Source organism: Metopolophium dirhodum, chromosome 1 (assembly GCF_019925205.1).
Source record: "Metopolophium dirhodum isolate CAU chromosome 1, ASM1992520v1, whole genome shotgun sequence".
Lineage (NCBI taxonomy): Eukaryota > Metazoa > Arthropoda > Insecta > Hemiptera > Aphididae > Metopolophium > Metopolophium dirhodum.
Genome location: NC_083560.1, coordinates 41790455 through 41907587, shown reverse-complemented (window position 1 = coordinate 41907587; position 117133 = coordinate 41790455). Strand labels below are relative to the sequence as shown.

General features: G+C 27.4%; 4 protein-coding genes and 1 pseudogene across 6 annotated transcripts; 3 read left to right on the top strand and 2 right to left on the bottom strand.

Annotated features, from left to right (window-relative positions):
• The first annotated feature begins 28735 nt into the window (after positions 1–28735).
• LOC132938852 (uncharacterized) lies at positions 28736–31141 on the top strand. Its single transcript, XM_061005855.1, has 3 exons — positions 28736–28865; positions 30276–30473; positions 30548–31141. Exons 2-3 carry the CDS (start codon positions 30300–30302, stop codon positions 31139–31141), a joined length of 768 nt encoding a protein of 255 aa, XP_060861838.1. The 5' UTR covers positions 28736–28865; positions 30276–30299.
• A 10965-nt stretch (positions 31142–42106) lies between these two features.
• LOC132938843 (UDP-N-acetylglucosamine--peptide N-acetylglucosaminyltransferase 110 kDa subunit-like) lies at positions 42107–58518 on the top strand. Its single transcript, XM_061005849.1, has 7 exons — positions 42107–42176; positions 43066–43148; positions 46078–46213; positions 46279–46297; positions 53618–54761; positions 56093–57016; positions 57420–58518. Exons 1-7 carry the CDS (start codon positions 42159–42161, stop codon positions 58516–58518), a joined length of 3423 nt encoding a protein of 1140 aa, XP_060861832.1. The 5' UTR covers positions 42107–42158.
• A 5998-nt stretch (positions 58519–64516) lies between these two features.
• LOC132938827 (glucose dehydrogenase [FAD, quinone]-like) lies at positions 64517–71682 on the bottom strand (annotated as a pseudogene).
• Positions 71683–73652: 1970 nt separating this feature from the next.
• Positions 73653–114388, bottom strand: LOC132936511 (uncharacterized). 3 transcript variants are annotated; one of them, XM_061003253.1, is made up of 9 exons: positions 114139–114388; positions 113784–113995; positions 113350–113458; positions 74930–75017; positions 74787–74867; positions 74631–74705; positions 74432–74521; positions 74268–74357; positions 73653–73884 (listed from the first exon to the last, which is right to left on the bottom strand). In XM_061003253.1, the coding sequence occupies exons 5-9, from the start codon at positions 74803–74805 to the stop codon at positions 73748–73750; spliced, it is 411 nt and encodes a 136-aa protein (XP_060859236.1). In that variant the 5' UTR covers positions 74806–74867; positions 74930–75017; positions 113350–113458; positions 113784–113995; positions 114139–114388; the 3' UTR covers positions 73653–73747. The 3 variants fall into 3 exon arrangements, with proteins under 3 accessions (XP_060859236.1, XP_060859235.1, XP_060859234.1); XM_061003252.1 differs by having other exon boundaries at positions 74787–74876; positions 114139–114387; XM_061003251.1 differs by lacking the exons at positions 73653–73884; positions 74268–74357; positions 74432–74521; positions 74631–74705 and adding an exon at positions 113550–113664 and having other exon boundaries at positions 74819–74876.
• On the top strand, positions 107561–108032 carry LOC132934050 (uncharacterized). Its single transcript, XM_061000332.1, has 2 exons — positions 107561–107837; positions 107900–108032. Exons 1-2 carry the CDS (start codon positions 107638–107640, stop codon positions 108012–108014), a joined length of 315 nt encoding a protein of 104 aa, XP_060856315.1. The 5' UTR covers positions 107561–107637; the 3' UTR covers positions 108015–108032.
• Positions 114389–117133: the final 2745 nt, after the last annotated feature.

Genomic DNA, 117133 nt, shown 5'->3' with positions numbered 1-117133 from the left:
TTGTTGACGCCTGTTGTAAATATTTACGTAGGTAACTTAAGGCATATTGTTTAAAAATAAACCAACCAATTCAAAAATTCGGCTAGATAAAACTAGCTTATAATAATATAATCTGTCCACTGTATTTATATACTAGCTGTGTAAGTAATTGCCAGTATTCCCCTGGACGCATTTTGCTCTTACCTATTATAACGGGATAAAATATCTGGTAGTTGCCAGCCGGACATAACTGTAAATAAGGTTGTAAACTATTGTAACTTCACTTTTACGTTAATATAAGAATATTAAAAACAATACAATTAATATATTTATGGATATTGTATAAGTACACAGAAACTACCTACACCTATCTAATTTTTTTTTTTGTTAACCACACATATTATATAAATTTATTTTTAATACAATAAATCATAATATTTTAGGTATATGACATCTTTTGTGGCATTTTAAATTGTAAAATATACATGCAAACATGTACTAAAAAAGTCAAAATAGGCAAGAAAAATATGCAATACAATCACTGATTGGATATTATGATTTTAGACTTGTAATATTTATAATTGGCCAAAACAGCTCTACAGGCTGCAAATACCCTTGTTAACAATCTGTACAGTTTACATTTAAGGTAATTTAGAAAGGTGAAATATGTGGGCCATGGGTGTTTTTACATTGGTTGGGGGTGGAGGTATGGAGATAGATATCATATTTTATTTTTCATTTGTCAGATCTTTCTGTTACAGTGTTACACGCTGTGTTTTAGAGTAATTTAAATGTATTTTTTCTACCCATTTATTTTATTTGTATTATACATATTAAACATAAATTTTTTTCTTAATTCCTTATTGGAGGAAAATAATCAAGATTTATAATTTTTTATATTTTTGAAGCAAAATTATCAGTGGAGAAAAACAAATTTTTGGACAAAAATTGGTATGGCCCTTTATTTACTTAGGTATAGAGATTGAAAAATTAAACTATAAACACTCTTTAAGTTTCAAAAAATCTATCGGTATAACTATTTGTTGAAAACAGTCCAGTAGTTTTTGAGTCTTTTAACTTCGGATAATAACCAACGCAGGTTAAACATATAATGACGAAATATCAAAATTATTATATCCAATCAATTACATTATAAGTAAGTTATTTTAACTATCTATATAGAGATAAATACTATATAGAAAAAAAAATACTAATTTCTACTAATTTGCTACTATTACTATAATATAATATAATGTGACGAATGGCAAAACCTTATATACGAAAATCTAATGGAAAATAGGCCTTCTAATTTTTGAAGAACCTTCAGAAATTTGAACTCTACCAAACTGTTGTTGTAGTAATTTACTACTGGTACTCTGTAAACTCTCTTAGTTATCTATTCTCTTATAGCACTTAAAACAACTGAAATATGTGCCATAATATGCCATAAAAACATGAAAAAAGCATAAAAGTAAATTTTCTTGTGTTAACAATTAAAAAAAAACTTATATTTATTAAATAATTATTTGTATGGAGAACTGACTGATGCTGAAATACGTATGGCGGAATAAACTTGACAAAAGTATATAAATGCAATTGATAAGGTATAAGGATAACTATAATTGTATACTGTTCGATGAGGCAATACGCCTCGCTACATACAAATATATAATAATATAAAATGTAAATGAGGGTATTTTTCTTATTAATTCACATAATGACAAATTGTTTCTACTATTTTTCAGTCTACATAAACAAGATTTATGAAAATAAAAAATAAATCATTTTATTATGCATAGTAGAAAAACATAAAATTAACACCAAAACTTGAAAAATAACACAAATCTAAAATACTTAAAATATGCAAAAAATAGCAGTATAATATTCCATATTTGGAGTTTCTATAAAATAAAAAAAAATTATAGCTCACTGCTATTTTTATCTGCAGTATGATACAATTAGCAAATGCTATATAATCTGAGCTATGCTCATAACTTTTTCTACCCTAAACAAAAATAAAGCTTGCACCGAAAAGTCAAATTAATTTTTTGTGAACGTTTGAAGTTTTAATTTATTCAACATTGGACTTTAGCCGTAAATTAACAAATTCTCATCGAACGATTTTCTTTTTTTGTTGTAATGGAAATACGAATAACCATAGGCTTGACATTTTCACCAAATTTATCATTTTCCATAAATGATATAATTTTCAAAATATTTTGACTTGTTTTTAATATTATAGACATTTGAAATTTTCAATAGATTTCTTTGTTGGGTTGAACATCTTGCAAATGTATACAATGTTCCTAATAATGTGTTATATAAGCAGTTCAAAAATATCAAAGATATATGATATATAGGTAGGCATGTTTATTTTTATAAGCATTTAAGACTTTAAGACGACTATGACGTCTTGTCTCCGTCTTACAACATAGCAAAAACTGTGGTTAGCGCGGTACGCAACTATACTACCTCTGTATTTATAGTAGAATTACGAAACTTCCACAACGCATAGGGAAAAACTTTATCTATGTCGTAACTCGTAGTGTATTAACTTTTTCGATGGCACTAACCAATAAATTGTATTAATTAAATGAAAAAAAAACCTAATTTTCTCAAACTGATAACTTTAAATGTATTTATGTTATCTAAATAATAAAAACACCACGATACAGATAAAGTTCTACCCTATGCGTTTTGGAATTCTACTATGTATACAGAGGGAGTATAGTTGTCCTACAGTTTTCGGTACGTCGTACATTTGTAAGACAGAGACGCGGGTGTAGCGACCTCTTAAAGTTCATATGTTGAAAAAATTCATCATAATAACGAAAATTTGAATGTCTCCCATGGGGGAGTATGTTTGAACTTGCCACCTGCACGACAACCGGTTCGCGAGACAGCCCGCCAGAAGCGCCTCGCGGCCAGCGGCGACAAAAGTTCGTCTTTTCCATACGCTCGAGTTGAGCTGACCGTGTGTCTGGTCACGTCCGGCCTTTTGCTGCCGTTGCGCTTCATTATCAATTATCATACACACGGTCTTAAGTGCCATTATTATATTTATTGTGCGCTTTTGTTGTGTCCGGCCGTTTCGTTGTAACTTGTAGGTGTGATCACCTCGTGACCCTATCAATCCGTGCAACTTTAAGCGTTAAGTACGGTGTGTTAGTCGACGGTCGTGTTGACCACCGTGCTTGCGTTTTGCCTTTATCATCGTCGTCGACGTTGTATCGACTATCGTCGAGTCCGTTGCCTTTTGCACAACCATAATTCATTGTCGCGTGTCCGCCGCCAATATTCAGGCACGTTAATAGTTCATCGTGTCGTTTCGTCGGTTTAGTCTGATTCCGACGTGCCACATTTCGCGCCGCAACAGGTGAATCAAGCGTGTATTCTCACCGTCACACCATCGACATCGTCGCCGAAGCTGTTGTCGTCACCAACGCCGCCGATACTCCATCCCGACCGGTATTATTATAATTATCATTTATTATTATTGTTGTTTCGAGCTCGTGAAGAGACGTCTTCGCCAGCCGTATTCATTATTCTATTTATACACTAGTCTATTATTATTAAACTGGTCTAGCGTTCTTTCATACTTTCGGTCACCTTATCCACTCTAAACTCGTGAACAGCATATTTATTATTATTAGTCGTCCGGCCAAAATATGCTAGACAATAGACGGTGACGCAACAATACCTATGAAGCAAAAATAATACTAAAAGCAGTCGTTTGATTTAACAGTATTCAAGTGCTCTCCTTCAAAGTAGTAAGACTGTTGCTTAGCCCCATTTGCTTTTTACCATTCAATATGTAAACATATTTAAGGAATATATATTTTAACAAGTTAATAAGTAATGATAAAAAATAGTGCACTTATTAAATAAATAATAATTATTTTCATTGTTTTAGTAAGACTATCATATTGTTTAATAATGTGGAAATTAAATGCAGCCAAGCAGAAAATAGTTAAAAAGGAACTGTGCAAACGATGCATTTCAATATCCATCACGCATGATAGATTTTTGGTTTTATCAGATTATTTAATATAAATAATTTAACAACCAATTTTATGATCATTTGTTATTCTCGATTTTAGAAAGTGTCTAATTTACTGTTATATTAAAAATATTGATCTCATATTTTTCAAAATTTATTTTTTAATGAATTAAAAGTATATTTTAATTTTAAAATTATGTATGGATTTTAAATACAATTTCATTACAAAAAATAAATATAACATTAAAAAAAGATTATTTAAAATTACATTCCCAAGTCAAATCCAATAGAGATTAGTTGATAAAAGAAGAAAACCTTTCCATTTTAAGCATTTTTTAAGAATATAACATATTATAATAGTAAAAATATAAGTAAGTTTTAAATTTACAGCAGTCGATGTTTTAAAATTAATAGATTAAAATCAAAATGTTTTAATGAATAATTTTGAATCTTCAAAAATTTCAGCTTACCACAATTCAAAAAAAAAGATGGGTAAGTGGATATTGCCTACCTGATAATAAACTGTTCCATAACCATAAGAGAAACTCACAGGTAACGCCTCGCGGGATGGCTAAAAATTAAAACATAATATAATTTTACTTCCATACCTATGCAGTGCGAATGACACCCTAAAGGAGTTAATTAATCACAATTTTTTCCCGGGCAACACCGGGTTATTCAGCTAGTAATGACATACCTACTTTAAAGTTTAAATCTAAGTAAAATTGTTTTTAGTGTTGTGATGCCTTTTAAAATACTCAAGTCTCAAAGCACACTATTATTGAATAAGATTTTTAATTAAATATAAAAATACTGTAGGTAACATTGGTAGTTAAAATTATTCACTTGTATTGTGTTATAAATAGGTAGTTGACTGTTGTTAACGTGTAAACTATTGTAAATATAAGCTGTTAAAAGTGTGTGTTCATGTACCTATATAGTAAAAAAAGGCGGGTAAGTGGATATCGCTCTGCTGTACAGTAGGTTACAGGTGGGTCACTGTAATGGATGGTGTTAAATTTGAATTCAATGATATAATATCATTGTATAAGAAAAACGATTCTGAGCGAAAACGGTCAGTCAGCCTATGATATTACTAAGTATGTTTGATGATATTATTGTGAATTAAGTAATTTATATATTTTCCTATTTACGTGGAACCTTGTTTTAAATGTTCAATCCTTAGCTATAAGTGTTGAACATATTGTAAATTTTTAACTATAAAATAATTATTAAATTTTAAATTTGATACATTTTGTCAACATTTGAATTAAAAATGATTATAATAAAAATTGTGCGTATGTATTTTTAATATTTTTCAACTGCTATTGTTACAATATATCAGGAGCCTTGCAATAAATTTTCACGCTTTTTTACCCAACGAATAAAATTTTATTGATATTAAACAGCTCAAAAAGAGTCAAATTATCTACAGTTATACGTTTTTTAATTACAACAAAATAAGAAAATCATTACATGAGAAGTAGAGTGAATATCAAATGTTGTATAAATATGAATTTCAAATGCTCATAAAAATTTAATTTGACTTTCTTGTAGACATTTTTTTTTTTGATAAAGGTAGATAAACTTATAGATAACCTTGTATTACAATTTCAAATCTTAGATTCAAAAATTAAAATTTTTATGAATTCTAAAAATGTCATGATTTTTCCCCATTTTGTCAAGATTTTAACTTTTAATACTTATAAAAAAAAACTTTGACTAAGGATTTTAATATTTTTCAACTGGTATTGTAACAGTATAGTAGGAGCCTTGTATTAAATTTACCAGCTTTTTTAACCAACAAATACATTTTTATTGACAATCATAGGAAAAAAGACTAGTACAATTGGAAACTTAAAATGTACATAAACAGTTCAAAACAAACCAAATATTTTGAAAATTTTATCGTGTATAGAAAATGCAAATATAAACAATCAGTGAAAAGTTCATGTATATACGTTAATTTATTTTAAAATTACACCAAAAACCAAAATCGATTATCTCGAAAACAAATTTTGCGTAAAAATTTCGGTTTTTCCTAAAATTTTCTTTTGTTTTTCACGATGCTTTTGAAAACTACTGGGACATTTTTACTCTTGACCCCCCCAAAGTAGCAACTAGATTCACTTTCCTATCAAAAAAGATACTGTTAAAGAAAATCTAAGCATTTTTACTGTCCTAAAAATTGATGACAGACATAAAAAGGTGGATAAGTGGATGTTGCTCTGCTGTACAGTAGGTTACAAGTGGGTCACTGTAATGGATGGTGTTAAATTTGAATTCAATGATATAATATCATTGTATAAGAAAAACGATTCTGAGCGAAAACGGTCAGTCACCCTATGATATTACCAAGTATATTTGATGATATTATTGTGAATAAAGTAATTTATATATAACCTATTAACGTGGAGCCTTGTTTTAAATTTTCAATCCCTAGCCATAAAAGTTAAACATTTTATAAATTTTTAACCACAAAATAATTAATAAATTATAAATTTGATAAATGTTGTCAAAATTTGAACTTTAAATGCTTATAAAAAAAAATTGTGCCTATGTATTTTTAATATTTTTCAACTGCTATTAGAACGATATATCAGGAGCCTTATATTAAATTTTCACTTTTTTTTACCCAACAAATAAAAATTTATTGATATTTATAGAAAAAAAAACTAAAAAAATTGAAAACTGATAATGTCCGTAAACAGCTCAAAAAGAGTCAAAATATTTTCAACATTTTATGGTTATAGAAAATGCTAATATAAACATTCAGTGAAATTTTCAAGTATCTACAGTCATTCGTTTTTTAATTACAATAAAATAAGAAAATTGTTACATGAGAAATCGAGTAAATATCAAATGTTGTAAAAATATAAATTTCAGACGCTCATAAAAATTTAATTTAAGTTTCTTCTAGATATTTTTTTTTTGATAAAGGTAGACAAACTTATGAGTAATCTTATATTACATTTTCAAATCTTAGATTTAAAAAGGATAATTTTTATGAATTCTCAACCCAAAATAATTTGGTATTTTTCGTGATTTTTCCGTATTTTGTCAACATTTGAACTTTAAATGCTTATAAATAAAAACTGTGACTAAGGATTTTTAATTTTTTTCATCTGCCTTTGAAACAATAACTTTAGGAGCCTTCTATTAAATTTTCAAGCTTTTTTACTCAACAGATAAAATTGTATTGATAATTATAGAAAAAAAAACTAAAAAAATTGAAAACTGACAATGGCCGTAAACAGCTCAAAAAGAGTCAAAATATTTTGTAAATTTTATGGTGTATAGAAAATGCTAATATAAACATTCAGTCAAAATTTCATGTCCCTATGGTCATTTGTTTTAGAGTTACACCAAAAACCAAAATCGATTTTCTCGAAAACAGATTTTGCGTAAAAATTCCCGTTTTTCCTTAATTTTTCTTTTGTTTTTCACGTCGCTTGTGAAAACTACTGGGAAATTTTTACTTTTGACCCCCCAAAGTACCAACTAGATTCACTTTCCTATCAGAAAAGTTACTATTGAAGAAAATCCAAGCACTTTTACTGTCCTAAAAGGTGATGACAGACACAAAAATAAAAAAAAAAAATAAAAAAATAAAAAAAAAACACACACATCATTGTAGAATCAATACATTCATCGCTTCGCTCAGAATCTAAATTAAAAATTAAAAATAAAAAAAATAAAAAAACACACATCATTGTAAAATCAATACATTCATCGTTCCACTCAGAATCTAAAATATAAACATAAACACCATTGTAAAATCACTAGGTCTCTCACTCCGCTCAGAATCTGTATATTATGTTGGATATGGTCGAGTTGCACTTATTTAAGTTGAACTGAACTTAGGCTCAAAAAGGTATTCCAACAAAAATTTATGTATTTGAAGGAAATAAACGTTTATAAATCACTCATTTCCTTCCCACTTACAGACTAAGGACTGACAATGATTTTAATCATTGGTGTAGTTAAAAATTATTGTTTTATACATACCAATGTCCATTATGTTATTATAATATTAAATATACATATTATATTAAATCATCAAATATTATTAATGTCATTATTATAATTTTTAGATTCTGAGCGAAGCGATGAATGTATTGATTTCACAATGATGTGTGTTTTTTTTTTAATTTTTTTAATTTTTTAATTTTTTTTTTATTTTTGTGTCTGTCATCACCTTTTAGGACAGTTAAAGTGCTTGGATTTTCTTCAAAAGTAACTTTTCTGATAGGAAAGTGAATCTAGTTGGTACTTTGGGGGGTCAAAAGTAAAAATTTCCCAGTAGTTTTCACAAGCGACGTGAAAAACAAAAGAAAAATTAAGGAAAAACGGGAATTTTTACGCAAAATCTGTTTTCGAGAAAATCGATTTTGGTTTTTGGTGTAACTCTAAAACAAATGACCATAGGGACATGAAATTTTGACTGAATGTTTATATTAGCATTTTCTATACACCATAAAATTTTCAAAATATTTTGACTCTTTTTGAGCTGTTTACGGCCATTGTCAGTTTTCAATTTTTTTAGTTTTTTTTTCTATAATTATCAATACAATTTTATCTGTTGAGTAAAAAAGCTTGAAAATTTAATAGAAGGCTCCTAAAGTTATTGTTTCAAAGGCAGATGAAAAAAATTAAAAATCCTTAGTCACAGTTTTTATTTATAAGCATTTAAAGTTCAAATGTTGACAAAATACGGAAAAATCACGAAAAATACCAAATTATTTCGGGTTGAGAATTCATAAAAATTATCCTTTTTAAATCTAAGATTTGAAAATGTAATATAAGATTACTCATAAGTTTGTCTACCTTTATCAAAAAAAAATATCTAGAAGAAACTTAAATTAAATTTTTATGAGCGTCTGAAATTTATATTTTTACAACATTTGATATTTACTCGATTTCTCATGTAACAATTTTCTTATTTTATTGTAATTAAAAAACGAATGACTGTAGATACTTGAAAATTTCACTGAATGTTTATATTAGCATTTTCTATAACCATAAAATGTTGAAAATATTTTGACTCTTTTTGAGCTGTTTACGGACATTATCAGTTTTCAATTTTTTTAGTTTTTTTTTCTATAAATATCAATAAATTTTTATTTGTTGGGTAAAAAAAAGTGAAAATTTAATATAAGGCTCCTGATATATCGTTCTAATAGCAGTTGAAAAATATTAAAAATACATAGGCACAATTTTTTTTTATAAGCATTTAAAGTTCAAATTTTGACAACATTTATCAAATTTATAATTTATTAATTATTTTGTGGTTAAAAATTTATAAAATTTATAAAATTTTTAACTTTTATGGCTAAGGATTGAAAATTTAAAACAAGGCTCCACGTAAATAGGTTATATATAAATTACTTTTTTCCCAATAATATCATCAAATATACTTGGTAAAATCATAGGCTGACTGACCGTTTTCGCTCAGAATCGTTTTTCTTATTCAATGATATTATATCATTGAATTCAAATTTAACACCATCCATTACAGTGACCCACTTGTAACCTACTGTACAGCAGAGCGACATCCACTTATCCACCTTTTTTTAAACTAATTTTGATGATTTTTGTAGTAATAATATATTATATATTGTCGCCGCCACGACAATACTTATAATACAATACAATAAGCGCCAATAATGTATCCCACCACCGACCGGCTCACACACACAACACCTATATTATTACCATTTTATTATTATTTAACTTGTTTAATTTTGTATTAATTACGTAAGATTTATATTATAATATGTTATATGTAGATTACGCGTATCGACACGATAGCAGCCGCCGCCTCCGGATCGCCGGTCCGCCAAATAACACGGCCGCCCAAAATTATTAGTACTGTTCGCAGAGCCAAAGGTGTACGACCGTCACGCGTCGAATTTACTGTTATATACGTGCGCTAATCGCCGTTGCGTTTCTTTTTTATATTATTGTTTTAATTGTAGGCGTGAATCGCCACAATCTATTATTGTAGATAATTGTAAGGCACAAATTGCCATTTCATAATATTATATTTGTAAGGCGCTAATCGCCAACGTTTTATTTTGTTTTTGGTTTGGCGCGAATCGCCGGCCTTATTATTGTTAATTATTGTTACGACGCTTTGTCGGTGTCGTGTGTCAGTATATTATGTTCTTATAACCATAGGATAGGTAGCAGCTGGCCAGCAGCACACCGTCGTTCCTGTGAGTTTTATATATCTTATTATTATATTATTATTGTGTAGGATCTCTATATATTATAATTATATATTGTATATGTCAGGCGCGGACTGGTAAAATAGGGCACGGGATGCTACACAATTTAAAGGGCAAATAACATAAATTGTTGGGGCGAATTTAATACATGTAGATTATTTATAAAATATTAATATATTTTATTTTGTTTTGAAAAAATATTGAATATACGTTAAACACGTAAATAAGTACCAAGTTACAAAAAACTTTCAATCAAAGTTGTACAATATTATAGATTACTAGTAATCGTATGTTGGTAACAATCTGTTGTTCATTAGGTGTCTAGAGTCTTTAAATATATAATAAATAATATTAGGCAAATATATTTTAGGGCAAGGGATGCTGTAGCATCCCAGCATCCCAGCCAGTCCGCGCCTGTATTAGGTTGATACCGTTATTATAAACCAATACTTATTATACATTATAATTTTAACTATAATGTAATTTTATAATTAATTATTATACAGCAACTATATAACTACCTAAAACCGCGTTATAATTTTTGTATCATAAGTCTAATTATTCTACACACATATACACACCTACACACCCACCACACTCCAGCACTCACAGGTTTTGCTCGGCGAACCTGTCCAATTCCTGTTGAGTGCTAATACACATATACACACATGCAACACTGGTCGGTCGGTGAGTAGTGGTGTAACAGCGCATGAAGTATTTCGGTGACCGGGCGACACCGACTATTATTGTCCGTACCCGGCCCGTACATTTATTATTTTTTTATTTTTTTTTGAAATAGTCAAATATTATTATAATAATAAACGTGAACGACCATAGTGACCTTAAATTTTAACTTCTTATTTTGAACGAGTGCAGTTCGATCACTACCTGCTTTTTACCCGAGAGCAATTCGACCATTTCTTTTTAGGTAGTAAGTGCAATTCGACTATCCCGATTATATTCACACTCGCATTAGCCCGAAGATTAATGTGGTACGCAGTACTTCGAAACATAATTATTGTTTACTGTAAAATTATTCAAATAACATATAATACCTACAAATACTATATCAACAGAAGCAGTGGTTCCAAAACTTTTTTCCTATGATTATTGCGAATTACGAGGAACATATTCCAAGAAATATAAAATGTACATTAGCTCTCATTGACAATCAATTTAAAGCTCTTTCACCTTAGTAAAAATATCATATTACGTATTTAGATTAATAATCCAACAGACCTAATTAGGTATGCTCGAGCAGTCGTACTTAATAATTATTATAAAAATAATAATATGAAATACCTAGGTAAATAAATTAAACACGGGACATTTATAAATCAATACAATTGAACAAAAGTATAATAAAATATTACATAAAAGTTAATATTTTTAAATAGATTTTTTTGTTTTTGAATCCCGTATGGTTTATTTTAAAAGGTTGATAAGATAAAAATGTTATTTTAAAATACATAAATAATATATTATGTTATGTATAAATAACAAATAGATTTAATTATTAAAATTATTCATTTGTTAAATTACAACTATCTAATTAGTATCTATTATTGATATATATTTGTAAACAGAACTTATGTATGTCCATGAATTTGACCCACCCACTTTCTATGATAAGACCCAAACCAATACCAAAAGTTAGCAAATAGTTAGCAAATAATAGCAAATTTACTATAGAAGTTAGCAAATCATTATTGAGGCAGTTATAAGCATTATTTATTTGGGTGGGCCAAGTTCAGGTAACCCACCCACTTTGTCCGATCGTCTCCAAACAAACGACGTTAGTTAGCAAACAGTTAGCAAATAATAGCAAATCAATTTTTGAAGTTAGCAAATCAAAATTCTATTTTTGGCCGATTTTAGAAAAAAAAATTCCAGCCCACCCACTTTGTCCGATCGTCTCCAAACAAACGCCGGTAGTTAGCAAACAGTTAGCAAATAATAGCAAATCAATTTTTGAAGTTAGCAAATCAAAATTCTATTTTTGGCCGATTTTAGAAAAAAAAATTCCAGCACACCCACTTTGTCCGATCGTCTCCAAACAAACGCCGGTAGTTAGCAAACAATTAGCAAATAATAGCAAATCAATTTTTGAAGTTAGCAAATCAAAATTCTATTTTTGGCCGATTTTATAATAGTTAGCGAAATAATAGCAAATTATTAATTATAATAGTTAGCATTTATTTGCTAACTGTTTGCTAACTACCGGCGTTTGTTTGGAGACGATCGGACAAAGGGGGTGGGCTGGAATTTTTTTTTCTAAAATCGGCCAAAAATAGAATTTTGATTTGCTAACTTCAAAAATTGATTTGCTATTATTTGCTAACTGTTTGCTAACTACCGGCGTTTGTTTGGAGACGATCGGACAAAGTGGGTGGGTTACCTGAACTTGGCCCACCCAAATAAATAATGCTTATAACTGCCTCAATAATGATTTGCTAACTTCTATAGTAAATTTGCTATTATTTGCTAACTATTTGCTAACTTTTGGTATTGGTTTGGGTCTTATCATAGAAAGTGGGTGGGTCAAATTCATGGACATAACTTATGTCTAATAAGACGTTAATTTTTTTATTTTCATTGATTTATTTGGTTAGGTTTTTTTTGTATTTTTGTCCTTGGTTTTTTTTCTTCCACCGACAAAACTAACAAAGCATGAACAAATAATTCAACTGTAATGTGATAAGACAAGTCCATGGGGGGTTTGAATGTACACTAAGTATAGTGTAAATTTTATCATCTGCGTTTACGTGGCGTATGAGACCCACTCACTAGAAAATAGAAATACACGTACTGAAAATTTGCAAAAAGTTAAAATAACTTATTTACATATTTACTATGTTACGCACTTATAAGGCGAGATCACACATGCGGGTGTGACGAATAAGCGATTAGTGACTGCGGGACAGACGCGGAACAGTCGAATACAAAACAATAATAATTGTAATAACATTTATAAATAATAATATACACAAATACTTCAAAAGACAACAATTAGCCCATAGACGTAATATAGACGTGCTTAGCTGCATAGGGGCGAACAAAATAATAATTGTGATATTAATTGTATTTAGTTTTTAATCATTAAGTTTGGTCATAATATTATAAAATATAAATAGAATAATATTCGTATTACCTATTAATATTTCGTAATACTCAGTAATAGCATCGAAATTCAAATATAATATTTTCTACCCATAAAAATACTCGTTTTAACTAGAATTATAAAGCACAATTAAAGTGTAATTAACTTTATGAAATTCGATGCAACCTAAATTAGTTTTAAATTTTAATCAGTTTTAAGAATGGTCTTTCAATTCTATGGTTTTGGTTGGAGTTTTGTAAATAGTATTTTTAAGATTTTACGTTTACGGGATTTCAACCGGTGTTTTAAAGCTTTTGGTTTCAGTTCCGGTTACGGTGTTTGAAAATGAAAAAACCGTGGTTTTAACTGGTTTTTCAGCAAACTGGTTTCGATCCTTGGTCATAAATAATGATTAGTTTGAGTGTATATTCGGGTAACAGACTATATACGCACGCGCTGTATTTTCGCACAAATCGAAGCCAACCAAATATGAAAAGTTTGATTTTTTGCTCAAAATACGCATTACATTCTTATAAGTTACTGCACCTACTGAATAGCAGAGCCTTACATACTTTTAAATTGTATTTGCATTAACCTTATAGGTACGAAGTAGATTTGACCACCGTGACTCCCATGATTTTTTAATACAATATATTAAATATGTAAATTTAGTTATTTATTATTGATTTTACCTATTAATATGATCGACATGAGCGTAATTTGGATGATACACAATGGTGGCAACGACAATTGATGGATTTTTTTTTGGTCGTTTAATTTGACGTTGTAGGACTTAGGAACAGTGCAGCGATGTTGTGAGGACAGTGCAGGGACGGACGGCCAGTGTAGGAACGTTTTAGGAACGTTGAGCCGACGTTGTAGAAATCATGACGGTGGTCGGTGACCAATCAGAACATGTCATATTGTAATAGGAGCTTATACTGTGATCCTGATGGCAGCCGAACGAGTGGCTACAACTGCCACCATCGCTACGCCACTACCGACATCGAAGAATAGTTGGTAGCGACTAACGCGTTCAACCCTGGTACACAAAGTCCGTAACGTATACCCAGTGGTAATTTGAAGGGTATTTACTATTTGTTGAATTTTCAGATACCCAGTACCCACTATACCCTGTGGCCTGTAAAAATAGTATAAATACGAGCATATACGATCATAAACCATATTTTTTTTAAAAAATCAAGCAACCCGCCGTATTTTTATTATTTATTATTATTGATTGTCATAGTATTATCATCTATAAGTTTGAATTTAGAACCGTAAAAAAAATAATTTAGATTGGTTATTACCACGGACTAAAATATTGTGTTTCATATAATTTAAATGCTAAGTTAATGGTACAATTAAATTAATTAAATTAATTAAATGGTAAGTAAATAATATTTTTTATTCTGTTCTGTCATTTTTTTTACCAATAAACGCTTACCTCTGTTTTTACACTCATTTTATATATTTTGTGTTAAATTATCAATTGATCACAATAATTTTATTGTATTCATATTTACGTTACAATTCGATAAGAGCCATCAAGAGTACCTACCAATCAAATAATTTTTATTATATAATTACCATAATTAATTGAAAAGACATTATACGATAAAAATTTAAAAACTATTAGTTAAACAAGATAACTATTTATATAATAATAAACTCCAATTACTTCGGTGGACCATAAAAGGTAATTTTCTATGTATTAAAATATTTACGTCCAAACCATCAACGCTTAACCGAAGCGAGTTTATCGATGTGAGTAGATTTCGTCGTAGATTTCTCCTTTATTAAAAATACGGTAACTGTCATAAATCAGTTAAATCTATTATATTTTATATAATATTATTTTATTAGTAAAATATTTAAAATTACTTGTTATTTAAAATAGATAATGGAATAATATAGGTACACCGTATACATGGTGCAGTATTGTGTAATATAAAAAAATCATAATGGTGTAGGTATACTGACATACTGTATAATAATGAGCGTATAAAATATAATATATAAGCGAAGTATTGATTTTAGAAAAATTTCAACTTCAAATGCTCATAAAAAATAACTATGGTAAAAACGTACAAGGAATTTTGTAACATGGCTAGATATATAGGTCCTAAACGTGGGAGAGCAATTTATTAGTATAGACTAAACATATTCATAATCCATTTCATAAAAAAAATACAATTGAATATATTGATATCTTTATTTTATGATTGGGGGAGGGTGGAAATGTCCTCTATTATACTCCCCTATATCGGCCTTTGCTTTGTATAAACATTTTCAATCAAAGATTTGTATGAATGTATGCCTTAACAATAATACATCTAAGTGAATACATATTAGATTCTGAGTGGAGTGATGAGCTGATATAAAATATAGATTATACAATGATGTGTGTGTGTTGTTTTTTTTATGTCAATGGACACGATAACTGATACACAGTCTAAATCGTTCGATTTTCAACTTAAGTAAATTTTCTGGTGGGAAATAAGTGAATCTATTTAGATCAAAATAAGGTTTCCTGTAGTTTTCAAAAGCGTCAGGAAAAACCAAAGTGGGCAAGTGGTTCTCCGCTATACATTAGGTGTCTAGAAAAGGCACTGTAATGTATTTTACCATTAGGCATTAGTACTGCAGCAGCAGGTTAATTAATTTTTGCCCAAAAATTGCATTTAAAAATGTTATTGTGTGTGTAAAATATAAAAATATACTTATTTAAAAAGTTTCAAGTAGGTACCTGCCCAGGAATAATATTTGTTAAATTTCAACAAAACAACCAAGATAAAATCGTGTTTTTCAAGTTTGTTGAGAGACTAAAAATTTTTTAGACAGTTTTATCTTAAGATCTATCCAAACTATTTACGTGATGCTTTTCAAATGCAATGTTGGTGTGAAATTGAGCCTTTTAAAAAGGACATTTTCAAAAAATGAATTAAGTAATTAAATAGATATTATGAAAATTAGAATACTGTATAGGTTCACTGTGACTTCTTTTTTAGACCATAAATGGCTGGATTAATAACTGAAAAAAACTTTAACCTATTGTAATACCACTCGCCATGAGGTGGGCGTATTGCGTATGCTATTAAGAGTAATTTATAAAACGTTAATAATCATAGTGTGTTCGTACTGTTCGTAGTTCGTACTTTGATTATTATATTCGAAATGTGCAGTTTCTACAACCAAATTACGAATCACTTTCGGTCACGGACCGTGTGGCTGTGTTTACAATGGACAGGTAGGGCGATATGAACCCTCGTTAAATACTATCTCGATGCCATGGCGACAATTGCTGACTTTGTTCTCCTGCCTCGCTGAAGAGTGAAGACCGACAACGACGAGTGACCCCTTTTTGTTTCGGGACGACCACGTCATTTATAATTCATATATTATATACATAATATAATATATATAATATATAGGTACATATATATATTATATACATAATATAATATATATATATATATATATATATATACTAGACTTCCACAACCCCACCGATCCCGACGCCCTGCACATGCTCACCATCGCCAAAAGTGAGCTTCCCGTGTATCGATCGAGAAATATTCGGGCAAGAGAGATTTCACCGTTCCCACTTTATAACGTATATTATTTTGTTGGTTTTGGGAACTGCTCCTATTCATTCCTTCCTTATACTTATACATATGCAGCTAGAGGGTGATATTCATACGCCGCGTCGCTGCGATAAGGATTGAGCGTGCAAGTAGGTTAAGGACAAGTCGATGAATTATTTAAAAAAATAATTTAGTGTAGGTATATAACTAATAATGCTTTTGAAAACCTGTCGGTTGGAAGTGGTTATGCATAAGCAGGTACTAGCTTACTCAGATATAATCAGTGGTACAGGCGTAGTTATTGTGTAAAAAAAATAATGTATTTAGCCCATAATAGGCCATATTATATAGGCAATGTTTGGGTTTAGGTTATTTGGATAACAATTCATTTATTATTCACAAACAACTGTACCATACATTGCGCATAGGAAAGAGGAATTAGTTATCATGACGTATGTTATATAATACGGGGAAACGCAAAATACTATATTATACTGATATTAAGGCTATGATGTAGCCTTTAGGAATAGGGATGTACAGTGCTGTACGTAATTTATATTCAAAAATAATATGAACGAACATAAAAATGCGTCGGTCCTAGTGATATATAATGGCCTTTACAGTATAAGGTACACGCTCAATGTACACTGAGGCGATACAATAATTGTGCTTTCAAAGTTCCGAAACAATATTATCACCACGGAAACAATATAATATCGTTACGCCCACCACATTTCCAACGTCGAAAAATGTATACGAGGTGTTATAAACATATTTTTTTTAATACTAATAAACCTTCTAAAAAATGTTAACGATTAGATAACTAATAAATGAATTTCTAACCTTAGAAAAGTTCGGTCCGGGAAACTGCATCCTTTAAGCCCAAGTTCCCTCCCCTCGTCATCACCGCATAACTTGGTGCTATCTGCAATGTTCATTAAATTGAGCTGAGATAGGCGAAGGTTGAAAAAAAATCGTTTGATCGTTTGTATACTGTTGATAAGTGTGAATGCGCAGTTACCTAATCAAGTTATAATATGTGTTGGCCATTATAGAAACGATACCTACGTCAGTGCAAAACATATATTCACGTATGTCGGTTTGTAGCAACAAAAAATTATAGCAGGTATTTTTAATCAATGATATATAAATACAATAAAAACTAAAGAATTTAAAAATATCTTGTTTTTTTTTTATAACATAAAAAATAACTAAGTTTGTGTTGTTAGATTTAGTAAATAGCTACTAAATAATAGTGCCTACCTATTGGATTTTTTACGATATATATATTTTAAAGCAAGATAAAATGAACATTTTAACTTACGCACCTCGTAGAGTGCAGGCCTGATTAATTTTATTTCTCTTAGAATTGTCTACAAAGTACATAGAACTTTAATTTTTAATTTCACTTTAAACAAAATTAATTTTAAAAAAGGTAGACATTAGGTACCACTTTGCTGTACAGTAGTTTTCGAGTATGTCATTGTAATTTATAATGAATGTATTAGATTTGAATTTAAGAATAAATCATTGCATATGAACAACTAGGTACCACTTTGCTGTGCAGTAGTTTTCGAGTATGTCATTGTAATTTATAATGAATGTATTAGATTTGAATTTAAGAATAAATCATTGCATATGAACAACGATTCTGAGCGACGACGGTGTGTCGGCCATACTTTTTTCTATAAATATCAATAAAATTGTATTTGTTGGTTAAAAAAGCGTGAAAATGTAATGCAAGGCCCATGATATATTGTTACAATAGCAGTTGAAAAATATTAAAAATACATAGGGACAATTTTTTTTATAAGCATTTAAAGTTTGAATTTTGACAGTCTGTTTTGGTGGTTGCGAATTGAGTTTTGATTAATTTATTTCATTCATTTCGGACGTATCAATATTATAATATTGGTTTAGTACATTGGTCATTTGCTTGCCACGTTTGGGAAATGGACAAAAAAAAGGTAAATTATCGTTGATCGTTCATAAATTATATACATTTAATAAACCTAGAAGTAAGAAAATAATTAAGAAATGGTCACAAGAATTAATTTAAATTTTATAATCAATAATAGGTACAATGTACGATTTTTATTAAAATGTTTATAGGTAAGGTTAAAAACAAAGACTTAGTTTATATATTAATATTCGAACTATCTACTATATATAAATTATTATTACACGTTACCTCTTACTGTTTTTGACGATTATAGTGATTTATTATGATAGTGGTTGGGATTTTATAGCACTTAATATTGCGTAAATATGAAAAATTAATTTTTTAATTTCAGTTTTCTGAATCTTGAAATAAATTTGAAACTTATTTTGCCATTACTTAATCATTTTATAAGTAATATGGTAATGCCTTTAAAATCCTAACCCTGGTTATGATTACAAGGGCTCAGAATTTCTAGTTTTTCATATTTATCCAGAAAAGTTGCAGAACAAGGTGAGTGATGTATAAATATGTTTCATAACGATAAGTTCCACTGAACATTTTATTTTTCATATACAATGATTATTGATTTAAATTTAACACGACCGCTACAGTGACTCTAGACACCTAATGTACAACAGAGCGTAATAAATATTAAATTTTAAATACAATCCCCGAATTTTTAAATCCAATAACTATCCAATTTGACAATACATATATTTGAGTTTGTTGAATTAAATATTTATATTTTAATAATAGCCCAAATACTAGACATTTTTTAAACTTTTTTTTTCAATACATAATGTTTGGGGAAAAATTAACAACAATTTTACAATTATAAAAATAAATAAATAGTAAAATATTTAAACAAAGATTATATTATTATTTGTTTATATAGTTAGTTTTTAGATACAAAGGAAAAATGTCTAATATTTGTTATATATATATATATATACCTACCTATATTTTATTGTTTAATATCCTGAAATAAAACTTAAATAAGAAAGTGGACCCTGCATGATTCTGACCCGGGCCCCAAAATATCTCTGAATGGGCATGGATATACACAATCGTCAATCACAGAATGTTGAGAATCACGATAGCTACGATAATTGTGATTTAATTTATATTTGTCTACCTGCATATGTGCGCATACGTAAAAACGTAAAATCACCAGTGTAGAGTAGTAACGTAACTCAAATTACAGTAACGCTGTAGTAATTTCATTATATTTTATTTAAATGAACGCAATTGTAACTTATTAAAAGTGATTTCTATAGATGATGTGTTATTTTCCACGTTATTAAAATAAATTATGAATGTAAAGCATATTATGACAAGAACTAGGCGCCAAGATCAGGGGTGGACTGTTAAGTTATAAGTTATAAGTTTTAAAACTTCCAAACAAGAAACTCATGTTACAATTTTTATTTTAAATAAATTAACTTTTTAACAAACTTATAACAAAATGAAAAAAATTCTGTAGGTTTATACTCAACTAAATTTAACATAATAAAATAAAACAAATTACTTTCATATTACAATTTTTAAATTTTATTATACAAGTAAAATGAAAAAAATAAATATTTTTTATAAAACTAAGTTCAACATAATAAAAAAACAAGTAACTACAATATTTAAATCTTAATCTTTATTAATACAAATAAAAAAAAATAATTATAATTTTTTTAATTGAAATACTATTTTAAATTCTGAGTGGAACGATGAATGTATTGATTTTACAATGATGTGTTTTTTTATTTTTTTTATTTTTGTGTCTGTCATCACCTTTTAGGACAGTAAAAGTGCTTAGATTTTCTTCAACAGTAACTTTTCTGATAGGAAAGTGAATCTAGTTGGTACTTTGGGGGGGTCAAAAGTTAACATTTCCCAGTAGTTTTCAAAAGCGACGTGAAATACAAAAGAAAAATTAAGGAAAAACGGGAATTTTTACGCAAAATCTGTTTTTGAGAAAATCGATTTTGGTTGTAGGGACATGACATTTTTAGTTTTTACTGAATGTTTATAGTTGCATTTCCTATACACCATAAAATTATCCAAATATTTTGACTTATTTTGAGCTGTTTATGGACATTGTCAATTTCCATTTTTTTTAGTTTTTTTTTCTATAAATATCAATAAGATGTTATCTGTTGAGTAAAAAAACTTGAAAATTTAATAGAAGGGTCCTAGGTTATTGTTTCAGAGGCAGGTGAAAAAAATTAAAAATCTTAAGTTACAGTTTTCATTTATAAGCATGTAAAGTTCAAATATTGACAAAATACGGAAAAATCATGAAAATTAGCAAATTATTTTGAGTTGATAATTCATTAAAATTTTTCTTTTTAAATCTAAGATTTGAAAATGTAATAAAGATTACTCATAAGTTTGTCTACCTTTATCAAAAAAAAAATATCTAGAAGAAACTTAAATTAAATTTTCATGAGCGTCTGAAATTTATATTTTTACAACATTTGATATTCACTCGATTTCTGATGTAACTATTTTCTTATTTTATTGTAAATAAAAAGATACTTGAAAATTTCACTGAATGTTTATATTAGCATTTTCTTTACACCATAAAATTTTTAAAATATTTTGACTCTTTTTGAGCTGTTTACGGACATTGTCAGTTTTCAATTTTTTTAGTTTTTTTTTCTATAAATATCAAATTTTAAAATTCTCAATATTTTTTAATATAAGCTAAAAAATAAAAAAGGCCAAGGGGAGAGATATATGTCCCTAACCTCACCCCGTAAATACCCCACTGAATATTACACACCGAGTTTGAGTCCCCGAGACGGCAAGTAAATATAAACAAAACGCATACCTGACGGAATACGGAATACGGACACACGGAATACGGAGACACCGCCTTGAGACGGAAAATCACCGATTTCAATCCCTTAAGACGCTACGGCGTGGCGGTACGGGGGCGGCCGGCGAGGGATGAGATACGACTAGTGCATGGGACCCTGGTACATACACCATCCGTTTTCGCAATCTTACTCTCTCCGGAATGTCGTTTCACTGGACTTCACACGGCGGAGATGGTTTGCAAAATTGTGCCATTTCTTTATTTTCGCTGAAATAGAAATCGGCCGACCAGGGCCGCAGCAGTGGTTGTAGGGTGAGAGTTACTGTAATAATAGTGCCACTCGGCCACTACCTCCCGACGTTGCACAGTGTGGCGACTACAGTCATACAAGATCGTATGGCTAATTAACAAGTTTTTTTTTTTACTTTTTATCGATTAATTAATTAACTAGTTAATAAAAATATCGAAAATAGAGCAACTTAAAATTTTACATAAAATTCACCTCTACAATTTTTATAATAGTTACTTTTCGGCGTTCTGTCAAGACTTCCACATCACGTCAATAAACCCCCATCCAATTTAGGATATTTTTACCTATATTCTATACAATGAGTAAATTGATAGAAAAACTAGTGGCGTTTAGCGCCTGTATAATTAGCAAGATGTATGGTTCGGCGAACGTAATTTAATAAAACTATGTTTAGTGAACCATTAAATATATAAATCTAATTAATTTTATATGCAACAAGGTATTAGTTTCAAAAAGAACTAAAAAAAAAAACGCAGGACTGTTTGGCTCCTTTGTGGTACATTAGGTATTAACCCGTTTAAAACGTTATTATTCCGCTAAAGATCAGCGTAATAATATAGTACCTTATGGGTTTACTTGGGACACTTTTGAACTTCAGATGAATGCTGATCTATATAAGTTTTCAAAATATTATAATAATGATAAGGACCAAAATATTCTGTTCTAGGCTTAGGCTAGAAGACCCATATGTTGTTTTTTTTATTCACCCCTTCCTTTTTTTTAAAAAAAAATATGCTTGTTCCAAGTTAACCTCGATTTTCTAAAACTTGGGACAACTATTGCTTTATATAAAAAAATCATGTTGAACTACACATATTTTAACTTGGGACGGATCTATTGTTTAAAAAAAAAACAGCTTTTAAGACATTACAATTTAAAAATTTTATAACACAGTTTATTAACCTATTTTAGATTAAATGAAATAAAATTTTTTTTCTTTTTAAGATTAATTAGTCACTTTTTTCATTTAAAATAAAATAAAACACAACTTGGCAAGTTTAAATTACTTTATAATACCACATAGCTTAATTTTAAGGTATAAAATGATTTATAAGTATATTAAAGTGCATAAAATGTATTAGTATATGATTAAATTACCATAAAAACTGTTTTTTTTTCCAGAATTTCATGATAACAGCAAACGGTTGTTAATATATATTAGACCAGACTTTAATATTTATGTACATATATATATAGAACATACAGGTGCGTGGTGCATAGATTAGATAGTCGAGCAATGTACGACTGGCGCAGTATATTTTTAACCGGATTTAACGGCTACAACAGCGATTTTGTTCAATATAGGGGAATATTTAACAAAAAAGTAAATTATGTTAAAATATGTAAGTAAGTTCAAATATGTAAAAATATGTAGTATCATAGCTTAAAACACTCAGATGGCCATGAAACGTATTTCTATAGAAGGATCGTTCGATTACCATCACTCATCACAAATATGTATATAATATAAATCCGCACACTAGTAATCATACTATATCATCATTAATAATGTATCAATAATATTCTATCTATTCTATAGGTACTCTTCTTCGGTATTACAGTATAAAAGAAAAATTCATATCTAAAATAAAACGCCAAATGTTTCATTTTATCGTTCATTTTTATGACGCACCCTAAATTCATAAACGGCCTAGGGCACTTGCCTCTCTTTGCCCCACCCTCTTGGGATGGTTATGGGTTTTTAGAACAAATGTTATTTCATTTGTCCGGGTTTTCTGTCAGACTTTGTAGACTTTCGAGTTATTTAAAAGACAAAAAGCAAATGGTTATGATAAATTACGTTTTAGGAAATTAACTTGATATTAATTGTGGTGTTTAAGGAAAAAAAGAAGAATTTTAAAAATTTAAAAATATATTAATTGATTTTAGAATTATTAAGGGTTATCAAAATATCAATAGTATGGAAAAATGCTAGGAAAATTAATTTTTGTATTTCTAATAATATGGTTTATTGAGCGGTTTGAGAGTAAAAACACCTACTATCAATATTGTAGAAGAGAAGTTTATCTGTTCCTGAAAAAAGTAAAGTTTTGATATTTTAATTACTAAACTCAATAATTAAAATTCAAAAAGTAAAATATATCAAATTGTAGAGCTAAATATTGGATATTGAAAATAAAATATTGAAAATCGACTCATTCATAACATACTTTGATTCAACTTCGATGATCATTAATTATTTTTTTTTAACTTGTTTATTATTAATATATGTCAAAAGGTTTATAAAATATTTTGTATACGAATGAGATCAAAGCATTTGTGTGAATGTATAGACAATTTAACTTATTAGCTATTTTGAAGGTTTGCACTTTTGCAGTGTAACTGGTGATTAATAATAGTAATTTGATATAAATAATTTTTTTTCGTGATAATCAATTAATAGGTGTACTTTTAATTTTAAAAAATTGTTCTTTTTTCCGTGTTTTATTTTTCCTAGGAATTTTTGACCGATTACCGCATTTAACACCTACAGTACAGCAGAGCGATTACTTACCTTCTAATGACTTTTTTTTCCTATTTTAAGAAATTAACTTTTAACTCAGCTTACATTTGTTAATAATAAATAAAATATAAATAAATTGAAAAACTTACTTCACTTTTTCTCTGATTTTACTTTTGCTATTATTATGATTGATTAATTGTTTGTTAAAATCTCTTTATAGGTTAAAAACAAAAATAGTATGATTTCATATTAAAGCATGGTTTAAATTCAATTCTTACCTTATAATCTATCGATATAATCTCTTTCATCAATAAATTCTCGTTTAATACTTCCACTAAATACTTGATCACCAATCCTGTTTAATAATTCCATTAAATATTTCATCCTCACACCTAAGAGAAATGCAAAATAATAATTTTTTTATTATTAGGTACATATGTAACTACTATGAAACTTAAATACAATGTACAAATTATATGATGAATACATTTTAAAAACAACTAGTTATAGAAAATAAAATTCTGTCAAAATTTAGGTAAAAATTACATTTTGTAATATTACATTAAAAATGATTTGCTCACTTAGAATCGTTGGCAGTATGATTTATTGTTAATATTAACTGATCTATGCTGTATTATGTCATCTTTATTTTTTTCGATTGCTGTAAAGATGATACATTAAAATTAGGTAATGTTTATGTCAAACCTTGTATTTGGTTGTGGGAAGGGTTGCAAAGCGTGCAGTACTAGTACAGTATTACTCAGTTTGTATGTATATTTTTGAACTGACATAAATATAATGAAAACGTCATAACCTGTATGTATTTAATATCTGAAATGTCAAAACTCAGTATCAAGGTCAGTATTTACTACCTATTTTGTTTACTTTTTAAATACATTTTTTCTATAGTCCAACAATTGATAACAGTAATAAATTATACTATAATTTTTAAATATTGGTAAAATTGGATATTTAAGTATATTTTATATTATTGCTATTAAAGTAATTTATTTTACTATTAGTAAAACGGTAGGTTGAATTCTTTTTTGCCAAAAACATTTCATTTAGTATACTTAAAGAATTTCAAGTATCTACCCACGAAAAATATTTTTAAATTACAAAAAAACATAATAAGAAAATTATGAAAAATTAGGTGAGTATCTAATGTCATAAAATTTTAACTTCAAACGCTCATAAAAAATCCAGATTGGATACTTTAGTTACTGCTGCATCAAATGAGTCTAGAGTGGTTTTAAAACTGTTACTGCTCCAACACAAGAGTTGTCCGAGATATATCACTTGGACTGAAATGTAACTCACACACACATGATGTTAATAATATATTTTTACCATTTACTTCAGATATAATGAGACATCTAAAACTGAAAATAGTATTGATGACAGATATAAAACTGAAGTAGAAAAGTAATACTTTTAAATATTGTTGTAAGATTAAATTTCTAGTGTTTAAATAATTTTTTAATTGTTTATTCATATTTACATAAATATTTAACTACCTCCTTTGTTGTTTGTGTATTATTGCCGATGTTTTAATGAACTTAACTCAATAACAAAAACATATTTTTGTGATATTATAACAATTATATATATTATATAGGTATGTTTAGTTATTTATTTAATATCTTCTAAACTCTATTACGTTATTTCTGCATGTACTTGTTTCTTTTGTGTTTTTTAGTTAGATGTCACAAGAGATTCATAGAAGAAATTCAATAAATTAATATTTATAATGAAAAAAACTTGTTCTTGGTTTGTATAGGATAGCTTTTTTTAAATAGCCCTTTCAATCAAGAACATGTTTTTGACATTAAGCGATCATATCATTTTATTAAAAAAAATTATTTCTATGACTACCTTACTATTAAGGAGAACTTATTTATTTATACTTATTATAAAACATATAATCAATAATCATACTATAAAAATTTAATTTATTGAGATATTTTACTACATAATACATTTTTTTTATTCTTTTATTTGTTTATATAAATAATGAATTCTCTATATTTTATTATTGTATATTATATTATAAATAATGGTTTGACCTTATAAACACCAGCCATAAATATGACAATGGTGTATCAAGTTATAAACTCAATATTTTAAATCAAAAAAAAATATTAAATAAAATGAATTAATTAATTTACAGTATGAGAATTAATGGGAAAAAAACATTACTTCCATTTCAAAAAGGTTTTCTTAAAATTCAATTATAATTGTAAATAGTTTATTTTCATCATTACTTTTATAATTTCTCTTAGGAATAATATCATTAATGATGTTATGAGATTATATTACAACAAATAATGAAAATATTTCTTACTTATTTACAAGAAAACTTAACCAAGACATAGTCGAACATTTATTCGGTTATTTGAAAGGAATGACAGGTTCTGCTTTCAATTATATAACGTTTCTTGACTTTAAATATTGGTAAAACATTTAAACTAAGATTTTACTAATTTTGATCTTAACTTTTCCATTTAAATTTATATTACATTTCAGTCTTCGTTGGTATATTTTGGGAAAACACTCTGATGTAGTATTTACTGAAAATACTCACACAGAACCTACATTGGAAACAAATTTGTTGGATGAAACTTCTTGTTTAACTCGTCAATTTTTGACTTCATCAGAAATTTATAGATGTGATGAATTTAACAGGTCTACAGACCTGACAAACATTGTCAGTGAATCAGGAGAAACGTACGCCAAAATTCCAAAAGAAAGCATTGATTTACTTGATCAATATGAGTTGCCTGTAATGTTCCTGTGAAGACATTTAACTCATTTATTTATTTATATATAATATAATATGTTACAATTGTGTAAAAAATATTAATTTTCCATACCTAGGTTTAAAATGATTCATTTTCTGTGGATACATTGCAAATCGTTTTGGCACTAAGTATCCTCAGTTAATTATAAGTCCAAATGATAAACCATCTTGGATTGAGTTTATTTCTAAAGGAAGTCCAACAATACCAAGCTTAAATTTAATGGAATTATGCGTCAAACTATTGGAATTTGATTTCATTAATCTTTATGGGAATCATATATCTAATGAACAGAGGATCATGAAAAAATTAATAGATATTATACTACCAAAAGTTTCATTTTTAAATATTCCATTAGAAGTTATTCAATGCTTGATAAGAACTCAGTCATTTATACACCTCAACAACTTAAATTACACATTATTATACAGCAAAAAGCCTACAACAAATAAAAAACTTAAAAAATTGACTTCATTTTTATATAAACAAAACCGTATGTTCATTAATTCAATTACAACATCAATAAAACCACCTTGAAATACTATAAAATATACTATTGTCTGTTATAAATAATACATGTTTAGTTTGTCTATTTACTCATGTGATACACCATTATATACATAAGTCATAACAGTATATTTAACACTTAAGTAGTTAAATCATAAACACAAAACTAATAAGCCATACGATTATAAGAAGATATAATTCAGAAAAAAAATAATTTTTAAAATATAATCTAGTGTTGATAATATGAATAACCAATGAGAATCCGAGAACTGAGAAACAGACATGGTCTGAAGAGGAATCTGCATATTAGGAAAATGTGATCATACTTATCTATTTAGTCATGATTAATATTCAGCATAAACCTATTTAAAAAAAGTTCAACATCAAGTCGCCATCCTCTAAGTGCCACTTGTATAGTGTACGGTTAAACTTCGATTAAGCTTAATCAGCTGATCTGATAACAGATATTTAAGCGGGCAAAATCGGCCGATTAAACTCCGGTTAACTTTAATCAGAGATGGTACAACTGGCCCTAAGTAAAAGAACGTGACTAAGTTTTTTCATTAATTTTTTTTTTAGGTTGGTACTACTGTTTTTCCGTGGTTCCCGCACAGATATATTATATTACAATAAATAGAAACACGACTTCTTCTTATCAATGGCGCTGGCAGCCATTTGCAACCTCGGCAACGTTTACTAATCGTTAGAAAGGTAGTATGATAATAAACAACAACATTTCATATCAAACAAGCCCGTAGCCAATCAAAACGATCAGAATTTGTAAAGTCACAAATGGCGTCGGGCATCATAATTTAATTATGTTGTTGTATATGGAGTCGGGTATCTGGTTATTATATAATATATCTATGGGTTCCCGCGAAAAATGTATCTTATTGTATAGGACGCCTTTGTTCGATTTATGCTGTATTGCTGTAATCATTTTTAATCATTAATTATGGAAATATTCATTGTTATTCACTTTTTACAGCGTTAAAATAATATTTTTACAAGATTTTATATATTTTATTGAAGCATACAATTTATAATAACATAATATAATATGATATCGCTATTCAACTTAGCTGTGGTATGACATTTTTTTAATTTGAGATTTACTGGATTTTTACTATTTCGTAAGTATTAAGTAGTAAGTGTATATATCATGACTAAATAAATTATAATATGTTATTTAGGAATGATAAATATACTTGGCCAGAATATATTTTATATTATATGGATATTTGGAAATTTGAGGCTTTAGCTTATTATTCTGACGTCAGATATGCAATCGTTATTGGTAGGGGACAGTGTTCAGTGAATCTTATTAAAATGCATGCATTGATATTATATTACCCATTGATATAATATGTATACAAAATTCGAATGTTTTTTTTAAAACTATACTATCTTTTTGTACCTATATAAGTCGTATATTATTGAATTCATATATATTCGATTAAGGAAAATTTGGTCTTAAAAAAAGTTACATAGTAATTATTCATAAGTTATACCATTTAGATTATAATAATAAAAAAAAACAATAAATTCCCTATATGCTGTACATGTAAAATTACATCACTACTGTCCGACACACGTTCTGGCGGATGCAATAATTCCGTAGGTACCATGGTTTTCGTTTCATCCGACTGTCTTCCGCGTTGTTTCTCTAATCTCCATGCCTATAAGCATGTCTATAACATGGTGATATCGATGGTCGAATGTCAACAATCAAATATAAGTACTGCAATAATATTACAATAACTATTTACAATTTACAAGTTATCGCAGTAGCACTATTATTCCATGGAAGTATAGTAGATATTTAGTATCTTAGTTTATGGTAAGTATATAAAATCAATGTATGACAAACCACTGAAACGATACAACTCTAGTTTATTTGTTAATACTATAAACAATATTAGAGATACTTTCTAGTTTCTATTCAGTGATAGGTCCACTCACAAAAAAATTTAGTGTTTGTTACTCACATCTCTTGTAGGCTCTGTTTCAAGTTTCCATGAACTGATGGTCCCTTCAATGATTCTCTTTGTAAATTGTACTTAGGTATGTATTTACTATATTTGAGTAGGTACCTAACAACCTGCCATGTAAAATATTTGAGTAAATGTATTTAAATACTTTTTAAATAAAGTATTTGGAAAGTATTTTAAATACTATATTGAACGTATTTGTATTTGAAATTCAAATACTTTGATGTAAATTCTTTAAAAGTTCAAAACAATAGTTATTTGTCAATCGTCATGTGTCAGATTTTTTTTTAATAGTCATTAAATTATTTTATTTATAATATTGGTTCACTCATAAATGTTGAGAGACTCTATTGGTGATGTGTAGTTAATGATTATTACAAATAAATAATAATATACCGTCTTCTGAGACCTCTATAGGTTATACATAGGAGCTATACACTTGTTAATTAATTAACATCAGTATTGAAAATTGAATATACCTCTTAAATTAAAAATGTCTTATCTAATAAAACAATTAAATAATTTAATTTTTGTTTTTTCATTTGTGATTAGTATTTTCTTGACTAGAGAACAAAAATGGCCTTATCAAGTAAAAATTCGGAACCAAATCATATTAGCGCCAAAGCATTGGAGAAACAGGGGCATCAACTCAAATGTATAAACAGGCTTTGTAATTATGGTGATAGTCTGAACAATGCGTTGAAATTAGTGTGCACTTATTATGGCGTTGATTACAAACCTGGCAAAATGGTAATTAGTATTATTCATAACAAATTGAATGTTACACACAGGTAATTTGAGTTAAATTATGATTGTTTGTTTAGGTTTGCATGACGTGTTTTATAAAATGTCTTAAACATTATAAATATCTCGAAATTAAATGGAAGGAGGGAAAATGTATTATGGATGCCAGTTTTCCAAGTTTTGATTCATACTCAGTTATTGATGATCCATCAGGCAAAGAAGAAGATGAAGCAAAAGAAGAAGAACCGAAGCCTAGTACTTCTAGGGCGGATTTACCTGTCGACCAAGATGTTAAAAATGCTATCAATTGTGCAATCACTCATTTTTTCAATAAAAACAAACATCTAATTGAGCATCAAGTTAATTTATGCGAAGAGTTTATTAATGAAGGAATAAGACAATGTCAGGATGGAGCGGATGAACTTGATAAACTTTTTTCTAATTTAGAAGATGAAATGGCATCATTAAGAAATGAAATATTTGGTCTATATCAACCAATTATAACGAGTTTAGAACCTGTGGAAATCAATGAGTTGGATGAGGAAAATATAGAAGAGGAACAAGAAGAAGTCACAGTGCCTCAAGGAAAAACAAATAAGCTTGTAGAGAAAGTCGAGACGCCTAAACAAGCCAAAAGGCTTAAGCTAGATAAATCTGATGAGGACAATAAATAATACACTCACCATAAAATCTGTTTGTATATCACATCTAAAAAAAATTTACAATTTTGTGTCATCTTCACAGTTATCAGTCCTCCTTATCGCCCTTCAAGACTGCTATATAAAATGCAAATGTAAACCCTCGCTTAAACTATATTGCTTAAAAATAAACTACCAACTCAAATATTCAGATATATAAAACTACTTTGATAAAATTAGATTATGTAATATAATCTGTACACTGTATTTATATACTAGCTGTGAAAGTAATTGATATTCCCCTGATCATATTTTGTTCAAATTTAACGGGATAGAATATCTTTAGTACCCGAACATATTACTGTAAGTTTGTAAACTATTGTAACTTCCCTTTTACATCAATATAAGAATAGTATAAACAAATTAACACATTTATGGACAATATTGTATAAATATACAGAAACTATCTGTAATTATGTTTTTTAAAAATAAATCTAATCATAAATTTGTTTTATGTTAAACATATATATCTAAAAAAAACATTTTAATGTAATAAATCATTGCAAATAAATCAAATACTTACATTTATTTTAATATCATATTAAGTTGTGGTATTTAATGTATTATATGACTAATAGCCACTCTTTTACCAGGGTCTAAAAATAATTTGTAAGGTTTCCACAGTTTTATAACTTATGCTGATCTGGTTATGGGAATGTAAGTGTGTTTCGATGCATAGGCGTTCGCACGGGATTATATATTATATATATTTATATTGTTATTATTAATATGGTAATCCGATAAGTTGAACTATTATTCTTGTTTTTTATCATATTTGAATATAATAATACTATATTTAGAAGTTTCAAGTACCCACAAATAATATAATTTAAATAAAACAAAAATCTAAAATTGTTCTTCTTCCCAAATTTGAACATAATATAACTATGAAAAAAACTGTGTTTTTATATTTTTATATTTTTGTTTACAGAATAAACTGTATCTTGATACAGGTACAATGGTAATACATTTTATAAAATTTTAACAACAAAATCATTTTTTAATTTTAAATTTAATACATTTTGTCAAAATTCAAGCTTTTAAGGTTTAAAAAAAAATTGTGACTATGTATTTTTAATATTTTTAAGCTTCTATTGTAACAATATATCAGAAACCTTGTATTAAATTTGCACGCTTTTTGACTCAACAAATAAAATTTTATTGACATTTATAGAAAAAAAACTAAATAGTTGAAAATTGAAAATGTAAACGCTTATTCAAGTTGAAGTAGTGCTACTAGACAGGGCTTTAATCAAGCCGTCACTCTTTGTACATATATATATATATATAACTTATTGTATTTATTAAAACAGATCATAAATATTCGTTTATTTTTACCGTCAGAGCTCTGATCCAGTAATAATATGCGTTATCGGACGGTAGTATATTGTACCGGAACGTTGTTAGGTATAACTAGCATATACTGCTGCGGTACGATGTATTGGACATGCATACAGGAATTTTGTGGTTCATACCCTCTCTCTAAAATAAATATGAATATTCCTCTCCCCTCCCAAATGTTGACAAATTGCTCTTTTTTATTGTATTTAAAACAAACAAAACTTTTTATAAATATTTAAATACATACTTACCAATCGGTTAGTACAGTATTAGGTAAATAATAATAAAATATATACTATACCTAAGTAATTAAATAGTTATTTAAATATATTTCTTTGAATTCACATTCATAACACCTATACAATGAATGAATGTTGAAATTTTAGTATTATGTCTCAGACTCTCAGACACTATAAAATCATTAAAGAAATTATACATTTTTAAAATTCAACTAAAACCACTCATATTTGGTTGTAATACAAATTATCATTATTAATTATTAATTCCCACCACTTATATTTTCCGATTGTCTATTAAGGTTACAAAAATATACATCGGTACAGTGATATATTATCTCTATCTTTTACCTGGTTCTTAGCAATATAATGATATACTGTAGTACATACTACAGTAGTATTTTGGGCTTTGTATGCTATACAACCAAAACACATATTTTAATTACCTATATTAAACTTGTGCCAGAGTTATACATTATTATTAAATTATATATAACACAAATTAATGATGTATTCAGACTCCAGTTCACCGGTGTAGAATTTTAGCTTTAACAGCTTTATTGGAAAGTGATGATACATTTTGTAAGTAATTTTAATAAGATATTTTGTATAATTATTGTACCTAACTATATTAATTAAATATAATAAATATAATAAACATGGAACATTGTTGATAATTGGTAAAACACAATATTTCAGAGAATTTAACTAAATATGTTCTAAAAAGTATGAGTAATTAAAATCTAGTAGGTCCTTATGAAAAATATTTTATTATTTTATGTGCTGTGATCATGAAAAATACTAGACTAATAATATGTGAATTCATCAATTATACCTTTAAATTTTTAACACAATAAGAATTAAAATAAATTATATTATTTTTAAAATAATGAAAGAATTAATTCATAATATAATTGGGCTTCTGCCAGTTCTGTTCAAAATAATAAATTATTGATTATTATTATTATTATTATTATTCAAACAAAATAATTTGGTTTATGTGGGCAAGAGGGAAGAAGTCAATTATATGTTGTAAATTACTACCCTATCATGAAAAAAAATTCTACATAGTTTTTGTTGCCAAAATAAACAGTTGTATTATTTATTATTTTAAATTAGCTGCAAATAATGAAAAATCCATTACATTCAATAGAGAAATGATCTTTTTATGCTTAGCTTATTAAAATAAAGTCATTTTGAGTCAACAAATAAGTCACTATTCCCTTATTCTTCTTAATTTATAATTTTTTATTATAGGTTAAGAAATAAGTATTCAAAATACATTATTATGTTCTACATGATTTCTAAGAGTATTAAAAATTCTTTGTAAATTAATCATTTTATATACCAACTGTATTTACATGAAATCTATGTTTTATTGATTCTGTTAATAGTGGTTTATGATCACCATTATGTGTTGCAATAGGGTCTTTTGTTTCTATGGCTGAACCGCAGAACAATTGGTCTTGGATGTTGAAAAACACTGAAAAAAAAATTATTATTATGATTTAGCAGTACAAAAGGTTTTGTTATATATATAAAATATTTAGAATTAAGCCAACTACAAATATTTTGTTACAAAACTACTCCTGCTATTTAGTATTTAAGTTTTTGAACTGGAAGTCTCCATTACTACAGGTTATGGTTGTCGTGCTACTTGACATATATTTGCATCAACAATTGAGGTACAAGTACCTATTTTATTTGGATTGGATATTTTACACATTTATGCATTTAAACTATTACAAACTCTAAAATATCTCTTTTTCAGACTCTTAAAGATCTATAAACATATTTTGTATAGTTTTCTTTATAGATCTTAGTACAGACCATTATATCTGTTTTGTCATGGCACAAACTCTACATACTTTCGAGTTTCGGTTTCAAAAAATCAAAAAACCAAATAAGAAAAGCCGCATTTCTGCATAATATCAAATACTTACTATAGACTAATACAATAGGTTGAATTAATTTTTTCAAAAAACATTGCATTTAAAAATGCATGGTGTGTATATTGTAACTCAATAAAATTATGAGTTAATTAATTATATTGTAATCCAATTTTCATTTTTTTAGTTTTTTTTAAAGTCAATTCAAGTTATACTCGTTGGTTAAAATGTTTCAAAATGTAATACAAAGCTCCTCGCACATTGTTGAAATATTAGTATAAAAATACATATTCAAGATTTTTTTTATAAGCTTTTAAATTTCAAATTTTGACATAATTTATCAAATTAAAAATTAACAAATTATTTTGTTGTTATACATTTATGAAATGTTCAACTTGTATAGCTAAGGATTCAAATCTTACAACAAGGTTCCACGTTGGAGGTTATTCTGTAACTAAAAAATATACAAAAACGCAGTTTTTTTCATAGTTATTTTAAGTAAAAATTTGCACGAAATTGCATATTAAATAACCAAGAATAATGATTTCAGTTAAGTTTTGCAATTTTATAATATTAATTCAAATTATCGTCTACCGTATTAATAATAAGTAATAACAATATAAATATACCTAATATAAAATATCCTAGACTGACAAACCGTTCCGCTCAGAATCGTTTTTCGTACCTATACTGCAATGATATTATGTATTAGGTAAAGGTATATCATTGGATTTAAATTTAATACCATCCATTACAGTGAGCCACTTGTAACCTACTGTGCAGCAAACCGACATCCACTAACCCGCTTTTTTTTTGTTAATCGTTTTTAATAATTGTAACATAATATCAAAAGTAGATTTTCAACTGTTATTGTAACAATATATCAGGAGCCTTGCAATAAATTTTTACACTTTTTTACGCAACGAATAAAATTTTATTGATATTTATAGAAAAAAAACTAAAGAAAAAATGAAAATTGACAATGTCCGTAAACAGCTCGAAAAGAGGCAAATTATTTGCAAAATTGTATAGTGTATAGAAAATGCTAATATAAACATTCAGTGAAATTTTCAAGAATCTACAGTCATTCGTTTTTTGTTTACAACAAAATAATAAAATCGCTACATGAGAAATCGAGTAAAAATCAAATGTTATAAAAATATGAATTTCAAACGCTCATAAAAATTTAATTTGACTTTCTTGTAGACATTTTTTTTTGGATGAAGGTAGACAAACTTATGAGGGTTCTTGTATTATATTTTCAAAACTTAGATTTAAAAATAAAATTTTTTATGAATTTCTAACTCAAAATAATTTGCAAATTACCGTGAGTTTTCCGTATTTTGTCAAGATTTGAACTTTAAATGCTTATAAATAAAAACTGTGACTAAGGATTTTTAATATTTTTCAAATATCATAGTAACAATATAGTAGGAGCCTTCTATTATATTTTCAAGCTTTTTTACCCAACAAATAAAGTTTTATTGACATCCATAGAAAAAAAACTAAAAAAAATAAAAACTGAAAATGTCCGTAAACAGCTCAAAATCAGTCAAAATATTTGAAAAATATTAGTGTGTATAGAAAATGCTAATATAAACATTCAGTCAACATTTCATGTCAACGGTCATTTGTTTTAAAGTTGCAACAAAAACCAAAATCGATTTTCTCGAAAACAGATTTTACGTAAAAATTCCCGTTTCTCCTTAATTTTTCTCTTGTTTTTCACGTAGCTTTTGAAAATTACTGAGAAATGTTAACTTTTGACCCCTCAAAGTACCAACTAGATTCACTTTCCTATCAGAAAAGTTACTGTAAAAGAAAATTCAAGCACTTTCACTATTCTAAAAGGTAATGACAGACACAAAAAAAAATTAAAAAAATTAAAAAAAAAACACAAATCATTGTAAAATCAATACATTTATCGTTTCGCTCAGAATCTAAAACACACATCATTATAAAATCAATACATTCATCGCTTCGCTCGGAATCTAAAAGTTGGATAAAATTTAATATTTGGTAAATTAGTAAATGTGCTGGTATTTTCATATTTTCCTGGGGCTTATTATATTCATAGGCGTGCGTACAGTGGCAGCAGGGTGTGTGCTTGCTGTTCCTGAGAGGCCTGGAAAATATTATCAAAACAAATTCAATTCAAAGTAATTTTTAAAACTATATGTTAATAATAAATTATAAATTAATTATAGCGTATCTCAACGTCGATGAAGAAATAATACCTACGTTGTACTATAATAAATGTGATTATAATTTAAATTTTTTTATATTTGACTAAATTTTTTTAAATTTCACAAATAATTTTTGATGTTACATTGTGTTCTTTTGAAGACAATATGTACCTATATTTAATAACGGAATTTTTAACTTTTAATGAAAATTGTAAAACATAATACTAGGTATATTATATATGTAGATACATATTATTAAAAGTTATAAACTTATAAATAAATTGTCATGTACTCTTGTGTGTAATTGTCATGAAAAATGAGACACTAAATATTATGTCTATTGCGCCTATAATATATAAGGCTATATAATAGAATTTTCGGCCTCTGGCTTTTTCTTTAATTAATGCATAGATATCTATAGGTACCTATTATACTAGATAGCGAACATTTTTACATTTTACATGAAAAAAGTGTAGCCAATTTTTAATCTCATAGTATAGATATCTATGAATAAATGTAAAAAAGTTACTAATTAATCAGCTTTTGTCGACTAAATGATTTATTATTATCACAGAATATTCCAAGGTTATTATCTTAAAATCTTGGAGAATACCACGATGTAGAGAAGATCTTCTCCACGTTGTGGAGAATACTCTACTATCCAAGCTGATATCAGCTAGCGCACTATTTTTTTTTATCATTGTGTAGCTATTAACTACTTTATTTATATATTTACGTTTTTTCACGGTTGTAACTTGTAAATAATATTATTATATGCAACTACACATAGTTTAGTTAAAATAGTTATTACAAATAAAGAATATTTTAGACTTAAAAAACAGAATATTCTTATTACCTACATTAAACTTTTACATATAATACCTAGCTAGTAAATAAAATACTTTTACAAAGAGTGAAAAGAAGATCATATTATAGCAGCGTAATAATTATTAAGGTCATTAAAGTTCACACTTTTTTTTAAAGTTGAATTTTGACCAGAGGGACCCACAAAATAGGGCAATTTTAATTTCATTAAAAACCAATGTTATAATTATAATAACATTGGACTATATATAGATATTTAAAAAAAATTAAATAAATAGAAATAAAAAAACTCCGTACATTTATCGCAAATACGACTTAATTCATTTAATATTCTAAAAAAATAATTTTTTACCTACTTTTCTCTAAAAATATCAACTTAAAATTTTTTTTTTACTTTCGTATTGTCATTTTTTTATTTCCAACAGCATCAACAACATTTTTAATATCATTACGATTATAATTTCTTATACATAAACGACCTCCTACATTGATGACATGATCTGGGCATAGTTATTAGGTAATGTGTTGTCTGAAGTCACCCCATGCTTTGTAATAATGAAGACGATTTAACACTACAGTTTGAGATCAAGTAACTTAACAATTTGCACATATATCTACCAATCAACACGGACATGTTAACGACTAGGTTACCGAAAACGCAATCATAATGTAATAATAATAATAATGTAATTAAATTTAATAATAATTATGTCTATTTGTTGTTGTGTAGTTATCAGTTATATTTTTTAAAAATCTAAAAATCTAATATTGTGCAGTATTTACCTCCATAACATGTTATGGAGGCATATGTTATGTTAGTACATGCATGTACTATGACAACATTATATTATTGTCATCAATAAATTTTATTTTCTATGGAAGTTATAATAGATATTAACGTTGAGTATCAGTTTTCAACTTTTATTAAACGTGTTTTCTAAAATTATAAGAATCACTCCACATGTCCTAAGTCACCCAATTTCACGGTAGTCGTTAGTACAAGAATCTTTGGTTCAGACCTCTTTAGAGGCCTTTTAAGGGAACCCCATGCAGACAAAGCCTGCGCACGCCTATGACCCATGTGAATAATATGATACGTATTTTTTTTCGTATTTAAATTCGTTACCTCTTGAAAACCGAACCATGGTTAAACTTGATAATTCGTTATCATAATTTACGGAATATTGATTATTGATAAAGCCGTTTTCTCGCATCGTTTTTTTTTTTTTTTATTTGGAAACTAACTTGGGTCTGGACAATTTTAATATTCGTACGAGGTAGGTACCTAACCTATATTTTAGTATTTCTTCGATCCAATACAAATATTAACAATTATTACAAGATACAGGTAAGAGGTTCAATTTATAATCAATAAGAACTGAAGAACGACTTGACTACATTAAGGTTTTTAGAGACTGGTCGATCTTATTATGATATTAAATTCAGTACAGGAACTGCAACAAAACCTTTAAGGTTGTGATACATCTTTTTGCGTGTTGAAATTTACTGTACATCTCCGTGAGATACCATCTTAGCCGCTTCCATCGCGTTAAATCCGTCCACAGTTAACTCAAAATAATATTTATGAATTTTTCCACATGTTTATATTCTGAGCTAATTTTATTGTGAAAGTATTATGAATGCTATCGTGCCTATTATCCAGACTATGTATGTATTTAGTTTATATTGTCGTTTTTCGTTTTTTAGATTAAAATATTGAAGATTTTTTGACATAACTACCTAGTTGATTGCCAAAAAAAATTAAATCGTTGAGGACTCGCTACATAGTAATCTTTATGACACTGTATCATAATATTATTCTTTCAATATATTTGATTATAGAATGTTATTAACTTAACATTGTTAACAATGGATGATGCTAATACTAAAAATTTGTTTTTACTTAACCGTTCAATTTGATCTATTATGTAACTTGAATCTATTATATTTGATATTATGTCAACGTTTTTAATATTTATTTTATTTTTTGGTGTTATATTTATTTATAGTTAAAGGTTTTCTCATTTTTCTTTGGGAAAAATTGTTTTGTATTTTCTAAGGTTATGAAAATATTAGGAAACTTAGGTTTATCATTATAATTGTCTTTTGTAATCAGATATAATAACCACTGATCGTCTAATTTTAGGTAAGCTATTTCTTTAGTAATTTTATTTTGATTAATAACTGTTTTATATTATTAAATTTGTTTTAAATTTGAACGTTATTCCCCGGGTCATTGAGAGACATTGCCAAGTTTTTGTCCAGTGAAAATATATCTCCGGTTACTTCTAAATAGTAGTACGATTGCGTATCATTTGTATTATTGCTGAGTAAAAAGTTTTGAAATTCTTACTCTGGTTCCGGACATTAATTTATTTTTTAAATATATAGTTTCAATTTCTGTTTCACTTATATCTAGGTTTTTATTAATAGTGGTTTTATTTAATTTTTGGTCGTACTATTTTTTAATAAAATCTACATAATTATTATATTTCTCTATTCCTTTTATCTCATTAAAAGTTATGTTATTTAGTTCTAAAGTGTTTTTCTGAGTTACCTGCTCCGATTTTTATTCTAACACGGACCCTAATCATTATTTTTGGAATTTTACAATTATCCACGTAGTGTCCTTTCTTGTTACACCTATAGCAAGTATAACTCTTTCAGATTCTTTCGAAGAATGGTCTTCTTAACCAATTTTCTTTTTGATTTTCAAGATTTTCTATAAAAGTATTGGCTGTGCCTTTTACAAAAATTGAAAAGTATTTTAATTTGTCGTTTTCATTTTATTCATTAATGTTGCTAATCTTATGATATTGCTTAGAAATATTCCTAACACCCTCAGTCCCTTTGAAATGATCAGGTTTAATCAGAGTTTTTAGTAGAGTTTTTACATTCATTCTCTTTTTGTTGGGTGTATTTTGTGGGGATAAAATAGTATTTGTATTTAAATTAGAAATTAGGATTATTTTGATAATTTTTCGAGTTATTTTTGTTAAGCCCTGTTTTCTGATATTCATGTTTTGAGTTATCGTGAGAAGTAAATGAATTGTAAAGACTTAATTTATAAGTATTTTGATTTATTTGGGTGCTATTTTTTAAATCAATTTTATTAGTAATAGAATTATTAAGAACTGTACTACATATTTCAGCGTCTAATGAATCGACAAAGTCTTTTAAAGTTATAACTTCTCTTAAATATCTACTTAGTCTAGCTCTTATCTATACAGTTTTACAGATTGTTGTATATATTTAAAAAAAAACATAATATACCATATCGGTTTTTTTTTTTTAAATTGAGATTATATAAAAAAAGAAGATTTATAATTGCTAATTAATATCACAATAACTAAACAATTAAATAAAACTTAAAATATTAATTAAATTAAATTTTTTTAATCTTAGACTTGTCTACTATTAACACATCATTACCATATCAGTTGCATTGACATTCGCTGAAATATAAATGAGTAGTCTAAGTCAGCAAATACTCCCAGAAACTTAAGCTTCGTGAAAGGCTTGTGGAAGAAATTCATTTGAATTGACGAAAGACTCTTAGGACAGAGGAAAAAATTTGTTATATAAAGTTAACACTTTATGTTTTCAGTTGCTGAATGATATTCAGTAGATTATTGTCTTAAGGTGTGTCAGGAAAATTTAAAGTACGTATTATTTATGTTGGTTAATTCTTAAAATATTCTATTAATATTTATTTTCTAGGTCCTAAAGCTTCCAAATTACTACAAAATGCGTAATCTCTTCCTACTAGTCTAACCTTAAGAAATGTGACGAGTAATTAATATAAACTTAATTTTGGTCTATATGATTTTATTTTTTATCTTTTATCTTTCTAAATTGAAATGGCTTTAAAAACAAATACTTTTTTTAATGTATCTGAAATTCTTAAGATATTATAACTGGATTCCATGCCAAATATGCTTGGGTTCTTATGATCAAAGGTATAAACTACGATTGGGAAGAAAAAGTTGCCTACCATCTTGTTTCTAGCAGCTGCACGAGTACTTATTTAAAACATATAATTTTTACTACAATTTGTTGCCTTCAAAATATTAAACTTAATATTAAAGCATTTGTAACTAACCAAGGATAAAATTTTACCTTTTAAACTAATAGCCTATATGTTTTTCTTGACCGGCCATTTTTGATTTAGTAGGTAAACCAGTTATTATAGCAATTAATATTTTTGATCCCCTTATCTTTTAAAATCAATACGTTATATTTTATTTAAATATAATTTTCAAATTATATACACTCCCTAATCAGTAGGTGACTTGGAGATATTTTTTAAAAAAATGTGACCAGGACAAACAACATTTCCCTGACTGTCTCTGGTGGTCATTGTAAAATAGTTATATCTACCTATCTTTTTAAAATGATTTGTTTATTAGTGTAATCAGTAATATTAAAATATATATATATTTTTGCAGTTCATTGTCAACAGTCCAGACATAAGTTTATGTGGATCACACGTGTATGGTGTATCATAGTTTAAACTATGAATTCGTTACCATTTGTAAGTAATATATTAGTAATTCACCTATAATTATTGATTGTTCATGGTGTATTTGTATTAACTATGAGGACGATATAATGTTAATAAGTAAAATCATTGATTATAAATACTGTAGATTGCTCACTGGCTGGTTTTTTTGGTGGCACAAAATATTTACTCTTGATAGATGGTAGGCGACATGACTACTAGCGATTACAACGTTTTCGGATATAATCATCCGTACGGCCGTGTTATTGGGTGCGGGCTTGTGGTTAGTAATGTAGGGTAACGTAGTGATCGCTAGTAGTTACTTCGCCTTGCCATCTTCCAGGAGTAAATATTTTTTGCCACCGAAAAACCGGCCAGTAAGCAATATATAGTATTTATAACCAATGGTAAAATCTTATTTTGCAATTTGATATTTTTAAGGGTTCCAATAACAGAATTGATAAGTACTTATTGTTTGGAATTTTGATGAGAAATAGATTGACCTTATAATTTTAATTTGGAACAATTATTGAGATTTTCAGACGCTGGCATGACACCCTTTGTTAGGAAACTCATTAACCGTTTATCAAAATGCAAGATTGGGCGACTACTTGTGATATAAACTAATTCTTGTAGTATATTTGTTATTCCAATATGTTACAATTAAAAGGACACCAGACCTTCATTTATTTTCTTAGAATCACAAGTTTATAACAGAAAATTAATAAAGCTAAATCCGACAACAAATGCATGTGTGGTGTCCCATTAAATAAGTTATCTGTCTAAAAATGCCACTTTTGCAAATCATTTTAAAATTTTTATTAAGATAAAGCTTATTTCATTTACAGATTTTTGATAAGCCAGTTAAACTTATTTTATTAATTATAAATATTATATTAACTAATAATTATAATATTTACAGGATATATTTTGTTCAAAACAATCAGACTGTGAAACACCAATATCATTTCTTACAAAAATCTTATCAGGAAATGATGCTTTAAAGTAAATAATTTTCAGTTAGTAATATTTTCGTTTATAAGGATATAGATTTCTTTTTTTTTTAATCTAAATTAAGTAGAACACTGATTATCTCAACATCAATTAACCAGACTTCTAACTATCCAATTATTCGGACAAGCAAAAAAAAGGGGAAGCTCTTTTAAGAGGATGTCAGTGCACTATTTGTTTTCCCTTTCTGGCCCATGTGCAACATAGACAAAACACATTAACATAGAATCATTTTTTCTATGTTTTTAAGTAATCTTAGAGTAAAATCACCCATTACAAAAAAGATAGAGAATAATATTTTTAAAAAAATAACATATCGATTTTATATTTTATTGTTATTTGACTTTGTATTTGACTCTCAAAATAAACAAAAAAAAACGTTGTACATTTAAATTATATTTAAATAATTTTGAGGCAATCTTTAGACAAATTGATATGTCATTTCCTCAAAAAGATTATTCTCTAAGATTACTTAAAAACATAGAACAAATGATTCTGCCTAAATGCGGTTTGTCTATGTGAGCTAGAGAGAGAAAACAAATAGTGCGCTGACATTCACTTAATAAATTGTAATTGTTATAGTCGTTTTAGTATGACGTATGTATAACGTTTATATTTTACGAAAAGTTTTTCTTACAATTATTATTGAATGCTCATTATTGGCTATTGTCGCAGTATATTTCGATATGTATTGTGGATGTAAAAATATATGCTTAAATATCCGAACTATCCTAGAAATTAATTAGTCTAGATAATTAGTGTTCTACTGTACTTGTATAAATGAAAAGTATAATGCATGAATATTTTTAATAGGCAATACAAATTATTTATTTAAGTTATGTGCAAAATATATAATCTCAGTTTATGTTTATTTGATGTGGATCCATTCTTTCTACTAAATTTTAACTGCTTACCGTAAAAAAAAAAAGAATATTAATGTTAATTGATTTCCAAAGAGAAAAAATATATATTTACCTCATTTTAGTTATAATTTATAATTCAATTTTAATATATAAATAAAAAATGTTTTCATTTTAATATACTTATTATTATTATTTGTTAAAAGTACATGTTAACTTGAATTTTTCGGTTGGTTAATGCACATTTTTATTATATATTTAAGCAATTCAGCAATTGTGCTTCTTTTAGGGGATTAATGCATGTGTTATATATGTTTTAAGGATTTTTAATGCATGATACATTGGTACATGTTCTTAGCCTTTGTCCATACGTTTTCCCTGCAACACTTGGATGACTAGTGTGAACACTGATCCAGTACGTGGTGTGTGTCTTGACTGTCTGACTTAGCAAGGAAAATGTAGCTTAACACTTATATATATACAGCACAGACAAAGATATAAAATATACCTTTTTACATAGTATACAGTTATGAGTACGGGCTAAAATATACTTATAACTTAGTCTATGATTGTAAGCTAAGTTTAAAATGTAACCCCTAAAGCCCTGACATCTGTACCTTTGATATCACCTCCGAAGATTTGCTAAAATGTATGACTAACTATAGCATGGATTTTTGTCAGTAATCTTTACTAATTGTAATAGTTTTAAGCTACTACCAACAGTTTTTTTTTTACATATTTCTGCATATTAGATGAATATTGTATACTTTTGTATATTTTGACAAAATGTGATATTAATTGCATAAAATTTAATAAATTTAATTATAAATTGTTTTCAAAATCTAATAAAGGTGTAAAATAATATCTTGTCATTTAGAAAATCAAAAATTTTAATAATATATTTAACCAATTACAAACCTATCACATATTCGTAACCTAATAACAATTTTATCGTTTTTAACATGAACAACTTAAGCAATTTCAATAAGAAAATTATTTGTTTTGGATTAGGTAACTAATTCAGCTTTTGAATAATTTTTATACTAAACAATTTAATTGTTACCTATCAAATAAAAGATTTAACTATGTAAATTTATTTTACCATTACCTATTGTTATTGTTTAAATTTTGTATGCATATTTGTTGAATAGTTTCACGATTTTTACTGCATATTATTATTTAAAGGCATATTGTGATACTTCTTAGTGCGTACAAATTTGTTCTGGGTCTATTGACCGACAGGACAATCGACCAACAATAATGGATAATGTGGTCATTTAATATAATTTTAAATTACTATTCTTCTTTTAACAATCTACCCATTGTACAAATGTTAATAATATGGATAGCAATATATTTATATAAAAATGCATAATGTATTCGTAAAATAACAAAATACAAAAGAGACTAAAAGTCATTTATAAAAATACGATTGTAGGTTGTAAAATGTAGATCATACAGTTATATAATGTATTGTATGCTTAGGTTGTGAGAAATACCTCGAAGATACTCTAAACATTACGTAAATGTACTACATAATTACGTATATGAGACACATAACTTTGTTGTGCCTTCAACGTATCTATTAGGGTGGCTTATTTAGTTTACACCAAAGATTAAAACAGTCTTTATAATCGTATTAGTAGTATTAATGTTATTAACATTGTCAATATTCATTATAAATAGATTTTTAATAAGGATATAAATTAAAAATTCTGTTAGATTACCTATGTACTTCTATAATATAGTTTATATATTATTTTTGATCTATTATCCTGTAAGTATTTTGGTTGTCGGTTGATTGACCATATCCCGTAACAATCTGGGCTCTACTTATAACATATTCTCCCATTAAAATTTCCTAGGTGAACCACCACTGTCTGGCACTATGAAGTGAGAGTACATCAAAAGTTTAATGTAGCCACAATCATTTTTGAATGCAATGATTTATTATTGCTTTCAATTTTAATATTGTAACACCAATGTTATATATTTATATGTCTGCTTACTCAACTTGTTTTTAACAATTTTTTTTTTATAGCTAATTTTATTTATTTTTAAAGATTTGAACAAATTTCCTATGAATTCAACAAATTAGGAATTAAAAAAATAAAGGATTTGGCAAGATTAACCATTGAAAAAGCCAGCTCAATAAAATTATGTGGAGATTCTTTAACGCTGCTTAATAGAGCAATTGAGGTAAAAACTATTAACAATCAAACATTTTTAGATTATTTTTATAATTTGTTTATTTTTTTTTTTAGATATTTAGTGAATGCCTAGGTAAGTAATTGTCGTTTATCAGTAACCATTATTGTCAATATTATTAATTTATATGCTAAATATAAATACGCCTATATAATAATATAATTTTAATTATAGTTTCTATTCAACTCGTCTTAATATTTTTGTATCACAGAAAAATTAAAACCAAATAGATACCTTGTTGAATTAAGTAGTTTAAAAGAACTGTAAATATCATAAATCATAATAGGAATCTCTTAAGTATATTAGAAAAATATAATAGGTAATAATTAACTTGAGTTGTCTGTCATAAATTCAAAGTTGTATATTTTTTAAACAATTATGGTGATAGATAATGAAACTGGTCTCAGTATACATTAAACCTTTTTGAAACAGATAAAAATTTGGGCGTTGTTTACAATTTTAGTTGTAGGTTATTCATTTTTTATGGGCTGTTTGTTGTACTACATATAATATAATATAGAAATTTATAGTTGTACTTAGTACTGTGCTAACTATCATTGGAGCCCTGATGCAATTATATTTGATTTCAATTCAACTTGATATTTGATATCGTTTAATTATAGGGGAGCTTACATACATTTAAATCGTTATGCTCACAAATTACTCCTTTATCATGGTAAATAAGTACATAATTCATATTTCAAAACATAATTTTATATTATCAATACACAATAAATATTATTCAAAATAATATAATAAATATAATATTTATTATAATTATTCTAAACAAATAATGACATACATTTTCAATATAATAGTATTTCTATATAAAATAACACAACTATAGTACCTAAAAAATTAATAAATTATTATGTTTTAATGAAACCATTTGGGCTATTTGGTTGAATAAGTTATTGAAACATTTTTTTCCTGTTCACAGATATTATCATATTATTTAGTTTCATTAGAAAAATATTTTTTAAATTGGATGATTGGCCTTACTAAATTAAACTTTCAATTCTCTTTTTCTATATCAAAAAAAAAAAAAAATCAGAATTTAACGCATAAATCTATATACATAATAATATGCTCAAAATTTAAATGTCTAAATGTATGTTTTACATTGGCACCTTAGTGGACTGCCCCTTTGCCCTCTTTTTGCATGGCTCTGGTTGTACTTTATGAAACATAACAATTAGGCTAATGACACAATAAGGATTTAGGTTCGTCGTGTAATCTACTTAAATTATCAACTCTCCAATTTTTTTAATTTTGGCACTTTGGTGTGATTTTATAGTAATAAAATCAAAATTTTGAGAAAGTTGATCTTAATTAAGTAGACATCACAATAAACATAATATATTCAATCTATTCAAAACCCTTATAACATCATTTTGATTACTTGATACCTACTTGCGTACATCACAAACAACGCCAAATTCCTTTATATTATAAAATTGGTTTGTAATACATACAGACAAATCACTGCTTAAATTCCCATAACATAAAACCATAATTAGTTTAAATTATTTAGTACTTTATTTTCTTTAATTGTGTAAAATTAACCATAGTACCAAGACATAGGATGACATAAAGTTGAGAGAGATGAAAGAATTTTGAGTTACTGTCTGTTATAACTAGAGGACGGATTTTATTTTAGTATAAAATTGAAAATATTTAAATATATAATAAACTGTTCATTACTTAATAAATATATATTTATAAATTTACATTATTTAAATATTTAAATTGAAAAAAGGTTTAATTTATTATAAATAATACAAAATACAAAATAATGTATATTAAAAATTTTTATTATGAACTATCCAAATTGTCTTCGTGAGGGAAACAGTTAAAAACAACATATAACTTGAAATTTTCAAATTAAAAATGATGGCGATTTATTCTTAAAGTCGCCTTATAATGGATGAATGACCTTTTCACATCAATGGACAATTAAGGTGAATACTTCATACACGTTAATTCTATTGGAGTGTACTATATTTCCAAATTCTTATTTTGGAGTTTTGTTTCGTAGTATTTACCTTATCGACATTACAGTGTTAAATCCTGGATTTTTTTCCAATATATTTTGAAGTTTTGAATTGGCTAAAACTCCAATCTCCAGGAACATGTTTCAATTGCTTTATAGCATCATGAACTATTTTTAGGCTCTTGGCTTACGGTATTTTAGAAGTTTCTAATTTTGAAATAGTATAAACTAAAAATCCAAAATTAGTGGAAATAAATGTTAAATTGTTTTGCCAATTTTTACTTTCCACAAGCTTAATAATTTTTTTAATTGCCATTGAAGCATAGGAACCTAAATTTAAAACAACACTTAGTCTTTTCAAAATTATTTGAATAATATATTACAGCTGATAGCCACATACCCCTCTGAGTTATAATAGGCAGGGTTAAATTCGGATACATATCTTTAATTGAATAACAAAAACATTATTAAGAGTAAAAGAGTCCCATCACTACCAATAACATAATAATATCAATATGTCCTGGTCAAAACAAGTGTTTCCCATCCATAGATAATACATACAATTATAAATATAGTTCAGTACATTACATGGTGATGGTGTAGATGATTTTCTTAAAATTAACTTGTTCTTTAACTCGACTCCAAATTTTATAAATCTTTAAAAAATATAAACTTAGCTGTATCAACTAAAAATAATCCAAAAATAACTAAAGAAAAAATTCAAGATATAGAGTATTTTTACCAATGTATGCCCGAAGATGAACATACGTTTTACTAATTTGTTTCACAGATATAAAGAAACTTTAAAATAAAAAATTATACACACAAATTATTCTTAGCGTAATCTTATAGTTAAAAAAAAAAATGTTTTTAATTTTGATTCTATTATTATTATTTTATTTTTATGAATTTATTATTAAATGTAATTAATGTTGCATCACAGAATTATACAGTAACATATGTTTTATACTAATTTGTTTCACAAATATAAAGAAACTTTTAAATAAAAATAATACACACAAATTATTCTTAGAATTACAGCTCAGTATCTTATAAGTTAAAAAAATATTGTTTAGAATTGTGATTCTATTATTATTATTTTTATTTTATTTTATTTTTATGAATTTATTAGGTATTAAATGTATTTAATGTTGCATCACAGTATTATACATTTATACAAAATAAAATTTAAATAAAAAGTGATTTAATAGAATATTAATGATTGACGTTTTAGGTAAATTATATCATATTACATCATATTATGTTGGCCTGTGTAATGTGCTATAGGGTAAAAAGGTTCTATCTATTAAATAAACAATATTTAGCGAGTAAAATAGTTCTTTGTATAGAACATTTTTACTCCAAACTGTTTTTTCATTGTTTTTATTATTAAAGAATTAACTAAAATAGTGATATGTTATATTTGCATGTTATATTGTTATAGAAAACATGCTTGATATTTTGATATCAATTTTAAACAATTATCACTGTATGATAAAATATGATAAAAAGATATTTGACAACAAACCTTAAAAATTAGATATTTTGACATAGAATCATTTTACTCTCAGCTCACAATATAGTTTTGTGGTTGCATTTATCTAATTCTTTGCAACATAACAAAAATGGTTTAGATGGTTCAGTGCTCAATTTTCCTACAATAACATTTACTTACATTTTAATTGGGCGTCTGTGGTTTTATTCTTTCCAACCCAAATAGGTCCATATCCAATGATATTTTGAATTTTTAAAATAGTTTTGAATAACTTGACCACGTTGGTCGATTGATTCTGGTTTATCACAATATTTGACAGTTTAAAACTTGTCCAACACTTCTAAAAGTTTAATTTAGAAATTCTTCCAAATAAAGAACAACTTTTAATGTTTTTGAATGAGTGATTTTGAGTATATTTAAATAGTTAACAATATTATAAATTTATAAATTATATTATACAAACTACACAAACTGAAACAATTCAAAAACAATGTGATCAAATAACGCTCATATGAACACTGATCGAAAAATAAACGCATATATTGATGAGTATGTACTGAAATTTATATCTATCACTACTACTTAGATAGGATATTGAATTGTTGTCATTTAATGTCAAATACTTAAGTATTTAAAAATATTTAAAACAAAATTAGCATAAGATTATTCGAAATTAAATGAAACGTAAACATATATCAAAAACTGTCTGATATTAAGACTACATAAAAATATTTAAATTAATTAATATCCGTTCCCTAGTTATTACCTTTGGAGCAGTAAAAATCTTTTGATGTTAAACGTCAACATCTTTTCTGGTAAACAAGCGAATCAAGTTGGTAATTTGGGAATTTGCACACAATACCAGTTTTTGACATAAACAATTTATTTTATTTTATTGGTGTACCTAACTTATAAACCAATAACCGTAGATACTTGAAATTTTCACAAAATATTTATAGCATAATTTTCTATGCACGATAAAATTTTCAAAATATTATGAATCATTTTGGACTATTTATAGGCATGAGCAAATTTTGATTGTATTTGGGGGTTTTCTTTTTAATGTTTTGAAAGAATTTTCGGCTTTATCAAAAATTTATTGAAAAATGTATTATAAGGTTCCTCATAAGTTTTGAATATACTATTAAAAAAATATCAAATTTTTATCAATGCTCAGTCAAAAAACTTTAAAATGTTATGCAAAACTCCTATTAAGTTAAACCAGACAACATTTTTTTGCTTAAAAGTTGTACTTTAACATTATAATAATATTATTCGTGATTATAATATTAATTTATATTGTTATTATAATAATTTTCATAGTAAGAGTGTGCACGAGGCTCGACCAGAATCTTTTTGGGGGCATAGTAAAATGTATGTATATATTTAATACTTACTATAACAATATGTTTGAACATATTTTTATTTTTCGTGATAGTGAAATAAAATAAATAATACTTGCGTGTACCACTACATCAATTTTATTCATCTAACAAAAACATAGTGTACAAAATATGCATTATGATTTATGACTAAAGACATTAATAATAGGTTGGTTATACATAAATACATCGTATTATACATAGCTACCGATGGTTAGGTCTATCAGTTCGTGGCTCGGAAAACCAATACTTACTAAAATACTAATCTACTCATCTAATAGATTTTTCATGATATTGAAATTATTCAGTGTAATACTAGATACAAGTTGTTCCTACGAATGGGTTATTTTAAAAATATTAACAATAGTAATAAATAATTTAAGAAGTACTATGCACCAAGACCGACTTAATAGTTTATTATTAATATTTACTGAACCAGAACTAACATGTTAAAATGGTGACACACTGATTGACATATTAAAAATTATAGGAAATAGGAGAATTAATTTATAATTTTTCTTTAATTTTAATTATTAGATAATTACACATTAATACATTACTATACATATATTATACATTATGTATTAATATAATATGTATAAACTATTTTTGTTTGTTAACCAAGCTTTATTTTAAATTTTGGGTAATGTGTTTTCCTCTTTTTATACATAATTGTATTTATATCATTTTATTTTTGAAGAATTTAAAATTATATTCACAACTTCAAAAATATATGTCTAGAAATAAGCACTTTAACTTTGTGTAAACATACAACTTGATTATATTTAAATATATATAACATATATATAATTTACAATATTAGAACGTATGTTGAAAAATTAGGATTACTGTCCTAGTATCGGGGCACTAATTGTTCCAGGCTCGGCCGGAATTAAAGTCTGCGCACGCCTATGATAATTTTATAATATCATTACAAAATGCTGTCTGAGTTGTTCTAGTGTAATAAAAAAATAAGTCAAATGTCATTATACAATAATATTTTATGAGCGTATAAAGTTAAAATATTCAAAAAATTCGTCAAAATCGCGAAAACATGCGAATTAGTTGTTGACAGAAATTCATAAGAAAATTTCCTTACCTTATCTATTATTTAAAATTGATAACAAAATTCTCACAAATTTTTTACTTCATTATTTTCTTATCTCTAATTTTTTTTTATATTTTTACAATTAAATACAACTATACAAGGCTCCTTGTGAATTGTCACACCAATTTAAAAATATATTAAAGACATATTAACTGTATAAATTTTTTTATAAACATTTAAAGATAAAATGTTAACAAATTTCTTAAAATTATAAATTTTTTATAAATTATTCAGATCATATGATTATATGATCAATAAATCTAAAAAATATATAGGTGTAAGTACCTACAAAGATTTTTTTATAGACATTTGACTTCAATTTGGAGGAAATTAGATATTTAAACAAAGAATAACGATGTTAGTTATTTTTCTATGATTCACATCATTATTCATGGGGACTTAAACTATTAGTATTTTATACTTTACTATACCTACACAATAACATTTAAAAAATATTTAGATAAATTTTAAGCTATTACCAATTTATTCCTTGAATCTATTCAGATAGTTCTACAGTAATGGGGCATTGCCTAAAAATTCAATTACAATAATGTGGTAATTTTCTTACATAATATAGGTAGTTACACTATTATCATAATTTAATACTAATATTATGATAAATGCAATGTTTTCAGAAAAAATTAAATCAGCCTAGGGTAATACTAACAGTAAATTCTGTAGGTATAGGAACTTAAATAGCAATATCAAAAAACGTATGATTAAAATATATACTTTATATTCACTGACAAACCTCTGCTTAGAATCGTAGACAATAATAAGTACTTTATTTAATAAATTAGAATTTTCCACCAAGTATTTAAATTAGTATTTTCTATACATAGTATAAATTCAAAAATAATTTTACACATTTTGAGTAGTTTATAGTCTTATAGACATGCAAAATTTTCTATTTTTATTTCAATAATTGTCTTAAAAATCATTATTAAGACTAAAATTGATTCTGAAGTTAATCTGGTTTTGTCCATACTACACTAAAGTTGTCATTCTTTCTTAAATTATAGTTTTGCTGTAAGATTATACATTTTAAATTCATTGAGCTCAAATATTATTCTCCATCCAGCGAGAGAATGCACTAAGGGCCGAAAAAAATCTGATCAGTCTGCGGGACACCCAGCAAAGTGGTTCCACTGGAAGGAAAAATTAGGTCTTATCCATCAGTCTATAAGCACAGAGTTAGTGTGTTCTCTCATTGAACCTCATCTACATAGTCTTAATATTTTGTGGGTTTACTGCAAATCTGTTTACTAGATTAGAGTATTTTAGTGTCTGTTCTATTGCATTTTGTCATAGAATGAAACTCCATTTGAATCAAATTGTTATTTCATAATTAATTTATTACTTAATTAACTTAATATTAATAAATGTTCTAAAATGTAAATATTTTTTTTTTTTTTAGATTTTCTTCTAGAATATGCAATATTTGAAATTCAAAGTGGACATTTTATTAATACTCAACAAGTTTGTGAAGAATTAAAAAAGCATAAACCGAAAGACTTAAATGTTATATTACTTAACGCTGATTCATTTTTCAAGTGTGGAAATTATGAAAAATCTATTGATTGCTTGGTAATAGCAAAACATATTAATCTCAACAGTTTTAAAGTTTATAATAACTTGGGACTGATTCATTGGCTACAATCAGAAATTGATTTAGCCAAACTTTACTTTTCTGTATCTTGTCAAATGGAACCTTTTTGTATTTACGCTTGGATGAATTATGCAGATGCGTTAGTTAAGACAAACGATCTAAAACTAGCTGAACTAGCGTATGAACGAGTTTTGTCATTAGATCCTAAATTATTGACCGCACGTAGTGAGTATGGCAATCTACTTTTACGTTTAAATGAAATAAAAAAAGCTAAAAAGCAATTTAAGATAGTACAGAAAATTGCACCATATTTGCAAAAAAATTTGAATAGCTTAGGAAATGCATATTTTAAGACGGCTAAATTTAGTAAAGCTATTTCATATTATGAGAAAGTTTTGGAAGTAAATCCTAATATAAAAATTACTTTGAAGTATTTAGGACTTTCTTATCTCAAAGAATCAGAGTTCCATAAAGCATATGCTGTATTTCAAAAAATATTGAATGTAAATCCAGAAGATTTTGATGTTTTAAGATATTTAGCCTTTGTTTTTTATTATGAAGATAAATTACGATTGTCTATTGAAACCTTCTTAAAATGTTTGAAACTTCAGCCAAATAATGTAAATGTTAATTTTGAATTGGCTGTTATGTACCTACAAATCAACAATTCAGAAGAAGCAGAACTCCATTTAAAAAAATGTATCAAGTTTGATAACCAAAGAAAGGATGTATTTAAGCTTCTGTATAAAGTATACGCAAAGTCTAAAAAATATATAAATGCATCAGATGCTTGCATTTCATTGGGCGATTTATATATAGAAAGTGATGACCATGAAAATGCAAAAGATGCATATATTTCTGCTATACAATTCAATCCTGAGAATGCAATTGGTCATTGGAAAGTTGGACTTGTTATGCATAAGCTGGGTCATTATAATATGGCTTTAGTCAGGTATTATTTTAGATTTTATTGCTTAATTACATAGTAGTCATAAATGTTTGTTGCATAATAATTTACTGGTTATGTATGGTGACTTAGGATACTTAAGTTAAAACAATTTAAATTTTAGCAAAGTTCTCCATTACAATGAAAAAAAAATTAATTACACAAAATTATATTCTCTATTCTAGTTACTCATAATTTATAATTACACCTTATCCACTGATCCCCTTTGTTGACTCTTATTCTTGACTAGTCTTACACTTCATATTTATTTTGGTTACATTTTTTCCTTCCCTAGTTTAATATTTGTTATTTGTTATTAGTGAGTACTTACTCTTATAATTTTTCTTTTAATTTACATAATTTATTATTTTAAGATTGTATATTTTGCGTTTAATTCCATATAATATGTCTATTGTCTGTTACTCCATCTCAACTTTAGAAGTCATGGTTAAATTATGTACAAAAAAGTTGTATAACCTATAATAAGTGGCGAAACCCGGATTCATTTTAGGATTACATTATAAATTTCAAAATAAAAAATACCCTTACCTGAAATACTGAAAACATATTACATTGGGTTTTTAAATTCTATGTCAGCTGAACATTATTCACCTTATGTTTTCAATATTAAAATTAAATCCAAGGCTAGGGAATTATAGATTTGATATATATTTGCTATATTCCTGATTCATAAGACATTGATAAAGTTATGAAATTAAATTAAGCAGCATTTGTTTGTTTGGTAAAGTTCCAATATTTATATTAGACAATTTTAATCTACTATTTACTATTCATTTAATTTAATTCAATATAAATGTTCTTCCACAATAAGTTTTGAATATTTATTATTTTTCATAGTTAAATTAGGCATGTATTGATTATATGGTTTTAATCTAGCTATATTTAAAAAAGAAAGATTTCTGCTTAGTATCATCAATAAAAAAAAAACAAAGTCAATTTTAATATAAAAGTTCACATTAAAATATTAATAATTCATTAATAAATGGTTCATTGTTTCGCATGTTTCATACTGTTAGTATATACATTTGCATGCATTAATTTAATTTTGGATTTTTTTTAAATGTTAAATATTAATAAACTACAGCGTTTTTATTTCATCTTAGAATGTTCAATTCAATGAATCCAATGTCTCAATTAAATTTAAGATACTGTGACTTATAGATGTTGACTATTGTTATTTTTTTACTTATTTGTTATTAATTTCGGTTTTTCATGATATAAACAATATAGTAATTTATTTAATTAATTAATATTATTATTCTTTTAAAATGTATCTATATTACTATTAATTATATCATAAATTAATTTTTCAACAGGTATAGAAAAGTTATTCAATTGCAACCAAGCTTTCCCAATATTTACTGTGATATTGCAATCACTTACGAACATGAAAATAATTTTGAAAAGGCTCTAGAATGTTATACAATGGCTCTTCAGTTTCAACCAGATCATCTAAATACTATAATTAATTTATCAATTCTAAAACAAAAATTGGGCAAATTTGATGATATCGTTGATATCTATCATAGAATTTTAAAAATCGATATCTCTGATGCCCTTGATGTCCATTTGAATTTAGCAAATATTTTTTACAAAAAAAATAAAAATCTTAATGGTGCCCTTGTTCATTATGAAAACGCTTTGACGGATGACAATAAATCTGTCAAAATTTATATAGATATGGGTAGTATATTTACAGAGTTAAACATGAGTAAAGAAGCATTACATTGTTTTTACAAGGCAATTCGGCATGATCAAAATGAAAGTGATAATGTTTTTCGTACATATGAAGTTGTATTAAAACTGAAACCAGATTTTCCAGAAGTGTATTGTAAATTAGTACAATGTTTACAAAAAGTTTGTGACTGGTCAGATTATGATTCTCACGTGATTATCTTAAAAGAAATATTTAACAAACAACTCAATAATGATGGAGGCTTGTTCTTTTTGCCTCATGATTTGTTGATGTTTCCACTATCATTAGAACTACAAACAAATATTACTACTGAGTATGCAAATCATTGTGTTGAGATTTTTAAAAATACAATTGATAAATCCAAACCATTTATTCATCCAACATCTATAATATCTTCGAACGGAAAACTAAGGATTGGTTTTGTATCAATCAACTTTGGTGAATACCCAATATCAACGTTTATGGAATCCTTATCCAAGATATACAACTACCATATAGATGTAATTTGTTATTCTATATCATCATGTGACAATATTCTACCCTGGTAAATATTTTATTTAAATTATTTCAATAAATAAAAGTAAAAATATGGCTTATACCTTTAGACCTTTTTCAATAAATTGTATTATTTACTAAAATTATAAACGTAATCAAAAAAAAAAATTAATACAACAAGGATTTTATTATTACTTATTATTTTATTATTTGATTTGTTAGAAGCAAATGCCTTGTAATTAAATGTAATTATAATTACATAATTACATAGTCATAATTACCTATGATTTGTAATTTAATGTAAAGATCAACTAAATTCTTTGATAACGCTCAGTTGTTTAGTATTAAATTATGTATTTAACTTTACCACTAAACTCATTTAACTATTATTAAATCAGTCACTAATTATTATTGATTATAATATTAATAATGTAAAACCATTTTTTTTTTAGTTTCAGGGATAAACTCTTTAAACACCATAGAAATTTGTCACAACTCAAAACCATCGATGCTGCTAAATGTATAAATAGTGATGGAATCCATATACTGGTTGACCTGAGTGGTTATATAAAGGGTATTCAAACTGAAATATTTGCTTTGAGACCAGCTCCAATTCAAGTTTCATGGCTTGGTTATCCTAGTACCAGTATTGATACATTCCTGGATTACTTGATTACAGATAAAAACATGAGTTTTCCTCCTAAACTTCAAAGTTTATGTACTAAAAAATTGGCTTACACAAATCAAACTATTTTTTCTGGTGATCACAAGCAGAAGTTTTCTAATTTACCTCAGCGCAAGGAAGTCATAGATAGTACAAATAATATTATACATCAAAGCATTGATCTTTATGGAGACGATATTAATGAATTAGTAGGATCAGTTAAAAATGTACGCATTGAAGAAGAACTCCCAACATTCATGAAATATTACACTAGACAAAAGTTCAACTTACCAGAAAATGTTGTGGTTTTTTGTAATTTTAGTAAACTATATAAAATAGATCCATTAACTCTACGTATGTGGCTAACTATTTTAAATAATGTTCCTAACTCTGTACTATGGCTTCTACATTTGAATGATACTGCGGAAAATAACTTAAAAAAATATGCTAATGATTTAAGCTTTGATACATCACGGATCATTTTTGCTGACTTTATTCCTATATATCAACACATGAATCGAATCCAGTTGGCTGATATATATTTGGACACACATTTATACAATGGCCACAGAGCTTGCTTGGATGCATTATGGGCAGGAGTTCCAGTAGTAACATTACCTGGAGATACATTTACATCTCGTGTAACGGCTTCACAGTTAACTACTTTAGGGATTATTAATACTATTGCTCAAAATGAAGAAAACTTTATTGAAATTGCAACACAATTGGGGTTGAACAAACTTTCTTTGGAAAATATGAGAAAAAATATTTGGAAATGTAAAATGCATAGTGTTCTATTTGATATGGATGTTTATACAAAAGAAATTATTTTAATTTTTAAAAATATGTGGTATTACTATTTGTTTGTACATGATCTGGATATGTAGAGATGTATATTTATTAAAAAAAAAACAGATGTTTAAAATGCTAATGAGTTTGATTATAATTTTTTTATAAATTATAGGTATATACCTAAAGTTATTCTAGTTATCAAAAAATATTTTTAATACAAAAATAATGAACTTTTTTTAAATGTTTTATGAGATTTTTTAAATAAGTACCTACTTGTTAAAATCTAAATATTTATTTTTTAAAAAGTTATTACTTTTTAAATTAATGAGTTACTTCAAAAATGTTGATAATTTATAAAATCATGAAAAATATACCATTTGACATTTTACAATTAATAGTTTTCTAAATAAGTTATTTTATTGTAAGTGTAAAGCCATAAAGCGTACTTGGCTCTCAATAAATAATTTAAAAAACTAAACTGGAGATAGCGTTTTTGTCTGAACTGATTGTGAAATTTGATCTCATCTGGGTGGGTTGACTTTAGAAGTTTAGTTGATCGAAATAATAAAAAAAACTGGCTGGCTGGTGTTGGTAGATTTTATTTGTGATACGCCATTCCTCCTACTAAAATTACCTATATAAACTGTCATTAATTTAAGAAATACCTATAAGCTCAGACACTTTTGCTAAATTGATTGGAACTTCACTGGATATAGAACTATTTTACAAACCTATGTGTATTGTACAGTATTTAAATGCTTATAACTAGGGAACGGATTTAAATGCTCTAAAAAACAAGAAAAATGCCTTAAAAAAATACAATTTAATGCCTTAAAAAAATGCTTTAACATCAAAAAATGCACTAAAAAAATGACCCAAAAATGACTTAAAAACCACAAAATGCATTAAAGTCTTAAAAATGCAAAATAATGCAAAATAAAAGTTACATTTTTTAATTCTTTGACGTATGAAATGAACTTTTTGCTTGGAAACCAATGATTTGGACATTCAGAAAAAAATGCAATTTGCATTCAAATCCGTTCCCTACTTATAACGGTAACATGTAGATACTTAATAAACAATAATACTATTACAAAGTATTGCCTTAGTCCGGCTTAAGTATAAGTAAATTTATTTGTGTTAAAAGTAAAAATGCAATTCCAAAGAACTATCTATTATAGATATTGTTGATAATTGATCAAAATTTTCTAATTAGCTAAAAAAAAAAAGTTTTTCGATTTGTTATAATCAGTGGCGTATACATTATTTTTGTAAGGGGGTGGCGAGGGGATTATGTTGATTATGTTTATCCATATAAATATGGAAACTCTGAGATTATTAATTCACAAAAAAAAAAAAACAATTAAAATTCAATATTTCTGTTAAGTATAATTAAGTTTACCCAAAATTAGGTTAAATGGATTGATAGCACATAACTTCATAATGTGTATAGTATTATAGTTGACACACCGCTGCAGAGCAATTGGACCTTAGTCGTTTGCCTCCGTCTGCCGTGAGTGCTTCTAATTGTGTTATGATAGTGGGAACTTATAATCTAGAGTACTAGAAATGAATGATAACGCCAGAGTTTTTGCATGCTCGTCACAAATTATATTATTTTTTAGAGGGCTCTGCACCCGTATGCATTCTCTGTTTTACGAACGCATTACTATAACATAGCAATTTGTACACTCAGCAGATCACGCTTAAATCTGTTAGATTAAAAATTAGAGTGAATTGACCACTTATAAAATTTCAAGGTAAGATTATTATCTAGTGAATCTCGTAAGTTTTTTTATATTTTAATTTTGAAGCAAGTTACGAGTATTTAAAAATGCTCAAACAATTTACAATTTTTAAATACACATATATAAATATATATATATACTCATAAATAAACTATACTATAATATTACTTTATTACTTATTAGTATATACCAGGGATAGGCAACTCAAAGCTACTAGAGGGCCAATTTTGAATGTGCGAAAATGTAGTGGACCAAATAACATAAAAATACAATAAAAAACCTAATTCTATATCGATTTTAATAATTTTATAAATATAATAAAATAAAATACATAGAAATCTTAACATTTTATATTTTTATAAGCTAAATTGAAATGTAGCACGGGCCAGTGAAAAATGGTGCCCCCCTGTGGTATTTTATTTTTATTTTTATTTATTCTTCAAGAAGATAATGGGCCCCACTGAACATGTTCTTATGGGGCCCAATGAGTTCACAATTTGAAATATAAATACATTAGATAGTTCTTAAAAGTTAAATAATTACAATTTGTAATATACATTTCTCACATACCTAACTATAATATTAATAATATAAGTAAATATATATTTTATTTTATTTAGTTATATAATATAATATAATATAATATAGCATTATGTAAAAAAAATTGTGTAGTTAAATAATGCAATATAATAAAGTAATATAAACTAAAATTAACAATAATTACTAAAGTCGTACAACTTATATGATAAATAATGCAGTAATCCTATACGTTTGTTATGAGTCTGTCTATATTTTGTTCTTGTAATAGCCAAAGTGTAATTTTTTATTAAGAAACTTAAAAGAGTTGCTGTGTTTAATTTCTAATGGTAGTATATTGTAAATAAGTATGTGGATTGTGTTAATTTTTTGTGCATAGTTGGTACTTTGATAGTAGATATTTGTCTAGTATTATGTCCGTGTTCAGTTTTAAAAGTAAGGTTATTTTTAATTATGTTAAGTACCGGCGCTTTCGCGGAAGTAATGCGAAAGCAGTTCCCGCGACGCCGTCGGTTCAAACAGGTAAAAAAAAAAAAGTACCGGCGCTTTATAAAATAATTTTTTTATTGGAAGTACATTGTATAAATATTTTGTGTGGTATCTTGAGTCGTTTTTTAGGATAATTTTTAGTATTTTGTTTTGTATTTTTTTTAATGGATCTATAGTTGTATCATACGTACCTCCCCATATGAAAATACCATAATTAATTATGGATTCTATTAATGCTTGATACACTACTATAATTGTCTTAAGTTCTAAGATATCTGTTAAATTTTTAAATGCATACATAAGTTTTCTTAATAATTTATTTGTTAAACATTTTATGTGGTCATTCAATTTAAGATTATGACACATTGTATAGACCTAAATATTTACCTATTTTTACAAAGGTTTGGCATGTACATATATTTTGATTTATACAGTCATCCTCATATATACATAGATTTGTTTTATTTGGTTGATTTGAATTAACTATATAGTGTGGTAATATGTAGGTTTTTTCTAAGTTTAGGATACGTTTAGAATAACGATTCTGAATTATTACCACTTTCCTATAAACAGAAAAGCTAAAGGTGTGTTACTCAATATATCTGCTCTATAAATGAGTATCTGTATATGTTAAGGAGTAAACGATATTATGATTGTTATACTTGCGGAATATGGACATTCAGAAATGTGGGAATATTAAATGTACCTATTAGTTATATGATTATATTTTCATTTCTTGAAATTAATTAATTATTGCACATATGTTACTATATACATTTTCAATTGCAGATATTAGATTCTTTAAATTCTTTGTAAGATTGTTCTAAAAATTAATTTTATGATCATTAAAATAAGTTAATATTATTCAATTTAATTACAACCAAAAAAATATTTCAAATGCGGAAAATAACCATTGTTCAGGTAATCTATATTCCTCTATAGGGTAGAACTAGTTAAAATTCATTATCTAAAACATTTTTTATAATTTTTTACGTGGAATAGTTTTAATAAATTCGAAGGAAGATATGTGGTATTTAAGAACGATTTCCGATTTGCTAAATTTTACAAATTTTAAATTACTCTTGTTTTTAATTAAGTGTTTTAAGGTTTTTGAGAATATATAAATTAATCGAGAATAATAATTATATTGAGTGGCACACGGGTATTCAATTCGTCTTGAAGGATTCTCGCCTAACCTAACCTGAATATATTATAATACACAAACTATATTTAGATTCAAAAAATTATTTTTGAATTTTCTACTTGACTCATGACTATGATATGCAATAAATATTGAAATTTTTATCCAAATGAATACAAAAATACGCAAATAAAAATTGTCATAAGATTCAAACTATTATGGTTTGTAAAGATAACTGAGAAAAATCCAAAAATGTGATAAGGAAATAATGTACAGTTACGTGAAAATCCATGCTCCAGTTGTAATATGGTTTATTAAGTCCAGTTGTATTAAGTTATTATTTGCGAAATCCATCATACCATTGGATTCTAATTTAGCACGTACATTTCTCCAGCCCCCCCCCCCCCCACAATATCGAATTTCAAATTTTTTTGGTTAAATATTTAACGTGTAATTAGCGTAAATTGGCGTGACTGGTTTTGAAATTTGGTTGGCATTAGGTCAAGTTTAAAAACAATTTTATTATATTTAACTATCTGTATAACCATTAAGACTGCGTATTATATTGTTTATACATTAATAGATACCTAATATATAATAAAAGATGATTTTAATTTAATCAAACCGATTGTATGATTAACTTTATCAATTGTTATCAAGTTGTCCGAAGTCAGCCAATTTTACGGTACCTACCTATATTCGTGGTCGTGCAGGTGTCCTTTGCGACAATACTTGTCTCGTATTATATATTTATACACTTTTTTAATAGTTTGATAAAAGCATCAACAGCACATGTTGAAGCCTACATTGAAATATTGAATTACCTAATAACTAGACACAGATTCAAAACTTATGTTGATTAGGGAAAAGATACAATATTGGGTTGAATTTACAACTTTAGTCTTGTTTATTATGTGGAAACATTTTCAAATCACTATCTAATTAGGTTTTCTTCACTTAGGATTTGATATAATACCTACCTATATAAATGAGTGAATTTGGATTGTTGAGGATTTTCTGGGCTGCGATATTCTTGGGGGAATCGACAACTAGATATATTTTTTAATAAATTAGGCTTTTCAAATTTCATAAAATATTTCATTAATGTGAAAAAAAATGATCTGTTATACCTGAAAGTGTATATAGTCATAAATTTACAGGAAGAGAACATTTTTAAAAGTTGATTTATTATATCGAATACTTATAAATACATAATTAATAATTATTGTCCAACAGCATGGTACAATATTTAAATAATAACAATATAAAATATCCAGACTGACAAACCATCTCCGCTCAGAATCGTTTTTCGTATAAAATGATATGATATCATTGAATTCAAATTTAATACAATCCATTACACAGTGACCCACTTGTAAGTTTGTAACTACTGTGCAGCAGAGGGACATCCACTTACTGGATTTAAAATTTATGGGTTTCAGTAATAAGCACTTATGAAGAACATTGTATTAAATTTTCAAGCCTTAGTTACAAAAATTGAATATTTTATTGATCTCTAACAACAGAATAATTATGTAAGTATACATTTTTTGTAGGTTCATATTAATTATATCAAAAATTTTTTTTGAAAAAATGTATAGATTATTTTGGTCATAATTATTTTAACGTTATGCCAATACTTATAAAAAACATACAAAAAATAAACAACTAGAAATCTCTTATTCTTAAAGTTTCAAGTAAAAAAATATTCCGTTTTGGTTTTGTCATTACAAGATTATAAAGTATATCTATTATGGAATAGGTACAATATTTATATGGATAACAATCATACAATTTGTAACAATATTATTACTTTTCTTGTAATTATTACTTTGTCAATGTCATTTTATTTTAATGTAAGTTTTGATTTGATTTTGTGTTAGAGTAAAATCTTATAATATAATAAATATTTAATTTAACTGTCTACCACCAAGAAAACTACACAAGCATTGCTAATAAAGGAGGTAAATTTGTTGTAATAATTATAATGTTTATATTTATTTATTTATTTTTATCTTATTTTTACAAAAAAAAACATTTTGAAAAATTACAATATTAAAAAAAATACATAATACATTAAACATATATTATAAACTTAAATAAATTAAATTAAAAGTAAAATTATTTCTAATAAAAAAAAAGAAAGAAATCACTGTGGTAATATTAAAACTATTTCAGTGCAATTTTTGTTTTCATTCAAATTATTATAACAATATTATTTTATGGGTTTAAAACAAAAAAAATCAATTTTTCGTATAATATCTTCGCTTTTTCTGCTGTCATACTCATACAGTCATAGAAACGGGACGGTTTATCATTACACCATGTAGCCTTGATCATATCCGCGGCGTTCTCAGCTATCATTATGACTGGCGCGTTGGAGTTGGTGGCGACCAGCGTGGGCATGATGGACGCGTCCACCACCCGAAGCCCATAGACGCCGTACACTTGGAGCTGTGGGTTCACAACTGCGGTCTTGTCACCCTCGGGACCCACCGGGTTGTACATTGACACGGTGTAGTGCCGGACCATGCACTCCCAGTAGGCGTGAGAGTGCCACGGCAAGGGCTGACAACTGGGGAAAGGTGCGTCATGCAGATGGGTGCAATGCGATTGCGCGCGGTCCTTATCAGTAGTGCCTGTTTAGGCGTACGATTGTGCGCGCTAAATTATTTTAACTTCTAAGCAACGTTGCCTAATATATAGGTGCACGGTAAATATCGAAGGAAGAACTTTAGAAAATAGAATTTATGTGTAAGCAATACAAAGGGTATAAAAAAATAAAAAAGCCGGAAAATGTACTTAAGTATTTAGCCATAGTTGGGAATTGGTATCGCAATAATATAATAATATTGGGTTTTAAAATATAACTTAAAAATATTAAATGTAATTTGTCAACTTTTTTTAATTATTTACTTTTTAATTTATTTATCTTTTTTTTTTTTTTTTTTAATTGGTCATTAAGCCCGGCCACTATGGCCATTAGCTGTTTGTTTGTTTATTTGTAGGGGAGGATACTGTTGGTTGGTAAACACGTGTGTGTAGTTTTTGGCAGATTTTCAAGTGGGCACCCGTAGGTATCTGCCATGCCCGGGTGGGGGATGGCGGCACTTGTTCTTCGGACAAGTCACGGTGTCCGGAGAAAAATGCCACCCATGGCCGAGGAATCGAACTCGGGTCGACTGCGTCGCAGCCGACGCCTTACTCCGCTCAGCCACTCCGTCCCCCATTTATTTATCTATTCGAATATTTAACCATTGTTTATGAATATATTTTTTATAACGATAATTATATTCTTTTATGACGAAGTGTTTTTTTATTTTGTGTTATTTACGTATATTTAACGATATTTTTTTATAATAATAAGTATTTAAGTAAATGTATGTAAAAAATTCCTAAATTGATGAATTTGTATTTGTATTTAATTATAAAAATGAATTACGAAATAATTACAAACAATTTGGCAACGTCGCATCCAATTTCACTCGCAATCGTACGCTTTTGAATATTCAAAATCATGTTCTTTGTTATTCCGGCACTGCGTGCAATCGTATGCCCAAAAAGGTAAAACGCGCGCATCGTACTCCACCGGTGCAGATTGCTGTCGAACTCGCAGAGAGACCCGGTCATTTTCAACACAAATTTAACGCCCCTCACCAGCGTGTCCACGTCCTCTAGGGCTGTCAGGTAATTGGACAAGATCTTGGGATAGTTGAATGGGTTAGCGCTCTGCAACAGTATTTCGCCTCGGTTCTTGGGCTTCAACAATATCTGCAGAAGTACAATAATATGTGAAATGTTGTCGATGGGTTGGGTGGGGGGGGGGGTGGGGGAGGGGCGTCGGCGTCCAGTATGTACCTACTATTATTGCCTATTGGACTCTGAAGATTCTCAGTTCAAATTTAGACCACCATTATAATAAAATAAGTGAACTATTTTTAGCTATAATAAAAATCTATGAAATTATTATTTAATTTTTCAAAAACCAAAAAAATTATATTTTTCGAACAGCACCAAGTACTAATAAAGTCACAAATATCAAAAACAATCTGTGCAATGAATAATCCGTGTTCAATTTCTACATGAAACATTGAATGAAAAACAAAAAATACCTAAGATATCTAAGTACCTAGCATAAATCATTATCAATACATAAAATATTTAAATATGAGGAGTATGTTTTGATTAGACACATGTGTGTATAAAGTATAATCCCTATTAGTTATTGTGTCGACTACGATAATATATTCTATGAAATTTAAATCTAATATATTTGTTTTTCATATTTTGTTTAATACATTTTACTTACAGGTATTGTGGACCAGACGTCTTTGTGAAGAATCGATTTATACATCGAAACATAAAAATTTTCTTTTAGCTCGTGAGCTTTCCAAGTTTTGAATCCACCAAGACCAGTCATGGTGGAACCAGACACGGCAGACACTAAGTTCAACCCGATGTCTGGTTGCTCTTGTGATAGATTGCCGTGGTTTGAGTTAATGAACGCCATTCCTTCAATACCGGACATGATCGTTAGTAGCCCTTCGCACTTCACCACATAGCTGAATGCCGTATCGACGTTTTCCGTTCTGTGATACGTTAGTGACACCTGTACAACATACGAAAGAGCATGCAGTTATATTATAATTCACTGCAGTGCGTCTGTCATTACAATAGTTTAATAAGATAAAAATAAAATAACTTTTTATTATTTTATATTAATTAAGTATCACCTCTCGGTTGGTCAAAAACGTCAGTCCAACAAGTCCGGTGTGGTCTTGAAGATTTTTTCCTACGTCTAAACAGGAAATAATTTTCAGGACCTATGCCGGAGAGCATAAGTAGCTGTGGAGAATTGATAGGGCCCGCTGACAGCAACACTTCATTATCCACCTGAACGTAGTACCTAGTGTTATTTTTTATCAGTTCGACACATCAGGTCGCGATTTTCGTTACAAGATTTATGACAACAATCGTGTGACGAGCGTGTTGAGGGGCACGTGCTGGTTTTTTTGCAGCATGGCTGGTCTCAAGAATTATGATTGTTTTGTAGATAGTTTCATGACTGAAAAACCAGAAAATAATAAAATAAATGAATTTTGCGATTATTTAGTAACTCATTACATCGAAGATACCAGTACGTTCCCCCCTAGTATTTGGGCTAGTGCTAGTTCTGATACAAGCCTTACTACAAACGCTTGCGAAAGTTTCCATTCTGAATTCAATTCAAATTTTTATCATCATCATCCTAATATATTCAAAATAATAGAAGTTTTAAAAATGTTTCAAACAAATACATATATAAAGATAAGAATATCAGAATTAAATAGACCTAAAAAAAAAAGTAAAAAAACAGAAGAAAAACAGAACTATATAAATAATAAAATTTCAGATTATAACTTACAAAAAATTACACAGTATGACTACATGAAGTGTTTGAGCTATCGCGATAAACCTAATAAAATTTGATTTTTTCTATTATTATTTTTATTTTATACATATACAAATATTATACACATTATATTATTAATTTTTATTATATATTATACGGACTAGATTCAATTCAAAATTGAATTGGACTTTTTTTTATGCAATACAAAAACAAAACAAATTTTAACCACACCAACTACGTTTAAGTTGTCAGTCCTAAGTCTGAATAAAGTGGGAAGGAAGTTTGTGTTTGACAAGGCTGAGCATTAACGAATTAAAAGTTAAAATTATAAGCAATTTACATAAACATTATTATGTGTCTGAAATTTTTTATTTTGAAAATAAGAAAACTATAACTTTAAATTAAGTTAAGTTACTTTTCTTTGCCCCGCTTTGGTGTTTGGTATAATTTTTTTTTGTATGGGAACTTACGTATGGATATCCAGGGGTAATTTTTACCTGCTATATCTCGTGTGGGAACTTACATTCACCCGAATTATTACCTTGTTCTAACCAGTTTTCAAAGTCAATTGGGTTTCCACGCGAATACAACATATTGTTTAATACGCCGGACCCTCCTAAAACTTTGCCACGAGACCACCTACAGCTCTTTTCATTCATAGCTGAAATAAAAAATAATAAATAATATAAATTAAGTAATATAAAATATTTAAATATTTTCCTATGTATATTACATTTTCCTACTATATCATGTTTATAGGAATATCTTGTACGGATGGGTACAGTATGTAAAATTGATATTTAATGCAAAGTTAAAATTTCTGAGACTATATTTTTTTATGATTATATAGGTACCATAAAATAATTTAAATCCATTTTATAAAACTTAAAACCAAATTCGCAGTCCATTTCATATATTAGGAAACTAACTTATAGGTATCGGGAAACTTAATAATTGTAACATTTGTGTTATTTTCAAACTATAGAAGAACTTCGCAAAACTTTTGGATCAATGTTTATCAAAATAGTACAGTATTCAAATAATACCACAATATTGTAAAACCGAGACATTACCTTAAGAATTTAAGTATAATAATATATTGAGTTCACAAATCGTCTATATTTCTTAATTGTAGGGAGGTATAAATGAAGGTACTTAAGCATTACTCACCCAAACATGATGTATATTGAGGTTCAGTTGTATAATTCCAGTTTATTACGGTTTCGTGTCCACCAGCTTCTACTACTAATACACTCCAATGTCCCTCTTCTGTCAATCTATTTTCCAGCACCGCACCTGAGTAATAAATTGTTGTATTTTTATTTCGTATTAAATTAGGGTATTTAACTTTGAAGAAATTATTGACACGATATCGTGATTAAAAATATTACGAAAGTATACAATGCATGTATTATAATTTATTATATATATTATAAGATACCGATATAATATGTATTATTTTTACCCGCTGATCCACCGCCGACGATAACGAAATCGTAATAGCTGAGTATAGAATCCCCGGGCAGGTCAATGATCCCTGATGCAGTATCATCTGTTTCATCGCCTTTGTAAAAATAAAGAATCGTGGCATACAAAATGGACAAGTAGGACATTTTCCTTGCATTTTTTGGAACTATTATCGCAGATATGTTAAACATTTTTTTTTTTAATCTTTCTGCCACTTAAATAGTGTAATAACGCAAGTACAAAAATAACACTCCCTTTGTCTCAATATATAATTGTGTATGTTTGCACGCTATGTTGTTCTTAAGGCTTCGCTAAGGGGGAAAAAAATATAAAAGTATATAAATATAGTATAAAAATATGTTAAAATAGGTTATCACTTTATGATATCTATCTTTAGAATATACTTTCACTCTTAAGCCGGTTCACAGCCACGTTGTATGCCGTGGCGTGTGAGGGCGTAGTAACATAAGTTAGTAGTTAAAACTAATACCTAACCCTAATTTTTAAGAAGTTGAGATGTAGTCAATTTTTGCATTTTGAAACACTCGATCGCAACTTGGTTATTACAATATGATATCAAAAAAGTAACTTTCAATCACAATATGATTTGTTCAACACGATACGACACACTATGTACCTAGTTGTGATTCCGGCTTTAAGTTTTGATATTTTACAACCATAAGTACGTTATTTAGTAATTAGTAGATTAGATAATATAAACAGCTTTTTAAATACATAGGTACTCATATTATATTTATAAATTCTTACATATCATTTCAACTTGTCGGTCTACAGAGTACAGTAAGGATAAATTATATTGAATATAAAATTCAATACTACGAATAATAGTTTTTATTTGATATAACCATTCATTGTAATATTTACTTTCAAGAAGCATTATATTATTATACTTTTAATATACCTAATTAATATTCATTTCGTGACCAATTTTGATTAACATCCAAAGAAAAAACTAGTAGGTATTTGTTGCCATATTGGTAATTAAAAATAAAATAGTAATACCTCTAAATAATGACGAAAGCTTTTAAGAATTATTTCCTTAACCTATAATAGTTTTATCTACCTATATATACAAAAAAATTCAAACTAGTTTCTTGATAAAGATATTGATAATTGTATTATAATATGTGTCATTGGGCAAATACTAAAAAAATATTAAGACGATTTGCCGTCAACACACTTTTATTGAAAGTAGACTCTTTAGTTAGGGGCGTAATGAAGAAGTTTGAAGAATCCATATTAATTTATAAAAACATTCTAGCTATAAATTATGTCACAGATAAAGGTGTAAAACTGTAGTAATATGTGAGTCTATAACAAAAAAAAAACTAAAGACCTATAATATCTGAAAAAATAACATTTTTACAAGTAATATTTAGTAGGTATAAAAATTAATCTCTTTGGGTACTACAAAAAGAAACACTTATGTCATTATAACTTAAATTGTTATCTCATCAATGTATAAAACATTGTAATATCTATACCTAATAAAAATTAAATGTTTATTACCTATCTATATTTAAAGTGAATTAATTGTATTTTGTGTTGGATATATCAAAATATATATTTTATATCATTAAAATTGTAAGTTTTTTCAGCTTTTAAGTATTTAAAGTTAAAGTCAAATATTTGAAAAGTTTTAGGTATATTTACAAAAACAAAATAAGGACCTCAGTGGAATATTATAATATATTAATATGGTTGTTTTACGTAATACGAGTGTTATAGGTACTTTGTCTAGCAACCATTTGATGATTGTGACCTTTATATACAAAATTGTGGTAAGGTAAAGTCGAGAGGGGATCTTAAGAGGACGTCACACCCGCATGTGTTGTCTCCGTCTTACAAATGTACAAAATAGCAAAGTTTTAATGTGAACTGGGGGTCACGTGTAGGAGGTATTTAATTTATATTTCATTTTAAGTTATAGTAACATAGAAATGAATACAACGTGTTGAAATTACGCTTGATAAAGAAAACGTGTTTATTTTTATTATAGGTAGGTGTTTACGACAAAAAAATAGTATAAAATGTGGCAGGTGGATCTGAGTTAAAATCTTAATTTAAAGAAATATTGATAATAAAATATGACGATAAATCACTAGACACTCCCGCCAGTCGGCAAGATTAATCGATAGTAATAGTTTAAAAAAAAAACAATCAATGATAATACAAAACAAAATAATAATTTACGACACACAAAACTACCAAATAATATTAAAAATTATCAAATAAATGTATTTATATAATTTGGTAATATACTCACAAGTCTTAGATGTACAGCGCTACTACACCTACAGGTCAATGTTTGGATTCTGTGTGAATATCGTCGATAGAGATGCTGAGGCGAAGGACAATTTGACAATTTCAAACAAAAAGTAAATTGTCGTCTGGCGATTCCCAAAATGTAACGACTGCCGTAATTGCTCACTCGCGCTACCTGTGCCGTATCGACCAACTTCATTCATCGTGAAATAGTTTGGTACCTAATGAAATATATGGTATCGGTGTGGTTCGATGTTGAATAAAATATTATTTTTGAGTTCGACCCACCTCTATAGTAGTAAGTCAATATCGTTGATAAGTGATTGCAAATAATACTATTTTTGATCACTCGTTGAGTGCGGTTTCATTACTGATAATGATTTTGTATTATTAATTGTAAAATATGGTTATTGGGAAAAATAATATTTTTAGACTTGAAACAAATAATATTGCATCGTTATATTTCGCTTGATAGTTGTTAGTTGTCGTAAACGTTTATAATATTATTAGAAATAAATACATTATTTAAAATTATTATTGTCTTTTTACATTTTTTTACCTAAAAAATTAAATTTCTAAGATATCAATGTGCTGATAAAAGATTTGTTTGTCTGGTGGGCTAAGAAATATTTTCTGTGTTAAAATTGTATTTATGTGTACCATGGTAGGTACACATAACACTTTTTGACAAAGATTCACGTGTATCAAAAATGATAGACAAAAACTTATTGGTAAAACAACAAATGTACCAAAAGTGGCCTTAAACACTGGAATAGTGAATGTTTCTATAACTTGGGTAAATTAACGTAAAAACTTAGTTTGGTGTGCGGGTTAGTTTCTTTGTTTTTCAGTGGTTCAGAGTTTCAGACGATAGATAAACAAGATCCTAACTTATGATTTTTACGGTTATAATTTTATAGGAGTTATATTTTTTTGCTTACTTCTTATTATTTTAAATTAAGTACCTATTCATTTTTAACACAATCAGGATATAACAATGAATTATCATTTTAAGTGTTCGATATATCAGGAAACGAAACAGATTCAACCTGTGAAAATGTTTTAATGCAAATTCATGAAACCAATTGATCTGAACAAATATATGTTACATTCTCAAAACATCATCATAGACTACTTGAAGACTCACAATCTAGGTAAGTATAGTGATTTTATTTGATTCTAAAATAATCATTAGTAACACTCTTATATTATTTTTGTTTTTAGAAATGATGATTCATGCTTTATAGGATTGGTTAGGGGGGTTGGATCAATATTATAAAGACATAAAATTGTTTTAGTAGCAGCTAGTCCATATGGCCGTGCTATATTAACAGTTTTGAGAAGAGAAAAAATTCAAATCTTGTTAATATGAGTTATATACTAGTATTTTAGTATGGTCACCCATACAGCACTGTAATATTTATTTAAGTTTTAATCAATATTTAAATTTAAAAGTAAAACAAATAATATATTTTATTAATGTTTAAACTACAGTTGGTATAATTTTTTAAATGTTAATTAATCACTATTAAACATTTTTTGAACCAATTTCAATTTTTTTTTATAAGTTTAAAAACAATGGTTAATTAACATTTAAAAACCAATGGTCGTTTCAACGTTTAAATAAAAAATGTAATCAATATTGTATTGATTTTTTCTAATAGTTAATTAAAATTAAATAAATATTGATTTTTTAAATTATATATTTATCAATGATTAAAATGTAATATGTATCACATTTTTTACTAATATAGTCTAAATGAATTTATAATTTATGTAATATTTAAATGTAAATATATAACATGGATCCATTATAGCAGATTATATAACAATATACTAGTATATTAGATAATCTGTGATAGACTTTGCCTTTATATATTATAAGAATATATATTTTTATGCAACCTAACTTGAACTCCAGATCTGATGATGCTTTATTATAAGATTGTTATACATTATTGTCTTCACACAAAACCTTTTAATAGATAATATATTATATTCTATATAAATATACCTATACCTACACTTAAATATAAATTCTAATGGAATAAACAATATTGGGTTTGAAGAAGATTTAATATGTAATAAATAACTTTTATTTAAAATATATTAAATCTTATTTAAGATATCATTATGAGTAAAAACACACACACACATATATATATATAATCCATTCTCAGATCTTAAATTATTATTTTTAATGTTTTATCATTTATTTAAGTTATTGTACGTTAGATATTATAAGATAGTAATTATTCACATTTTTAAATGGAATTAGGTATAGTGTTTTTCAAAAGTTGCCTTTTCAAGCTCAACAGAGATTGAGCTAAAATATATTTTATTATGTCTTCAACTTCATTGAGTGGAGTACTTTTGAATTTGATTTGCTTTTTAATTGAATCTAAAAACATATAAAAATATATTTTAGTTTATTTTATAAGGGATATTAAAAAGTATACAAGTATGTTGTACTTAGATAATTATATCATTAAATACAAAAAAAGGAGAGTAAGTATCAAATCCACGTGGAAATAAAAAACAATATGTATATGTGTAAGGTATAAAGTACTTAAAAAACATATTATCAGTACATGTATCTTATCTATTAAATTATTAACAATCATTTAATTTAAATTATGTACCATTTATATTATGAACAAGTTCTAACAAATTATTATAAACCGCCAAAATATTTTTCTTTATGGTACCATTACTAACTGTATAATAATAGTTGTATATTATAATATTGAAAAACAATGAAAATTAAAGAATAAAACTTCTTACTATTGTGTCCTATTGGTCTGCTAAACAATTGTTCATCAAGATCATCTCTTTCTGCAATTGAAGTATTATGTGTGTTTAGCTTTTTGCTGTCTGTAAACACAAATTATGATTTAAGAGACATTAAATATTACCATTATTTAATTTTTTCATAAAAATTAGCTTACTGTTTATATTTCTTGGCCTAATATCCACAACAACTTGTTTATTGGAATCATTTTCAAAACTAATATTTCGGTATCCTGGACTATTAACAACTAAAAATACATGATATTCAAAATTATATTTAATAATTTATCGTTAAGCTATAAGTATGTTTGTGTCTTGCCAAATTACAAAAAATAAACTTAACAGTATTTTACTTACCATAATTTAACATGACTTGCTCATCATCTGATTTATTGCCAAATAACTTTTTTCTGGATACTGGATTTTGAATACCTATACATGTATATAAAATTACAAATTATACCAACAACATTATTTTTCATAATGCGGTACTACATTTAAAATAAAAATTACCACTATTTTTTTGTTTCATTTCAGTGCCTGATGCTTGTTCGTTCGCATCTTGGTTAAATTGAAGTCATTTATTGCTTGAACCTTTGAAAGCTTCAAATATAAAATTTAATATATCAAATGACTAATATATTCAAAATTCTTACTATTGTGTCCTATTGGTCTACTAAACAATTGTTCATCAAGATCATCTCTTTCTGCAATTGAAATAGTGTGTGTTTTGCCTTTTGCTGTCTGTAAACACAAAATATGATTTATGAGACAATAAATATTTAATAAAAATTGAAAGAGTACCCACACAGCATTTGTCAATCATAACGATTGATTTAAAGTTTAACTTTGATTGGAATTTAAATATTTAAAATTAAAAATGTAGCCAACATTGAATAGTTATTTAATTTTAGATAAAATATTGTTTAAGAATTATTCAATTTTCAAGAAAAAATATTTAAATGTTAATACAAATTTTAAAATGTATAAGTCTTAATTTTTATCATTTATTTAACTTACCAAGATCAATAATTACTAAAGTTTGAAAATCAAACATTAACTTGATCTTTATATTAATGGTTTAATTTTAATTATGTGCTCATTGAAAATTAAATGTATAATATTCAATTTAAATATAATAATACATATAATTATATATATACATAATATATTTATACATTTTATGTATTTATGTAGGCATAGGTAACTATAATCTAAATATATATTTTTCCTAAGAGTCCGCCGTTTCTGTAGCTATATAAATAATTTATAGAATAATAATTAATATAGTAAAAGCTGATTAAGAATAATTAATGTAAATAATATACCTGCTATAATTATATTTATAGTTTATTAGTTTCTATAGACACACGTTTAAATATTTTTACGCAATGTTTTTAAAACTAATAGTGCATTTTGTATTGTATTATATATAGCCATTAGCCATAATCTATCTATCATAGATTAAAAAATACATGGTATATAATAGGTATATAATATTATATTATATATTATATATATATACGCCGCTCGATGAACCACACCGTGGATAGATATAATAATAGCTAGGTAATTGTTAAAAAGTAGAAATGGAAAATTATCATAGATGACTACAACTATGGTGTTTCGTATAAATATTATAAATTATAATATAAAATATCAGTGTAAACTGTAGTACTGTCAAGCGTGTGAGAACACGTTTAGTCTATATAGGTACATATACGATATACCTACCTAAATTGTTATTATTGTGGACTGTTGTAGAGCCCAGTAAAGGCGTAAAGCATTTTATTAATTTGATAATATAATTTTGAATTTACTATAGTTTTGGTAATAGTGTAATACTTATTAATTCATAACTTATTAGTTATGGCACTGTTTAGATACCTATACTATGTAATAATATAGCTATACTTGTAAACTGCAGTTGTTGAGTTTATTCGTTACAAACATCCAAATCATTCCTCTTTATAATATTAGTATAGATAGTATAGATATAGGTACACAGCTATAATAACGCATACCGCGTACAATATAATATTACATTTCACTTGGTAATATTATGGAATCATATATTACTAATAATTAGTAGGGCTAGGATTTATATGCATTTGCATATTTTTTTCCTTAAGTCCAAATCGATTGTTTGTCAGATTTGTTCACGATTTTGCTTACTCATCCATCATTTAAACATTTTTTAGAAAAATATACTGGTAAATGTGTTCCTGACCAGTCTACAACTCGCAAAAACTATGTTTCTGCAATTTATGAAAATACTATTTCTCGTATTCGTTCGGAAATTGGCGATGGGCCAATTTGATTTTCAATAGATGAGACCACGGACGTTGACGGTCGATATGTTTGTAACGTCATAGTTGGTCTCATCCACGAACACAATTATTCAAAGCCGTATCTATTAATGTGTGAAGAACTAGAAAAATGTAGTTTCCAAACTATTGGCAAAATATTTAATGATGCAATGCACCTATAATGGCCATCAGGAGTGAACTACGAAGAAGTTTTACTTTTTGTTTCTGACGCCGCGCCATATATGGTTAAATCAGCGAATTCCTTGACTATGTTATACCCTAATTTAATTAATTTAACATGTTTGGCACATGAGATTCATAGAATTAGCGAATGTTTACGAAATGAATATTCTACTGTTGATAAATTAATAGCGACAGTTAAAAAAGTATTTTTGAAAGCTCCCAGCCGAATTATCAAACTATGTGAACTATTCCCAAATTTACCTTTACCACCTCAACCAATTATCACTAGATGGGGTACATGGTTAAATGCAGTAGAATACTATTCAAATAATTTTGATTCAATAAAATCTGTAATATCACATTTAGACGACGAAGCAGAATCAATTAAAAAATCAAAAGAATTGTTTGAAGACAAACATTTACAAAATGATTTAGCTTATTTAAAAAGTAATTTTTGTTTTCTCATCCAAGCTATTACTAACCTAGAAAAAAGTACACTATCCCTTGACGAAGGTTTAAACATTATTTTAAATGTGAAAGATAAACTGAATAAATGTAACGGGAGAGCAGCAGAATTGGTAAAAACTAAAATGGATTTTATACTAAAAAAAAAATGAGGGATTTAAAACACTATTGAAAATTCATAGAATTATAAACAGTGAATATGAAAATGAAGAAGAAGATATTAATATTAATCTAACTCCAGGGAAAATCGCGTCATTCAAATATGCAACAATAACCTCGTGTGAAGTGGAAAGGAGTTTTAATCAGTATAAATCTATTCTACATTCAAATCACCGGTCGTTCATATTTGAAAATTTGAAACAACATATCATAGTAGCGTGTAATAATATAAACTAATATTTAATGTAATTATATAAACTTATATGTAATGTAATAAATAATAATAATAAATTATGAATTATGATAAAAATATATATCTAACAACATATCATAGTAGCGTGTAATAATATCGTCGGCTAATAGGCCAATTGATGTAACCCTCACTTTTTTCTAATTTCGAAAAAAACTAATTCCAGTTTGCCGTGATTTGTTTTTATCAACCCTTTTGCTATCAAAAAATCGTGTACGGTGTGCAGTACGTAGACATTTCATTTTTGGAACCAGTCCAACTGAAAAAAGGGGTGGTAATAGAAAAACTAATATTTTTATGGACAAATGAAATGGAGTTATCACTTTTATTAAAAAAATTAGTGTTATTGAAAGTCATTATTGTAGAAGTAAATCATCTAGTCGTGTGTATATAAGTAGTGACTTAAATATTAAAAAATTGTGGCGAATTCATAATGATGAAGTAGAGGATTTATTAAAAGTGAAAGAAAGTTACTTTCGCCATATTTTCTGTACAGAATTTAATATAGGATTTGGTACACCTAGTACAGACGCATGTTCTACATGCATAAGCTTAGCAGAAATAATTAAACATTCAGATAGCAGTACAAAAAAAAATGAATTAAAAACAGAACTAAAATTACACAAATGAAAAGCCAATGCATTTTATTCCAAATTAAAAGAAAATAAACAAGACTTGCTCATTGTTTCATTTGATTGCCAAAAAAACCAACCATTACCTCGTGTTCCTGATCAAGCTGCATACTATTCACGCCAGTTATACAAGTATAACCTGACCATTATAATAGGTCATTGAAAATGTGCCTATACTAAAGATAATGTTTTTATCTATCACTGGGACGAAACTGAACATGCCAAGGGGTCGAACGAAATTTCATCTGCTGTTTATCATTGCCTATCAAATTTAGTTATTCCTACATCAATTAAAAATGTACGGTTAGTTGCTGATGGCTGTGGAGGTCAAAACAAAAATTCAACAATGATGGGCATGGTATTAACTTGGTTCCTGAATTTAGCCCCTGTTCATGTACAAAATGTAGAATTTGTTTTTCCAATTGTAGGCCATTCTTTTCTACCAGCAGATAGGGTTTTTGCTAATATTGAAAAAAAAATTAAAAGGAAAGATGTTATTACTAGTCCAGATGAATATACAAATTTGTTTTCAGACTTTGGTACTACAGTACCTTTAGCAGGAATAGTACATAACTGGAAGACATCTATACAGTCAGTTTTCAAACCTCCTGGCGGTTGGCATTTTAGTTTTAACTCAACAAAAAGATTTTTGTTTAAAAAAAATGTACAAAAAACTAACGTTTTGATAAAAGGTGAAGTAAGCTACCAAGTTGAAACTGGTGCGTATAAAAATGTATGTAAGAAGGGAAAGACTGTGCAAAACATTAATAATTTACATTTAAGCGAAATATCTACTAGAGATATGAAAATAAATCCATTGAAGTTAGGAGATTACGACGAGTTCTACGACATACGACATACGTTTAATCTTTAATGTTTATTGTTTATTATTATTATTTATTAAGTCTTAAACTTTTAACTCTTAACTACAGAAAAAATCAGCTACGCTTGGAAATACTGCAACGACAGTAGTAGGAGTTATTAAAGCATTTGAACAAAAAAGATGTGGAGAAGAATTTACCAAATTATGGTTAGAAATACAAAGCTTTGCTAACAAACACAGTATTTCACTAGTTATTCCATCTCAAGGTATGACTACTGTGAATATAATATTTCTTAAATAGTTTAAATCAACACACAAATATTGTTTTACAGGATCAAAAAGAAAAAAAACTGTACCAAAGTCATTCGAAAATTTCTTCTTAACAACTACCTCTCTTTTCGAATCTGCTGCAAATGTAAATGATGCAAATTGTTCTGTAGAAGAATTTTGGCTCATTAATGGATATTATGTAGTACTAGATAGCTTACTTTTAAACATGAACGACAGATTTTCTGCAGAAAGCTTAAAATTAGCAGTTTCGGTTGACCAATTATTTAAGTTGAACTTTGAAAACAGCATGAATTTTTTGGATCATTTTATGGTAAGTCTTTGTCACTTTTACAACTTAAATGTTGTTAAATTAATCAATTAAACAGATAATTTTAATTAACATTTCAAAAATATTTATAAATATTAAAAATTACTGGAAAATATATTATAATTTATGTTTCTGAATTGTAGTTATGAATTTAAAAATAAACTTCATATTTTTCAGTACACATCAAATCTAATTGATATTGTTTGTTTTGTTTACAGAGACTAACAGGAAGTTGTAAAAAATCATTAGAAGCTGAGATGACCGTTGCTAAATCTTGCTTACTAGCAAAAAATGTAAATTTTGATATAACAGTATAATAGTATTTTGTATAAATTATTTTTATTATTAATTAATTACATTTTTATTTATATGGTTTTATTAATTAATATTTTTTTTTGTGTGTTTGCTATTGGTTTGGATGTTCTTAACCCTGCAGTAGTCAAGTCAATTTTCTTGCTGGGAGTGTTTATAGTTTGTACCTATTATTTATTAATAAGTAATTAGTAATTAGTAATTACCAATTACTTATAATATATTTGCTTTATGTATTAGAATGGCAAGTGGGTCAATGTTGAAATATATTCAGATAAATAATTCTGAATTAAACAGTATTGTGGAAGATGAAGATGAACCAAGAGAAATATCTGAACAGCAAACTGAACAATCTATTAAAAAAAAGACAAATTTACAGTAATTTTAAGAAAATATCTGAAGATCAATCCAAATGTAATTTTTGTAACAAAAATTTAAAAACACCAAACTCAACTACAACTACAATGACAAGGCATTTAAAATCTCAACATCCCACAAAATTTCAAGATTATCAGAATGAATTAGATACTAATGAAATAAATAACAAAAAAAGAAAGAATAAAGATACATCCCAACAACAAGATATCATGAAATCAATGTCAAAATCTGAAAAATTTTCAGCTAGGAATAAAAAAGCAAAGTTGATTACAGAAAGAATTGTGGAAATGATTGCTTTGGATTACCAACCTATTTCAATTGTAGAAGATTATGGATTTAAGAGGGTGATAGCTGCTGCTGAGGATAGATATGTTTTACCAAGTCGTAAGTTACTATCTCAAAAACTAATACCAGAGTTGTATGCGAACAAAAAAAAAATTGTTAATGACTGAAATTAAAATAGATTTAGAATATATAAAATCAATTTCTTTTACATTTGACCTTTGGTCAAGTCAAGCACAACAGTCTTACATTTCTCTAACTTGCCATTACCTAACGAACAAATTTAAACTCAAAAATAATAAAATAATATAATAAAATTATTATAATAAAATTAAAATTATGATTGCAGAATGGAATATTAAAATTGAAAATAGTGACTCAAATATACCCATTTTTTTTGTTACTGATAATGCTAGAAATATATCCAGTGCCCTTAGTCACAATGGAAGTAGTTTTGAACACATTTCATGTACAGCACACACTCTTCAGTTGGCAATTGATGATGCTGTAAAAGAAAGTAACATGACTGACATGTTGAAACAATGTAAAGCAATTGTAACGCATTACAATCATAGCAATATCGCATCTGAACGATTAGTAGAAACACAAAAAAGGTTAAATTTAGCACCACATATACTTATTAAAATGGTCAACACTCGATGGAATAGTATATATTTGATGCTACAAAGAATGTTAGAGCAAAAAGATGGCATTTTAATTGACTTACCTAAAATTAAAAAAGGACAGTTATTGTTTGCTAGAGATTGGAATATGATTGAAGATTATGTTATTCTTCTCAAGCCGGTATTTAAAGCAACGAAAAAACTCAGTCGAGAAGATACACCTACATTGTCTATAGTACTACCAATCATTTATACAATTGAGGCTAAATTAAATTTATTTTTGACAAGTACAACACAAAATCCTGGAACATGCTTTGCAGAAAATTTATTAAGATCCATGTGTAAACGATTTGATGTATATAAAGAAAATAAAATCTACATTGTAGCTATGTTGGTAGATCCAAGATTTAAAGGAATTATGTTAAATGAGTATGAGCTATTACAAGCAAAGTCATACATTACATCAGAAGCAGAAAAATATAGATACAATAATGAGATATTATAACAACCAAGCACTTCAGATGAGTTATTAACTAAAGAATTTGAAAATTCAAACTATTCACTTTGGGACATACTTCATCAGCGTTCAGTATCAAAAAAGTGTACTTCAGTAACTTCAATAAATGAAGTAACAATTGAAGTATGATTTTTAAATTTCTATTAATAATAGTATAATACAATAAAAAAATGATAAATAATTATTAATTATTATTGTTTATTAATTGTTGTTAGTTCTTACTCGAATATTTTAACTATTTTTTTAATTTGTTAGATAGAAAATTACATAAAGCTAAAGAACATTGAACCAACAGCAGATCCATTAAAGTGGTGGGAAGAAAATTATCAAACATTTCCTCACTTGCTACCAGTGATTTTCAAATTTCTGGGTATACCAGGTACATCTGTTAGTAGTGAAAGACTGTTTTCTGGAAGTGGTTTAACAGTATCCTCAAGAAGAATACGACTATCTCCATTTTTTAGTGGAATATCTTGTATTTTTACACAATAATTTATAATATTGTTTAATAATTATTAATTATTAATTTACTTTTATTTTATAATTACTTGTTTAACAATTTAGTATTTACTATTTATTATTTAATAATTAATATCTTATTATTTATGATTTATTATTAATTAAACCCTGTGAAAGTTTAATTTATGTTTGGTATTATAAAATATAAATTAAAGAAAAAGAGTTATGAATAATATATTAGATATTTTAAATTTGCATAATTAGTTAGGTTTACAAAACATAAATCTGACATCATTTTATTAAATTTTTTAATTTTTAAAACAATTGGTACCTAACTAACAATTTTTACTCTACACAAAAGAGATGAGAATAAATGTATAATACTATAATACTAAACTAAAATGTTATAACTGATAAGACTTCAATTATATTAAAATTTGAATAGTAAATAATAATAATTTGAAAAGTTCGGTTCGATATACGATTAAAAAGTTCGGTTCGAGTTTGGTTCAAAATACCAAGGTTCGATTCGAGACCAAATATTTGAGTTCGACCCACCTCTAGAAAATATCAATACAACGTTGATTAAATTTTTTATTTAAACGTTGAAACAACCATTGGTTTTTAAATGTTAAGCAACCTTTGTATTCAAACTTATAATAAATAATTGAAATTGGTTCAAAAAATGTTTTATAGTGATTAATTAACATTAAAAACTTATATCAACTGTAGTTTAAACATTGATAAAATATATTATTTTTTTTACTTTTAAATTTAAATCAGGGCCGGACTGGCCCACTGTGCTACTGTGCTACAGGAAAAGAAAATTCGTGTTTGTAAAAAAATGTTTTTGGCAACATTAGATTTAAACGAATGGATGGTTCACAACTGGGTAAAAAAATCTAATGGCCTATCACCTAAAGTATATAAAAAAAATGTCAAAAATAAAGATCCTGAAACTAATGAACAAATGAACAAAATTGCATTTACTGTAAGGTATGATCATTTTATTAAGTGGTTTGATAAACTTCCAAAAATGGAAAGCCACTATTGTAGAAAAAGAACTAATCGGCTTTACTTGGAAGGGCCATTTGAAACAAAGCAACAATTATACAGCTTGTATGTCCAAGAAGCAAAACATGTAAAATATACACCAATAAGTAGGGCATGCTTTAATAAGTTTATAAAATCAAAAAAATTTTCAATCTTTAAACCCAGGAAAGATCAATGTGATCTGTGCTGTTCATATAAAACAAATCAAGTAACAGAAAATGAGTATCAGGAACACATATTAAATAAAGATCTAGCCAGAGAACAATTAAAAAGTGATACTGAAAAAGCAAATAATCAAGAATATTACACTTTCACTATGGACGTTCAGGCAGTTAAATTGTGTCCAGCCATGAATGCTAGTGCATTATATTACTCAATGAAGCTCAAAGTTCACAACTTCACAATATATAATGTAAACAACGAACGCCAATGTCACAACTATTGGTGGAATGAATGTGAGGGAGAGTTAGATGCATCAGTTTTTGTAAGTATTCTGTTATCTCATCTTGAAACCTATTGTATTAATATTGACCAAGAAGAAAAAAAAATATTATTCTGTTTTCTGATGGATGTGGCTATCAAAATCGCAATTCTATTTTATCAAACGCACTTTTAAATTTTTCTGTCCAACATAATGTAGTTATTGAACAAAAATTCCTAATTAAAGGTCACACCCAAATGCCCTGTGATAGTGTACATAGTGCTATAGAGCGCAAGTTGAAAAACAAGGAAATTCATCTTCCTTCAGATTATGTAAGAATAACTAAAGAAGCTAGAACCACTCCTTGTCCATACCAAGCAACATTACTTGATCATACATTTTTCAATGACTATAAAATAAACCAAACATATAAATCAATCAGACCAGGAAAAGGAAAGGGTGATCCCGAAGTTAGGGACATCAGAGCTCTTAAATATGATCCTGTAACTCAAATGATCTACTATAAACTTGATTTTAAGGATACATGTTATTTACCATTAACATTACCAAGAAACAAACATTTTGAGCTTATAGAACATTATCCTAAGCTGTATGCAAAACAAATTCCATTGACTCTATCCAAGTGGACAGACTTACAGAAGCTTAAGCATGTCTTGCCTGTTGACACCCATGCTTTTTATGACAGTCTACCACATGCAGACACATTAAAACAAAGAAAACACCAAGGAATATAATATTGTTACCTATTGTTAACTATTTGTATATATACTATAATTTGTGATTTTTAATGAAAACAGTGAGACTGGTTTTTTTTAAATATTTAATAAGAAAAAATAATAATTATAATATAAAGTCTAGTACCATAACTGTTATTTAGTTTTTAATTTACTTAATTATACATTTGCTATTAATACTAGTCAAAATGTCAAACACAAGAAGTAAGATGTTGTATAATTTAGTGGTAAAAAAAACGTTCGATAGGCATTTGGAAAATGACATTCTAAACAAGCCTGAAGATTTAATCCCTCCAAACGAAGTATCTACATTTATTCAACAAAAAGAAAAGTATTCTGCCAAAGTAAATAACGAAAGTCTGATCAAAACTTCTACGTTCACGAAACAAAATAAACTGAATACTGAAAAAGATAATGTAAGTTACAACAACTGTTGTCTTACAACTAATAATTTTGATAACTTAACACAATATTTAGATGAAAGTAATTCTGTGAATATTGATATACAAAGCATTGATGAGTTTATTTTTGTGGATGATTTGTTGAGTAATAATATTATTAATATGGAAGAAATGGAGCAGGAGAGTAATATTGTTGAAGAATGTGAGTCTGTAAATGAATGTGTTACAGAAAATCATAATACAATTAATAATACAATAACAATTAATGCTGATGAAGGTAATGATGTGGGTTGTGAAGAAATTAATGTTTAAAGAAAGAAAAAGAGAAAAAAAGATATTAGGAAATCTGAAAAATTATGTAGAGAAAAAGGAGAGGCTTATAAGAAAGTAAAAAAAGATGGAAGTTTTCAAACTATAGAAAAAAAACAAATAAAAGAAAATCCCTGTTTAGAACATAAATGTGTAAATGAGTGTAACACAATAACTGAAGAAGATAGACAAATTATATTTAACAGATATTGGAAAGATTTTGATAACATTAGAAAAAGAGACTTTTTACTTAATTGCATGGAAAAACAGGATATTAAAAGACATTATGTAGAACATGATCGCCAGCGATCAACTAGTTATAAGTACATGTTATGTGTTGGAAATACAGTAAAAGTGGTATGCAGAAAATATCTTTTGAGTACATTAAATATTTCTGAAAAGTTGTTAAGATTTACTCGTGATAATAAAATTGATTTATTTACATCTAAAATTGATAAAAGAGGCAAAAAATCTGCGATTAATAAAACTCCATTTTTCATTTTTATTTGGTATTATAAATTTTATAACAAGTTGTTAGTTTATTTTTTTGTTGATTTATTATTACATAATAATAATATTTATATATCTCATTATGCTATAAATTATAAGTATTATGTTTATTTGTTTCTTTCTACTATAATAATTTGTATTATTTTTTCTCTTAACCTTTTTTTATGGAAATAATAAATTATAAAATTACTGTAAGGTTTTTTTACAATGGCTGTTGAATAGGTTAGGTTAGGAAATAAGAACAATTATTATAATATTATAATATTATGCTAAAGATTTATTAATAAAAAGGTAAATTTGTTTTGTATATATTATTATTATCAAGCATTATTCATTAATAAAATAATAATATTTGATAAGAACAGAAAATTCTAAATTTTTAATGACTATGATTTTTGTTAAGATTAAAAAGGCGTATAGGAATTATAAATTATAAAAGGGCGTTATCCACATTAAAATATATATTATAAAAAGGCTTTTCGGAATATGAGTTGATAAAAGGGCGTAATCCACATTTAAGAATACATTAGAAAATGGCTTCTCGGGTTTTGAGTTGATAAAAGGGCGTAATCCACGAGGATCCATTTTTAAGTGATAATTAAAACTACTTTGACACAATTAAGAATTTCAATGAAAATTGTTTTGAAATTATTGGTTTCTCTAGATAATGAAAAAATACCTGGCATTACCAAAATGTTATTTAAACATTTTCATAAATAGTTTTTTGTTGCTCCTGTACATTTTTGTTGATCCTAATTTGTGTGGATTACGCCATTCTTACAAAACACCGTCGGTATGTTTGGTGAAATGTGTAATGATGAAGCACCAACTGACCCAAAACTTAACAAACTAGTACAAAAAGGGCATTATACAGTTTTTATTGTCATGATTTTTGTAGTTCTCACAATACTACCCCAATGAGCTGTACAATATTTGATATGGCCTTAGAAGAAAATAATATTTCATTATTCAAACCAAAGAAAGATGCATGCGACTTGTGTACAGCATTTGACACTGGTAATATATAAATTGAAGAAAAAGAACTACATGTCTTAAAAAAAAAAAGAAGCAAGAGAAGAAAAGGAAACTGACAAAGAATCAGTTAATGAAGTATTTACGATGGATTTGCAATCAGTTTATGTCCTAAATCAAATGTGTCTTCACAATACTATAAAACCAAACTCATTGTACATAACTTCACAATTTATGACCTAAAAAGAAAAAAAGGATATTGCTTTTTATGGAATGAAGCTGAAGGAGGTTTGACGTCTAATGAGTTTAGTACAATAATTATACATTTCCTTCAAAAATTTATAATAGAAGCTGCAAAACAAAAAGGAGTTAATATAATTTTGTATAGTGATGGTTGCACATATCAGAACCGAAACACAACATTATCCAATGTATTGCTGAATTCATCCATACTGTCAGGTGTTACTATTATTCAAAAATACTTACTAAGAGGACACACTCAGATGGAAGTAGACTCAATGCACTCAACTATTGAGAGAAAGGTACGAAATAAAAAAATCAATATCCCGACAGACTATGTCACTATTTGCAAAACTGCATGCACAAAGGAGCCTTATTATGTAGAGTATTTGACTTTTGATTTTTTTAAATCATTTTCTAAAATACTTTTTTTCAAATCAATACGGCCAGGGAACAATAAGGGGGATCCAGTAGTTACTGAAATAAAATGTTTAATGTACAAATCCGACAAAACAGTATTTTATAAACTGTGGTTTTCTGAAAATTGGGCTACTCTTCCTCTAGCCAGAAACAGCAGTAAACAAGGTCCAATAAACTATACCAAAGGTTGGAAGATCATAATTTTTTTTACTTAGTTACTTATTTAATTATAATGTCACATTATTTTACTACTGTTGAGTTTAATAAACATATTGTGATTTTTAATTAATTATATTTTATTATATTATATTTTTATCTGTATCATAACTGAAATAAAACAAAATGAAAAATGTCGTAACTCCAATAAAATATTTTTTTTATGAAGAATTTGTCTTAACTCCTCTTATACATGTTAAAATAAAGTTAACTATAAAATTTATCAAAGAGATAAACATAAAACCATTATAAATAATTTAGAGAATCATTTTAAGTCTTAAATGTTTTTTTTAAATTAATGAGACGTTTTTCGTTTCTCCTGAAAACTAGTAAAAATGGAGTTAAGTGATTTGCGAATTAGGCTGACGATATATAGAATAATATAATATAGAATATAGAATAATATTGACTAGTAAAAAAATGAATAAAAAAATTAAACTAGATTTTTTAAAAAAAGTCTAAATATTTTTGGAAGACTATTGAGCCAACCTCCTCGCGGTGTCTTTAGTAGATTTAGTAAAATATGTTAATATATGAAAAGAAATAAATGCGCCCAAAAGTACTATTGTAAAGGGAAATATTTAGCCCAAACGTGTTATGGATTTACGCCCTAAAGTGTTCTGTTTTGGGTAAATGCGCCCAAACGTATTTTCCCCACGATTACCAGGGCTCATAAGTTCATGCATTTGCATGTTTTTTTTTTTCGTTACACAGGAAAAAATTCTAATTGAGATACAAATCCGTTTTATAACAATAGTAATAATAATATAAAGTTTAATAGTGCATGTTTTTGCATGTCTTGGGTGTTAGGGCATATTTGGCATATAGTCGACTTTTCAGAGTTATTAGCGCATATTTTTTCATAAAATAATATCAAAGGAGCTAAAATCATATATAGAGGGGCCAGGAACATGGCATATTAAGATGTACCTGAGCAGTTGAGACCAAAGCACCTTCACTACACACTCAGCCATTTACAATTGTATACGATTACTATATGAATTATATTACTATAATAAACAACTATTTCATTTTACTGCTAAATTGACTACAACTTATTTCAATCATCATCATTTGGAATCCCTGAAGGGCCGCAAGTAACAATATCAATAACAATAGGTAAGTATAAATTTGTATTTTTATTATTCTTATATTTTGTTTTATAAATATTTAGATGGTGCAAATGATAAAAGCATTAGTCAATAGATGCTATATCTATGTTTGAATTGAAAAAGTATAATCTATAGAAGTCTTAACTGAAGGTTAATATAGCTCAGAGTTCAAGTTAAAAGTTTTAACTCCAGTTTCAGAATTATAAGAAAAGTATTACAGAACTGGGATTTCTGGATCAAAATATCATCCAGCTTACTCAACTCAAGAAAAATATGAGTAAGTCATATGCTGGTCAAGAAGAAAAATGATTTAGGACGAAAAACGATGATCTTTTTTTAAAAGTATTGCGGAAACAGTAAAAAAATATTCAAAAAAAAAGGTAATTCTGAGGCCAAGTTAAAAGTTTTAACTCTAGTTTGAGAATTACAAGAAAAGTATTACAGAACTGGGATTTCTGGATCAAAATATCATCTAGCTTACTCAACTCAAGAAAAATATGAGTAAGTCATATGCTGGTCAAGAAGAAAAATGATTTAGGACGAAAAATGATGATCTTTTTTTTAAAAGTATTGCGGAAACAGTAAAAAAATATTCAAAAAAAAAGGTAATTCTGAGGCCAAGTTAAAAGTTTTAACTCGTTTCAGAATTACAAGAAAAGTATTACAGAACTGGGATTTCTGGATCAAAATATCATCCAGCTTACTCAACTCAAGAAATATATGAGTAAAAGGTCGCAAAAGGTTAGGTTGCAAAAGGTCACTCAAAATATTAGCAATGGTCCCCACCAGAGGATAGCGGTGAAAGTTCTGATGAAGAAAATATTATTCAAAGAGTAGAATCACCACTACCTTCAGAGGCTATTGAGGAAGATTTAGATGAACTTCTAAGAGAATTTGAGCAAAATCCACTTCATGAGGTTAATATTTAAATTAAAATGTATTTTATTATAACATATTTTTACTTATTTTAATATTTATAGTTTTTTGAAGAGATAGACAATGCAGCTGATGGGTTACAGAATAATGTTTTTGAACAAATAGAAGTGCCAATAGAAATACCAGAAAACTTTGTGTATCTTAGTCCTTCACCACCTGAATCTAATTTATGTACTCCTAGGACATCTGGTTCAAATGTAACACCAATAAGAAAATCTAAGCGTTTGGTAAGTTCAAAACAAACTCCAACAATACCATTACCAAATATGTTTTTAGAACCTAGAACAGAGAGAGCTAGAGACAGTTTTACTATTCCTGTGCAGAAAAAAAAAAGTAAAGTTGAACACATGAAGTTTAATTGGGTGAATGGTAATAAAGTAGATTTTGAAGTTAATATTCCTGACTATGACTATGTTTCTCAACAAGATGATGTATTGACTCCATTTGAATACTTTGATAAGTTTTTTTCTGAAGATCTATTTCAACACATTAAAGAACAGACAAATCTTTATACTTTTCAAAAAGATGCAAAAGCAATTAATATCACTGATGATGACCTAAAAGATTTTTTAAGCATAGAGCTATGGATGGGAGTTGCCAAGTTACCCGCCTATACCGATTACTGGTCACATCTTATAGGGTATGAAAAAGTTAATAAAATGATGTCCCTCAAAAAGTACCAAAAAATACTAAAAAGTATACACTTTAATAATAATGAAGAATACAATCCAAATGAAAGATTTTATCAAGTACAACCATTGTTAGATATTATACGCAGAAACTGTTCCGAGACAAGAACAAGGAAAACAATTCTCAGTGGACGAAATGATGATACCGTACAAAGGTAAAAAAGCCGGAAGTCGTAGACAGTACATAAAATTAAAACCTAAGAAATGGGGGTTCAAATTCTTTGTGAGATCTGGAATCAACGGTATGGTATATGATTTTTTTCCCTACAGTGGTGAAACTACATTTGATAAATTTACTTTTAGTGATTATGAGAACAAATATTTTGGACTTGGCCCAAAGGTAATACTTGCATTGGCAAACACTATACCTAATAAAAGTTTGAGTGTTATATTTTTTGATAACTTTTTTACTACCCCTGAGTTAATTTATCATTTAAGAAAAAACTATGGCATACTAAGTTTAGGTACTGTACAAGAGAATATACTTCGTAATTGCCCACTTTTAAAAGAAAAAGAACTTAAAAAAAAAAGGAAGAGGTAGTTATAGTTATAAATGTGATAAAAAAAAAATAAATATTAGCTGTTAAATGGCTAGATAATAAACCAGTTTGTTTAGCCAGTTCTTTTGTATCCTTACATCCCATAAATACAGTAAAAAGGTATTCAAAAGTTACAAAAAGTTATGTAGATGTATCACTACCCAAAATAGTAGAACAGTATAATACTCATATGGGTGGTGTAGACTTGGCGGACATGCTGGTGGCATTGTACAGAACAGAACTCAAGACACACAAGTGGTACATGGCAGTGTTCCCACAGTTGCTTGATATCTGTGTCAATAATGCTTGGTTATTATATAGACAAGACTGTTACCAGTATAAACATCAAAAAGTAATGCGCCTGAAGGAGTTTCGTATAAATATTGCCATTGCATTAAATGAAAGAAATAGACCGTCAAAAGCAGGTAAAAAATCAGCAAAATATAATTCCACAGAAAATGTAAAAAAGGTTATTAGAACAATTATTCCAAGGCCTATTGATGATGTTAAGTTTGATAAATATGACCATTTCCTTGTTCGAACAACTAAGGGTCGCTGTCGTTATTGTAAGAAAGGTCAAACCATATATATGTGTACAAAATGTAATACAAGACTTTGCACAGTGAAAAAAAGAAACTGCTACAATGATTTCCATACAAAAAAATGAAACACATGTTCCTATAATAATTATTAGTTATTTGTTAAAGTTGCAAATTAATTTTATATTGTTCTTATTTAATGCAATAAGGTAATTGCTGTGATATTGTTTTGTTATTTTAAATAATTTATAATTAATGTTTTATATTCTAAAAATCTTTAATTTTAAAACACTTCTTTGTTTTATAAACCAGCAATAAGGTAATTGTTGTGATTTTATTTAGATTTAAAATAATTAATTTATATTCTAAAATGATTCAATATTATTAACACTTGATTTTATATTATTTGTATAAGTATTATAAGTATTATAAGTATTATAACGATGGCTTAATTCAAAAATGTTGTAAGTACATTTTTCGTCGAAAATGAGTTAAGTGCATAATAGTATAAGAAAAGGTATAATTGTATGTTTGCAAGTATGTGGTAAGTGATATAGTACATATTTAAGTCAATAGATAGCGTTCTATTTTGTGATAAGTACTATAAATGAATATTGTTATTTCTGAAATGTGTTAAGTGCTGCACGTGTACTTATAACATTTTAGCATAAACTATAAAATTAATTGAGTTTTATTTTTATGTGTTAAGTGACGATATGTACACTAATCACATTTTACCGATTATGATAATGGACAATGGTTTTATTTGATTTTATCATTGTAATTATTATTTAATTATAGTAGTATACTTAACATTTTTTGATTCTCATTAAATAATATTTAAGTAGAATTCTCATATATTATGATATTATTAAAATGGCTAAACATACACGAAGTTCAAAAATATTAAATTTATGTAAAACAAACTCTAATTTTTTCAAAACAACTACTTCTAATTTGATAAATCAAAAACAAAATGAAACACCCGGTAAGTTTTTCATATTTATTATAACTTAATATTATTATAATTATCATTTTTTATAGTTACTATAGTGAATAACCAATGGGGTAATATAACAACTAATTCTAGTTCTAACAGTAAAGTTAAACTTTGGCTTCAGAATAATGCAGATAACCTCAATATTAATATGACATGTACAGAAGATAAATCAGATGGAGAAAATGCAAATCAAAAACAAAATGAAAGAGCAGGTAAGTGTTTAATTTTTATTATAACTTAATATTATTATAATTATCATTTTTATAGTTACTATAGTGAATAACCAATGGGGTAATATAACAACAAATTCTGGTTCTAACAGTAAAGTTAAAATTTGGCTTCAGAATAATGCAGATAACAATATTAATATGACATGTACAGAAGATAAATCAGATGAAGAAAATGCAAATCTTTTGTTAGGTAAAAATGATTTAAAGATTTGAATCCAATCTATAATTTATATTTTTTCTTTAAAATGTAATTTAATAATTAACCAAGTTGTACTGTTTTGTTTATAGAAAATAGTAGTAGTGCCTCTGAATATGACGATACTGAAAAAAGATAAAGACTGGATAGCTAATAAAAAGCAACCGTCATTTTCATCATCATTCTCAAATTTAGTGGATGATAATAATATAATGATTATGGATCAGGATGACTGCAATATGAGTGATAAAACTGCTAATGTATCATCTATTCAACTAGGTAGGTATAGTTGTGTTATTTTATTTTTCATACATGGGTAATATTCAATAATTATTTCTCATGTATACCTAAATGTATTAATATTGATATAATATTATGTTAAATAATATAATATTAATTGATCAATATTAATCTTATTCATTTCACTTTTAATTTACCTGTATGAATGAATTAGTAAAAAGGAGAAAAAAAAAAGCAAACCTAGAATCATGGAAAAAAAATGTGAATAGATTAAAACGTCTTCGTGGGGAAGAGTATATTAGCAGTTCAGGAAAGCCTATACCAAAAAAAGAGCCAAAACTTGTCAATTGTACTAATTGCAGGTGTGTGTATTATTATATTGTTTGAAATATAAATTAATAATATTTATAATAGAAATTATTTTCTTTATAATATTATTCTTATTTTTGTTTTGTTGTAGGTACAAATGTAATGAAAACTTTCCCGAAGATATTCACAAGAAAATCTGTTTTGAATACTGGAGCTTAGGTGATAATTATAAACAAAAAATGTATTTAGCCTCATGTGTCATTAATGTCCCTGTTCGCCGCAGAAGACCAAATTGTATAAATAACAAGTCAATTTCAAGGCAATTATTTTTGAGATATGGTGAAGAAATCAAAAAAAGGGTTTGTCAAAAATTTCTGTGTTCTACATTATCAATTAGTCATAGAGTGTTGGAAGTGTGTATGAGGGATGCCACTGAAAGTGGAATTTACATGGGTCAACATAACAATAAAGGAAGAAAAGCACCAAATTCAACAAAAGATATTAATGTTGAATTAGCCAAATCACACATTGATTCCTTTCCTAGGGTTGAATCCCATTATTGTAGGAAAGATACAAAAAAACATTACCTGTCTAGTGACCTCAATATTTCTACAATGTATCGCTTATATGTGAATGATTTTTGTACAACCAAGCAAATACAACCGGTTTCTTTGGCAATCTATAGGAAAATCTTTCATGGATATGATCCTGAGTTGAGCTTTTTTAAACCTAAGAAGGATCAGTGTCCATTGTGCAATGCATATGCATATGCCTTAGACAAAGAAACGTTAACCAATGAATATAATGAGCATAAGCAAAGGGAAACTGATTCTATGGAAATGAAAAAAATTGACAAGCAAAAAGCGATTTTAGATCATGGTAAAACATTTAGAGCCATAACATTTGACTTACAAGCTATACTTAGTGTTCCTTATGCAGGAGACAGCCAACTATATTATAAAAGAAAACTTAACGTTTACAATTTCACAATTTTTGATGCTTTTGATAAAGATGGTCACTGCTATGTGTGGGACGAAATTGGTGGAAAAAAGGGTAGTGTTGAGATAGGCACATGTTTATTGAAATACCTATTTGAGCTACCGACCACTGTTCATCATGTTACTTCTTTTTCTGATACATGCGGAGGACAAAACCGCAATAAAAATGTTTGTGCAGCTATGTTATATGCTGTAAACAAAATAACTAATTTAAAAATAATTGATCTCAAATATGCATGCAACAATAGAGAGGTACAGAAAACATAAAAAAATATACACTACAAGAGAATGGGCATTACTTATATCATCGGCAAGATTAAATCCAGGCCCTTATAACGTAACTACTTTGATTCATTCTGACTTTTATGATTTAAACAATCTTACATCTAAAGTTATACAAAATACCACTAAACGCACTGTAAATAATTTACAAGATACGTCTAATGGTCCTGTAAAAGTTCAGTGGTTAAAAATTAAATGGCTACGCTTTGAAAAGTCTAAGCCCAACACTATTCAGTACAAATATAATTTAAATGATACAGAATTTTATGAAATTGATATAACTCAATGTACTAAAAGAAAAGTACTATGCAGTGATTGGGACAACATTGTATTAAAACCAGCTTACACAAAACCAATGCCCATAAGTGAGGCAAAAAAGAATGATTTACTATTTCTACTGGAAAAAAGAATAATACCATCAGAATATACAAATTATATTACGTCTATTCCATCTACAAGTCGACCAAAAGGCAACTCTTCAGACTGTGAATAATAAATCTAATAATTGACATAATTTGTTACATTTAAATATTAAACCAAAAGTCATGGTTAAGTCAGAATATTAGTTTTAATCTAATTAACTACTGTTATTTTTTAATTTAATGTTACTTTTTATTTAAATATTCAGCCTAAGTGTTATGGTTAAAGCTGAAAAATAATTTTATTGAGTTTTACTTTTATTTAGAATTTCAGAAAAGAAATCTAGCACTACTCTCCTAAAAAGGACTTATGTGATTTATGTGAGGGTTTTAAGTATGGTCATATTACACAAGAGGTTTATGATGTTCACCAAAAAAAAAAAAAATGGATGCTAGAGGAGCTAAAAATTTAGAAAAGCAATTGGCCATAAATAATCCAAATGAATATGTTTCTTTGACAATGGATGTGCAAGCTGTAAAATTGGCTCCTTTCATACGAGCTTCGTCCATGTATTATAAGACCAAACTATGTGTTCACAATTATACAATTTTCAATCAGTCCACAGCAGATGTATTTTGCTATTTGTGGGACGAAACCAATAGAGGATTAGAGTCATCTATTTTTGCCACATTGATAATCGACTATTTAGATAATATTATTGAAAGAACTTGAAGGGTTCAGTGCAACAACCAGATAAGTCACACTTTTTTGAAAATCGAGTTATCTATCAGAGATTATAGATCAGAAACTTCTCTATCTATTGGTGCAACAAACGTATATGTCCGATTATTATTCATTGTTTTATAATGATAATGGACTTATCTTGTTAGGATAGTTTAGGATAAAAACCAGATAAGTCCGGACTTATCTGGTTTTTTCCCCAAATATGGTTACACTGTATTTTCACGATAATCACGTTTATTGGCGGTTATATTATTGTTATTCCCGATTTAGTTTAACTATATTATATACTATTATATATATATACTATATATACTATTTACATATTATAGTTATCTATGGTTATATATATATATTATTAAAAATGTCTAACTAGTCGTTTTTACTCGTTACTGATTTATTAAGTTCGTTTCTATGTGTTTTGATTATTTTGAATATTTATATTAACATTATATGAGAAACATTGTTATATTGTTATATTGTATCTATATCATACAGACATCATGGATGAATTTGAAATCAATGCAGCATTGGACGATTCATTTACTTTTTCTGAAGTGGATGATGATATTTTAGATCTGGACTTTGAACTAATAAATCACAATAGTTATATGCAGGAACATGACTTAGTAGGTATAACACCTTTATCTAGCTGTGATTCTGAAGAAGATATACCAATAAATGATCTAGGTAACTCAGAAGCTATGAATAATGCATTTGAAAACGATTGGGTCAATGGTACAGAAGATATAGGCTTCAAAAATGAAGAATCAACATCAAGGGGTAAAAAAAGAGCTAAGAACCCATCACTTTGGAAAAGAAATATTTTAAGAACACAAAGAGCGCAAGGTAATGAAACAATTAGTTTGAGAAATAAAGTAATTAAAAAACATGTAACTGGTCCTAATTGTAAATGTAGTTTTGAGTGTTTCGAAAAGTTTACTGATGATGAAAAAGGCAGTATAATAGACATTTTTAATGCTATTGGTGATAAAGAAAAACAGGATACATTTTTGGGAGGTCTTATTTCTGTAAAAGAGGTGTCTAGGCGTAGACCAAGAAATAATCAAAAAGGAAATAGATCTTGTTCTTGTATCTATAAAATTCGAATTAATGGAATTAATGAAACTGCAGTATGTAAACAAGCTTTTTGCTCATTATTTGGAGTAGGAAAATCAGTCGTTGAGAGAATTGTTTCTAATATTAAATTGAATATTCCGAGCCCAACAGATAAGAGAGGAAAACAAACTTTGAATCGACCCAATAAAATATGTGATCAAGTTGTGTTTCAAATAAGATCTCATATAAACAGTTTTCCCAGACGTGTATCACATTATAGTCGAATGGACAATAGCGAAAAAAGATATTTATCACCTGAATTGAGTGTAAAAAAAATGTATCAAATGTATTTAGAGAAATATGAACATGATTTTTTAGAAAGACAAAGTAAAGGTGAAAAATGTAAACCTAAAGTTAAATATGATTTTTATTGGTAATATTTCAATAAGAATTTTAACTTGTCATTTGCCTCCCCAAAGTCGGACACGTGTCAAACATGTGACAGACTACAAAATTTAATAAATGCTGAAAAAAATGATTTAATTAAAACAAATCTATTAGATGAAAAAAAGATACACATAGATAAGGCTGGGATTTTTTATTCTGATCTGAAGAAAATGTCTAAAGAGGCCAAGACAAATCCTACTCTTGAGGTTCTTTCATTCGACTATCAACAGAACATGCCTCTGCCTCACATACCATCCGGTGATGTTTTTTACAAAAGACAAGTATGGAGTTACAATTTTTGCATCTATTCAGCAAAAACAGGTCAATCATATTTTTTTATGTATGATGAGTCAGTAGGGAAAAAAGGTCAGAATGAAGTGATTAGTTTCCTAAATTATTACTTGGAAAATCTACTACACCAAGGTATTAAAACTTTATATCTCTTTGCAGATAATTGTAGTTCTCAAAATAAAAACACTGCTTTAATTCATTATTTATATGCTATCATTCAATCTGAAGCATTTGGCTTAAAACAAATTATCCAACGATATCCGGAGCCTGGCCATAGCTTCTTACCCTGTGACCGTTGTTTTGGTTTAATTGAACAACAAAAAAGAAAACTTGAAAGAGTATACATTCCAAGCACATACCAAGAAATGGTGAAAAACACCTGTGTGAGACGGTTTAATGTAATTAATGTAACTCAACGATTTATTTACAACTTTTCAGAGTATTTGAAACCTTATTATAAAAAATGCATCACAAACTCGAGTAAAGCTAAGTTTACTATTATGGCATATCAACAAATAGAATACAAAAAAGAAGGATTATTCTGTACCACAATCCCACACTCTACTAGCACTGATCATTTTAAACTTCAAAAATCTGTAGCCAATAACTTTAAACATCCAATGGAGAATTTTCCTACATTATATTCTAAGCCCCTACAAATTAAAAGGGCAAAACTGTTAGATGTACAAGACTTGGCAGCCAAATATGTACCACCAGAACACCTATGGTTCTACAATCAATTTGAAGAAAATAATTATGTTGAAAATAATGATGTTCCATGTCTGTCCGATTATGAAGATTAATAACTTATGGTACCTAATACCTAATAGTTATTAATTTTGTTTAAAATAAATGTTATTATTTTATTAGTCAAGTAAAGTAATGTATGATGTGATTAATTTATTATGTGTTTTTTTTTTAACTCTGTTTAGACTGTAATAATTTTATTTTATTGTTTGATTTATTTTACTACATAAGTAAAGTAACTTATAATGTGATTATTTTATTGTTTTATTTCTTTTAATATATAAGTAAAGTAACTTATGATGAGATTAACTTATTATTTTGTTTAAAAAAGCTGTAATAGTATTATTTTATTGTTTTATTTCTTTTAATATAATATGTATAAGTAAAGTAACTTATGATGTAATTAATTAATTATTTTGTTTAAAAAAATATAAATATTTTATTGTTTGTTTTATTTTATTATATAAGTAAAGTAACTTATGAAGAGATTAACTTATTATTTTGTTTAAAAAAGCTGAAATAGTATTATTATATTGTTTTATTTCTTTTCATATATAAGTAAAGTAACTTATGATGTGATTAATTTATTATGTGTTTTTTTTTAACTCTGTTTAGACTGAAATAATTTTATTTTATTACATAAGTAAAGTAACTTATGATGAGATTAATTTATTATTTTGCTTAAAAAGGCTGAAATAGTTTTATTTCTTCTATCATATAGGTACTTAAGTGAAGTTTTGTACTATTAGAATAACTATAGTACTAATAACATTGCATTTTATATTAATTAATAGTTTTTCAGGAAATTTTTACTTATTTTTTTTTTACCGTGTTCTATTTTCTGTGCATAAGTGGCATTTAGAGGAGCACAAAGGGTCAGTTGAAAAATATTGAGTAGGTAAACTGTTCAATTTGCTCCTTCCTAAGTTTAAAAGGGTTATTTTTGCTCCCCCCCTAAGAACGAGAGCCAATGGTACTATGAACGAAAAGTAAGCAATTTACAGAAACAATAAAAAAAAAATGTTTTTAAGGTTATATTATTCAGCATTGTTACCCAGTACCTAAGTTATGGTTGAAGTTCCATTGTGATACATATCTACAACTTTTAAAGTTATAGTGAGCTCTAAATCTTTTAAACTTTTCTGTTAATCACTTAAATTCTATGGGTATATATTTAAATTTGACTCCGTTGGGTGTAACAACCAGATTAGTCCATGCCCACTTCAACTTAAGAAAATATTTTAAAAATAACTACTTAAAGCTAAAACTTAAAAATAGTATATTGATATAGACCAACACTTAAACTTTAAAATGGTTTAGAAACTTTTTTAATATCTCTGTTTTAAATGTAACAAAACTCGTTATAAGCCTCTCCTGTAAAATTTTAAAAATGTGACTTGTCTGGTTGTTGCACTGAACCCTTCACTTCTACCATAAGTAATATATCGTTGTTTAGTGATGGTTGCGGTTATCAAAACCGCAATACAGTTGTAGCAAATGCTTTATTAAAATTTGCTATTGATCATAAAGTAACAATAACACAGAATTTTTTAGAAAAAGGGCTTACACAGATGGAGGTTGACAGTGTCCATCACACAATAGAAATGCATCTTAAAAAAAAGGGAAATCCACTTACCAACAGATTACATTAATGTATGTAGAGATGCGAGAAGTAAGACTCCATACAGAGTGAAGTATCTAAATTTTAGTTGTTTTAATGATTATACATCAGTTAAGTATTACACTTCAATAAGACCTGGGCAGAGCAAAGGGTCTCAAGTACACCCCAGACTCTACAATACAATTTAAAATAAATTATGGTGATCAATGGGCAAATTTACCAAATAAAAACCAAAAAATAATTGATTTTGAGGTAAAAAATTTATATAAAGAAGAAATAAAAATTAAAGAGGAAAAATTTATACACCTACAACAACTCAAACAAGTATTACCAAAACATACTTGGCCATTTTATGAAAACTTACATTATACAAAAAATAAAAAAAAGTGATCAATTTATTAACATTAAATATTGTTTTTATTTTTTATTTTATCAGGTTGATTAAATTAATTATTATTAAATTGTTTTTAAATATTTATTTATTTATTTTTATCAAGTTGATTTATTTTATTATTATTAATTAATATTGTTATTGTATTAGTTAAATAACTGCACTTAATATATTTCAATTAATTTTTAAAACATTTCCTAATAGTTGTTTGTAGTTTTAATTTTTCTTAACATTTGTAGTAATGTATGTAATACATTATTAATTAACTGTGTTGCAATAAAAAACAAGTTAAAATTATTTTAATATTAAGTTTATTATAATTTAAATTGTTACCAAAAACTCGTATGTTGAATTTATTTAAAATGAAAAACTCGTAAATCGATTAACCAACAATCAAAAACTCGTAAGTCAAATTAATTTAAATTCAAAAACTCGTAAGTTGAATTTTTAAATAAAAAATTAAAAATGCCGTATTATTTTACACATACATCGTAGATGATTAGTAAAAAATAAAAATGAGGTCATAATAATATATAATTGTCATATATTAATACCCGTCACAGTTTTTTGCTGTTCCTGAACAATTTGATAAAAATGACTTACGAGGTTTTTGTCCGTAGCCATCGATATGGTTCTTGGTAATGTATCTTTTTAGATACGCAACATGAAACATGGGTTTTTAATAATGTATCTTTTTGGCTACAACTCATAACTCAAAAACTGAAATAGTTACATTATTTTTTTTGTCATTTTTGAACTCAGTGACCTCAAATCAGTTAAAAATAGTCAACTTTGAAATTTTCAGTATGAATTTCAAGGTCTGCCAAGTTAAGGACGAAAAACGATGATCTTTTTTTAAAAGTATTGCGGAAACAGTAAAAAAATATTCAAAAAAAAAGGTAATTCTGAGGCCAAGTTAAAAGTTTTTACTCAAGTTTCAGAATTACAAGAAAAGTATGACGGTACTGGGATTTCTGGATCAAAATATCATCCACCTTACTCAACACAAGAACAGTACGAGTAAGTCATATGCTGGACAACAAGAGTTACAACATTAAAATTAATTTCATAGTTATTGGATGATATTTTACTAACTGCCATATAATGGATTTAAACACGATACAATATAGGATTTAGATGGTACAACCTAGCACAAATACGTTGTGAAAATTCATTATTTTTTGTTGAAAATAAAACCATACTAATAAATCAAATTTTTTTATAAAAAAATGATCATTAAAAAACTTTATTTTATGCTTGTGATGTTTTTGTAATTGTTTCTCTTTAATTTAAACTCTTCACAATGATGATTTTCATACAACACATGTTTTTTTTTTTTTTAATAACGGTTCACTATATAATATTGACATAGTAACATAAAAACTATTTTAATTTTTTTTTTTTTTCAATACAATATTTTTTAGTTGTGTAATTTATTTTTATAGATGGTTGTTTACATATTTACTACATCACCAATTGATAACAACAATAATAGCTCAACCTTACATAAAACTTATTTGATCAGTAAATTATGTTATTTTACAGAATAAAAATAAAACTAACTATACATACTATATAACAACTATACTTTAAATATTCGTTCTACACATTGCATTATAAACGTGTTCATTGTTAATATACCGTGTTTCCTATAACAGCATTGTGTGTAGACATATAATATATCTGTTGTGTATAAATACACATACAAGCTTTTACCACTTTTGCTAATTAGCTAACATGTACAACCAACCGTTTATGTTTCGAGATTTTGGGTTGTAATTTAACATGTTCATTCAAATATACATTTAAGAGCTTGCGGATTGTTAGACCACGCCAGGGGCTCATATATATATGCATTTATTGAATAATACGTCAAATCACAGCCAACTTGACCATATATCGGTTGAATTTTCAACTTACAATTATTATACACAATAATTATAACACGTATAAAGCATCTTTTTTTATTTTTATTTGTTTTAACTTAAAACAAATGTATATCACTGTTAATGCAAATATGGTAGATAAGAACAAATAGCTATTATATAAGTATACACAATGAATAATAAAGTTATAATGTAATAATAAAATAAAGATTCAAACATTTTGTTTTATTAAAAAGTATTTTAATTGTAGTTTATGTAAAAAACCAGATAAAAAACTTTGATTCATAATTCAGATCAAAATTGTATCAAAATTGTATCAAACATTTATTGTTTTCAATTAACTTAATATGTTACTATTATACAGTAAATGTACTTATTTTAATTAATAATCATCTACAAGCATAAAATTGTTTTGACTTGATATAGTAATTGAAACAATTCTTAAATAAAATGGAAATTTTATAGTACATTTCAACAACAAAACAATATTTTATAAAACAAATGAGAAGATGCTAGGTTGACCATCGATAAAAATAATGAATATGAATGTGGGGCGAAGGTCAGTTGTGGACATTCTAGAAGAAGAGGAGAGGATATCTTAAGTGCCTGAAATGTGATCAATGTGTGGTTAGGTACATTTATTTTCTCAATTTTCTGCTAATAAAGTTTTTTTCCATGGAAAAGGTAAACATTTCTAGCGAAACTGAGAAGGCTAAACAACAAAGGCAAGATGGTTGACAATCCACGGCAAACAGATAGGTTTATAGGAACTATAGGCGTGATATTTGAGCAACTAATTGCAAGACCTATTCTGTCTATCGATCATTTAAAGAAATAAGTTCTTGCTTGAGGTGTTAAAAATATATATATATCAGGGACTGGAACCGAACCTAAAAGAACCGGAACCGGAACCTTTATTTTAATATATAAAAGTACCGGAACCGAACCGGAATTTTTATTTATTTATTTTTATTAGATAAAAATAGAGTATTTACAATCTGTAATATTTATGTACAATAAGTAATTTTTTTTTTTTTTTTATTGATTTTTAAAGACCGGCGACTATGGCCATTAGCTAATTGTAGGGTTTTATGATTGTAGGTACTATTAATACAATTATTAAAATAATATTTATTGGAATTATTGGAAATGTTTTCTCCTATACAGTGAACACCATAATCATAAAATATTGAAAATTGAAATCAATTTTATTTTTAGAAATGACCTTGTCAGTTGATACTTGATAGTTTTCGTTGAGTGTAATAAATTCAAGTCTATATAGTATATACATTATAATAAAATCTTAAACATCTCACCAATTCACCATTCAAAAAGATTACAATTCACAAATAAAAAAATATCAATCAAAGAATTACAATAATATATTCCATAGTTAGTGCCTACATATTACGTAATAATGTTAATATAATAGGTATGGTAAATGGTAATACAATATTATTTTGTGTTTGAGTTATAAATAATAGCGAAAACTCAGATGACTCAGAAGTACAGAATAGTTTACGATAGTAATATTATATTTTGTAGTTTTGTACCTACATTTTACAATGTTACCATTAAACGATTAAACACAGATATAATAATATATATAGTACAGTAGGTATGACTACACCAGCAACTGCTGAAGACAGAACGATTGGCGATTGAAGTGATATGGTGTAACGGGGACGCTGCATATAGATAATATTATAATATAAATAATATAATATACATATAATATTATCTATGGAACGCTGTGTATCATTTATAATATGTAATTTAATTTACTATAATAGTTTCCCGTTAAAGATCCACCCCCCACCACCCAGATAAACGATAAGCTTTCAATCGCCAAGAGATATCATTTTATTAATGATTTATTTTAAAATAAACCGTTACTAACTTCCAATTAATTATAACGATTTGGGTTTACCTATTTATAAGTTTTTCTATGAAACAACACTAAGTATTAACCAACAAATTGTCAAAACTGATCTGACTAGGTAACGGACATATTTATTGTTGTACAATATTTTTCTGTTTTCTAATCAATTAATTTATGAATTGTGGGTTTGTTTTTACATTTTTTAATGTTTGATCTCGATGTTATTTGCTAATAATGGGTCGTATTAAATTGTCAGTAAATAAATATTTTGATTACTGTGGACCGTCTGATAAATCAACATGCAAAGAATGTTCAAAAGAATTACAAGTAAGCAATTTTTATATAACTTTATACTAATTAGTAATATTAAACTAGCTTGAGTATATATTGTTTTCAAACATTTTAGGGTAATCATGCATCAAATTTAAAAAAACATTTGAAACAACACGAGGAATTATATGATGACTTTATATATAATCAAAGTCAAATAAATCTCAAGTGAAAATAGATGCACTACTTAGGTCAAGCTATGAAATTAAAGTAAACATTACCCCCAAAAAAGTAATTGATGCATGTGGAACTTGTTACGGTGAATGGCCGTCCTTATAGTATATTGAACGATAGTGGGTTTAAGAAAATACTTAATCCAATGTTAAGCGGATTTAAAAACAAAATAGTTCTGAATTCAACTTCTATCAGGTAAAAAAAAAAATTCTTAAATATAATATTATAAGCAGTTTCAAATTTTGATGCATAATTAATTGCCTTACAATTTGAAATATCTACCTAACTATTGTATTAAATATTAATTACCTAACTTTGTATATACCTAATATTATATAATATGTATTTATTACATAACTCATTATTATCATTGGTCTTAGTTGGTGCACACCCTGCAAAAAATTCTACAAAGATAAAATATATTACTAATTGCAGATGAAATGTATAACATTCAACAATAAAACATATAATATTTTAAACATTTAAACAATATATTTTTGATAGTTTATGTATATATATTAAGCCAAGGATGTTCCTCCTACTAAAATTACTCTGCCAACCCCATGATTAAATTCTGCTCATACCTATATTAAATATAAACATAATATATAGGTGCCTATAAGGCAGTAACTGCATTTTTCATTGTGTATGTCAATAATATATTTGATTAAATATATACAATATTATTTATCTTTATTAATTTTAATAGGTACATATATAATATTATATAGATAGGTAGTTGCTTAATAAATATAGATATTATGTAAGTTGAATATATTATTATTATTATTTTTCTAAATGTAATTATTGTGTACATTATATTGAGCTAATCTTATAGGTAACTATAATAATATCATACTTTTACCCACATACCGAATTTAATTTGTAACAACTTACCAAACATTGAAAATGTTTCCTTTAAAGCTAGAACTAGGAAGCAGATGTTAATTTATTTATTCATATTTATTTATATAAGTCATGCTTCTAGGACATATATTTAGAGCTATTGTTGTTAAACAATCATTTTAAAATTGGGATTTGTTTTCAATTCAAATTGCAGAGAAAACAAGATTTATTACATAATACCTATTTCATATACTCAGTTCTGTAAAAATTATTTTGAAAAAAATGTGACTAACATTAGGTTTTAATATTACTAGGAGGCATGTTCATGAAGAATGTATAGTACTTAAAAAACAGATTTCAAATGAAATACAGAACAAATTGATATCATTAAAAATTGATGCAGTTACTAGGTTAAATAGAAGTTTTTTGGAATTAAATATTCAATACATTGCTAATGAATGTATTCAATTAAGAACAATTGGTCTTGTTTAACTAACAGAGTCTCATACAGGTAACAAAAACAAACTAAATAAATATAATTATATTTGAGTGTTTTTATACATTTTAAGTATACTTTATACATTTATAATATTTTTTTCAGGAGCCTGTTTAAAAGAAATTATTCTACAGACATTAAAAAAATTCAAAGTTAAACCAAATCAGCTATATACAATTACCACCGATAATGGAGCAAATATAGTAAAAGCTGTACAATTAATTGAAAATGAAATTGAAATATTGCTAGAGTCTGAAAAAGATTGTGAACCTGAAAACCAAAAAGATTCTGGTGAAATCTTAGGTCCAGATATTTCATTAGATGATCATAACAGTGATTCCAGTACTGACAGTGAAACAAATAGGTTAATATTATGAAATAAAATGCACGGTTTTTAAATTTACTTCTGATTTACTCAATGTAGAGTATAATCTATTATATAAAAATTTAAAATTAAATATTTTACTAACTAGGTACTATTGTTATTATATATTTTTTATTTTTTAGTTTGGAGATTGATAAATCTATAATTGATGATGATGAAATAAATTGTATACTTAATTCTGCAGATGAAGAAGACAAAGAAAAAGATAATGATATAAGCGATAAACTAATTTTTGATATGGAAATGGAAACATTGCACCTTGGAGATATCACAATATTCACTGGTGAGTTAGTTATAATAAAAAAAGAAAAAAAATGTAAATTCTATGTTTCAAAATGTCATATTAATATTTATTTTAAATATTTATATTTTAAATATATTTTTAATATATTAATTTTTGGTTTGTTTAGTTTTTATAAAGTATAAAACTATAAAGTATAAACTCTACATTTTCATTGTAACTTCTTAATATATATATATTTTTTAAAGGTATGCGATGTGTTGCTCATACACTCCAGTTGGCTGTTTTTGATACTTTAAAAGATTCAAACATTACAAATATATTAACTAAAGTAAGAGCTTTGGTTCGCAAGTTGAGAAATCATACTTACATATATATATTAAAAAAAGGATTAAAAATGCCAATTCTTGATTGCAATACACGTTGGCATTCAACATTTGATATGCTGGATAGAACAATTAGTCTTAAAAATTTTATACAAAACATGTCAGGAAATGACTTAAAATTAAAAAATATTCTTTAAGTAACTTTGAATGGAAGCAAATAGAAACAATTTCTGAAGTACTTTTACCAGCTAAAATTTGCACCAAAAAATTACAAAGCGAACAACTAACACTAAGTGATTTCTATGGTGCATGGATAACTTGCAAAATCCAAATCCAAAAAATGACAAATTCTTACGCCAAAAAGTTCATAAGTAGTATGAGTATTAGAGAAATGCACATAATGAATAATAATGCATTTATTTCTGCAATATTTATGGACCCACGTTATAAAATAACTTTAACTGAAGAACAGTCCATGGCAGCAATAAACCATTTAATCAACATATGGATCCATATGAAAATTTTAGAAAAAGAACATGAAGAATTAACAATGGATGACAAGAATGTTGATAATTTGTTTGAATCTGAAAAGTCCTGTAATTCAAAATCTGGAGATGAAATTGAAGAATTAAAGAACTTTTCAAATGAATCATCTGATCAAAACGATTTGAGTAACTCCCAGAAATCTACTATTTCAACACGAATAGAAACTCTTTTAAAATCTTACCATATCGATCAAAACAGAATCGGAAACAAAACTAACATTCTAAAATTTTGGAAATCCATGGAATCAACTCACCCTGAGCTACATGAATTAGCAAAAGTTGTTTTTTCCGTGCCCGGGACGCAGGTCAGTGTGGAAAGACTATTTTCTGGTCTGAAATTCATTTTGTCACCTTACAGAACTAACATTAGTTCAAGTAATTTGGAGGACCAATTACTTGTACGGACCAATAGGCTATTTGAAAAAAAAGAGACCGTAAAGTATGAATATATAAAAATTGTTAATACACACAAATAAATATTTATATTATATATTTTTGCAGATTCATGAGTGGAAATCCAATTACTGGACAAAATGTTAATCAAAATCTTGATAATACCAGCCCAGCAATGAAACGTAAAAAAAAACAAATGTTATTAACCAATATGATTACTTGATTTATTTTTATTTTTAATTACAGAATTTATTTACAATTATTTATGTTTTAATTATTTTAATATTTTGTATGTTTTATTACATGTTTTCTACAATTATTACAGTCACAAATGTTATAATATACCGGCAAATTGTTAATTTTTAGCATAATTACTAGGAAGCATTACATTTACAACAAATAATGTAAGCATTGGGAGAGTGGTCTATACTGGACCACTGACTGATATTTGCATTTATAAAACATGTTAAAATTGTTGTCAGTTATTTTTAATAAGCAACATGTATAACATTTTTTAGAGTTCTCAGATGTCCACTTATTACAAAAACTTTAGTTCAATATTACTTTTTCCATATTTTTGTTAGAAAATTACATTCATAGGTACCTATTATCTATAAATACAAATTAATAATAATAATAATATTTATTTAATATTCCTACTAAAAATTAGGTGGAACCGGTACCGAAATTATCTGGAACCGGTACCTTTATTTTTTTTCATCAAAGAACCAGAACCGAACCGGAACCGTTATTTCATTTTTTGGAGAACCGGTACTGGAACCGATACCGATAAATTCAAAAGGTTCCAGCCCCTGATATATATAAATATAAGAAATAAGAAAAAGAGAAAAAAAAATTAATAATATATTATATTAGGTCAATAATGTAATTTAAATTTTAGTTCTCAGATCCATTTCAGTTAATAATGGTATTTTTTTACCATTTTCTACAGTTTTATATTTTGTATTTGTTACATTTCTAATACTAGAAAAACAAATTTCAGTTCTGGATAATTTATACCGAGAATGAGTATTAGATAATACAACCATGATATCTACCCAGTGTGCTAATGAATCGATTATAGACAATATTACAATTTAATGTAAATCATACCAGTACTTCTGGTGTATTGCGTAGTAATAATAAACCGTCTTGGTCCCCCATTGGATCCACTAAACTTCTAAGATCTACTGGAAAACACCAAAAACTAGAAATAATCACATGGGACCCTAGCTTCATACTCGATTACCCTAAATAAATATATTTATAACATATGTATGTAATAATTTTAATTGTGTTATTCACATAGATAATATATTACCTATAAAGTAATAATTATTATAAGTAGAAGATTTTTTTATAAAAAAAAAAAAGAAAGATGAGAAGAAAAGAAACATTAATATTATATATTTATACTAATAATTATTTATTTCAGGAAACGAATACTATTTATATTAGACCCGGTTTTTCAATTATTCTGTTATTCGACAAATATCTGTTAGTCGGATAATATTATTTAGTGAATAGAACACAAATGTTTTTTTAATACAAATTTATTCTTCGAATAGTTATTTGAAGAAGACAGTTATTCGGTAGATAAATCAATTTAGCGGTACTAATAACAGTGAAAGTAATAGTGGATTGTCGAACAAGTTATATACATTTTTTGATTATGATTGGTCAACATATTCTTATCAATGATACTCGTATTATCAATATATTATTATTATTAATATTATTAATTTTACTATTATATTTTCGTTAAAATTAACTCGATGTTAATCATAATTTAAGAGTTGAGTTTTTGTTATGCTGTGCTACAAAATAGCATCAACAAATAATTAATTTAAAAGTGCAAGAGCTGCAAATTTTTCTTTCATCAAAAAAGAATTGTTATTGAAATATGCTATGGAAAATCAAAATATTTTTGAATATAAGGAATCAAACACTGTCTTGGAAAGATAAAAACAAATTCTCGCTTAAAATTACTAAACAGTATAGTTCAGCTACATCAAGATGTGTACGTTAATAATTTTATGTTTTATACTGAGATAAATCTAAAATATAAATCAATTTATTGAAGATAATAACTTAATTTTGTACTGTTGTAGCCAAGAGATGCTACAAGTTTAGTACAAAGTACAAAGGTATAAAGAAGTTGTTGAGAGGATCAAAAAGTGAATTATTTAAAACTGGTGATGGTCCATGTGAAACTGAATACTCAGGTACTAATGAATTGGAGAAAAACTTGTATGACATTTTTCAGTTCAAGTATGAATTGAATTCATATCACAAAATATATTATATTATATTAAGGACTATGGGTTTCACTTATAAACCATTCTAAACGGTCAATTAAATAGATAAAACTATGAATCAACAGATTCATAGGACTGCCGCTTGCCTTTTGGAATTTGGCAACACAGCATTTTTCAATGAAACTGATTTAATAAATTTTTTTTTTAAATTTAATTTTAAATATTGAAATTTAAAAATGTATTAACATTTTAATAAATATTAAAGGAAAAGTATTTAAAAGCATTTTAATAAATATAAAGCAATTAATAACGATCAACACCATTATTCATATTTTACAATGCCGAAAGAAAAACAATCGGTTGCAGGCTGTAACATTTTGTATCGGATTTTGGTGCAGATTTTTTTTCATTTGGTAACAAAGTTTGTGAAACAAAAATATCTAGTGAAAAACGTTTCAGTAAACATGTGTTGTCTCAACGCCCGTATTTCTTATCTTCAATGTTATTTTTAGTCGAAATACACAAATATCAATTGTTTATTAGTTTATTACTCGAACAAACCCGTGTAATTATTTTTCAGTATTTTGTGATGTTCATTTCATTCTGAACACGCCTACAGTAATTGTCGATATTCCGCGAACAAAAATAATGGATATACCTTTAGCGTAAGTAGAATATATATTATATGAACCTATTATTTTTTCGTAGTATTTTTATACAGTCGTGCTCAATACTAGTATTATAAGACGTTGAATATATTATTTTGAACATTTGCAATTATTTTCTTTTATATAATCGTGGATAAACCTGAGTGTAACCATATGGTTACACTAGGCGTTTATAGTACGTTCACATTTTTGAACATTTGGTGTCCGAGTCAAACAAATATGCCATGTTTTGCAATAACAAAGACTCTAATATCACAGTAGAAGAGTTAAAATGCTGTATCTCTATTCTCATTATAAGTGATTATAATTCACTTCCGGGTAAGCAATATTATTGGGAAGACGGAAAAAATATGAAAAATGAAATGGTGAGTAATGCAATGCGCCGTGATCGGTTTCTTCAAATTTCGCGCTTTTTATATTGTGCGGATAATATGAATATAAATACAACAGATAAAATGTACAAACTTAGACCATTAATTGAAAAATTAAAAGTTAACTTTCTCAAAAGCTTTCAACCTTATCAATATTTATTGTATGATGAATCTATGATTAAATATTACGGTAGACATGGTTGAAAACAATTTTTAAGGGGTAAGCCTATTCTTTTTGGGTATAAAGCATGGTGTTTAACTACAGATTTTGGATATCTTCTAAACTTTGATATATATCAAGGCAAATCTCCGAATTCAAACACAGCTTACGAAGACGAATATGGTAAAGCTGCTACCCCATTAATGATTATGCTTGATGATTTACCAGAAGAAAAAAAAATGTATCATATTCTATTTATTTCGATAACTTATTCACTGGATTTAATCTCTTAGTTGACTTACGTGAACGTGGTTACAGAGGAACAGGCACAATGCGAGACAATCGTATTCCAAAAAGTTGTCCTATTAGTAAGAATAGTATGTCTAAGGAACGAGGAGAGTATAAAAGTACTATTAGTCCTGAAGATGGATTGATTGTCGTTCGTTGGGTTGATAATTCAGTTGTTTCAATGTCTTCTAATATTCATGAAACTGAACCCCTGTCTACAGTCAAGACGATTTTCTCAATAACAAAAAAAATTCATTCAAGTTCCTCGGCCAGCAATAATTGCTAATTATAATAAACACATGGGTGGAGTGGATCAAATGGATGAAGACATAGCCAGATATTGAGTAGAGATTCATGGAAAAAAATGGTGGTGGCCTATCTTTACTTGGATCTTGGACGTGGCAATAAATAATGCACGGGTTTTGTCAAAAAAAAGTGGAAGTACTTATACAAAGTTAGAGTTCAAACGCGAAATTGCCTCTACTTATCTAACTAAATATGGACAGCCAGGAAAGCAGAGAGGACGTCCATCTAAATCAAAAACATCCATTACAAATGCTAGAATTACGATGAATTACGATATGACCAAATGAATCATTGGGTAAGTGAAGTACCAAACAAGAAAAGACGTCGTTGTGCTGGAGACAACTGTAAATCACATGTTTGAACTATGTGTATGAAATGTGATTTAGGATTTTGTATTCCATGTTTTTGAGTATTTCATGAAAAATAAGAACTTATACATTTACTTTGTATCATCATTATAATTCTAAATTCATAAATAATAATAAAGAAACATGTTTAATACATTTTATTCTTATACTTGTAATCATAGTACCATATAATACTAATAATATTTTTATGCAATATCAGCGCCTAGCGTAACCAAATGGTAACGCTTTGTTCTAAAAAAAGTATGATTGATTTATATGTAAACTTATTTTTTTTGGTTATACTATTGTCTAATAAGACTAACTAAGACCAAAAAACAATAATTTAAAAAAAAAAATTAACTCCGGCGCTGAAGGGTTAAACAATTTTAAATATTTAATTTACTATTTGACTGCAGAAACGTATAACATATGGAAAATTATACTAAACATAATTTTATTCTTTAAATGGTCAAATTAAAAAGTTAACATAACTTCACCATATTCAAAGATTTATAGAAAATAACTGTGGTTGACTCAATATTTAATCTTAGAAAATAAAGCAGAGGAAAAGTGGTATAATATGGTCATAAGTATAAATTCCAGATGTCCCAAATATTTTAAAACTTGTTAGAAATACTACTATAAGTTTGGATATGACGACAAAAAAATTAATTTCATTACTAATGTTCCATGCTTACAGCCGTGTACGTTTAAGGAAAATAAAATAAATAAATAGCTTCAGTCAAAAATGTATTGGTTTCTCAAATATTCCTATAATAATATGATTTTATTTTCATCTAAGGAATTTAAATATTTTCTATTATTTCATTGTTTCATAACCATATTGAATTTCTCGTCAAAATGAAGTTATTTGGTTTTAAATTCCAGCAAATGCATTAAATTAAACATAATGTCGCTCAAGACAAAGCTCAAAACCTCTTATGTGAAATATATCCGCATAGAGAAAAATTAAAATTATAAAATCAAATTCTGGAACATCTTGTCAAATCTTGTTAATGTATAAATATGAAACCAGTTTTCTTAACAATCCAAGCAATATCAAATAGCCTGATAAGTATATTATCACACTACAATAGGTACAACAATCTGACTAGAACTGTTATAAGATATGAATAAATTATGTAATTTTAGTTAGGTACCTTAATAGTGAAACCATAATATAAATGTTGACCACACGGTTGATTTTGAAGTGTTAACCATTGAAAGGTGTCAAATGTAATGCTCTCGCCACAGCTAAGGATTTCATACCTAAAAAAAACTTAGTGTAAGCATGATAGGTACATTGCAAATAATAAAACAGGAGGCCATATGATATGGAAACAATAACAGTTTGCATTACCAATAATGCCACAGCCAGCTGTTTAAAGTGTTCAAACGACATGCAAAATAGTATAATGTATTGAGTAAACATACGCATCGTACCCGGCAAAAAAACCAATCCATGAATGTTATGTCTTGAAATATTTTTAAATTTTTATATTTTATTAATATATAAATTATATTGACGTTTTGTGTTTTATAAAAAGAATCAAATAAAAAAAAAAAAACATTTGGTGTATTGTTTCATACATACTCTGGGTTCTGTAGTCATACACTGGTTTCACGTGCTTGCAGCCGGAGTAAAAATAACTTAACAGTTCCGGATACTCTGCACGACGAACAGCCTTGTCCTTAACCTGGATGTGGGCAGTGTCCGCCGTTCCGGTTTTCATGGCGAGACTGAAGTACTACCTACACTCGTCGTTATCGAATCAACAAGTTCTCGCCGTCGAAATGAGACGCAACCTAGCATAAACAACGCATAAAATAAACAAAAGGCACGCAAACAAATGTTTACCGGATACGATAGTCGTCGACGGACGATGAGAACGGTAAACAGAAGAATAATACAATATTATAACGCGTTGTATTAATCCAAAAATGATTACCCATTAATTTTATGCCGCCCGATTGCGTACCGAACGGCAAACGATCGTCGTCGGTGAGAGGCGCTGAGACGAACACAGTGCGCACATGTCGTGAGTAGAGCTGTACCGACGAGGAAAAAGTGAAGTTTAGAAACAAATGGCCGACCGGTCCGCAGTACACCAATGCCGTACGACGATACGCACTACGCAGTGCACGTCAATTATTATTGTACGTCGTCGATCGGCGTTCCGAGCCAAATGTTGCGTGTTGGGGAGACGGCGGCGGTTGTTGTCATGATAATTTTATCATGGTTGTTGTATCGTGTCGCCGCGTCGTACCGATGTCGTTACTCGTTCACACGTTGATAAAGTCCAATTTTCAGTGGTTCTCATTCTGTTAACACCGCGAAGCGAACCTCCCGCGTCATCACGAACCGCGTAACACGAAAACATTACACAATGATAATATTCGTATCCAGATGATTGTGGACTGTGGAGTAGCCGCGTTATCACAACGACGACTCACCAACGTGTTTTGCGTTACCGGATAAAAAAACTTACCACACCGTTTTGTTATGTACGAACTACGAGGCAATAATTCTTTTATTTTTAGTTATTGCAAAATATAGTTAAGACTTAAAAGAATGTTAATGTCGCAGAGAGAGGTGTTAGTTGGCGGACGATTAACTACGTAGTTATGCGCGATGGCATAGACGACAAAAATGAGAAACGGCCAGTTAAAAAATTGTGTAACTAACCGACGTGCGTCTTGTGCTACGTGCTAGAGTGAAAGACTTATGAGAACGAACGGCGAGTGCCGCTACCGAGATGCCCACCCGCCATCTTCAAACCAATGTGACCTACCGTACATGCATTCTCACTGTCTTGCAAACGCATAACATAATAACATATCAAATTGTACGCTCAGCAGATCACGGTTTACTCTGATGGTTTAATAATTAGAGTGAATTGAAAGATTAATATCTAGAGAACGTCGTTGGTTCTTTTTTAGACTTTAATTTTATAGCAAGTTATGAATAATTTAAAATACACAAATAATTTAACCCTATGAGATTCACTAGATAATATTCTTACTTCTAAATTTTATAAAAGGTCAATTGACTCTAATTTTTAATTAACAGAGCTAAGTGTGATCTGCTGAGCGTACGATTTGGTATGTTAAGCGTATGTAAAACAGAGAGAATGTATGAGGGTATGCATGAGCGCCCTCTTAAAAAAACCAACTGCTGATATAAAACACTTGTGTGAGAAAAACAAACAGTTGGGGCCACAAAAAAATAATAATATTATGTATATGCAGTGACGTCTCGTGCTAAGCACAAGCCTGGTATCGGCCGACAGAGCAAAGGAAATGCACTCCATTTTTTACCGTCCCAGCAACATGAGCAACAAGTAGGCACCGATTTTTGCTGGTGCGCCGGGGGGCGGCACATGAAAATATTATGAGTAGAGCCTGGATTTATATGCATTTAAAAAGTGTCAAATATGATGTAAATATGCAAGGAAAGAATGGCTCAATATGCAATTATATGCAATATGTTAAACATTATAAAATGTGGTTTTTTTAAAAAAAAAAACACACATTTTTACACCAAGGAAAGTAGGTACCTACCTACTAGATATTCTATCAGAAACAAAAGAATATTTAAATAGTTAAACATTTAATACTTTAAAAACCAAAATGCAATATTTTACAATTTTCATTTTTTCATATTTTAAATTGTTTAAAATACAATGTCAACTGTTTACAACTGCTAAGTCAATAAAATGCATTATTGTTCTTAATGTCCATTTGTTTGTTCTATACTTCATTCGGTAGTATGCGATCATACGATCACATAAATCTACTCCACCCATAGTTTCAATATTAACAATAGGCCGAGGTACATCAATTTTCACTCTTTTCATTTTATTCTAACGTTTACATACATTAATTGGATTTTTTCCACATTCAGTTGAAAGCAAATGTATAGGTTTGTTGTCAAACCATTTAATAAGACATACTTTTTTATCTTCTCTAACATATTGTATCGTTGTCCCTCTAGGTTTTTTCATAAGTATTTTATCTGATAGTAAATTGACGGTTTTTGGTATATTATTTTTCATAACATTGCTAGTACTCAAAATTTTCTTTATTTTCAAAATGTCTAAAAGTTTTTGCATAGTAAAAAATCCATCAAAATAAAGACAAGTACCTGGAGGTATGGTCTTTGATAAATGAATAACAGCTGATTCACCTACAGTTAGAGGATATTTAATTTCTGTAATAAACGATGAACCTTTACCTTGGTATACACAAAAATCTAACACTAATCCATGTTTATTGGCTAAACGCAGCCGATCCTGGTTCGATTCTCGGCCAGGAACGGCATTTTTCTTCGGGCAAGTCACGGTGTCCGGAGAATCAAGTGCCGCCGTCCCTCACCCGGGCATGGCAGATACCTACGGGTGCCCAATCAAAAAAAATCTGCCAAACCCAACACACACGTGTTCCTCCCCCTACCGACAACACTAAAGTACAAAACCCAACCAGGCTAATAACCCTCAGCTGTTGAAGCCTTACTCTAAAAAAAAAAAAAATTTTAATACAGTTGGATTAGGTTTTCCTCTAACATATTGTTTCATTTTAGTATTTCCTTTAAATGGTATTATTTGTTCATCGATACTTAAATGTACATCTCGTATCAACCGGTAGCAGCTCTTACTGCTTCTAATAACGGACGAACTTTCCATAAAGAATCGTTTTTCTCTTCATTAGTTATTGCATTGTCATTTACAACTTTTAAAAAACTACGAATATTAAAAAAACGATTTCTAGACATAGTGTTACTAATAAGAGGTACCCTAGTGGTTTTTGCCCAAAACCGCATTATTCTTATAATGAGATATTCTTGGATATCCTAAGCTTGACATAAATATATTACATCCGATAAAACGTTTCATTTCAATTGATGTCACTTTTATAGATTTTCCTGTTTCTACAACACTTTTAATA

What these genes read in the sequence shown, in the direction of transcription:
- LOC132936511 (XM_061003251.1), bottom strand. Translation starts at nt 113,922, where the DNA reads ATGAAAACCGGAACGGCGGACACTGCCCACATCCAGGTTAAGGACAAG. An exon ending in AGCTGGCTGTGGCATTATTG is followed by an intron (nt 113,459 to 113,549) that starts GTAATGCAAACT and finishes AGTTTTTTTTAG; the next exon opens with GTATGAAATCCTTAGCTGTG. An exon ending in ATTATGGTTTCACTATTAAG is followed by an intron (nt 75,018 to 113,349) that starts GTACCTAACTAA and finishes TTGTGTTTACAG; the next exon opens with ACAGCAAAAGGCAAAACACA.
- LOC132938843 (XM_061005849.1), top strand. An exon ending in TATAATATGGCTTTAGTCAG is followed by an intron (nt 54,762 to 56,092) that starts GTATTATTTTAG and finishes ATTTTTCAACAG; the next exon opens with GTATAGAAAAGTTATTCAAT. An exon ending in TGTGACAATATTCTACCCTG is followed by an intron (nt 57,017 to 57,419) that starts GTAAATATTTTA and finishes TTTTTTTTTTAG; the next exon opens with TTTCAGGGATAAACTCTTTA.
- LOC132934050 (XM_061000332.1), top strand. Translation starts at nt 107,638, where the DNA reads ATGGAATCAACTCACCCTGAGCTACATGAATTAGCAAAAGTTGTTTTT. An exon ending in GAAAAAAAAGAGACCGTAAA is followed by an intron (nt 107,838 to 107,899) that starts GTATGAATATAT and finishes ATATTTTTGCAG; the next exon opens with ATTCATGAGTGGAAATCCAA.
- LOC132938852 (XM_061005855.1), top strand. Translation starts at nt 30,300, where the DNA reads ATGGCCTTATCAAGTAAAAATTCGGAACCAAATCATATTAGCGCCAAA. An exon ending in ATTACAAACCTGGCAAAATG is followed by an intron (nt 30,474 to 30,547) that starts GTAATTAGTATT and finishes TTGTTTGTTTAG; the next exon opens with GTTTGCATGACGTGTTTTAT.